This window comes from Corvus hawaiiensis, chromosome 31 (genome assembly GCF_020740725.1).
Source record: "Corvus hawaiiensis isolate bCorHaw1 chromosome 31, bCorHaw1.pri.cur, whole genome shotgun sequence".
NCBI classification, from domain to species: domain Eukaryota; kingdom Metazoa; phylum Chordata; class Aves; order Passeriformes; family Corvidae; genus Corvus; species Corvus hawaiiensis.
In genome coordinates this window covers 361,777-501,240 of record NC_063243.1, presented here as the reverse complement: position 1 = coordinate 501,240, position 139,464 = coordinate 361,777, and the positions used below count along the sequence as shown (strand labels likewise).

The window sequence follows — 139,464 nt, the reverse complement described above, 5'->3', positions numbered from 1 at the left end:
CGTCCCCTGGGTGCTGGGGCCCCCTTGGGCCCTGCGGTTCATCCCTGGGGGGCTGTAGAAACTCTGCCATGGCCTTTGCCTTCACCTTGGCCTTTTGCTCATCCCTTCTTGCATTCCCCTGCTGAGCCTTTCTGGCCAAGTGCTGCAGGGGCTTCTTGTGCCTCTCCTGCAGCCCCCTCAGTGCCTGTGGGTGCTCATCCTCTGACAGCTGCTGAGCTTTCTGCACAATCATTCGTTTCTCCAGTGACCCAAACAAGATTGATGAAAGAAAATCCTGATCCTTCCACATCCCGCAGCCTCCTGGGGGCCGGGGGCCAGTGCCGGCCCTGCCCGGGGGGTGTTGGGGTCAGGCAGTGCCCGGCGCTGAGCCCCGGCTGCCCCACAGCCCCGGCCCGGCCCCGCAGCTCCCCACAGGCCCCCAGCCCGTGCTGCCCTGTCCTGCTGCTCCCCCCCACAGAGAAACACCCTGAAATCCTGAACTTCTTTGTTTTCCTGTCCTGGAGACCAGGGATACAAAAGATCTGGATCAGCTGTCAAATTCTGAGGATAAGATGGTGCTGAAAAGCATCCCAGTCCTCACTTTTTTCTCTTCCTCCTCTTTTCCATCTTCCTTTTCCTTTCTTACCACATAGATTCCTCCTGCTGCTGTTTGCCTTAACCATATTCCTGCACACTCCCTTCAACCAATCCCTTCCCAGCACACCAACACCATCCGTCCCCTGTTGCTGAGACCCCTTCTCGACTTCCCTTTTTACCCCTGCTGGGTGTCCATGTCCTTAATTAGCTCTGGGAGAATGTGCAAACTGCCTCCACCTTGTCCCCTTTTGTATAGGACACGATGTCCATGGTTGTGTTGAGGCTTTGTTGTTGTTCTGGAAGTTGAGGAATTGAGCAGGAGCTTGGCTGAGCAGCAGTGTGTGTCAATCAGTGCCATTTTGTGGAGCTGATGGTTTCTGGTGTCACTTGCTGGTGTCCAAGTCGGTGTGGCTGTGTCCGAGCAGATTGAGAGCATGTGTTTGTAGGGAGGCGTTGCTGTTGTTCCTTGGCTGGGGGTGCCCGGTTTTCGGGCCATCCCCCCTGGAGCAGGGTGTCCCCCCTTGGTGCAGGCGCGGCCCTCAGGCAGCGCTCAGCCAATCAGAAGGCGCGGCGCTGGTGAGTCAGCAGTTGCCAGGCAGAGCCGCAGCGCCCGGCGCTCCCCAGCTGGAGCCCCCGTGTGGCCCGGCCTTGGCGCCCCCCGCGAGGGGAATTTGGGGAGGTGGGAGGGGGGGAGCGCCAAGGCCGGGCCGGCCCGTGCTGTGCTGGCAGAAGTGGCTGCGGCGGGGGCCGAGTGCGGGCAGGAGCGGCCGAGAGCCCAGCGCTGCCGCAGCCCGAGCTGCCGCAGCTGCATCCCTGCTGGTGCTGTGGGATGCGAGAGCTCTGGGGGGCAGAGCGAGCCAGGGGTGGGTGCTGGGCCTGGGGGGAGGAGGAGAAAGGCTGGAGGAGCAGGGCTGGAGAGCAGAATGGTGAAAGGATGGACGTGGGAGCAGCAGGTGGGATTCTGCAGGAGAAGGAGTAGTGTGAGGAAGAGGAGTGTGAGGAAGAGTAGGGATACAGGAGGAGGAGGAGGAGGAGCAGGAAGAGGAGGCACCGCAAGGTTCCAGCACTCGCTGTATCTGCAGCCTCCCCCCAGCCCCAGGAGCGTTGCCCCCCCCATCCAGCCGGTGATCAGGGAGGGGGATCCACGATTTTCCCGTGGGTGAATCTTGGTGTTTCTGAGGTTTCTTGGGCTCCATGTTGGTGGTTTGGTTTTTTTGTGGGGGCTGAATGTTTATATTTTGGAGGGGGTTTTGTCTGAAACTTGATGTTTTGGGAGTTTTGGGTCTGTGTCTTGATGTTTGTGGTACTTTTGGGCTGAATCTTGGTGTTTTGGAGTTTTTAACAGACACAAGATGCCTGGTGATGGCCTTGGGCAGGAGAAACCACAAGCCCAAGGCGCTCACCCCTTGTTTCTCCCCCCAAACCAGGATTTGTCATTCCCAAGGCGTGGCCGGATGGAGGAGGAGGAAAAGCCCCGGAGATGCCGCACGAGGAGGGGCTGCAAACGCAGCCCAGAGAGATCCAAGGAGGAAAGAGCCCCCCTGTGCCGGGAAGGCGGCCGGAGATCCAGGGGGAGCTCGGAGCTGGGGGAGAAGCCTCAGGGTGGGGAGAAGCCCCACAAGTGCTTGGAATGTGGGAAGGGCTTCAGGTGGAACTCCAGCCTGATTAAACACCAGAGGATCCACACTGGGGAGAGGCCCTATGAGTGTGGGGAATGTGGGAAGGGCTTCTCCAGCATCTCCCACCTGATCCGGCACCAGGTGGTCCACACCAGGGAACGGCCCTACGAGTGCTTGGATTGTTGGAAGAGCTTCGGCCAGAGCTCCGAACTGAAGGTACACCAGCGCACCCACACGGGGGAGAGGCCCTACAAGTGTTCTGAGTGTGGGAAGAGGTTTCAGAGGAGCTCCCACCTCCTCGTACATCAGCGCATTCACACGGATGAGAGGCCCTTCCGCTGCCCCGACTGCGGGAAGGGCTTCAAATGCAACTCCAGCCTTACCAAGCACCGGCGCATCCACACCGGGGAGAGGCCCTACGAGTGTCCCCAGTGTGGGAAGAGCTTCTCCAGCAGCTCTCACTTGACCCGACACCAACGGAGGCACCACTAAGGGAAGCCCTGCGAGTGCCCCGAGTGCGGGAAGAGCTTCGTGCGCTGCTCCAGCTCCATCCCCCGTGGGAGGATCGGCATTGGATGATCCCCAGTGACCCCCGTTGGGCAGAGCCCTGGTGACCCCCGTTCCGGGTGATCCGCGCTGGGTGGGGGGAAGGTGTTGGAGAGATTTCTTTGCCTTCTCCTTGTGCTGCTGGGATTTGGTTGGTAATAAATTCCCTCCCAGTGCCAAGGCTGGCTCTGTTGTGCCCGTGCCAGCGCTCAGGGCGGGATCTCTCCCAGTCCTTCTCTCAGCTCCTGGGCCTTTCCTGTGCAGCTGCAGAGGGCAGGGACAGAGCGGTTTTGGTGTCTCCCGGCATCCAGGCAGGGCCAGCCCAGCCCCGGGGGTTGTGAGGGGCTTGTGGGGGTCCCCTGTTTTTGGGATATCCCCGCTGGAGGAGGGTGTCCCCCCTGGCTGCAGCCCCAGCCCTCAGGCAGCGCTCAGCCAAGCAGAGAACACCCTCAGCTGGGGCCTCGTTTTTGGGCACAACTGAGGCCCTGGACATCTCCATCCCCATTTTGGGGTGCAGCTGAGCTCCTGGATACCTGGGTTCCCAGTTTTGGGGCTCTATTTGGCTTGCACAGCCTGGTTTTGGTAGCGGGGTTGGTTCAGAGGTGGCTTCTGAGAGAAGGATCTGGAAGCTTCCTCCATGTCTGGCAGAGCCAATCCCTGGCGGCTCCAGAGATGGAAGTGCTGGATGCAGAGATGCCCCCACAGCCCCTGGGAAGGAGGGAGGGGTGGGAGGAGGGTGTTTTTAAGGGTCTTCTTTTCCTTCTCATTCTCCTGCTCTTATTTTTTCGGTGTCATCAATTTAATTAATATCTCTAATTAGAGCCTGTTGTGCCCGTGCTGGTGTTTGCTGAGGGATCTCTCCCAGTCCTTATCCCCACCCGGGAAGCCTCGGTTCCATTTTCTCTCCCCTGTGCGGCTGCGGGGGGCAGGGACAGAGTGGCTTTGGTGGGTGCCTGGCACCGGGCCAGCGTCACCCCAGGCCATGGGCACCCCTGAGATCCCGCGTCCCTGGGGACACATTTCTGGGCACAGCTGAGCTCCCACCTGCCCAGCACCTCGAGGTTCCCCCTCCAAAAAACTCCACCGCGAGGCTGCAGCGTCCCTAAAGCCCCTCAGCCAATCAAAATCATGGCCAGCACTGGCCATGGGGCGAGTGGTGGCAGCTGGGGCCGTACTGGTGGCACTGGTGGTGGGAAAGGGGGGAGAAGGGGGAAAAGGGGTGATGGGACCCCTAAAATGAGTGAGAGGTGGAGGGGACCCTCAAAGGAAGAGCAGGAGGGGGCTGAAGAGTGGGGGAGAAATGGGTGGGAGGGGGTGGGGAAAAGTGGAGGATGGGACCCTAAAAGTGAGCGGGAGTGGGCTGGGGATTGGGGGATTGTGGGGGAAAAGGGTGGAAAGGGTGAAAAGGGGGCAATGGGACTCCAAAACTCCTCTGGGGAGCGGCTGGAAATGGCGGGGGAGGGGATGTGAAATAGGGAGAAGGGTGGAAAAGAGGAAGTGGGAGCACGGGCAGGAGGGTCCCATGGCGGCCGTTGGGCACAGGGGGTGCGGAGCGGGGATCCGGGGTGGCTCCCGGAGCTCTGGGCGTGCTGGGGGCTGCAGGGGGGCACCCCCTGAGCTGTGTCCCGCACACACAGGGGTGTTCCAGGGGATGATGAAGTCCGAGTGTCACTTCATGAAGGGCAGCGAGCGGGTGAGGTTGGTGCAGAGGAGCATCTGACACCGGGAGCAGCAACTGCACTCGCCAGCGATGTGGGGCTGTTGGTGGGGGACACCCCGTGTGGGGAGAAACAGGCGCAGTGCTGGAACAGCCATGCAGCAAGAGTGGGGTGCAAAGGGGCTCTGGCGGACAGGCTCTGCCGGCACAACCGCGAGATCGTTGCCCCGTTGCTGGCGGAGCGCAGAGGTGCAGAACGTCGGGCAGAGCGAGTCCCCTCGGGCCCTGCCCTGGGGATGAGCCTGGAGCCCCTCAGCCCCCCTGGAGCCCATCCCCGGGGCCTCTTGTCCTCCCAGGTTCCCCTGAGCTCTCCCAGTCTCTCCCAGTCCCTCCCAGTCCATCCCAGTGTGTCCCAGTGTCCCCGCGCGTGTCCATCCCAGCCGTGCGTGGCGCTGGCGCCCCTCAGCCAATGAGAGCGCGTCTCTCTGATGACTCATCAGTTGCCAGGAAGACCCGCAGCGCCGACTGCCCCGTGCTGGACTCGGCCTCCCAGTGCCGCGCGCTCCGTTCCCAGTCGCTCCCAGTGCCCTCCCAGTGCCTCCCCAGTGCCCTCCCAGTGCCTCCCCAGTGCCCTCAATCCACTCCCCTCTCACGAGGGCAGCTCACTTCTCTCAGAACATCCCGACCCAAAGCTGTCTATGCTTCTAGGCCGATCTCTTGTCCTGTTTCTCGGTGTTGGGCATTCCATCAAGAGCCACCCTTCTTTTTAGCCTGGGCAAAGGGGCTGGGAGAGGGTTTGGGGGATCCTCGGAAGGCAGGGAGACACTGGGATGGGGTTTGTGGAGTCCTGGAGGAGATGAGAGTGGGTTTGGCATGTGCTGGAAGGTTTAACGGTGTTCTGGACAGATCTGGGAGGAAAAAAAGAGGGGTTTGGGGGGTCCTGATGGCTCTCTGGGGGGTTTTATTAGGCGGTCCTGACCCCTGCGGACCCCCCACAGATGCCAACGGACACTGCCCACAGCCAGATTCTGACGGGGATCGGGGACTTCGTGTTGGGCTTCATCTTCCTGGTGCTGGGGCTTGGCTTTCACTTGCTCGAGGAGGTGACGGGGGGTCCTGGGGATCGCATCCCCCCTCCCCCAGAGCGTGTGTGCCCCCCCGGGCCCCCAGCCCGGTGTCACCCCCTTTGCTCTGCTCACAGAGCTCCTGAGCCGCCGGCGGCCGCAGCCCCTCCCCGTGGCCTCGGGCCCGGCCGGGACCCCCCGCTCCATCCCCGCGCTGATTTTGGGGGGGTCGTGTGTCCCCCCAGCCCCGCTGTCACTCTGCCCCCACCTGGCTGCTCCCAGTGCTCCCAGTAAGACTTCCCAGTTCGGCCCAGTGCCGTTTATTGGGGGGCAGTGGGAGGGACTCTGGGGAACCCTGCGGGGGGGCGAGATTGGGGGGCAAAACCGGCCCTGGGATGGATCAGGAATGGGGACCCCCGTGTGTCCCCCCCGTGTCACCCCGCTCTGGCTGCTGGGAGCCCCCGGCTGCGGGTGAGGAGCTCTTGGGTGAGTGGGGAGGGGCGCGGGGACGATGGGAAAGGTGTCTGAGAGGGGGATAAGGGCCGGGGGGACAGCGGGAAAGGGCTTCCCATGAGAGTCCCTTTGTTTCCCCATCACTTGATCTCTTGAGTTGTTCCCTGGGGCTCTTGGGGGAGCAGAATCTCACAGGGGGGGTCCCCAAACCCCTGTCCCTCCCTGGGGGTCTCATGGGGGACTCGCCCGGTGCTGAGGCGGCCGTGGGGCAGAGAGGGGTGGGAAAGGGGTGTCCAGGGGGGTCCCTTGAGCTCCCAACCTGCTGTGGGGTGCTGGGGGCTGCTGGAGGGGGGCACCCCCTGACCTGTCTCCCACACAGGTGTGTTCCATTCCTGGGGAAAAGCCCACTGGCACTTCCTTGATGACAACAACTGGGTGAAGTTCACGGACAGGAACATCTACAACTGGGAGCAATTTGGGCACAGAGGATACCCCAAAATTCGGAGGTGGGATGGAGTTGTTCTGAGGTGGAATTGAGCCGTTTGCAGTGGGATGGAGTCGCTGTGAGGCGCCTTTGATCCCTCTCGGCTTTTGGGGTGCAGAGCTGTGAGGGACTGAAATGTTCCTCATGGTTAATGGCTCAAACCATTGGCCACCGGCAACAGCAGCGGGGCCTTTGCTGGCCGTGGGCACAGGGAGCGCCCAGGGGCACAGGGGGGAACACCCAGCCCGGAGGGGACGAGCCGGGCCTGGAGCCAGGGAAGGGCAGAGGCCGATGGGAAGCAGATCCGGCCAGGTGGGACAGGGCTTTGGAGCAGGGCAGCGCCCTCCCTTACACAGCTGGCCCAGCTCTGGGAACCCGCCCGGGGCAGGCCCGGGACATGCACACAGAGGGCTGGAGGTTTCCATCCCTTCGCATGGGCCATGCCTGGCTCAGCTGCGCTGCCGGGAGGGGCAGGGCCATGTCTTAGAAGGGGCCATAAACCATCAGAGCCCCCAGAGTGCCCCGGGATCCACAGTGTGACATCGGACACTGCAAAACTCCCCCGGGGGAGGTGCCTGGGTGTTCACCCAAACCTGAACCTGTATTAACCCACGGAACTTGGAGTTTCCTGCGCTTCCCCAGCCCCCACGGGATCCAGCCTGGGACCATCACTTAAACCAAGGACAGGGACATTGGAACAACCCAAACCAAAAGTTTTGTTGCTGATCCAGGGCTGCTGACTCTGTATCCTTCTACTCTCATACTTCCTTTGCCCTTATACATTTCCTGAGTGTTACTTTTATGCTTTTAATATTACTGGAGATGGTAACCAAAAGGGCTCCAAACCCCCTTCACACAGCAACCAAACTGTTCTGAAATAAACCCTACAGAGATATATTTACAAACACAGATTTTTCACTGTTGTTTCACTCTAATCTGCCCCAGGGAGCCATGAACCAGACCCTGGGTTACCCTCGCCTTCAGGGGCGGGGCGGAACAGGAGCCGGACATGGGGGAAGCTTCTGGAAGCTGCTCAAGGAAGCCACCCCTGGAGGCCCCCTATTTCCAAAGCCTGGCCATGCAAACCCAGGACACTGGATCCAAACATGGATCACTCAGACGGGGGGCACCAGGGCTCTGCCTGTCGTGGTTTGACGCAGCTGAGCGTCAAGCACACGAAATCTGTTATTTTTCATAAGGGGAAAATAAGAAAATATTGAGGAAAACTAGAGAGCTGCGAGGCAAAACAGGTTCAAACTTAAACAGTTGCTGTACAAAGAAAAAGTTTATTACCAACAGAATTAAAAGTAAAAGCAAATAACAAGAAATTCAAGCAAACCTCCCCTCTCTTCCAGCACTTCCCTCCTTTTACCCAACTCGCACAAAGGAAGCAGAACATGGGATTTTGGTCAGTGCTGCAGTTCTTGAAAAGTCTCTTTGTTATGCTTAAGGAAAAAAGGGTTTTCTTCTGCATCACGTGGTTCCCAAAGTGCCACCAACAGCAGACCCGCCCAGAAAGAAACAATCTGCTGTGGTGTAAAACATCTCTTGGGCGTGCCCAGCCCCTGCCCTGGAGGGATCTCTGCTGAGAGAAGAGATTTTGTAATCGCCCAGCAGGACTTGCTGGAAAGGCAACCACTTCTTTGGTCACAGCGAGAAAAGACAGACCCACAGTCCTTTAGGAGACCCTATGCAGATCCTTTGTAACCCATTGGCCTTTACCGATCCCCTGTATCCCTATAAAGCCAGCCCTCTGCCCCTGCGAGGAGAGAGAGCTGCTGCCGTCCCTGGCTTTCCCCTTCGCTGGAGTACGGACCAGCAATAAAGCTACTCTGTGCGGAACCAGCCACACGAGTGTCTTGTCTCTCTCTCTGGTCTGGCTTGGCCTGGAGGCTGCCCTGCAGAGCTGAGCTGGAATCACGAGCTGATAATCACTAAAGAGCTGACAGTCTCTGCACAGGCCCTTCTGCCAGCAGCTGAGGTAAGACATCGGGCCTCGGGAAGGCGATTCCTTTCGGGACCATCTCCCCGGACCGGGCACCTCTTCCTGGGTCAGAGCCACTGACCCCATCACCAGCTGTAATAATCTCTGCCCTGAAAAATCTCACAGTTCCTTCACACTGCCAGACAGGGGCCATCACATGGGGTTATTAGTCTTTTTAAGGATTAATTACTTTGGTCTGAACACAAAGGGTTTTGTAATAAATTCCGAGACTCAATCTGCTAATTACAATTTTATTTATTAGCAGCAAGCAAGCAAGGCAAAAGCAATTACAGCGCTGGGCGGCAGGGGAGTCTCCGCTCCACCAACTGCCGCACCTTTCGCCAGTTCCAGTTCCTTCTTATACAGTCTCTTTTCCGGTTAACGTGTCTTTTTCATGGCATTCTGCGCATGTGTGACTTGCTGCTAGGGGGTCTTTTTTTCCTCCTGGTGGTCGCAGAATGAAGGTTAGTAGTCATCCTCCGGTGTCTTTTGGTTGACCTCTCCTTGTATGGTCATTGTGCTCAAGGTCCTGGAACTAAAAGCTGATTAAGCAAGTACAGATAGGGATTAGGCAAGCACGTATTTGTCTCTGGCTCTTATCTAGGTATAGGCAGCTGGTTTCCTGCTACTTGATATTTAGTGAACAAAGCATCCTGTATCCTTCACAATCCCCCATTTCTCTTCTTTATTCATTTTTGTTCACTGAATCTTTGCAATTCTTGTTTAGCCAGTTCTAATGTTCTTAAGTTTTCTTCTTCAAGTATTCGTTTATACTTAGCTCTAACAAGCATAAGGTGTGCTGCTTCTAAGCGGCTTCTTATTATAGAAATTAGTTTATTAAATATACATGGTCCAAAGGTGAGTCCAAGCACTAACAAAATTAATGGTCCTGCAATGGTTGAAAGCAATGTAGTCAGCCAGGGGGAATGATTAAACCAGTTTTCATACCAGCTTTGGTATGCTTCCCTGTCTCGTTTCCTTTGTTCTAGCTGTTTTCTTAATTCATTCATGGTGTTTATTACCACTCCGGTGTGATCGGCATAGGAGCAGCATTCTTCTTTGAGTGCTACGCAAAGACCCCCTTGTTGTAAAAACAGTAAGTCTAGTCCCCTGCGATTCTGTAGGACCACTTCTGACAGTGACCTGACTGACTTGACTAATCTGTCAATTGCTTGCTCTATTTTACTTAAATCTTCGTCTACAGAGATCCTTAGTGCTTTAAACTCTTTTTGCTGGCTAATTAGTGAGGTTATTCCTGTTCCAGCTCCCACTCCTCCTACTGTTAAGAGGGTTTCTATGGTTAGGGTGGTGAAAGGTTCCCTCCTCATCAAGTGGTGTTCAGGGGTGATATGTTGCTTGAAAACATAGTCTTTAGGGTGGTAAGTAGTTCTAGGTATGATGGTTACCTGAATACAATAGTCATGAGTATGATTAAAAACTTCAAGGGACAAACAAGGAGTTATTCCTATGCTTTGGCAGACCCATCTGGTATTGGCGGCCGGGATTAACCATGCTGCTGGCTGTCTCTGCTTCGGATTTTTCACTGTGATGTTGCATAAATGTTTTTTTTCTTCGGGAACAGTACCTACACATCGTCCTTGTCCTGATACTTGGGAAAGTGTTATCCCCTGCTCACTCACTTTGTTCTTTTTCCAAGAGCACTGTTTTGGGTTGCTCTCGTTGAGTCTTTGTGGTTTACTCGTTATTCCGACAGCCTCATAAAAGGGAGGCCTGATATTATAGCATAGCCAACATCCTTCTGTCAGTTCTGGGCTGGTCTTATTTAAAATGCCAAAGCTGGCTTGCATTACTTTCCATAAGGTGCTGTATTCCCTCAATTCCTTTTGGTCTGATTCAGTTTGATTATAAATAGTCGGTGTTTGAGCAGTGTGGTCTTCCTCTGCCGCTCGATTACCCTGGGACTGAATTTCTATAGGGGGGTTAATAACTACGTTGGGGCCTATGGCTTCAGCACTCGGTGGTATCTCTTCCCTTTTTATCAGAAAGTGCCCACCCCGATTTGTACCGGATTCCCATAATCTAGCTCCCCAGGTTTTTCCTATTGCCCATCCGGAATCCATTTTATTGGTCACATTTATCTGAATTCCGTGACAATTTCCGCCCTGCTTTATTCCTGTGTCTGGCCCTACCTCTGGGGGCTGACACCCGCTGGGCCTCCACCCGACCTTGATATATTTGTCTTTTCCTCCTCCAGGGGAAAACCCAAAGGCGACTGTTTCACAGCCCCAGTATGCACAGTAGTAGTGTCCAGGCCAGTTACAATAGGTTTTCCCTGGGTTAGATGCTGGGCAGAAATAGAATCCTTTTTTGTTCAGGCATGGTTTTACTTGTATAAGATCACAGAGTTGACAACTAAAGCTTGGGTTACTTGGCGTAGTCACTGTTTGTATAACCTTTTGATCTTCCCACCGTATTAATGACCATTTAAATGGTTGGTGTGATAGGGATTCTGTTGCGCTAGCTTCATTTAAATACAATGTAAGCACAAGGAGGGTAATATGCCGGGTCAAGCAACGAGCATCACTAAAGGCGTGGAGAGTACAAAAGTATGTTCGAGGATTCCTCCAATTTACACACTGCGACCTGCCCTCCCTCCAGGGATCCTTGCTCTTAATCTTACTTCTGAGGCATTTCCATGAGCGTAGTTTTATTATCCCATTCTGGGGGTTCTTTCCTCCACAGCTTTCTACTCCTCTGCCTCGCTCGTCGACTCGGTTGCTTCGAGCCACGAGGGGTACCATCTTCTCGGCAGCAAGAGTATTCTTCAGGAGACCCCTGGGGGCAATTCTGTCGCTCTTTTTGCCTCTTAACATAGGAGTCCCAGTTACAGTTCTTAACCTGAGGTGTATCACACCGGATTCCCTTCAGGTGGGTACGACAGGTGCAATTAATAATTTCAACTATAAAGGGGATTGGCTCATTAGGATGATAGCAATAATATTTTGGCTCAATCCCGTATGCAAAGATCTTCCACCATTTTTTAGATTCTTTTTTTATTAATCCTTCATGCACCACCTTATACTTTAAGATCCAATCAGTTAAGTTCCGCTGGAGCGTCCAGCAAGGAATACAAACCCCTCTAGGGGGAACCCTTCGCCTACAGTGACTCCACCACTTGTCCCCGCATACTTTACAGATGTAGCATACAAACGGATAACAGTGACACTTGGGGTCCCCACACTTTATTTTAACATCTGCGCTAGAATTAGTCCTTCCTCAGTATAATATGGTTCCGGTGCATATTCTACTCGATGTTTGCTCATGAATGATTTTTCTTCTGAATCTTTAATGTCAGGTCTCCGGGGCGGCTGGTCACCTGCCACTCGGGGGTTGGGCCCGTCACTGGTCCTTTGATTCTGCTAGCATGCGTCCATCCTTTTTCTGCTGTTCTAACTGCAGTCTCTGTGGTAAATAATACAAGATAAGGACCTTCCCACAGTGGGAGTAGGGTTGCTTCCTTCCAGGATTTTATCATCACCCAATCTCCTGGCTGTACCCGGTGTAGTTTCAGGTCTAATGGAGGTCTCTGGGCTAGCATTCCCTTTTTCCACAGATTCTCTCTATACTTCATTAAACTTGTGATATACATATTTATATTCTGATCTCTTAGGCTTGGGTGGTCTTGAGGCTCTTCCATATTATAGGGCATTCCATACAACATTTCGAAAGGAGATATTCCCATGTCTGACCTAGGTTGGGTTCGAATGTTCAATAATGCTAGAGGTAGACACTTTACCCATGACAATTTGGTTTCTATCATAAGTTTTGTCAGTTGCTTCTTGATTTCCCCATTCATTCTTTCCACTCTCCCCGAGCTTTGGGGGTGCCAGGGAGTGTGGTAGTCCCATTTTATCCCCATTACTGTCATGATTTCTTTGATCACTCTTGACACAAAATGTGGTCCTCTGTCTGAATCAATGGTTTCTATTATCCCGTATCTTGGGATAATATGTTCTAACAAGGTTTTAATTACCACTTGCGCCGTTGCTCTTGCAGTCGGGAATGCTTCTACATAATGGGTTAAATGGTCCACTATTACCAGTAGGTACTTATATCTTCCAGTTTTTGGCAACTCAGTGAAGTTTAACTGAATGTTGGTGAATGGCCTATATGCTGTAGGCCGTCCCCCCATTAGGGATTTCCTTAGGTTCGTCTTATTTACCTTTAGGCAAATAACACATCCCCTCACTATTTGTTTTGCCAGATCATTTGCTCCGATACACATATACTTAATGGCAAACTGGTCTACCAATGCCTGTGCTCCCCAATGTGTTTTGCTATGCATTCTCTTCATAATTTCCATGGCTAATGATTTTGGTAGTACGATCCTGTCATCTTCTGGGAGTCTCCATTCCCCCTTCGAATTTTCTCTCAATCCCATTTTCTGCATCTTTTCTTTCTCTTGGGCTGTAAAACTATAAATTTGCCAAATTTTACCGTGGAAAAGACAATGCTTAGCCCTTGGTGTCTCACAGGCGCATTCTATAGCATCCATACCCCAATTGTCCCAACAAGCATAGCAAGGAGGGTCCTGTAGATTTCCCCCGCAAGTATGGCACTTCCTTCTCTCAGCTGCTGGATCCTCTTTGGGAGTAGGTCGTAACGCTAATAGTGCGGCCCTTTTTGCTTCCTGATCTGCTGCATTATTTCCCCTGCTTTTGAAGTCCAGCCCTCTCTGGTGTCCTTTTAGATTTACAACAGCGATTCTTCTTGGCCCCCTCAAAGCCCGTAACACTTGTTTTATTAGATCTTGATGGACTAAGTCCTTTCCCTGGGAATTTATTAGTCCCCGTTCTTCCCATATTTTTCCAAAAGTGTGCACAACCCCATAGGCATACTTAGAATCAGTGTATATTGTTCCTAACTTATTTTTTAATAATTGCAGTGCTCGTAACACGGCATAAAGCTCACAGGCTTGTGCGGACCAGGATCTATTCAATGGTCCTGATTCTATCACCTTAAACTCTTCCCCTCCTATTATTGCATAACCGGATACCCTTTTTCCATTGATTACTCGAGATGATCCATCTACAAACAATTTATCCCCTTCTTCTAATTCTTCCTCTTCAAGATCTGGTCTTATTTTAGTTTGCTCTTCTATGGTTAACAGGCAATCATGGGCCAATTTAGCTTCATCGGGCTCTCCATACAAAAACTGAGCAGGATTTTGTAGCGTTGTCACCTCCAGGGTTAATTTCGGGGAGTCTAATAGGATCCCCTCATACTTTAAGAGTCTGGCGTCAGTTATCCATTTGTCTGCTTTTTGTTGTAGAATTCCTCTAATATTATGAGGGGATAATACCCTTAGTTCTCCATTGAGGGTAATCTTGTTAGCCTCTTCTACCAGGAGAGCACAAGCTACTATTGCCTGCAGGCATGTGGGCCACCCTTTACTGACAGGATCTAACAATTTTGATAAGTACCCCACAGGTTTCTTTTTTCCAGCCCATTCTTGGGTTAGTACTCCATGGGCCGTTCCATTGTCAGCATTTATAAATAGATAGAAAGGTCTTTTTAAATCTGGTAGGCTCCGGACAGGGGCATTGACTAGATCATGCTGCAATACTCTTAGATGTTGGTCATCCTCCTCGCTCCACTTTATTAAACCCTCTTGGCTTAACTTATCATATGAGAACTTAACCTTGTTACTATAGTTCTCAATCCACTGTCTACAATACCCCACTAGACCCACTAACTGCCTCACTTGTCTTTTGTTCTTAGGGGGTGGTATGGACAGAATCCCTTTTACTCTTTCAGGGTCTATTTTCTTTTCTCCTTTACTCAGATAATGGCCTAAATATCTCACTTCCTCTTCCACAAATTGTAATTTTGCCTTAGATACTTTTAGTCCTTTAACACTGAGAAAATTCAATAGTCTGATGCTTTCTGCTCGTACTTTGTCCTCTGCTCCTCCTGCAATTAAAAGGTCATCTACATACTGAATGAGGACCACTCCTTCTCTAGTCTGATATTCTTGCAGGATTTGCTCTAAGGCTTGTCCAAATAAGTTCGGAGACTCTGTAAATCCCTGGGGGAGCACTGTCCATCTTAATTGCTGTCTCCTATGTGTTACTGGGTCTTCCCACTCAAAGGCAAAATAGTCTCTACTTTTCTCTCGTCTAGGGGGCATGCCCAAAATGCATCTTTAAGATCAATTACACTATAATACTGATTTTCGGGACCTAATCTGCTCAATAAGGTATAAGGGTTGGCCACTACCGGGAAGCGCGCTACTTTCTTTTATTTATTTCCCTTAGATCGTGAACTAGTCTGTATGACCCATCTGCCTTTCTTACTGGCAAGATAGGGGTGTTAAAAGGGGACATACAAGGTTCTAAAAGACCTTTACTCAGTAGCCTGTCAACTTTGGGTTTTAATCCCCTTTTTCCCTCTGGAGAAATGGGGTATTGTTTGACCCTTATTGGCACCTCAGGATCTTTAATGGTTACCGAGAAGGGAGGTATGTCGAGTCTTCCCACACTCTCTGGGGTGTACCATACTTCTGGATTAATCTTCTCTTCATCCTCCACTCTCAAGGGACAAAGTCTAACTTTTAATTCTTTATTCACTACTTCTACATTAATGCCTATCTCTATAATTAAGTCCCTTCCTAACAAATTATAATCAGCTTCTGGAACTAATAAAAGGCTCCCTATTCCCATTTTAGATCCTGGTTCTACTAATACATTCTTTATAATGGGGACCTCAAAGGGTTCCCCTTTTGCCCCAACCACTTGGGCAGTATCCCAGGAAATTTTGCACCCGGCGGGCAATACTTGTATCGTGGACCGTTCCGCTCCAGTGTCTACCAAAAACTCAAATTCTTGCTGCTGAGGACCTATCTTAATTTTTATCAAGGGCTCCTGATGTTTCCGTGCCCCCAGCAAATAGAGCCCCTGACCCCTCTAATCTTCTTTAAACATCCTCTCATCCTTCAGCCTTTTTCTGCAGTTTCTCTTAAAGTGCCCTCTATTTCCACAATAAAAACACACATTTACATCCTTTTTCTCTACTCGCGTGTCCCCTCCCCCATTTCTCTGGGGCATTTGACGCGGTCTGCGAGGAGGGGGAGGATCGTTTCCTCTTGTCTCCCTAACTGCCGCCACCATCATTTTTATTTGTTTCCTGTGATTCTCTTCATCCCTTCTAACATAACACTTTTTGTGCTTCTCTCAACAATTCATCTAAACCTCTATCTTGCCAATTTTCTAGTTTTTCCAGCTTTCTCCTGATATCTTCCCATGATTTAGCCACAAACTGTGTCTTTAACAATGCCTGTCCTAGTTGTGTTTCGGGGTCTAAACCCGAGTACATCTGCAGATTCTTTCTCAGGCGCTCTAACTACTCTGTGGGTGTCTCTTCCTTCTTTTGTCTTTCATTGAATGCTTTGTTAATATTCTGCCCTCTAGGCACTGCTTCTCTAATTCCTTGTATTATAATTATTCTCAGATCCTGCATGTGACCTCGGTCTGCCTGCTGCTGGTGATTCCAATTGGGATCCTGCAGAGGCCACTTAGTATCTGCTAAAGGTCCTTGCGCATGTTGTGCGTCCCATATTCGCATTCCTGCCCTCCTAATCATATTCTTTTCCTCGGCCGTAAAAAGAATATTTAATATGGCCTGTAACTCACCCCAAGTGTATATACTGGGCCCCAAAAACTGGTCTAACCTTTCTGCCACCCCCAGTGGATCTTCCAGGAGGTTCCCCATCTCCTTCTTGAATTCCCGTACATCATTAGAACTAAGGGGTATTGAGATGAATCCTATTGCGGGTTGAGGACCCGGGCCTCCCATGGGCATTTCCCTTAATGGGTATAAGTTATGTTGTCTGGCCCGGCCCCTAGTCATAGGTCCTTGTTCTTCCTCTTGGGGCTCGGGGTTACCTCCCACCCCCTGGGGCTCCCTTAGAGGCGCATTTGGGGGTTGGGGATCCTGAGGGAGTACATAGGGGGAGGGATCAAAGGGATGTCTTCTTCCTTATTCTTATCTTTCTTTCGCTTTCCTTCCTTAAGGGGAAACAGGAGCACTTCATCCTCAGGTGTTGCTGCCCAAACGCTAGCATAATTACTCTCTTCCTGACTAAAAGGAGTTTTTGTATTCACCCAGGTGTTAAGTTTCTGCTTTACCCATCCTTCAGATGATCCAAACATAGGCCAGAAAACACCCTGGGAAATTTCCTTCCCGCCCCATATTTCTATACAATAATGAATCATTTTAGCTTTATCCTTACCCCCTGTGCTAGGGTAATGTCTCCAATTATCTAACATAAACCCCAGTGGGCTATCTCTATGCACCGGGGGAAGTTTTATGGGTACGGAGGGCTTGCTTTTCCCCTGTCCCATCTTCTGGAGTGCCCTCAAGCGCGTCTGTGGTGCAGATTCACTCGCTTCCCCTGGTTCGTGGCTCACGCCCTCGCGGGCAATGAGAACCGCACTACTGAGGGTCCACACTCGCTTGGAGAATCCGAGCTGCCGGTTCCCCTCTCATGCACACACTCGCAGCACTCCAGGATACCTGACCTAGACCGAACGGATCCTTCCGCACAGATACTCAAGCGTCCTGCGTCTTCGTCCGGACCTTTGTGCACAAAATTTACAGGGTCTGCCAGCTTCCTTTGCCTAATGCCTTGAATTTAGGTTCGTCGGTGCAACCGAGGTAGGGATCGGGACCACCAGGGCCGCCGACAGATCGGCGGGGCGCCTCCCCGGTAGAGCCGTTACCCCGCCGTACAAGTTGCATCCGAGTCACAGCACCAATTTGTAATAAATTCTGAGACTCAATCTGCTAATTACAATTTTATTTATTAGCAGCAAGCAAGCAAGGCAAAAGCAATTACAGCGCTGGGCAGCAGGGGAGTCTCCGCTCCACCAACTGCCGCACCTTTCGCCAGTTCCAGTTCCTTCTTATACAGTCTCTTTTCCGGTTAACGTGTCTTTTTCATGGCATTCTGCGCATGTGTGACTTGCTGCTAGGGGGTCTTTTTTTCCTCCTGGTGGTCGCAGAATGAAGGTTAGTAGTCATCCTCCGGTGTCTTTTGGTTGACCTCTCCTTGTATGGTCATTATGCTCAAGGTCCTGGAACTAAAAGCTGATTAAGCAAGTACAGATAGGGATTGGGCAAGCACATATTTGTCTCTGGCTCTTATCTAGGTATAGGCAGCTGGTTTCCTGCTACTTGATATTTAGTGAACAAAGCATCCTGTATCCTTCACAGGTTTTGGGGTTTTTTTGTGAAAGGAAGTCTCTAAAAGCCTCTCAATACTTCTATATAGCCTGGCATAGGCACTTTTCACAATTTTCACGGGCCACGGGTGAACTTTTCATCCCACCATGTACTCCAAATGGATCAAAGAGACAAACAGTTTGTGATATTACAGTTTCTTACCACGGCCTGCAGGAAGGTTTTTCAGCTACGCGCGAGAATCGCGGCACCGCCCTCTTTTCTCCCATCTCCATTTCCAGCTCCGTCCCACAGGACTCGCTTTCTCTTCTCTCTGACTCCGAAGCCGCCACCTTGAAGAGTGTTCTTGTTCGGGCTTTACGGTGGAGAAAGCCTCGCTCCCTTTGTGCTGCTGGCTGCGTGGTGTCCTCTTCAGTTCAGCGCGGAGTGTGCTGGCTGCAGACAGGAGGCTCCGCCGGCTCCCGCTGGCTCCGCCGGCTCCGCGTGGAGAGGAGAGGGACCCGCCGGTCCCAGGGAGCCGCGCCGGATGGGTTTAGCTGTGAGCAGTCCATGGCTGGCTTTAGCTGCCTGCGGCTCTGGGACAGTTCCCCCCCAGCAGTGACACAGGCTCTGTGCCGCGGCGTTGGGAAAGGAGGGGGTGCAGGGGCCCTGGCCCGGCGGGGCCCGGAGGCTCCAAGGCCGCCTCACCTTCCAGCAGGAGAGCTGGAATAAAAGGAATTCCCGCCTTTCCGTGTGGTCTAAATATGGAAATTGTGAGAAGCATCATTAGTCTAAAAGACTGTCCATCAACTCAGGGTCAACCCACCACATCACCTCTAAACCAACTCCGCTACCAAAACCAGGCTGTGCAAGCCCAGTAGAGCCCCAAAACTGGGAACCCAGGTATCCAGGAGCTCAGCTGCACCCCCAAAAGGGGGATGGAGATGTCCAGGGGCTCAGCTGTGCCCAAAAACGAGGCCCCAGCTGAGGGTGTTCTCTGCTTGGCTGAGCGCTGCCTGAGGGCTGGGGCTGCAGCAAGGGGGGTCACCCTCCTCCAGAGGGGATGTCCCACAAACGGGGGACCCCCACAAGCCCCTCACAACCCCCGGGGCTGAGCTGGCCCTGCCTGAATGCCGGGAGACACCAAAACCGCTCTGTCCCTGCCCTCTGCTACTGCACAGGGACAGTGATTTACCAAAATATGAATATCGATCTAATATCGATATTTACCTGAGACGGACAAAAACTCTCTAACAGTTTAAAGTTAGAAAGTGCATGTTTTATTTGGCACCAGGCACTGCGTGGGATGGCTCCCTAAGACACAGGCCCCAGTACAAGCAAACATGATACCTTTTATTTCCAAATATTATGAATATCCAAAATACAAATGTATATTCATAACACTAACACCTCCCATTCTCCGCTTCGTATGGAAATGAGCTTAAATCTCATTAAGCATGTGTAGTGTGTGATCTGAATTGAGTCAGTGGTCTTGAATTGGGTCAGTGGTCCCAAAGAAAATGAAGTAACATCTTCCTCATTTTGACCTTTTTGCTTCTCTCAGTTTTAACAATTCTAATTACTTTAGTGACCTGTAAGTTTCCTCTTGCATGACTTTTGGATGGGCTCCTACAAAGGGAGGAAATTGGTAATTGTCTTTATTCTATACACCAACTTATCAATGTTTCTGCTCCTTATTCTAAGCACAGCTAAACAAACATGCAAATGACAGATCATCAGTTATTTGGTAATCAGTTACTAACACCTAAAACTCTATTTCAAGTCCAGCTCGCCTAACTATTTTGATTAACCCTCACTGGGCCCAAGCCTACAACTGAAATCCCAAGCCTATGACTAAAATCTTTGTTTCCTCTAAATCTATGTTTCAACAGGAAATGCAAGGAAAGGCCCAGTAGCTGAGAGAAGGAGCAGGAGAGATCCCGCCCCGGGCACCGGCACGGGCACAACAGACCCAGCCTGGGCACAGGGAGGGAATTTATTACCAACCAAATCCCAGCAGCACAAGGGGAAGGCAAAGAAATCTCTCCAACACCTTCCCCCCACCCAGCGGGGATCACCCGGAACGGGGGTCACCAGGGCTCTGCCCAACGGGGGTCACTGGGGATCATCCAACGCCGATCCTCCCACGGGGGATGGAGCTGGAGCAGCACACGAAGCTCTTCCCGCACTCAGGGCACTCGCAGGGCTTCCCTTAGCGGTGCCTCCGTTGGTGTTGGGTCAAGGTAAAACTCCTGGAGAAGCTCTTCCCACACTCGGGACACTTGTAGGGCCTCTCCCCGGTGTGGATGCGCCGGTGGGTGATGAGGGTGTAGTTGCGTTTGAAGCCCTTCCTGCACTTGGGGCAGCGGAAGGGCCTCTCATCCGTGTGAATGCGCTGATGTACAAGGAGAATGGAGCTCCTGTGAAACCTCTTCCCACACTCAGAACACTTGTAGGGCCTCTCCCCAGTGTGGGTGCGCTGGTGTATCCGCAGGTCAGAGCTCCGGCTGAAGCTCTTCCAACAATCCAAGCACTCATAGGGCCGTTCCCCGGTGTGGACCACCTGGTGCTGGATCAGGTGGGAGCTGCTGGCAAAGCCCTTCCCACATTCCCCACACTCATAGGGCCTCTCCCCAGTGTGGATCCTCTGGTGCTGGATCAGGCTGGAGCTCCGGCTGAAGCCCTTCCCACATTCCCCACATTCATAGGGCCTCTCCCCAGTGTGGATGCGCTGATGGTTTCTCAGGCTGGAGCTCTGGCTCAAGCTCATCCCACATTCCAAGCACTTGTGGGGCTTCTCCCCACCCTGAGGCTTCTCCCCCAGCTCCGAGCTCCCCCTGGATCTCCGGCCGCCTTCCTGGCACAGGGGGGCTCTTTCCTCCTTGGATCTCTCTGGGCTGCGTTTGCAGCCCCTCCTTGTGCGGCATCTCCGGGGCTTTTCCTCCTCCTCCATCCGGCCACGCCTTGGGAATGACAAATCCTGGATTGGGGAAAAAACAAGGGGTGAGCGCCTTGGGCTGGGGATTCCTCCTGCCCAGGTCCATCACGGGGCATCTTGTGTCCATAAAATCCTCCAAAACACCAAGATTGAGCACAAAAGTCACACAAATACCAAGACACAGACCAAAAACTCCCAAAACATCAAGATTCAGATAAAGCACCCTCCAAAATATAAACTCATTCAGCCCCCACAAAAAAACCAAACCACCAACATGGAGCCCAAGAAACCTCAGAAACACCAAGATTCACCCCCGGGAAAATCGTGGATCCCCCTCCCTGATCACCTGCTGGATGGGGGGGGCAACGCTCCTGGGGCTGTGGGGAGGCTGCAGATACAGCGAGTGCTGGAACCTTGCGGTGCCTCCTCTTCCTGCTCCTCCTCCTCCTCCTCTATCCCTACTCTTCCTCACACTCCTCTTCCTCACACTACTCCTTCTCCTGCAGAATCCCACCTGCTGCTCCCACGTCCATCCTTTCACCATTCTGCTCTCCAGCCCTGCTCCTCCAGCCTTTCTCCTCCTCCCCCCAGGCCCAGCACCCACCCCTGGCTCGCTCTGCCCCCCAGAGCTCTCGCATCCCACAGCACCAGCAGGGATGCAGCTGCGGCAGCTCGGGCTGCGGCAGCGCTGGGCTCTCGGCCGCTCCTGCCCGCACTCGGCCCCCGCCGCAGCCACTTCTGCCAGCACAGCACGGGCCGGCCCGGCCTTGGCGCTCCCCCCCTCCCACCTCCCCAAATTCCCCTCGCGGGGGGCGCCAAGGCCGGGCCACACGGGGGCTCCAGCTGGGGAGCGCCGGGCGCTGCGGCTCTGCCTGGCAACTGCTGACTCACCAGCGCCGCGCCTTCTGATTGGCTGAGCGCTGCCTGAGGGCCGCGCCTGCACCAAGGGGGGACACCCTGCTCCAGGGGGGATGGCCCGAAAACCGGGCACCCCCAGCCAAGGAACAACAGCAACGCCTCCCTACAAACACATGCTCTCAATCTGCTCGGACACAGCCACACCGACTTGGACACAAGCAAGTGACACCACAAACCATCAGCTCCACAAAATGGCACTGATTGACACACACTGCTGCTCAGCCAAGCTCCTGCTCAATTCCTCAACTTCCAGAACAACAACAAAGCCTCAACACAACCATGGACATCGTGTCCTATACAAAAGGGGACAAGGTGGAGGCAGTTTGCACATTCTCCCAGAGCTAATTAAGGACATGGACACCCAGCAGGGGTAAAAAGGGAAGTCGAGAAGGGGTCTCAGCAACAGGGGACGGATGGTGTTGGTGTGCTGGGAAGGGATTGGTTGAAGGGAGTGTGCAGGAATATGGTTAAGGCAAACAGCAGCAGGAGGAATCCATGTGGGAAGAAAGGAAAAGGAAGATGGAAAAGAGGAGGAAGAGAAAAAAGTGAGGACTGGGATGCTTTTCAGCACCATCTTATCCTCAGAATTTGCCAGCTGATCCAGATCTTTTGTATCCCTGGTCTCCAGGACAGGAAAACAAAGAAGTTCAGGATTTCAGGGGGTTTCTCTGTGGGGGGGAGCAGCAGGACAGGGCAGCACGGGCTGGGGGCCTGTGGGGAGCTGCGGGGCCGGGCCGGGGCTGTGGGGCAGCCGGGGCTCAGCGCCGGGCACTGCCTGACCCCAACACCCCCCGGGCAGGGCCGGCAGTGGCCCCCGGCCCCCAGGAGGCTGAGGGATGTGGAAGGATCAGGATTTTCTTTCATCGATCTTGTTTGGGTCACTGGAGAAACGAATGATTGTGCAGAAAGCTCAGCAGCTGTCAGAGGATGAGCACCCACAGGCACTGAGGGGGCTGCAGGAGAGGCACAAGAAGCCCCTGCAGCACTTGGCCAGAAAGGCTCAGCAGGGGAATGCAAGAAGGGATGAGCAAAAGGCCAAGGTGAAGGCAAAGGCCATGGCAGAGTTTCTACAGCCCCCCAGGGATGAACCGCAGGGCCCAAGGGGGCCCCAGCACCCAGGGGACGGCGGCGGCCACAAGCACCTGGCACAGGCATTGCCCTCCTCGGCACGGCAGAGCCCACCCAAACAGCCCCTGCCAAGGAATCAGGGCTCCAGCTGCAGGCCACAAGGACACTGCAAGCACAGACAGCAGCACCCTCAGCACCAGCAAGTCCACCCCTGATGGACATGGATTGTCAGGGCTCTCAGAGCTCCCAGCACACCAGGGACCCACCGCACCAGAGCCCTTGAGAACATTCAGGGCGCCTCTGGATCGAGACGAGGCCGCTCCTGATGGACACAGGGGCCTCTCGATCCACTCCGAATCTGAGACCTAAGGGGGGAAATTGTCAAGAAGATCCTTGATTATTCAGGCAATAAGTGGGAAAGAGGAGCAGGGGTGTTTTATTCAACCACTACTAGTAGATGTGGGAGATGGGTTTGAAACCCATCAATTTCTGTTTGTTCCTATTTGTGATTGTAATTTACTGGGAAGGGATTTGGGGGCTGAAGTGGGAATGCAAATTCGTATTGTCAAAGGAGATACAGAGGCTAATGCTGCTGTACCTTGGTGTCAAATGTCTGCCAAGGCCTCTGCTGAAGGGAACCCAGAAGTGTGGGCAGCCCTAGGGAAATAGGCAAAATTAGATATGGAGCCTCTCCAAATTCCTTTGAAGCATCCAGGACAAGTGGTGTCTAAAAGCAATACCCTGTTCCAAGGGAGGCAAGGAAGGGGTTACAGCCTCTTACTGAGGCCCTGCTAAAGGCAGCGCTTCTGGAGCCAGGCATCTCTCCCTACAACACTCCTCTCCTGCCAGCCAAGAAACCCCATCATGGACACCAGAAGGAAAGCACAAGTTTCAAGGCTTCAAAAGCAGATTAACTGAGCCTCCTGCCCTGGCCCTCCCAGACAGGGAAAAACATTTTGAATTGCATGGGGATGTTCATCAGGGCCATGCCAAAGGAATTCCTGGGCTCAAATGTTTAACCCAGTGGCCAGAGAGTGGCCTCATTGTCTGCAGAATTGTGCAGCCCCGGCGTTAATGGGAACTGAGGCCTGAAAACTGACAGCAGCACAATCTCTGATTGTTCAAGCCTGGCATCAAGGTAAAGCTTTGTTAACCAAAGGAGCCTCTAAATGGATGAGCAGCGCTCGGTTCTTACAGAATGAAACTTGTTGGATGGAACAGGAGGATTCAGAGTTGAGCACAGGGCAAGGGTTGAACCCAGCCTCCTGTTTGAACGGCCCTGGACACGGGGCTGGCAAGAAACCCATGGCTGCAGCCAAGTGACAGAGCTCCAGACCCGGGCTAGGAGAGATTTACCAGACATTCCCTGGCCTGAGGGAGAAAAGGTGTTTAGGGATGGCTCTGCAAGGGCAGCAGAAGGGAAAAGAGTGACAAGACACGCTGCTCTGAAGGAAAGGGAATGAGACAAAGCGCAGCTCAGCGCCCGCATGCTCAGCTCAAAGGGCCAAGCTGGGGGTGCTTGGAAGAGCCTGGCACTGAAATGCCCTGAGCAGGAAGGCTTCAATATCTTCTGCTAACAGCATGGCAGCTCACAGTGGGGCAGAAGCATTTCCAAATGCTTCAGCAATCCCTGCATCAGTTCTTAAGGCATGTTTGGAACAAACAATTCCAAGATATGGATTGTGGAAGCAACAGACACAGACAGGGGAACTCATTTTACAGGAAAGATCCTTCAGGCCATTCTGGCTGCTTTAGGAACACAGTGGCACCTCCAAATGCCCTGGCACCCCCAGAGTTCGGGTCGGGTAGAAAGAATGAATGGGGAATTAAAGAAACACCTTCTGAAGCTGCTGAGAGAAACCAAGATGCCACGGCTACGGCTGCTGCCATTGGCTTTGGCAAGAAGAAGAGCCAGACCCAGGGCAGATACTCAATTACCTCCCCTGGAATTGAGGTTTTCAATTCCTCAAACTGGGAGTTCCCGACCTAGTGGGGGGTGGAGACCAGGGATGTGTGTTTCAAGCAGTCTGTGGCCGCAATCCTGTCTCGTGTGAAATCTCTTCCACAGGAAGCTCGGCTGGCACAGACCCTGCCTTGGCACTTTGCTGCCCACAACATCCAACCAGGACATCGGGTCCTGCCTGAGGAGCGCAAAGAAGCACCACTGGTGGCCAAGGGCGTGGCCCATTCCAAGTGTCCCCGAGCACAGAAACAGCCGCCAGCACAGCTGAACACGGGGGGACCCCTCACCCTCGCCTCAAGCTCTCTGAAGCCCCGCGGATTTGCACTCCCCGGCTGCAGGAGGACCATGCGAGGCCGCCACTGACCCTGCACAGAAGGGGCCGCAGCAGCAGCCAGGGCTCCACAGCGGGGGAAGCCCCGGGGGCTGCCCACAGATCCTCTGCTGAAATAGTCTGGCTGGGCACCTCCTCTGGCATCTCCAGGCACTGGGGGCCAATCCTCGCTGGCACCGGGCGACCTTCAGAGCTTTCTGTGCCTGCACTCGCCACAGCTGCTGCGCGAGACAGCGGGAGAATTCCACTCTGGCTCTCAGTTACACTCACACTCTGGGCTGGGCGGGATTCGATTGATGGAAAATATACCAAGTTCAGAATTGCTTTAAAATTTTATTTCGCTACTCAGGCTTGCTTTGCCTCTGCCTTGGCGAAAGGAATTTGAAAGTGTTTGTTAAGGGATGTTACACCACTCAACAGAGATGAGCTTAACATCTCAACAGACTGGGAATAGCCCAAAAGATACCCAAAAGATAACGCCCATCAACAAAACATCAACGCCCATCAGCAAACACCAAGGAACAGCTACCCCAGACACTGCCCCCGGCACAGCTGGAGACCCCTGCTCTGGAAAAGGCTGAGAAGGAAATCAAGGAGTGTGCACCTAATTAACATCAGAGGCCAAGCAATCCGGGGCCAATAGGAAACCAAATACTAAGAACTACCCAACTTGGAACCAATGAACATTAAACCGACGGATTTCTATGGGTTTAGACTGTATAAAGTTGAGGAAAAATCGAGTAAAACTCGTGTGCCATGGAATGATTTTCTCTGCACACCCGGGTTACGTGTCCATGAAATGATTTCTGTTGCACATCCTGGCCAGAATAAAGTAATGCCTTGATCCTCTAATACTAAAAAGGTTGTTGTAGAGTTTTTGTTCTTCCCACAGTTTCAGTGACATGATTGCACCATTAGAATGTTTTTTCTTAATAATACTACTTTGATATTGTCAGCTGGGTTTGGGCCAAACGTGTGAGAGTCAATTTTTAGTCCAAGGAGAAGAACCAAAAATCTTTATTGCTTTGGGGCTTATTTGTATACGTGTGTGTGTGGCTGTTAGTGATGGCAGAATTTCGGAATGGGTTTTTTAATGTTCACCTGTAGGTTGCATTTTGCAAAACTGGAAGAGCTTTAAAACTGACCCTTTAACTCATAAACAGTTAAAAAAATATTTTTTAAAAAAAGGGGGGGAAAAAAGCCGCTTTTGCGGGGGGCACTTGTGAATAATTTGATGGCTGCCCTGGAGGAGAAGCTTCCTTCCAGGCAGCCAGCAGAGGAGCTTTAGAAATGCAAATTAACTCTGCTGCGGGAAGTGTGCACAATGTCCCAGGCTCTCCTTGCCTGCCACAGGAACTGGGCTGATTCCCTCTGCCCCTCACCCCAAGCTCTGCCTCCCTGCACTGACGGAATTTGCATCGCTAAAGGCAGAGCCCACACTGAGCATCTCTGACTCTGCAACAGAAATCCCTGAAGCTGAAAAGGAAAACAGCAAACGGAGAATGTTGGGAGAACTTCACTCACAAAAGCGGGGGGGAATCATCCCTCTCCCCACTCCAACATCTGCTGGCACTGTCTGTGTTATACAGGGTGGGTTTGACCACTGGGCTGCTTTTGCTGACACAAGGTCAGCGAAATCACTTGGGAATCCAAGGATGTGATGATTTAATCACAGAAAAGCAGTCAATTGATGCATCCCTGGCTGGAGAGAACGCCCAAAAATGGGGAAAAGATGAACGGCCACCAGAACAAATCCTACAACACCATGGAGCAGCCCCTGGGAACCCAAACAAATTCATACCAGGTGCCAGAGAACCCACTGATCATTTCAATGCATCGTTAGATTACAAGCTGTCCTCCAAATCATAACCAAGCACACAGCTCCAGCTCCTGACCTTCTCACCCACCAATCCACTCCCATGAGCAGCGCCACATTTCACCCTGGGATGGCATCAGATTCTCTTCCAGCAGAAGGACCAGCAGGTTGTGGAAAATTAAATGACTCAAAGTGCTCTTGGCAAAGAGATGGCCAAGAAAAAGTGGTGAAACAGAGAACAAAGGAAATAAAACTTCACAGAGCCATGAATATCAGATGTTATACAAAGTGGGGGTGCACATTAAGGGGCACATGCAGCAGGCGGATCGGGAAGTCTGTACCTTCCAAGGACCTCAGCCACTGCGGAAAGGGACACGGAGATGCGGCCGGGCAAATCGGCATAAAAAGGAGGCTGCGTCCTCCAACACTTGCACAGACCCCACGGGAAATGCCCCGTGGCCTCTCCCTTTGTCCGGGAATAAAGTTACTTTTACACGACTCCTCCGGCTCCTCTGGGGACACAAACCTCTGGCCACGGGAACTTTCCCGCACACTGCCGGCCACGGGGCAGCCACCTCTGTCCTACCCACAGCAGCCGGGACGAGCCAGCGCTGCTCCGGCACCGGCTCCTGCCGAGGCAGCAGCGGGAAGGAGACCGCGGGCAGCCGCTCCCGCAGCGCCCTCACGCCAGGGCGAACACGGCGCCCACACGGCACAACGAACCCGCCACAGCCCCCTGCCGCCCCCTCCGCCCGCAGCCAGCCCCGAGCCCCGCCAGAACCGAGCGCGGCTCCCACCTGCGCTGGGGCCGCCTCCGAGCTCCGCCGCCGCCTCACCGGGCTCCGGCCGCCGCCGCCGCTCCCGGGCCCGCACAGACGCTCCGCCAATGGCGCCTCTGCTGCGCCACGGCCGCCCTGCCGGCGGCTCCGGGCCCGGGCTGCTCCCCGCTCCGACCAATCAGCGCGCCAGAACCACGACTGACGGCAGCACCGCCCAATCGGAGCGAGGGGCGGGCTCTGCACACGGCCCAGCCCCGCCCCGCGCTCCCAGCGCCCCCCGGGCTGCGTGAGGGGAAAGCCGCAGCTGAGGAGCAGCCCTGGAACGGGCCCGGCCCGAGCCGCCATTCAGCTGAGAAGAGAAACAAAGCTCTCCGCTGCTCCCGGCCCGACCTGCCCAGCCCTGCGTGTCGGGTGCCTCCGGCTCCTTGGGAAGCCCTGCAGCCTCGCTACTGCCGCCCCTAATTCGGAGCATCAGTGCATGGCTTTGATTTCCCCGAGAAAGGGAAAACCGCCCCAAACCCCTTTGGCTGAGTGCACGAGGGGAGAGATTTGTGGCAGAAAAATCCAAAAACTCAGAGCAGGGTAATGCGAAGTAAAAGAAGACCCTTCCTAACTTCTTCCTCCCACCCCTCCCTCCTTCCATCTCCACCTCCCAGCCTGGCAGTGCAGGACACAGAGAATTGGGGCCATGCTCAGTTCATCCCCGGTGCCTTCTCCCGCTGCTCAGGGACAGGAGTCGTTCCCCTGCTGCACTCTGGGCTCCCTCCCACCAGACAGTTCTCCAGGAACTTCTCCAGCCTGAGTCCGTCCCACGGGCAGCAGTCCCCTCACACTGCTGCAGCCCCGGGGGTCACTCTGCCCCGGGGTCAGTCCTGCAAGGACAGGCTGCTCCGGCAGGGCCCCTCTGTCCACGGGTCTCGCACGGGGTCACAGCCTCTCCTCAGGCATCCCCTGCTCCGGTGGGGGCTCCTCCAGGGGCTGCGGGGTATCTCTGCATCCCCGTGGATTTCCAAATCTCTTCCACATTCCAAGCCCTTGTGGGGCTTCTCTCTACCCTGAGGCTTCTCCATCAGCTCTGAGCTGTGGCTGGATCTCCGGCTGCCTTTCTGTCTCACGGGGGGTCTTTCCTCCTCGCAGCTCCCTGGGCTGGGTTTGCAGCCACTCCTCGTGGATCTCTTCAGTTTTTCCTCCCCGCTGGATTCCTGCACCGAGGAGCTGCTGAAAGCGGCCTCTTCCACGCAGTTCTGCCACAGGGATTTGTTCCCCCTGGTCTCCATCTGCAGCTCAGTGCCTGGGGCAGGAAGGAGAAGGAGAGGAAGGGACAGGGAGAAGGGAAAAGGAAAAGGTAGAAGGAGAGGAAGGAACAAGAAGAAGAAACCAGGGAAGAAGGAGAGGAGGAAGGAAAGTGGAAGGAATAAGGACAGAACGAGGAGAGGAAGGAGAGTGGAGAAGGAGAGGATGGGATTTGCCTCCGTGCCACAGGGAAGGGGAAGGAGATCCCCCCAGTCCATCCCCGGCAGGACGGCGTCGGCAGCGGGGTTGTCCTGCAGCCGGGGGTGATGCTGGGCTGGGAGATGGAGCAGGAGAGAAGGGAAAGGGGCAGTGACTTCCTCCTCACCTGCCTGGGGCTCCCGGGGCATCTTCCTCTTCCTCACAGCCTCCTTCTCCTTCTGGCCATAGCTTTGGAATGACAAATCCTGTTTTCAGGGCAAAAACAAGGGGTGAGTGTGTTAGGTTGGGGGTTCCTCCAGCCCAAGTCCATCTCTAGAAGTCACCAGGCATTTGTGTTCATAAACCCCTTCAAAATATTAAGATCCAACCACAAAAGCCCTAAACACAGAGACACAGCCCCAAAACTCCCAAAATCTTGATATACAGGAAAAACTCCTCCACAATAGGAAAATTCTGCCCTTCAAAAAACCAAACCACCAACATTTAGACCACTAAAGCTCAGAAACAACAAGATTCCCGCCCCCACCCCAAAAATTTAGAAAATATCAAGATTCAGCCCAAGAGATCCAAATTCAAACAGAAAACTCCAAGATTCAGCAAAAATAACCTCTCAGGAGTTCCCTCTCTCTGGGTTTCTGGGGGTCCTGTGTATTTTGAGGTTCCCCCATATCCGGGATTCCCACCTTCTCTGGGCTATCAGGGGTCCGGGGAATCCCAGGGGTCCCCCCTTTCCAGGCTCCCCACTTCGGTGTCCAAGGGGTCCCTGGTTCCCCTGCTCTCCATCTTCCCCCTCCCTTCAGGCTGCCAGGGGTCCCCCAGCTCCGGGATCGCCCCTCTCCGCTCTTCCCACTCCGTGGCTCTCGGGCTTCCCCCAAACCTGGATCTCCCAGGCAGTCCCTGAAACCGGTGTCCCTGAAACCGGCGTCCCGCTCACACTGCACCGGCACCGGGCGATTGCCATGTGGTACCAGAGCCTGACCCAGGGAGACCAACCCACACATGGGGGGAGACCCCACATCCCCCCACCCACAGCCGGGGCTCTGCCGTGAGCTGTCAGCGGAAACCGCCCAATAAACCCTCCCAGGGTCCACACAAGGTATTTGGGGTGAGCTTCCCCTCCCCGGTCCCCTGCAGAATGCGGGGGGGCGATGCTCCCGGGGCGGGGGGCTGCAGATACGGGGAGCGCTGGACGCACGTGCTGCCTCCTCTTCCTCTCCTCCTGTTCCTGCTCCCGCTCCTCCTCTACCCCTCCTCTTCCTCCCACTCCTCCTGCACTTCCTCCTTCTCCTCCTTCCATCCCTTCTCCTCCTCCTCCTTCATCCCATCCCCCGCTTGTCCTCCCCCCAGGCCCAGTGCCCACCCTTGGCCCCCTCCCCCCAAACCCATCGCATCCCATGGGAGGAGCAGGGATGGAGCTGGGGCCGGTCGGGCTGGGGCAGCGCTCGGCTCTTGGCTGCTCCCAGCTGCTGTGTGGGAAGCTAGGAAGGGGAAAAGAGGGAAGATTGTTGTGTGGAGAAAAAAGTTTGGTGCTTGTGGTCACACTGGATGGGGACTTGGACCCCTTTGTTCTCACCGCAGGAGTCTGGAGATTTTGGAGGGGGAATACAGAGATGGGTGGGGGATCCCAAGGGATTTTGGGGACAGGGTGAGGGGTTGTGGGAGCCACTTGCTGGGGGCAGTCAGGCCAGAGACCCCTGGGCTGGACTCCTGGTCTGGGCATTCCAGCTCCCATTTTCTGCTCTCTTCCTCCCTTTTTCCCACCTCTCTCAATATTTTCCCGTCATCCCCACCACACCCTTGAGATGCCCACATTCACCTGAGTCCCACTGCCCCCAGACACGGGAGCTCCCAGCACCACCAGTACCACCAGTACGGCCCAGCTGCCAGCACACGCCCCATGGCCAGTGCCAGGCAAGTGTCACCAGCCCCAAAGCAGCTGCGCTGTGCCGTGGAGGGGTCCCCATGGCCCTGCCCCACGCGGCACTGGGAGCACCAGTCCGGACCAGTGCAGAGCACGGGTGGGCGGTGTCAGAACCCACGAAAGTGGTTCCACCACAAGCCATTTAGAACCCCCCAAACTGGTGGAAAGCATCAGGATCCTCCCAGAAAAGGCCTCACCTCCGCCTCTGAAAATGACCAGGAAATCACCCAAATCTGATTATAACCCCCCCAAAACTGGTGGAAAACAGCAGGATCTACCCTAAAACGGGCTCCCTATGTCCTTCCCTGTGGGCCGCACTCCAAGTGCAAGAGCCAGGTGTGTCCCCCCTCCCAGTAACACATCCCTCAGGATTGGAGGGTGCCCCAAAACCTCCTCAGGAACCAGATCATCCAAACCTCTTCATCCCAGCATGTGTCTGTTTCCTTCCAGACCCCATCCCAGCCATCCTCCCTCTCCCAAATACAGCCCCATTCTTAGGGTGCCAGAGCTGCTTCTGGGGGCATCAGTGAGTGCAGGGGATCCTTTATCCCCCTCGTGCAGCTTCAAGCTACCGAGGGCAAAGCCTTGGTTTCTAGGGCTGTGCCCGCTCCTCAAATCTGTCGGATTTAATACCCAAGTGTGGCCGGGACACGGCCCCGGGAGCTGCGCTAATGCCCGGCGGTGCCCGGGAGGGTCTGAGGGGAGGGGAGTTCATAAGGCCGAGGCGGCGGCAGCGGGAGCCGCGGGGCCCGGCCCGTGGGGGCGGCCGGGGGTGAAAAGTGCGCGGCGACCCCAGCGCGGTGCCCGAGGGCTGAGCGGAGCTGGTCGGGAACAACCCCCGGAACCCCCCGGTGCCCGAGGGCTGAGCGGAGCTGCTCGGGAACACCCCGCTCGTCTCCGCCGCTCCAAGCCGCTTTCCCGGCTCCGGCTGCCGCCGCCGCCCGGCCCCGGCGCGGTCCCGCGGGGTCGCCGCTCGAGGCGCAGCTGGAGGGGCTCGATCCGGGCCGCGCCCCGCCCGTCCCTCGCTGCGGCTCCTTCAGTGACGCGGGGCTGCGGAGATTCCCGGGTGAGGCTCTTTCATTGCATTTTATTCCATTCTCTCTATTTTTTTGTTTTTCTATTCACACCTCTCTCCCTCCTCGGCGCTGCCCTTCTGGCCACACCCGACAGCGCCCGTCCCGCCGTGCGGCTCTTCAGTGACACCGGGCGCCGCGGACATCCCGGTGCAGTTTTTTATTCTATTTTACTCCATTCTCTGGATTTTATTCTACTCACCCTCCGCCCGTCCCTCGGTGCAGCTCCTTCAGACGCGGGCGGGGCAGACGCCTCTCGCTGCGGCTCTTTGATTGTATTTTATTCTCTTCTCTGTATTTCCTTTCGTTCCCAGCTCTCCCGTCCCGCGGAGCGGCTCCTTCAGGGACCCGGGGCGGCACAAACCCCTCAGGGCGGCTCCAGCAGAGCCCCGCCCGCCGCCGCTCCCCGAGGCCTCCCCGCTGCTCCCCGGCCATCGGACACCGCAGGCCGACCCGGCCCCTTCTTCCCCTTCTTCCTCTTCTTCCTCTTCCTCCTCCTCCTGCCGGGATTCAGCCCCCGCCGCCGCCCGGCTCCTTCTGCCGCTCCTGCCCGGCACGAAGCGGCGGTGCCGCTGACGGGGCCGGAGCGCGGCTGCCCCGCGACTGCCCCGCGCCTCAGGGCCGGGCCGGGGAGTGACCGCACGGCTGGGGAGGGACCCCCGCTGGACACGGCAAGGATTCCTGTCCCTCAGGGGGAAGCACGAACTCACCGAAACTCCCATCCCTTCTCCGTGCGCCGCTGGCCACAGGAGGGAGGGAAACGGGGATTGCGCTGGAGTTTTACATTCAATCCTTACAAAGCAGAGTCCCAGACGGAGCTCCGCTTTCAGCTTCCAACGAGGGAATCCAACGGGAGCGCTGGCGCTTCTGTAACCTCAAGCTCTTCCTTGATACTCGACACTTTAGTCCTGGCCATAGGAAGCCCTTCAGCAGCAATGTCTCTCCCAGCCACTGGCTTCTGGCTCACACCCAGCTCGGAGTTTGGACAAGAAACCCAAAGTCCCAGGAGAAGCAGCTCTGCTGTTACTTTCTTTTTTCAGAGTTCTTTTTATTATATTTTACATATCATCTATATTTTACTGGGTTTTTTTCTTTTTCTAAAATCTCGTGTTTATTCTCTCTTTGCCCCCTCCAGCCCTTGTTCCCCTCCGGGAGGTTTGTGGGGCGCTGCTGTCCCTCAGCCCTTCCTGCCTCGGCACCCGCGGCCGCTCCGGTGCCCTCAGGCCCCGGCTCGAAGCGAAACCACAAAACCCTCTGGAAAGAAAGCCGGTCTGGGCGAAAACCCTGCAGGGGGGATTGAATCCCAGGGACAGCGATTGCTGAGAGTTGGAGATTCCAAACGCTCCAAGGGGCCCGAGGGAACCGCGCTTCGGCCTCGGGGCCTCCCTGGGGCACCGCGGGGACCCCCGAGCAGAGCGACTCTTCCTGCCACCCAAAATCCGCAGCTTTGGGTCAGCTGAGGAAAAGAGCTGGAAAAAGGGGCTGGAAAGGGGCTGGAGCCCGAGGGAACCCCTCAGCCATGGCCCGGAGCAGCCGCAGGAAAATGCCCCGGAAACCAAGGAAATCGATGGAAGTAATGAGGAATTTTTGAACCCTTCCTGCTGCTGTTTCCAGAAGGTCCCGGCCGGGTCCTGCCGGGAGGAGCCGGGGGCGGGGAGGGGCCTCAGGGCTTAATTGGGGAGAAAAGTTGAATTGGGGCAAGGAAACTTTAATGGTGGGGAGAAGATGTGAACGGAGGGGATTTGAATGGGAGGGGATGATTTGAACGGGGCAGAGAAAATGAAGTGGGGGAGGAGCCCCCCAGCCCTCGGCTGTGCCCCGAAGGTGCTGCCAGCGGTTCCCCTGCTCCCACCCCCCGGGCTGGGGGCGCGGAGCTGCCGCTGCTCCCCGGGAATGCCACGGGATAAAAATTCCACTCAAGTTTTTATGTTCCCAGTCATTCCCAATAAGATCCCACTTGCCCCCAACATGGTTCCAGTTGTTCCCAGTCATGCCCTGTATGGTTCCTTTCACTCTCAGTCCCTCCCAGTAGAGTAAGGTAGGGCCCCAGTCACTTCCAGTATGAACCCAGCCACTCCCAGTCAGTCCCTCTATGATGCCTTTTGTCCCATCATGGTCCCAGTTGCTCTAAGCATGATCCCAGTATGAGTCCAGTCACCCCCAGTATGATTCCAGGTAACTTCCCAGTATGAGTCTGGTTTGATTCCTGTCAGTCCCAGTATGATCCCAGTCACTCCCAGATACTCCCAGAACTATGCCAGTCACTCCAATATGACCCTGTCACTCCCAGCATGCGCCAGCTACTCCCAGGACGATCCCAGTTGCCCCCTGCATTTTTCCAATTGAACCCTTTCACCACCGCTGTGGTTCCAGTCTCCCAGAATGATTCCCGTCTGTCTCAGTATGATGCAAATTACTCCCAGTATAACCCAGCAGCACCCATTGGGCCTCAGCATGTTCCCAGTAGCTCTCAGTGTGGTCCCAATATATCTCAGTATAATCCCTGGTGCTCCAAATCTGGTCCTGCCCAGTCCCGGTCCTGGTCCCAGTGTATCCTGCTGTCCCATTCTGTCCCAGTTCATCCCAGCCTGTCCCAGTCCATTCTGGTTCCTTCCCGGCAGCCGCCGCCGTTTTTTGAATTCGTCTTCCCCACTCCCCCCGCCCCCATCAAAGCTGCCCCCCCGCCCCCCAAGATGCTGATGGGGGATCGGGGGCTTCGTGTTGGGCTTCATCTTCCTGGCGCTGGGGCTCGGCTTCTACCTGCGCAAGCAGGTGATGGGAGGGGCCCGGGGGTCGTGTCCCCCCTCCCCCGGAGCTCTGTGCTCCCCCGGGGCCCCCCAGCCCGGTGTCACCCCCTTTGCTCTGCCCACAGAGCTCCTGAGCCGCCGGCGGCCGCAGCCCCTCCCCGTGGCCTCGGGCCCGGCCGGGACCCCCCGCTCCATCCCCGCGCTGATTTTGGGGGGGTCGTGTGTCCCTCCCAGCCCCGCTGTCACTCTGCCCCCACCCGGCTGCTCCCAGTGTTCCCAATAAAGCTTCCCAGTTTGGGCTGGTCCCGTTTATTGGGGGGCACTGGGGAGGGACTTGGGGGAAACTGACGGGGAGCCGAGATTGGAGGGGGCAGAACCGACCCTGGGATGGTTCGGGAATGGGGACCCCCCTGTGTCCCCACCGTGTCACCCTGCCCTTGGGAAGCACCTGAGCGCCAACACCCAGCGAACCGCAAAACGTGCCGGGTCGCCCCTAAATCCCACAGCCCCCAACGACCCCCAAATCCCACAGAAAAAGTCCCCTCAAAAGAGCCCCGAAGAAAGGCGCCAATCAGAGACAGCGCTGGACAACCTTCAGCCAATCAGAGCGTGCGGCGCTGGTGACTCACCAGTTGCCAGGCAGACCCGCAGTGCCCAGCGCTCCCCACCCGGACCCCACCTGCGCCCCCCCCTCGCCCCCAGCGCCCCCCGCCAGGGGAATTTGGGGAGGGGGCGCGTGGGGGGCTCCCAGGCCGGGCCCACAGCCCAGCCCTGCCCCAGACCGACCTGTCCCGGCTCCATCCCGGCTCCTCCCGCGGGATGCGACCGCGTTGGGAAAACGGGGGGCCAAGGGTGGGCGCTGGGCCCGGGGAAGCAGGAGAAGGGATGTGGGAGGAGGAGGAGGAGGGATGAGGAAGGAGCGGGAGAAGGGCCTGGAGAGAAGAGGAGAAGGAGGCGGGATTAGGAAGGAGGAGGAGCGGGAGGAAGAGGAAGGAGAGAGGAAAAGGAGGAGCAGGAAGACGAAAAGCAGCAGGGGAAGCGCGGGGTCGGTGCCCGCTCTGTCCGCCGCGGCCCCGGGAGCATCCCGCAGGTGAGCGGGGAAGGGGAGCTCGCCCCAAATGTCTTGGGGGTCCCCGAGAGGCGTTTTCTCTTGGGGGGTGTTTGGAGCTCGCAGCTTCCAGAATGGAGCCCCAAATCTCCTTGTGGGTCCCTGGGAGGGTTTCACTTGGGGGGGGGTGCGATGTTTGGATCCTGCGGGACCCCAAAGCTGAGCCGCAAATGCCCCTTCGGGGGATATTTTGGGGGCTCCGTGCCGGTGCGGGGGTGGGAGGGGGACATCGTTCTTGGGGCCCCCCTGGGAGAGCGGTGGAGGGGAACGCCGGGAGCCCCAGGGTGGGGTGAGGGGAGAGGGGCGATCCCGGAGCTGGGGGACCCCCGGCAGCCTGGAGATGGGGGTGAGCCTGGCTAAGGGTGGACCCCTGGGATCGCTGGAAACCTGCAGCAGAGAATCAGGGGAGAAGGGACCCCTGGGAACCGCAAAACCCCCCGGATCATCGCTGAGTGGGACCCCAGAGAGGGGGAACCCCAGGAGCCACAGGACCACGATGAGCCCAGGGAATGGAGACCCTCAGAACCCCAAGCGGAGAGATCAGGGAGGGGGAAGTGCTGGTGTAAGAGCTTTGGGGTTCAGTCTGGACTGGGCGTAGACGAGACAGTGACCAGAGATCTCTATAGGCAGATCTTGGAACATGCGGTTTATTGCAAAGGGCGTGGGTATAGGGGCACTGCTTAGAGCTGCAGCTGGCAGCTCTGAGCAGGCCCAAGAGAGCAAGAGAGTAAGCAAGTAAGTAAGGAGAGAGAGAGCGAGAGGAGTGAGAGTGAAGAAGAAGTAGTAAGAGTGTGTAAGAGTGGAATGGAATGGTGAAGTCCTGGCTACAATACAATAAATCATCTTCTGTACTGAATATTCTAATTGTCACTAACCAATCTAATACAAGATACAAATCCTATAGCATTTACATACAGCCTGTAAGAGTTCTTATATTACCATAGAGTGTTACATCTTAACTTCTAAAAACTACTCTTTGGACCCCTTCTGCTGAGCTAGTAGGGTCTGCTTTGACCCTTGGACCTGCCTGCAAGCAGAGGGTATTGTTCAATCGAGAGGGGATTACCTTCAGTCGGCCATACCATTGTTTTCCAGTTGTTCAGTAGCTAAGACTTGGTATTTCAAAAGTGGCTTTCATTTCGATGTTGCCTGTAGTTTTCATATTCCCAAAATCTTTTGTCAGGCAATCATATTTATAAGGCTTTCCTGTTTCATCTTCCCCAACATGCTGGGAGGGTTATTTGGGCTGAATCGTGGTGGTTTGGGGTTTTTATAGACACAAAAGCCCCGGAGAATTCCATAGATGGACCTGGGCAAGAGGAACCCCCAGCCCAAGGCGCTCACCCCTTGTGTTTCCCCCCCCAATCCAGGATTTGTCATTCCCAAGGCGTGGCTGGATGGAGGAGGAGGAAAAGCCCCAGAGATGCCGCACGAGGAGGGGCTGCAAACACAGCCCAGAGAGATCCAAGGAGGAAAGAGCCCCCCTGTGCCGGGAAGGCGGCCGGAGATCCAGGGGGAGCTCGGAGCTGGGGGAGAAGCCTCAGGGTGGGGAGAAGCCCCACAAGTGCTTGGAATGTGGGAAGGTCTTCAGCTACAACTCCCATCTGAGAGTACACCAGAGGATCCACACCGGGGAGAGGCCCTATGAGTGTGGGGAATGTGGGAAGGGCTTCAGCCGGAGCTCCCAACTGATGGAACACCAGAGGATGCACACTGGGGAAAAGCCCTATGAGTGTGGGAAATGTGGGAAGAGCTTCGGCCGGAGCTCCAGCCTGTGGGGACACCAGCGCACCCACACCGGGGAGAGGCCCTGTGAGTGTTCTGAGTGTGGGAAAAGGTTTCCAAGCAGCTCCGATCTCCTCAAGCATCAGAGGAATCACACGGATGAGAGGCCCTTCCGCTGCTCTGACTGCGGGAAGGGCTTCAAACAAAACTCCAACCTCGTCACCCACCGGTGCATCCACACCAGGGAGAGGCCCTACGAGTGTCCTGAGTGTGGGAAGGGCTTCAGCTACAACTCCTGCCTGATCCGGCACCAGAGGATCCATACTGGGGAACGGCCCTACGAGTGTGAGGAGTGTGGGAAGAGGTTTCAGACCAGCTCCGATCTCCTCGTACATCAGCGGATTCACGCAGAAGAGAGGCCCTTCCACTGCTGCAACTGTGGGAAGGGCTTCAATCAAAACTTCCAACTCCTCAGGCACTGGTGCATCCACAGCAGGGAGAGGCCCTACGAGTGTCCCGAGTGTGGGAAGGGCTTCAGCTGCAACACCGACCTGATCCGGCACCAGAGGATCCACACTGGGGAACGGTGCTACAAGTGTGAGGAGTGTGGGAAGAGGTTTCAGACCAGCTCTGATCTCCTCAGACATCAGCGGATTCACACAGAGGAGAGGCCCTTCCGCTGCCCCGACTGTGGGAAGGACTTCAAATGCAACGCCCACCTCGTCAGGCACCGGCACATCCACACCGGGGAGAGGCCCTACGAGTGTCCCCAGTGTGGGAAGAGCTTCTCCAGCAGCTCTCACTTGACCCAACACCAACGGAGGCACCGCTAAGGGGAGCCCTGCGAGTGCCCCGAGTGCGGGAAGAGCTTCGTGCGCTGCTCCAGCTCCATCCCCCGTGGGAGGATCGGCGTTGGATGATCCCCAGTGACCCCCGTTGGGCAGAGCCCTGGTGACCCCCGTTCCGGGTGATCCGCGCTGGGTGGGGGGAAGGTGTTGGAGAGATTTCTTTGCCTTCTCCTTGTGCTGCTGGGATTTGGTTGGGAATAAATTCCCTCCCTGTGCCCAGGCTGGCTCTGTTGTGCTGGTGCTCGGGGTGGGATCTCTCCCGGTCCTTCTCTCAGCTCCTGGGCCTTTCCTTGTATTTCCTGTCCCTGTGCAGTTGCAGAGGGCACAGTTGCTGCCAAGCAAAGAATGCCCTCATCTAGGGCCTCATTTTTGGGCACACCTGGACATCTCCATCCCCATTTTGGGGTGCATCTGAGCTCCTGGATATCTGGGACCCCATTTTTTGGGCTATATTGGGTTTGCTCGATCTGGTTTTGGTAGCAGGGGGACTACAGGGTGGATTCTGGGAGAAGGTTCTGGAAGCTTCCTCTATGTCCAGCAGTGCCAATCCATGGTGGCTCCAAAGATGGAGGTGCCAGATACAGAGAACCCCAGGGATGCAGAGATACCCCGCAGCCCCTGGAGGAGCCCCCACCGGAGCAGGGGATGCCTGAGGAGAGGCTGTGACCCCGTGCGAGACCCGTGGACAGAGGGGCCCTGCTGGAGCAGCCTGTCCTTGCAGGACTGACCCCGGGGCAGAGTGACCCCCGGGGCTGCAGCAGTGTGAGGGGACTGCTGCCCGTGGGACGGACTCAGGCTGGAGAAGTTCCTGGAGAACTGTCTGGTGGGAGGGAGCCCAGAGTGCAGCAGGGGAACGACTCCTGTCCCTGAGCAGTGGGAGAAGGCACCGGGGATGAACTGAGCATGGCCCCAATTCCCTGTGTCCTGCACTGCCGGGGTGGGAGGTGGAGCTGGAAGGAGGGAGGGGTGGGAGGAAGAAGTTTTGAAGGGTCTTCTTTTAATTCTCCTTATCCTGCTCTGAGTTTGATAGCAATAAATTCAATTCGTATCTCCAGTTTCAAGCCTGTTCTGCCTGTGACAGTGTTTGATAAGTGAAATCTGTTGGTCCTCAGCTCATAAGCCCTTGGTTAAATTTTCTGTCCCCTGTCCGGCTGTGGAGGGCAGGGAGAGAGCGGCTGTGGTGGGTACCTGACATCGGGCCAGCATCACCCCACTCCAATGGGACATGTTCCTGTGTGGCCCTGGGCTATGGTGCCACTGTTGCTGTTGCTTTTGTCTTCCTTATGATTTTATCTTTTGCATGAAATGCTTGTGAAGTGCCCCCGCTGTCCCTTGTGTCCCCTGGGCACCGACAGCCCCGGCCCTTGCCCTGCTCCCCCTCCCACGTTCCATCCCGGCTGGCGGAGCCTTGGAGGGGTCGTGGGGCCGTGGGGCTGCCCCGGGGGCTGCGGCCCGAGCCGGGGCCCCTTCCCAGTGCTCCCAGTCTGCCCATCCAGCCTGGAGCAGCCAGCGAGGGCTTCAGCTGGGGCGGCAGAGAGGCGCTGCTGGGGGGTCCCAGCTCCGCTTGGCTTGGGCTGTTCTTCCCAAGCTGGGCATAAACGACTTTGGGAGTTTTCTGCCACAAATCTCTCCCCTCGTGCACTCAGCCAAAGGGGTTTGGGGCGGTTTTCCCTTTCTCGGGGAAATCAAAGCCATGCACTGATGCTCCGAATTAGGGGCGGCAGTAGCGAGGCTGCAGGGCTTCCCAAGGAGCCGGAGGCACCCGACACGCAGGGCTGGGCAGGTCGGGCCGGGAGCAGCGGAGAGCTTTGTTTCTCTTCTCAGCTGAATGGCGGCTCGGGCCGGGCCCGTTCCAGGGCTGCTCCTCAGCTGCGGCTTTCCCCTCACGCAGCCCGGGGGGCGCTGGGAGCGCGGGGCGGGGCTGGGCCGTGTGCAGAGCCCGCCCCTCGCTCCGATTGGGCGGTGCTGCCGTCAGTCGTGGTTCTGGCGCGCTGATTGGTCGGAGCGGGGAGCAGCCCGGGCCCGGAGCCGCCGGCAGGGCGGCCGTGGCGCAGCAGAGGCGCCATTGGCGGAGCGTCTGTGCGGGCCCGGGAGCGGCGGCGGCGGCCGGAGCCCGGTGAGGCGGCGGCGGAGCTCGGAGGCGGCCCCAGCGCAGGTGGGAGCCGCGCTCGGTTCTGGCGGGGCTCGGGGCTGGCTGCGGGCGGAGGGGGCGGCAGGGGGCTGTGGCGGGTTCGTTGTGCCGTGTGGGCGCCGTGTTCGCCGTGGCGTGAGGGCGCTGCGGGAGCGGCTGCCCGCGGTCTCCTTCCCGCTGCTGCCTCGGCAGGAGCCGGTGCCGGAGCAGCGCTGGCTCGTCCCGGCTGCTGTGGGTAGGACAGAGGTGGCTGCCCCGTGGCCGGCAGTGTGCGGGAAAGTTCCCGTGGCCAGAGGTTTGTGTCCCCAGAGGAGCCGGAGGAGTCGTGTAAAAGTAACTTTATTCCCGGACAAAGGGAGAGGCCACGGGGCATTTCCTGTGGGGTCTGTCCAAGTGTTGGAGGACGCAGCCTCCTTTTTATGCCGATTTGCCCGGCCGCATCTCCGTGTCCCTTTCCGCAGTGGCTGAGGTCCTTGGAAGGTACAGACTTCCCGATCCGCCTGCTGCATGTGCCCCTTAATGTGCACCCCCACTTTGTATAACATCTGATATTCATGGCTCTGTGAAGTTTTATTTCCTTTGTTCTCTGTTTCACCACTTTTCCTTGGCCATCTCTTTGCCAAGAGCACTTTGAGTCATTTAATTTTCCACAACCTGCTGGTCCTTCTGCTGGAAGAGAATCTGATGCCATCCCAGGGTGAAATGTGGCGCTGCTCATGGGAGTGGATTGGTGGGTGAGAAGGTCAGGAGCTGGAGCTGTGTGCTTGGTTATGATTTGGAGGACAGCTTGTAATCTAACGATGCATTGAAATGATCAGTGGGTTTTCTGGCACCTGGTATGAATTTGTTTGGGTTCCCAGGGGCTGCTCCATGGTGTTGTAGGATTTGTTCTGGTGGCCGTTCATCTTGTCCCCATTTTTGGGCGCTCCCAAAAATGCCAGGGATGCGTCAATTGACCGATTTTCTGTGATTAAATCATCACATCCTTGGATTCCCAAGTGATTTCGCTGACCTTGGTGCAGCAAAAGCAGCCCAGTGGTCAAACCCACCCTGTATAACACAGACAGTGCCAGCAGATGTTGGAGTGGAGAGAGGGATGATTCCCCCCCGCTTTTGTGAGTGAAGTTCTCCCAACATTCTCCGTTTGCTGTTTTCCTTTGCAGCTTCAGGGATTTCTGTTGCAGAGTCAGAGATGCTCAGTGTGGGCTCTGCCTTTAGCGATGCAAATTCCGTCAGTGCAGGGAGGCAGAGCTTGGGGTGAGGGGCAGAGGGAATCAGCCCAATTCCTGTGGCAGGCAAAGAGAGCCTGGGACATTGTGCACACTTCCCGCAGCAGAGTTAATTTGCATTTCTAAAGCTTCTCTGCTGGCTGCCTGGAAGGAAGCTTCTCTTGCAGGGCAGCCATCAGGTGACTCACAAGAGGCCCCCCAAAAGCGGCTTTTTCCACCCCCTTTTTTTTTTAAAATATTTTTTAACTGTTTATGAGTTAAAGGGTCAGTTTTAAAGCTCTTCCAGTTTTGCAAAATGTAGCCTACAGGTGAACATTGACAAACCCATTCCAAAATTCTGCCATCACTAACAGCCATGCACAAACATACACAAAATGCCCCAAAGCAATAAAGATTTTTGGTTCTTCTCCTCGGACTAAAAATTGACTCTCACACCTTTGGCCCAGACCCAACTGACAATATCAATGTAGAATTATTAAGAAAAACCATTCTAATGGTGTAATCTTGTCACTGAAAGTGTGGGAAGAACAAAAACTCTCCAACGACCTTTTTAGTGTTAGAGGATCAAGGCATTACTTTATTCTGGCCAGGATGTGCAAGAGAAATCATTTCATGCACACATAGCCCGGGTGTGCAGAGAAAATCATTCCATGGCACACGAGTTGTACCAGATTTTTCCTCAACTTTATACAGTCTAAACCCATAGAAATCCGTCGGTTTAATGTTCATTGGTTCCAAGTTGGGTAGTTCTTAGTATTTGGTTTCCTATTGGCCCCGGATTGCTTGGCCTCTGATGTTAATTAGGTGCACACTCCTTGATTTCCTTCTCAGCCTTTTCCAGAGCAGGGGTCTCCAGCTGTGCCGGGGGCAGTGTCTGGGGTAGCTGTTCCTTGATGTTTGCTGATGGGCATTGATGTTTTGTTGATGGGCGTTATCTTTTGGGTATCTTTTGGGCTGTTCCCAGTCTGTTGAGATGTTAAGCTCATCTCTGTTGAGTGGTGTAACATCCCTTAACAAACACTTTAAATTCCTTTCCCCAAGACAGAGGCAAACCAAGCCTGAGTAGAGAAATAAAATTTTAAACCAATTCTGAACTTGGTATATTTTCCATCAATCGAATCCCGCCCAGCCCAGAGTGTGAGTGTAACTGAGAGCCAGAGTGGAATTCTCCCGCTGTCTCGCGCAGCAGCTGGGGCGAGTGCAGGCACAGAAAGCTCTGAAGGTCGCCCGGTGCCAGCGAGGATTGGCCCCCAGTGCCTGGAGATGCCAGAGGAGGTGCCCAGCCAGACTATTTCAGCAGAGGATCTGTGGGCAGCCCCCGGGGCTTCCCCCGCTGTGGAGCCCTGGCTGCTGCTGCGGCCCCTTCTGTGCAGGGTCAGTGGCGGCCTCGCATGGTCCTCCTGCAGCCGGGGAGTGCAAATCCGCGGGGCTTCAGAGAGCTTGAGGCGAGGGTGAGGGGTCCCCCCGTGTTCAGCTGTGCTGGCGGCTGTTTCTGTGCTCGGGGACACTTGGAATGGGCCACGCCCTTGGCCAGCAGTGGTGCTTCTTTGCGCTCCTCAGGCAGGACCCGATGTCCTGGTTGGATGTTGTGGGCAGCAAAGTGCCAAGGCAGGGTCTGTGCCAGCCGAGCTTCCTGTGGAAGAGATTTCACAAGAGACAGGATTGTGGCCACAGACTGCTTGAAACAGACATCCCTGATCTCCATCCCCCACTAGGTCGAGAATTTCCAGGGGGAGGAATTGGAAACATCAATTCCAGGGGAGATAATTGAATATCTGCCCTGGGTCTGGCTCTTCTTCGTGCCAAAGCCAATGGCAGCAGCCGTAGCCGTGGCATCTTGGTTTCTCTCAGCAGCTTCAGAAGGTGTTTCTTTATTTCCCCATTCATTCTTTCCACCCGACCTGAGCTCTGGGGTTACCAGGGGGTTTGGAGGTGCCACTGTGTTCCTAAAGCAGCCAGAACGGCCTGAAGGATCTTTCCTGTAGAATGAGTTCCCGTGTCTGAGTGTATTTTCTGGGAGGGCCAGGGCAGGAGGCTCAGTTAATCTGCTTTTGAAGCCTTGAAACTTGTGCTTTCCTTCTGGTGTCCATGATGGGGTTTCTTGGCTGGCAGGAGAGGAGTGTTGTAGGGAGAGATGCCTGGCTCCAGAAGCGCTGCCTTTAGCAGGGCCTCAGTAAGAGGCTGTAACCCCTCCCTTGCCTCCCTTGGAACAGGGTATTGCTTTTAGACACCACTTGTCCTGGTTGCTTCAGAGGAATTTGGAGAGGCTCCATATCTAATTTTGCCTATTTCCCTAGGGCTGCCCACACTTCTGGGTTCCCTTCAGCAGAGGCCTTGGCAGACATTTGACACCAAGGTACAGCAGCATTAGCCTCTGTATCTCCTTTGACAATATGAATTTGCATTCCCACTTTAGCCATCAAATCCCTTCCCAGTAAATTACAATCACAATTAGGAACAAACAGAAATTGATGCATTTCAAACCCATCCCCCACATCTACTGATAGTGGTTGAATAAAACACCCCTGCTCATCTTTCCCACTTATTGCCTGAATAATGAAAGAACTTCTTGACAATTTCCCCCCTTAGGTCTCAGATTCGGAGTGGATCGAGAGGCCCCTGTGTCCATCAGGAGCGGCCTCGTCTCGATCCAGAGGCGCCCTGAATGTTCTCAAGGGCTCTGGTATGGTGGGTCCCTGGTGTGCTGGGAGCTCTGAGAGCCCTGACAATCCATGTCCATCAGGGGTGGACTTGCTGGTGCTGAGGGTGCTGCTGTCTGTGCTTGCAGTGTCCTTGTGGCCTGCAGCTGGAGCCCTGATTCCTTGGCAGGGGCTGTTTGGGTGGGCTCTGCCGTGCCGAGGAGGGCAATGCCTGTGCCAGGTGCTTGTGGCCGCCGCCGTCCCCTGGGTGCTGGGGCCCCCTTGGGCCCTGCGGTTCATCCCTGGGGGGCTGTAGAAACTCTGCCATGGCCTTTGCCTTCACCTTGGCCTTTTGCTCATCCCTTCTTGCATTCCCCTGCTGAGCCTTTCTGGCCAAGTGCTGCAGGGGCTTCTTGTGCCTCTCCTGCAGCCCCCTCAGTGCCTGTGGGTGCTCATCCTCTGACAGCTGCTGAGCTTTCTGCACAATCATTCGTTTCTCCAGTGACCCAAACAAGATCGATGAAAGAAAATCCTGATCCTTCCACATCCCTCAGCCTCCTGGGGGCCGGGGGCCACTGCCGGCCCTGCCCGGGGGGTGTTGGGGTCAGGCAGTGCCCGGCGCTGAGCCCCGGCTGCCCCACAGCCCCGGCCCGGCCCCGCAGCTCCCCACAGGCCCCCAGCCCGTGCTGCCCTGTCCTGCTGCTCCCCCCCACAGAGAAACCCCCTGAAATCCTGAACTTCTTTGTTTTCCTGTCCTGGAGACCAGGGATACAAAAGATCTGGATCAGCTGTCAAATTCTGAGGATAAGATGGTGCTGAAAAGCATCCCAGTCCTCACTTTTTTCTCTTCCTCCTCTTTTCCATCTTCCTTTTCCTTTCTTCCCACATGGATTCCTCCTGCTGCTGTTTGCCTTAACCATATTCCTGCACACTCCCTTCAACCAATCCCTTCCCAGCACACCAACACCATCCGTCCCCTGTTGCTGAGACCCCTTCTCGACTTCCCTTTTTACCCCTGCTGGGTGTCCATGTCCTTAATTAGCTCTGGGAGAATGTGCAAACTGCCTCCACCTTGTCCCCTTTTGTATAGGACACGATGTCCATGGTTGTGTTGAGGCTTTGTTGTTGTTCTGGAAGTTGAGGAATTGAGCAGGAGCTTGGCTGAGCAGCAGTGTGTGTCAATCAGTGCCATTTTGTGGAGCTGATGGTTTCTGGTGTCACTTGCTGGTGTCCAAGTCGGTGTGGCTGTGTCCGAGCAGATTGAGAGCATGTGTTTGTAGGGAGGCGTTGCTGTTGTTCCTTGGCTGGGGGTGCCCGGTTTTCGGGCCATCCCCCCTGGAGCAGGGTGTCCCCCCTTGGTGCAGGCGCGGCCCTCAGGCAGCGCTCAGCCAATCAGAAGGCGCGGCGCTGGTGAGTCAGCAGTTGCCAGGCAGAGCCGCAGCGCCCGGCGCTCCCCAGCTGGAGCCCCCGTGTGGCCCGGCCTTGGCGCCCCCCGCGAGGGGAATTTGGGGAGGTGGGAGGGGGGGAGCGCCAAGGCCGGGCCGGCCCGTGCTGTGCTGGCAGAAGTGGCTGCGGCGGGGGCCGAGTGCGGGCAGGAGCGGCCGAGAGCCCAGCGCTGCCGCAGCCCGAGCTGCCGCAGCTGCATCCCTGCTGGTGCTGTGGGATGCGAGAGCTCTGGGGGGCAGAGCGAGCCAGGGGTGGGTGCTGGGCCTGGGGGGAGGAGGAGAAAGGCTGGAGGAGCAGGGCTGGAGAGCAGAATGGTGAAAGGATGGACGTGGGAGCAGCAGGTGGGATTCTGCAGGAGAAGGAGTAGTGTGAGGAAGAGGAGTGTGAGGAAGAGTAGGGATAGAGGAGGAGGAGGAGGAGCAGGAAGAGGAGGCACCACAAGGTTCCAGCACTCGCTGTATCTGCAGCCTCCCCCCAGCCCCAGGAGCGTTGCCCCCCCCATCCAGCAGGTGATCAGGGAGGGGGATCCACGATTTTCCCGTGGGTGAATCTTGGTGTTTCTGAGGTTTCTTGGGCTCCATGTTGGTGCTTTGGTTTTTTTGTGGGGGCTGAATGAGTTTATATTTTGGAGGGTGCTTTATCTGAATCTTGATGTTTTGGGAGTTTTTGGTCTGTGTCTTGGTATTTGTGTGACTTTTGTGCTCAATCTTGGTGTTTTGGAGGATTTTATGGACACAAGATGCCCCGTGATGGACCTGGGCAGGAGGAATCCCCAGCCCAAGGCGCTCACCCCTTGTTTTTTCCCCAATCCAGGATTTGTCATTCCCAAGGCGTGGCCGGATGGAGGAGGAGGAAAAGCCCCGGAGATGCCGCACGAGGAGGGGCTGCAAACGCAGCCCAGAGAGATCCAAGGAGGAAAGAGCCCCCCTGTGCCAGGAAGGCGGCCGGAGATCCAGGGGGAGCTCGGAGCTGGGGGAGAAGCCTCAGGGTGGGGAGAAGCCCCACAAGTGCTTGGAATGTGGGATGAGCTTGAGCCAGAGCTCCAGCCTGAGAAACCATCAGCGCATCCACACTGGGGAGAGGCCCTATGAATGTGGGGAATGTGGGAAGGGCTTCAGCCGGAGCTCCAGCCTGATCCAGCACCAGAGGATCCACACTGGGGAGAGGCCCTATGAGTGTGGGGAATGTGGGAAGGGCTTTGCCAGCAGCTCCCACCTGATCCAGCACCAGGTGGTCCACACCGGGGAACGGCCCTATGAGTGCTTGGATTGTTGGAAGAGCTTCAGCCGGAGCTCTGACCTGCGGATACACCAGCGCACCCACACTGGGGAGAGGCCCTACAAGTGTTCTGAGTGTGGGAAGAGGTTTCACAGGAGCTCCATTCTCCTTGTACATCAGCGCATTCACACGGATGAGAGGCCCTTCCGCTGCCCCAAGTGCAGGAAGGGCTTCAAACGCAACTACACCCTCATCACCCACCGGCGCATCCACACCGGGGAGAGGCCCTACAAGTGTCCCGAGTGTGGGAAGAGCTTCTCCAGGAGCTTTACCTTGACCCAACACCAACGGAGGCACCGCTAAGGGAAGCCCTGCGAGTGCCCTGAGTGCGGGAAGAGCTTCGTGTGCTGCTCCAGCTCCATCCCCCGTGGGAGGATCGGCGTTGGATGATCCCCAGTGACCCCCGTTGGGCAGAGCCCTGGTGACCCCCGTTCCGGGTGATCCCCGCTGGGTGGGGGGAAGGTGTTGGAGAGATTTCTTTGCCTTCCCCTTGTGCTGCTGGGATTTGGTTGGGAATAAATTCCCTCCCTGTGCCCAGGCTGGCTCTGTTGTGCCCGTGCCGGTGCCCGGGGCGGGATCTCTCCTGCTCCTTCTCTCAGCTACTGGGCCTTTCCTTGCATTTCCTGTTGAAACATAGATTTAGAGGAAACAAAGATTTTAGTCATAGGCTTGGGATTTCAGTTGTAGGCTTGGGCCCAGTGAGGGTTAATCAAAATAGTTAGGCGAGCTGGACTTGAAATAGAGTTTTAGGTGTTAGTAACTGATTACCAAATAACTGATGATCTGTCATTTGCATGTTTGTTTAGCTGTGCTTAGAATAAGGAGCAGAAACATTGATAAGTTGGTGTATAGAATAAAGACAATTACCAATTTCCTCCCTTTGTAGGAGCCCATCCAAAAGTCATGCAAGAGGAAACTTACAGGTCACTAAAGTAATTAGAATTGTTAAAACTGAGAGAAGCAAAAAGGTCAAAATGAGGAAGATGTTACTTCATTTTCTTTGGGACCACTGACCCAATTCAAGACCACTGACTCAATTCAGATCACACACTACACATGCTTAATGAGATTTAAGCTCATTTCCATACGAAGCGGAGAATGGGAGGTGTTAGTGTTATGAATATACATTTGTATTTTGGATATTCATAATATTTGGAAATAAAAGGTATCATGTTTGCTTGTACTGGGGCCTGTGTCTTAGGGAGCCATCCCACGCAGTGCCTGGTGCCAAATAAAACATGCACTTTCTAACTTTAAACTGTTAGAGAGTTTTTGTCCGTCTCAGGTAAATATCGATATTAGATCGATATTCATATTTTGGTAAATCACTGTCCCTGTGCAGTAGCAGAGGGCAGGGACAGAGCGGTTTTGGTGTCTCCCGGCATTCAGGCAGGGCCAGCTCAGCCCCGGGGGTTGTGAGGGGCTTGTGGGGGTCCCCCGTTTGTGGGACATCCCCTCTGGAGGAGGGTGACCCCCCTTGCTGCAGCCCCAGCCCTCAGGCAGCGCTCAGCCAAGCAGAGAACACCCTCAGCTGGGGCCTCGTTTTTGGGCACAGCTGAGCCCCTGGACATCTCCATCCCCCTTTTGGGGGTGCAGCTGAGCTCCTGGATACCTGGGTTCCCAGTTTTGGGGCTCTACTGGGCTTGCACAGCCTGGTTTTGGTAGCGGAGTTGGTTTAGAGGTGATGTGGTGGGTTGACCCTGAGTTGATGGACAGTCTTTTAGACTAATGATGCTTCTCACAATTTCCATATTTAGACCACACGGAAAGGCGGGAATTCCTTTTATTCCAGCTCTCCTGCTGGAAGGTGAGGCGGCCTTGGAGCCTCCGGGCCCCGCCGGGCCAGGGCCCCTGCACCCCCTCCTTTCCCAACGCCGCGGCACAGAGCCTGTGTCACTGCTGGGGGGGAACTGTCCCAGAGCCGCAGGCAGCTAAAGCCAGCCATGGACTGCTCACAGCTAAACCCATCCGGCGCGGCTCCCTGGGACCGGCGGGTCCCTCTCCTCTCCACGCGGAGCCGGCGGAGCCAGCGGGAGCCGGCGGAGCCTCCTGTCTGCAGCCAGCACACTCCGCGCTGAACTGAAGAGGACACCACGCAGCCAGCAGCACAAAGGGAGCGAGGCTTTCTCCACCGTAAAGCCCGAACAAGAACACTCTTCAAGGTGGCGGCTTCGGAGTCAGAGAGAAGAGAAAGCGAGTCCTGTGGGACGGAGCTGGAAATGGAGATGGGAGAAAAGAGGGCGGTGCCGCGATTCTCGCGCGTAGCTGAAAAACCTTCCTGCAGGCCGTGGTAAGAAACTGTAATATCACAAACTGTTTGTCTCTTTGATCCATTTGGAGTACATGGTGGGATGAAAAGTTCACCCGTGGCCCGTGAAAATTGTGAAAAGTGCCTATGCCAGGCTATATAGAAGTATTGAGAGGCTTTTAGAGACTTCCTTTCACAAAAAAACCCCAAAACCTGTGAAGGATACAGGATGCTTTGTTCACTAAATATCAAGTAGCAGGAAACCAGCTGCCTATACCTAGATAAGAGCCAGAGACAAATATGTGCTTGCCCAATCCCTATCTGTACTTGCTTAATCAGCTTTTAGTTCCAGGACCTTGAGCATAATGACCATACAAGGAGAGGTCAACCAAAAGACACCGGAGGATGACTACTAACCTTCATTCTGCGACCACCAGGAGGAAAAAAAGACCCCCTAGCAGCAAGTCACACATGCGCAGAATGCCATGAAAAAGACACGTTAACCGGAAAAGAGACTGTATAAGAAGGAACTGGAACTGGCGAAAGGTGCGGCAGTTGGTGGAGCGGAGACTCCCCTGCTGCCCAGCGCTGTAATTGCTTTTGCCTTGCTTGCTTGCTGCTAATAAATAAAATTGTAATTAGCAGATTGAGTCTCAGAATTTATTACAAATTGGTGCTGTGACTCGGATGCAACTTGTACGGCGGGGTAACGGCTCTACCGGGGAGGCGCCCCGCCGATCTGTCGGCGGCCCTGGTGGTCCCGATCCCTACCTCGGTTGCACCGACGAACCTAAATTCAAGGCATTAGGCAAAGGAAGCTGGCAGACCCTGTAAATTTTGTGCACAAAGGTCCGGACGAAGACGCAGGACGCTTGAGTATCTGTGCGGAAGGATCCGTTCGGTCTAGGTCAGGTATCCTGGAGTGCTGCGAGTGTGTGCATGAGAGGGGAACCGGCAGCTCGGATTCTCCAAGCGAGTGTGGACCCTCAGTAGTGCGGTTCTCATTGCCCGCGAGGGCGTGAGCCACGAACCAGGGGAAGCGAGTGAATCTGCACCACAGACGCGCTTGAGGGCACTCCAGAAGATGGGACAGGGGAAAAGCAAGCCCTCCGTACCCATAAAACTTCCCCCGGTGCATAGAGATAGCCCACTGGGGTTTATGTTAGATAATTGGAGACATTACCCTAGCACAGGGGGTAAGGATAAAGCTAAAATGATTCATTATTGTATAGAAATATGGGGCGGGAAGGAAATTTCCCAGGGTGTTTTCTGGCCTATGTTTGGATCATCTGAAGGATGGGTAAAGCAGAAACTTAACACCTGGGTGAATACAAAAACTCCTTTTAGTCAGGAAGAGAGTAATTATGCTAGCGTTTGGGCAGCAACACCTGAGGATGAAGTGCTCCTGTTTCCCCTTAAGGAAGGAAAGCGAAAGAAAGATAAGAATAAGGAAGAAGACATCCCTTTGATCCCTCCCCCTATGTACTCCCTCAGGATCCCCAACCCCCAAATGCGCCTCTAAGGGAGCCCCAGGGGGTGGGAGGTAACCCCGAGCCCCAAGAGGAAGAACAAGGACCTATGACTAGGGGCCGGGCCAGACAACATAACTTATACCCATTAAGGGAAATGCCCATGGGAGGCCCGGGTCCTCAACCCGCAATAGGATTCATCTCAATACCCCTTAGTTCTAATGATGTACGGGAATTCAAGAAGGAGATGGGGAACCTCCTGGAAGATCCACTGGGGGTGGCAGAAAGGTTAGACCAGTTTTTGGGGCCCAGTATATACACTTGGGGTGAGTTACAGGCCATATTAAATATTCTTTTTACGGCCGAGGAAAAGAATATGATTAGGAGGGCAGGAATGCGAATATGGGACGCACAACATGCGCAAGGACCTTTAGCAGATACTAAGTGGCCTCTGCAGGATCCCAATTGGAATCACCAGCAGCAGGCAGACCGAGGTCACATGCAGGATCTGAGAATAATTATAATACAAGGAATTAGAGAAGCAGTGCCTAGAGGGCAGAATATTAACAAAGCATTCAATGAAAGACAAAAGAAGGAAGAGACACCCACAGAGTAGTTAGAGCGCCTGAGAAAGAATCTGCAGATGTACTCGGGTTTAGACCCCGAAACACAACTAGGACAGGCATTGTTAAAGACACAGTTTGTGGCTAAATCATGGGAAGATATCAGGAGAAAGCTGGAAAAACTAGAAAATTGGCAAGATAGAGGTTTAGATGAATTGTTGAGAGAAGCACAAAAAGTGTTATGTTAGAAGGGATGAAGAGAATCACAGGAAACAAATAAAAATGATGGTGGCGGCAGTTAGGGAGACAAGAGGAAACGATCCTCCCCCTCCTCGCAGACCGCGTCAAATGCCCCAGAGAAATGGGGGAGGGGACACGCGAGTAGAGAAAAAGGATGTAAATGTGTGTTTTTATTGTGGAAATAGAGGGCACTTTAAGAGAAACTGCAGAAAAAGGCTGAAGGATGAGAGGATGTTTAAAGAAGATTAGAGGGGTCAGGGGCTCTATTTGCTGGGGGCACGGAAACATCAGGAGCCCTTGATAAAAATTAAGATAGGTCCTCAGCAGCAAGAATTTGAGTTTTTGGTAGACACTGGAGCGGAACGGTCCACGATACAAGTATTGCCCGCCGGGTGCAAAATTTCCTGGGATACTGCCCAAGTGGTTGGGGCAAAAGGGGAACCCTTTGAGGTCCCCATTATAAAGAATGTATTAGTAGAACCAGGATCTAAAATGGGAATAGGGAGCCTTTTATTAGTTCCAGAAGCTGATTATAATTTGTTAGGAAGGGACTTAATTATAGAGATAGGCATTAATGTAGAAGTAGTGAATAAAGAATTAAAAGTTAGACTTTGTCCCTTGAGAGTGGAGGATGAAGAGAAGATTAATCCAGAAGTATGGTACACCCCAGAGAGTGTGGGAAGACTCGACATACCTCCCTTCTCGGTAACCATTAAAGATCCTGAGGTGCCAATAAGGGTCAAACAATACCCCATTTCTCCAGAGGGAAAAAGGGGATTAAAACCCAAAGTTGACAGGCTACTGAGTAAAGGTCTTTTAGAACCTTGTATGTCCCCTTTTAACACCCCTATCTTGCCAGTAAGAAAGGCAGATGGGTCATACAGACTAGTTCACGATCTAAGGGAAATAAATAAAAGAAAGTAGCGCGCTTCCCGGTAGTGGCCAACCCTTATACCTTATTGAGCAGATTAGGTCCCGAAAATCAGTATTATAGTGTAATTGATCTTAAAGATGCATTTTGGGCATGCCCCCTAGACGAGAGAAAAGTAGAGACTATTTTGCCTTTGAGTGGGAAGACCCAGTAACACATAGGAGACAGCAATTAAGATGGACAGTGCTCCCCCAGGGATTTACAGAGTCTCCGAACTTATTTGGACAAGCCTTAGAGCAAATCCTGCAAGAATATCAGACTAGAGAAGGAGTGGTCCTCATTCAGTATGTAGATGACCTTTTAATTGCAGGAGGAGCAGAGGACAAAGTACGAGCAGAAAGCATCAGACTATTGAATTTTCTCAGTGTTAAAGGACTAAAAGTATCTAAGGCAAAATTACAATTTGTGGAAGAGGAAGTGAGATATTTAGGCCATTATCTGAGTAAAGGAGAAAAGAAAATAGACCCTGAAAGAGTAAAAGGGATTCTGTCCATACCACCCCCTAAGAACAAAAGACAAGTGAGGCAGTTAGTGGGTCTAGTGGGGTATTGTAGACAGTGGATTGAGAACTATAGTAACAAGGTTAAGTTCTCATATGATAAGTTAAGCCAAGAGGGTTTAATAAAGTGGAGCGAGGAGGATGACCAACATCTAAGAGTATTGCAGCATGATCTAGTCAATGCCCCTGTCCGGAGCCTACCAGATTTAAAAAGACCTTTCTATCTATTTATAAATGCTGACAATGGAACGGCCCATGGAGTACTAACCCAAGAATGGGCTGGAAAAAAGAAACCTGTGGGGTACTTATCAAAATTGTTAGATCCTGTCAGTAAAGGGTGGCCCACATGCCTGCAGGCAATAGTAGCTTGTGCTCTCCTGGTAGAAGAGGCTAACAAGATTACCCTCAATGGAGAACTAAGGGTATTATCCCCTCATAATATTAGAGGAATTCTACAACAAAAAGCAGACAAATGGATAACTGACGCCAGACTCTTAAAGTATGAGGGGATCCTATTAGACTCCCCGAAATTAACCCTGGAGGTGACAACGCTACAAAATCCTGCTCAGTTTTTGTATGGAGAGCCCGATGAAGCTAAATTGGCCCATGATTGCCTGTTAACCATAGAAGAGCAAACTAAAATAAGACCAGATCTTGAAGAGGAAGAATTAGAAGAAGGGGATAAATTGTTTGTAGATGGATCATCTCGAGTAATCAATGGAAAAAGGGTATCCGGTTATGCAATAATAGGAGGGGAAGAGTTTAAGGTGATAGAATCAGGACCATTGAATAGATCCTGGTCCGCACAAGCCTGTGAGCTTTATGCCGTGTTACGAGCACTGCAATTATTAAAAAATAAGTTAGGAACAATATACACTGATTCTAAGTATGCCTATGGGGTTGTGCACACTTTTGGAAAAATATGGGAAGAACGGGGACTAATAAATTCCCAGGGAAAGGACTTAGTCCATCAAGATCTAATAAAACAAGTGTTACGGGCTTTGAGGGGGCCAAGAAGAATCGCTGTTGTAAATCTAAAAGGACACCAGAGAGGGCTGGACTTCAAAAGCAGGGGAAATAATGCAGCAGATCAGGAAGCAAAAAGGGCCGCACTATTAGCGTTACGACCTACTCCCAAAGAGGATCCAGCAGCTGAGAGAAGGAAGTGCCATACTTGCGGGGGAAATCTACAGGACCCTCCTTGCTATGCTTGTTGGGACAATTGGGGTATGGATGCTATAGAATGCGCCTGTGAGACACCAAGGGCTAAGCATTGTCTTTTCCACGGTAAAATTTGGCAAATTTATAGTTTTACAGCCCAAGAGAAAGAAAAGATGCAGAAAATGGGATTGAGAGAAAATTCGAAGGGGGAATGGAGACTCCCAGAAGATGACAGGATCGTACTACCAAAATCATTAGCCATGGAAATTATGAAGAGAATGCATAGCAAAACACATTGGGGAGCACAGGCATTGGTAGACCAGTTTGCCATTAAGTATATGTGTATCGGAGCAAATGATCTGGCAAAACAAATAGTGAGGGGATGTGTTATTTGCCTAAAGGTAAATAAGACAAACCTAAGGAAATCCCTAATGGGGGGACGGCCTACAGCATATAGGCCATTCACCAACATTCAGTTAAACTTCACTGAGTTGCCAAAAACTGGAAGATATAAGTACCTACTGGTAATAGTGGACCATTTAACCCATTATGTAGAAGCATTCCCGACTGCAAGAGCAACGGCGCAAGTGGTAATTAAAACCTTGTTAGAACATATTATCCCAAGATACGGGATAATAGAAACCATTGATTCAGACAGAGGACCACATTTTGTGTCAAGAGTGATCAAAGAAATCATGACAGTAATGGGGATAAAATGGGACTACCACACTCCCTGGCACCCCCAAAGCTCGGGGAGAGTGGAAAGAATGAATGGGGAAATCAAGAAGCAACTGACAAAACTTATGATAGAAACCAAATTGTCATGGGTAAAGTGTCTACCTCTAGCATTATTGAACATTCGAACCCAACCTAGGTCAGACATGGGAATATCTCCTTTCGAAATGTTGTATGGAATGCCCTATAATATGGAAGAGCCTCAAGACCACCCAAGCCTAAGAGATCAGAATATAAATATGTATATCACAAGTTTAATGAAGTATAGAGAGAATCTGTGGAAAAAGGGAATGCTAGCCCAGAGACCTCCATTAGACCTGAAACTACACCGGGTACAGCCAGGAGATTGGGTGATGATAAAATCCTGGAAGGAAGCAACCCTACTCCCACTGTGGGAAGGTCCTTATCTTGTATTATTTACCACAGAGACTGCAGTTAGAACAGCAGAAAAAGGATGGACGCATGCTAGCAGAATCAAAGGACCAGTGACGGGCCCAACCCCCGAGTGGCAGGTGACCAGCCGCCCCGGAGACCTGACATTAAAGATTCAGAAGAAAAATCATTCATGAGCAAACATCGAGTAGAATATGCACCGGAACCATATTATACTGAGGAAGGACTAATTCTAGCGCAGATGTTAAAATAAAGTGTGGGGACCCCAAGTGTCACTGTTATCCGTTTGTATGCTACATCTGTAAAGTATGCGGGGACAAGTGGTGGAGTCACTGTAGGCGAAGGGTTCCCCCTAGAGGGGTTTGTATTCCTTGCTGGACGCTCCAGCGGAACTTAACTGATTGGATCTTAAAGTATAAGGTGGTGCATGAAGGATTAATAAAAAAAGAATCTAAAAAATGGTGGAAGATCTTTGCATACGGGATTGAGCCAAAATATTATTGCTATCATCCTAATGAGCCAATCCCCTTTATAGTTGAAATTATTAATTGCACCTGTCGTACCCACCTGAAGGGAATCCGGTGTGATACACCTCAGGTTAAGAACTGTAACTGGGACTCCTATGTTAAGAGGCAAAAAGAGCGACAGAATTGCCCCCAGGGGTCTCCTGAAGAATACTCTTGCTGCCGAGAAGATGGTACCCCTCGTGGCTCGAAGCAACCGAGTCGACGAGCGAGGCAGAGGAGTAGAAAGCTGTGGAGGAAAGAACCCCCAGAATGGGATAATAAAACTACGCTCATGGAAATGCCTCAGAAGTAAGATTAAGAGCAAGGATCCCTGGAGGGAGGGCAGGTCGCAGTGTGTAAATTGGAGGAATCCTCGAACATACTTTTGTACTCTCCACGCCTTTAGTGATGCTCGTTGCTTGACCCGGCATATTACCCTCCTTGTGCTTACATTGTATTTAAATGAAGCTAGCGCAACAGAATCCCTATCACACCAACCATTTAAATGGTCATTAATACGGTGGGAAGATCAAAAGGTTATACAAACAGTGACTACGCCAAGTAACCCAAGCTTTAGTTGTCAACTCTGTGATCTTATACAAGTAAAACCATGCCTGAACAAAAAAGGATTCTATTTCTGCCCAGCATCTAACCCAGGGAAAACCTATTGTAACTGGCCTGGACACTACTACTGTGCATACTGGGGCTGTGAAACAGTCGCCTTTGGGTTTTCCCCTGGAGGAGGAAAAGACAAATATATCAAGGTCGGGTGGAGGCCCAGCGGGTGTCAGCCCCCAGAGGTAGGGCCAGACACAGGAATAAAGCAGGGCGGAAATTGTCACGGAATTCAGATAAATGTGACCAATAAAATGGATTCCGGATGGGCAATAGGAAAAACCTGGGGAGCTAGATTATGGGAATCCGGTACAAATCGGGGTGGGCACTTTCTGATAAAAAGGGAAGAGATACCACCGAGTGCTGAAGCCATAGGCCCCAACGTAGTTATTAACCCCCCTATAGAAATTCAGTCCCAGGGTAATCGAGCGGCAGAGGAAGACCACACTGCTCAAACACCGACTATTTATAATCAAACTGAATCAGACCAAAAGGAATTGAGGGAATACAGCACCTTATGGAAAGTAATGCAAGCCAGCTTTGGCATTTTAAATAAGACCAGCCCAGAACTGACAGAAGGATGTTGGCTATGCTATAATATCAGGCCTCCCTTTTATGAGGCTGTCGGAATAACGAGTAAACCACAAAGACTCAACGAGAGCAACCCAAAACAGTGCTCTTGGAAAAAGAACAAAGTGAGTGAGCAGGGGATAACACTTTCCCAAGTATCAGGACAAGGACGATGTGTAGGTACTGTTCCCGAAGAAAAAAAACATTTATGCAACATCACAGTGAAAAATCCGAAGCAGAGACAGCCAGCAGCATGGTTAATCCCGGCCGCCAATACCAGATGGGTCTGCCAAAGCATAGGAATAACTCCTTGTTTGTCCCTTGAAGTTTTTAATCATACTCATGACTATTGTATTCAGGTAACCATCATACCTAGAACTACTTACCACCCTAAAGACTATGTTTTCAAGCAACATATCACCCCTGAACACCACTTGATGAGGAGGGAACCTTTCACCACCCTAACCATAGAAACCCTCTTAACAGTAGGAGGAGTGGGAGCTGGAACAGGAATAACCTCACTAATTAGCCAGCAAAAAGAGTTTAAAGCACTAAGGATCTCTGTAGACGAAGATTTAAGTAAAATAGAGCAAGCAATTGACAGATTAGTCAAGTCAGTCAGGTCACTGTCAGAAGTGGTCCTACAGAATCGCAGGGGACTAGACTTACTGTTTTTACAACAAGGGGGTCTTTGCGTAGCACTCAAAGAAGAATGCTGCTCCTATGCCGATCACACCGGAGTGGTAATAAACACCATGAATGAATTAAGAAAACAGCTAGAACAAAGGAAACGAGACAGGGAAGCATACCAAAGCTGGTATGAAAACTGGTTTAATCATTCCCCCTGGCTGACTACATTGCTTTCAACCATTGCAGGACCATTAATTTTGTTAGTGCTTGGACTCACCTTTGGACCATGTATATTTAATAAACTAATTTCTATAATAAGAAGCCGCTTAGAAGCAGCACACCTTATGCTTGTTAGAGCTAAGTATAAACGAATACTTGAAGAAGAAAACTTAAGAACATTAGAACTGGCTAAACAAGAATTGCAAAGATTCAGTGAACAAAAATGAATAAAGAAGAGAAATGGGGGATTGTGAAGGATACAGGATGCTTTGTTCACTAAATATCAAGTAGCAGGAAACCAGCTGCCTATACCTAGATAAGAGCCAGAGACAAATACGTGCTTGCCTAATCCCTATCTGTACTTGCTTAATCAGCTTTTAGTTCCAGGACCTTGAGCACAATGACCATACAAGGAGAGGTCAACCAAAAGACACCGGAGGATGACTACTAACCTTCATTCTGCGACCACCAGGAGGAAAAAAAGACCCCCTAGCAGCAAGTCACACATGCGCAGAATGCCATGAAAAAGACACGTTAACCGGAAAAGAGACTGTATAAGAAGGAACTGGAACTGGCGAAAGGTGCGGCAGTTGGTGGAGCGGAGACTCCCCTGCCGCCCAGCGCTGTAATTGCTTTTGCCTTGCTTGCTTGCTGCTAATAAATAAAATTGTAATTAGCAGATTGAGTCTCGGAATTTATTACAAAACCCTTTGTGTTCAGACCAAAGTAATTAATCCTTAAAAAGACTAATAACCCCATGTGATGGCCCCTGTCTGGCAGTGTGAAGGAACTGTGAGATTTTTCAGGGCAGAGATTATTACAGCTGGTGATGGGGTCAGTGGCTCTGACCCAGGAAGAGGTGCCCGGTCCGGGGAGATGGTCCCGAAAGGAATCGCCTTCCCGAGGCCCGATGTCTTACCTCAGCTGCTGGCAGAAGGGCCTGTGCAGAGACTGTCAGCTCTTTAGTGATTATCAGCTCGTGATTCCAGCTCAGCTCTGCAGGGCAGCCTCCAGGCCAAGCCAGACCAGAGAGAGAGACAAGACACTCGTGTGGCTGGTTCCGCACAGAGTAGCTTTATTGCTGGTCCGTACTCCAGCGAAGGGGAAAGCCAGGGACGGCAGCAGCTCTCTCTCCTCGCAGGGGCAGAGGGCTGGCTTTATAGGGATACAGGGGATCGGTAAAGGCCAATGGGTTACAAAGGATCTGCATAGGGTCTCCTAAAGGACTGTGGGTCTGTCTTTTCTCGCTGTGACCAAAGAAGTGGTTGCCTTTCCAGCAAGTCCTGCTGGGCGATTACAAAATCTCTTCTCTCAGCAGAGATCCCTCCAGGGCAGGGGCTGGGCACGCCCAAGAGATGTTTTACACCACCGCAGATTGTTTCTTTCTGGGTGGGTCTGCTGTTGGTGGCACTTTGGGAACCACGTGATGCAGAAGAAAACCCTTTTTTCCTTAAGCATAACAAAGAGACTTTTCAAGAACTGCAGCACTGACCAAAATCCCATGTTCTGCTTCCTTTGTGCGAGTTGGGTAAAAGGAGGGAAGTGCTGGAAGAGAGGGGAGGTTTGCTTGAATTTCTTGTTATTTGCTTTTACTTTTAATTCTGTTGGTAATAAACTTTTTCTTTGTACAGCAACTGTTTAAGTTTGAACCTGTTTTGCCTCGCAGCTCTCTAGTTTTCCTCAATATTTTCTTATTTTCCCCTTATGAAAAATAACAGATTTCGTGTGCTTGACGCTCAGCTGCGTCAAACCACGACAGGCAGAGCCCTGGTGCCCCCCGTCTGAGTGATCCATGTTTGGATCCAGTGTCCTGGGTTTGCATGGCCAGGCTTTGGAAATAGGGGGCCTCCAGGGGTGGCTTCCTTGAGCAGCTTCCAGAAGCTTCCCCCATGTCCGGCTCCTGTTCCGCCCCGCCCCTGAAGGCGAGGGTAACCCAGGGTCTGGTTCATGGCTCCCTGGGGCAGATTAGAGTGAAACAACAGTGAAAAATCTGTGTTTGTAAATATATCTCTGTAGGGTTTATTTCAGAACAGTTTGGTTGCTGTGTGAAGGGGGTTTGGAGCCCTTTTGGTTACCATCTCCAGTAATATTAAAAGCATAAAAGTAACACTCAGGAAATGTATAAGGGCAAAGGAAGTATGAGAGTAGAAGGATACAGAGTCAGCAGCCCTGGATCAGCAACAAAACTTTTGGTTTGGGTTGTTCCAATGTCCCTGTCCTTGGTTTAAGTGATGGTCCCAGGCTGGATCCCGTGGGGGCTGGGGAAGCGCAGGAAACTCCAAGTTCCGTGGGTTAATACAGGTTCAGGTTTGGGTGAACACCCAGGCACCTCCCCCGGGGGAGTTTTGCACTGTCCGATGTCACACTGTGGATCCCGGGGCACTCTGGGGGCTCTGATGGTTTATGGCCCCTTCTAAGACATGGCCCTGCCCCTCCCGGCAGCGCAGCTGAGCCAGGCATGGCCCATGCGAAGGGATGGAAACCTCCAGCCCTCTGTGTGCATGTCCCGGGCCTGCCCCGGGCGGGTTCCCAGAGCTGGGCCAGCTGTGTAAGGGAGGGCGCTGCCCTGCTCCAAAGCCCTGTCCCACCTGGCCGGATCTGCTTCCCATCGGCCTCTGCCCTTCCCTGGCTCCAGGCCCGGCTCGTCCCCTCCGGGCTGGGTGTTCCCCCCTGTGCCCCCGGGCGCTCCCTGTGCCCACGGCCAGCAAAGGCCCCGCTGCTGTTGCCGGTGGCCAATGGTTTGAGCCATTAACCCGGAACATTTCAGTCCCTCACAGCTCTGCACCCCAAAAGCCGAGAGGGATCAAAGGCGCCTCAAAGCAACTCCATCCCACTGCAAACAGCTCAATTCCACCTCAAAACAACTCCATCCCACCTCCAAATTTTGGGGTATCCTCTGTGCCCAAATTGCTCCCAGTTGTAGATGTTCCTGTCCGTGAACTTCACCCAGTTGTTGTCATCAAGGAAGTGCCAGTGGGCTTTTCCCCAGGAATGGAACACACCTGTGTGGGAGACAGGTCAGGGGGTGCCCCCCTCCAGCAGCCCCCAGCACCCCACAGCAGGTTGGGAGCTCAAGGGACCCCCCTGGACACCCCTTTCCCACCCCTCTCTGCCCCACGGCCGCCTCAGCACCGGGCGAGCCCCCCATGAGACCCCCAGGGAGGGACAGGGGTTTGGGGAGCCCCCCGTGAGGTTCTGCCCCCCCGAGAGTCCCAGGGAACAGCTCAAGAGATCAAATGATGGGTGTAGGTGCTTTGGTGGGTCGGACGGTCGGGACGGACGGAGACGAGAGATCTCTGAAGTCAGATCTTGGAACATGCGGTTTATTGCAAAGGGCGTGGGTACAGGGGCACTGCTTAGAGCTGCCAGCTGCAGCTCTGAGCAGGCCCAAGAGAGCAAGAGAGTGAGCGGGTAAGTAAAGAGAGAGAGAGAGCGAGAGGAATGAGAGTGAAGAAGAAGTGAGTAGAGCAAGAGAGTGTGAGTAAGAGTGTCTGAAGTCCTGGTTACAATACAATAAATCATCTTCTGTACTGAATATTCTAATTGTCACTAACCAATCTAATACAAGATACAAATCCTATAGCATTTACATACAGCCTATAAGAGTTCTTATATTACCATAGAGTGTTACATCTTAACTTCTAAAAACTACTCTTTGGACCCCTTCTGCTGAGCTAGTAGGGTCTGCTCTGACCCTTGGACCTGCCTGCAAGCAGAGGGTATTGTTCAATCAAGAGAGGATTACTTCAGTCGGCCATACCATTGTTTTCTAGTTGTTCAGTAACTAAGACTTGGTATCTCAAAAAGTGGCTTTCATTTCGATGTCACTTATAGTTTTCATATTCCCAAAATCTTTTGTCAGGCAATCATATTTATAAGGCTTTCCTGTTTCATCTTCCCTAACAATGGGGAAACAAAGGGACTCTCATGGGAAGCCCTTTCCCGCTGTCCCCCCGGCCCTTATCCCCCTCTCAGACACCTTTCCCATCATCCCCACGCCCCTCCCCACTCACTCAAGAGCTCCTCACCCGCAGCCGGGGGCTCCCAGCAGCCAGAGCGGGGTGACACGGGGGACACACGGGGGTCCCCATTCCAAATCCATCCCAGGGCCGGTTTTGCCCCTCCAGTCTTGGCTCCCACGTGGGGTTCCCCAGAGTCCCTCCCACTGCCCCCCAATAAACGGCACTGGGGTGAACTGGGAAGCCTTACTGGGAGCACTGGGAGCAGCCGGCTGGGGGCAGAGTGACAGCGGGGCTGGGGGGGACACATGACCCCCCCAAAATCAGCGCGGAGATGGAGCGGGGGGTCCCGGCCGGGCCCGAGGCCACGGGGAGGGGCTGCGGCCGCCGGCGGCTCAGGAGCTCTGTGGGCAGAGCAAAGGGGGTGACACCGGGCTGGGGGGCCCGGGGGGGCACACACGCTCTGGGGGAGGGGGGATGCGATCCCCGGGACCCCCCGTCACCTCCTCGAGCAAGTGAAAGCCGAGCCCCAGCGCCAGGAAGATGAAGCCCAACACGAAGTCCCCGATCCCCATCAGAATCTTGCTGCGGGCAGTGTCCGCTGGCATCTGTCGGGGGTCCACAGAGGTGAGGACCTCTCAAAAAACCCCCCAGAGAGCCATCAGGACCCCCTAAACCCCTCTTTTTTTCGTCCCCAACTGTCCAGAACGCCGTTAAACCTTCCAGCACATGCCAAACCCACTCATCTCCTCCAGGACTCCACAACCCCCATCCCAGTTGCTCCCTGCCTTCCGAGGATCCCTCGAACCCTCTCCCAGCCCCTTTGCCCAGGCTAAAAAGAAGGGTGGCTCTTGATGGCATGCCCAACACCGAGAAACAGGACAAGAGATCGGCCTAGAAGCATAGACAGCTTTGGGTTGGAGTGTTCTGAGAGAAGTGAGCTGCCCTCGTGAGAGGGGAGTGGATTGAGGGCACTGGGGAGGCACTGGGAGGGCACTGGGAGCGACTGGGAACGGAGCGCGCGGCACTGGGAGGCCGAGTCCAGCACGGGGCAGTCGGCGCTGCGGGTCTGCCTGGCAACTGATGAGTCATCAGAGAGACGCGCTCTCATTGGCTGAGGGGCGCCAGCGCCACGCAGGGCTGCGATGGACACGCGGAGGGAAACTGGGAGACACTGGGAAGGACTGGGAGGGACTGGGAGAGACTGGGAGAGCTCAGGGGAACCTGGGAGGACAAGAGGCCCCGGGGATGGGCTCCAGGGGGGCTGAGGGGCTCCAGGCTCATCCCCAGGGCAGGGCCCGAGGGGACTCGCTCTGCCCGACGTTCTGCACCTCTGCGCTCCGCCAGCAACGGGGCAACGATCTCGCGGTTGTGCCGGCAGAGCCTGTCCGCCAGAGCCCCTTTGTACCCCACTCTTGCTGCATGGCTGTTCCAGCACTGCGCCTGTTTCTCCCCACACGGGGTGTCCCCCACCAACAGCCCCACATCGCTGGCGAGTGCAGTTGCTGCTCCCGGTGTCAGATGCTCCTCTGCACCAACCTCACCCGCTCGCTGCCCTTCATGAAGTGACACTCGGACTTCATCATCCCCTGGAACACCCCTGTGTGTGCGGGACACAGCTCAGGGGGTGCCCCCCTGCAGCCCCCAGCACGCCCAGAGCTCCGGGAGCCACCCCGGATCCCCGCTCCGCACCCCCTGTGCCCCACGGCCGCCATGGGACCCTCCTGCCCGTGCTCCCACTTCCTCTTTTCCACCCTTCTCCCTATTTCACATCCCCTCCCCCGCCATTTCCAGCCGCTCCCCAGAGGAGTTTTGGAGTCCACTTCCCCCCTTTTCAACCTTTCCACCCTTTTCCCCCACAATCCCCCAATCCCCAGCCCACTCCCGCTCACTTTTAGGGTCCCATCCTCCACTTTTCCCCACCTTCCCACCCCCTCCCACCCGTTTCTCCTCCACTCTTCAGCCCCCTCCTGCTCTTCCTCTGAGGGTCCCCTCCAGCTCTCACTCATTTTAGGGGTCCCATCACCCCTTTTCCCCCTTCTCCCCCCCTTTCCCATCGCGTCCCGCCCCCCCACGCTCACCCGAGAGCTTCGTGCCCGCAGCCGGGGGGCTCCCAGCACCACCAGTGCCACCAGTACGGCCCCAGCTGCCACCACTCGCCCCATGGCCAGCGCTGGCCATGATTTTGATTGGCTGAGGGGCTTTAGGGACACTGCAGCCTCGCGGTGGGGTTTTTTTGGAGGGGGAACCTTGAGGTGCAGGGCAGGTGGGAGCTCAGTTGTGCCCAGAAATGTGTCCCCAGGGACGCGGGATCTCAGGGGTGCCCATGGCCTGGGGTGACGCTGGCCCGGTGCCAGGCACCCACCAAAGCCACTCTGTCCCTGCCCCCCGCAGCCGCACAGGGGAGAGAAAATGGAACCGAGGCTTCCCGGGTGGGGATAAGGACTGGGAGAGATCCCTCAGCAAACACCAGCACGGGCACAACAGGCTCTAATTAGAGATATTAATTAAATTGATGACACCAAAAAAATAAGAGCAGGAGAATGAGAAGGAAAAAAAGACCCTTAAAAACACCCTCCCCCCACCCCTCCCTCCTTCCCAGGGGCTGTGGGGGAATCTCTGCATCCGGCACCTCCATCTTTGGAGCCGCCAGACATGGAGGAAGCTTCCAGATCCTTCTCGCAGAAGCCACTTCTGAACCAACCTTGCTACCAAAACCAGGCTGTGCAAGCCAAATAGAGCCCCAAAACTGGGGACTCAGGTATCCAGGAGCTCAGCTGCACTCCAAAATGGGGATGGAGAGGTCCAGGGACTCAGCTGTGCCCAAAAATGAGGCCCCAGCTGAGGGTGTTCCCTGCTTGGCTGAGCGCTGCCTGAGGGCTGGGGCTGCAGCAAGGGGGGACACCCTCCTCCAGCGGGAGTGTCCCGAAAATGGGGGACCCCCACAACCCCCTCATAACCCTCGGGGGCTGGGCTGGCCCTGCCTGGATGCCGGGAGACACCAAAACCGCTCTGTCCCTGCCCTCTGCTACTGCACAGGGACAGGAAATACAAGGAAAGGCCCAGGAGCTGAGAGAAGGACCGGGAGAGATCCCACCCCGAGCACTGGCACGGGCACAACAGAGCCAGCCTGGGCACAGGGAGGGAATTTATTACCAACCAAATCCCAGCAGCACAAGGAGAAGGCAAAGAAATCTCTCCAACACCTTCCCCCCACCCAGCGGGGATCACCCGGAACGGGGGTCACCAGGGCTCTGCCCCACGGGGGTCACTGGGGATCATCCAACGCTGATCCTCCCACGGGGGATGGAGCTGGAGCAGCGCACGAAGCTCTTCCCGCACTCGGGGCACTCGCAGGGCTTCCCTTAGCGGTGCCTCCGTTGGTGTCGGGTCAAGTGAGAGCTGCTGGAGAAGCTCTTCCCACACTCAGGACACTCGTAGGGCCTCTCCCCGGTGTGGATGCGCCGGTGCCTGATGAGGTGGGAGTTGTGTTTGAAGCCCTTCCCGCAGTCGGGGCAGCGGAAGGGCCTCTCATCCGTGTGAATGCGCTGATGTACGAGAAGATGGGAGCTCCTCTGAAACCTCTTCCCACACTCAGAACACTGGTAGAGCCTCTCCCCAGTGTGGGTGTGCTGGTGTGCCCTCAGGGTGGAGCTCCACCCGAAGCTCTTCCCACACTGCAAGCACTCATAGGGCCGTTCCCCTGTGTGGACCACCTGGTGCCGGATCAGCTCAGAGCTCCGGCTGAAGCCCTTCCCACATTCCCCACACCCATAGGGCCTCTCCCCAGTGTGGATCCTCTGGTGTACCCTCAGATGGGAGCTGTAGCTGAAGCCCTTCCCACATTCCAAGCACTTGTGGGGCTTCTCCCCACCCTGAGGCTTCTCCCCCAGCTCCGAGCTCCCCCTGGATCTCCGGCCGCCTTCCCGGCACAGGGGGGCTCTTTCCTCCTTGGATCTCTCTGGGCTGCGTTTGCAGCCCCTCCTCGTGCGGCATCTCCGGGGCTTTTCCTCCTCCTCCATCCAGCCACGCCTTGGGAATGACAAATCCTGGTTTGGGGGGAGAAACAAGGGGTGAGCGCCTTCGGCTTGTGGTTTCTCCTGCCCAAGGCCATCACCAGGCATCTTGTGTCTGTTAAAACCTCCAAAACACCAAGATTCAGACCAAAAGTCCCACAAACATCAAGACACAGACCCAAAACTCCCAAAACATCAAGATTCAGACAAAACACCCTCCAAAATATAAACATTCAGCCCCCACAAAAAAACCAAAGCACCAACATGGAGACCAAGAAACCTCAGAAATACCAAGATTCACCCACGGGAAAATCGTGGATCCCCCTCCCTGATCACCGGCTGGATGGGGGGGGGCAACGCTCCTGGGGCTGGGGGGAGGCTGCAGATACAGCGAGTGCTGGAACCTTGCGGTGCCTCCTCTTCCTGCTCCTCCTCCTCCGCCTCCTGTATCCCTACTCTTCCTCACACTCCTCTTCCTCACACTACTCCTTCTCCTGCAGAATCCCACCTGCTGCTCCCACGTGCATCTTTTCACCATTCTGGTCTCCAGCCCTGCTCCTCCAGCCTTTCTCCTCCTCCCCCCAGGCCCAGCACCCACCCCTGGCTCGCTCTGTCCCCCAGAGCTCTCGGATCCCACAGCACCAGCAGGGATGCAGCTGCGGCAGCTCGGGCTGCGGCAGCGCTGGGCTCTCGGCCGCTCCTGCCCGCACTCGGCCCCCGCCGCAGCCACTTCTGCCAGCACAGCACGGGCCGGCCCGGCCTTGGCGCTCCCCCCCTCCCACCTCCCCAAATTCCCCTCGCGGGGGGCGCCAAGGCCGGGCCACACGGGGGCTCCAGCTGGGGAGCGCCGGGCGCTGCGGCTCTGCCTGGCAACTGCTGACTCACCAGCGCCGCGCCTTCTGATTGGCTGAGCGCTGCCTGAGGGCCGCGCCTGCACCAAGGGGGGACACCCTGCTCCAGGGGGGATGGCCCGAAAACCGGGCACCCCCAGCCAAGGAACAACAGCAACGCCTCCCTACAAACACATGCTCTCAATCTGCTCGGACACAGCCACACCGACTTGGACACAAGCAAGTGACACCACAAACCATCAGCTCCACAAAATGGCACTGATTGACACACACTGCTGCTCAGCCAAGCTCCTGCTCAATTCCTCAACTTCCAGAACAACAACAAAGCCGGAACACAACCATGGACATCGTTTCCCATGCAAAAGGGGACAATGTGGAGGCAGTTTGCACATTCTCCCAGAGCTAATTAAGGACATGGACACCCAGCAGGGGTAAAAAGGGAAGTTGAGAAGGGGTCTCAGCAACAGGGGACGGATGGTGTTGGTGTGCTGGGAAGGGATTGGTTGAAGGGAGTGTGCAGGAATATGGTTAAGGCAAACAGCAGCAGGAGGAATCCATGTGGGAAGAAAGGAAAAGGAAGATGGAAAAGAGGAGGAAGAGAAAAAAGTGAGGACTGGGATGCTTTTCAGCACCATCTTATCCTCAGAATTTGCCAGCTGATCCAGATCTTTTGTAACCCTGGTCTCCAGGACAGGAAAACAAAGAAGTTCAGGATTTCAGGGGGTTTCTCTGTGGGGGGGAGCAGCAGGACAGGGCAGCACGGGCTGGGGGCCTGTGGGGAGCTGCGGGGCCGGGACGGGGCTGTGGGGCAGCCGGGGCTCAGCGCCGGGCACTGCCTGACCCCAACACCCCCCGGGCAGGGCCGGCACTGGCCCCCGGCCCCCAGGAGGCTGCGGGATGTGGAAGGATCAGGATTTTCTTTCATCGATCTTGTTTGGGTCACTGGAGAAACGAATGATTGTGCAGAAAGCTCAGCAGCTGTCAGAGGATGAGCACCCACAGGCACTGAGGGGGCTGCAGGAGAGGCACAAGAAGCCCCTGCAGCACTTGGCCAGAAAGGCTCAGCAGGGGAATGCAAGAAGGGATGAGCAAAAGGCCAAGGTGAAGGCAAAGGCCATGGCAGAGTTTCTACAGCCCCCCAGGGATGAACCGCAGGGCCCAAGGGGGCCCCAGCACCCAGGGGACGGCGGCGGCCACAAGCACCTGGCACAGGCATTGCCCTCCTCGGCACGGCAGAGCCCACCCAAACAGCCCCTGCCAAGGAATCAGGGCTCCAGCTGCAGGCCACAAGGACACTGCAAGCACAGACAGCAGCACCCTCAGCACCAGCAAGTCCACCCCTGATGGACATGGATTGTCAGGGCTCTCAGAGCTCCCAGCACACCAGGGACCCACCGCACCAGAGCCCTTGAGAACATTCAGGGCGCCTCTGGATCGAGACGAGGCCGCTCCTGATGGACACAGAGGCTTCTCGATCCACTCCGAATCTGAGACCTAAGGGGGGAAATTGTCAAGAAGTTCTTTCATTATTCAGGCAATAAGTGGGAAAGAGGAGCAGGGGTGTTTTATTCAACCACTATCAGTAGATGTGGGGGATGGGTTTGAAATGCATCAATTTCTGTTTGTTCCTAATTGTGATTGTAATTTACTGGGAAGGGATTTGATGGCTAAAGTGGGAATGCAAATTCATATTGTCAAAGGAGATACAGAGGCTAATGCTGCTGGACCTTGGTGTCAAATGTCTGCCAAGGCCTCTGCTGAAGGGAACCCAGAAGTGTGGGCAGCCCTAGGGAAATAGGCAAAATTAGATATGGAGCCTCTCCAAATTCCTCTGAAGCAACCAGGACAAGTGGTGTCTAAAAGCAATACCCTGTTCCAAGGGAGGCAAGGGAGGGGTTACAGCCTCTTACTGAGGCCCTGCTAAAGGCAGCGCTTCTGGAGCCAGGCATCTCTCCCTACAACACTCCTCTCCTGCCAGCCAAGAAACCCCATCATGGACACCAGAAGGAAAGCACAAGTTTCAAGGCTTCAAAAGCAGATTAACTGAGCCTCCTGCCCTGGCCCTCCCAGAAAATACACTCAGACACGGGAACTCATTCTACAGGAAAGATCCTTCAGGCCGTTCTGGCTGCTTTAGGAACACAGTGGCACCTCCAAACCCCCTGGTAACCCCAGAGCTCAGGTCGGGTGGAAAGAATGAATGGGGAAATAAAGAAACACCTTCTGAAGCTGCTGAGAGAAACCAAGATGCCACGGCTACGGCTGCTGCCATTGGCTTTGGCACGAAGAAGAGCCAGACCCAGGGCAGATATTCAATTATCTCCCCTGGAATTGATGTTTCCAATTCCTCCCCCTGGAAATTCTCGACCTAGTGGGGGATGGAGATCAGGGATGTCTGTTTCAAGCAGTCTGTGGCCACAATCCTGTCTCTTGTGAAATCTCTTCCACAGGAAGCTCGGCTGGCACAGACCCTGCCTTGGCACTTTGCTGCCCACAACATCCAACCAGGACATCGGGTCCTGCCTGAGGAGCGCAAAGAAGCACCACTGCTGGCCAAGGGCGTGGCCCATTCCAAGTGTCCCCGAGCACAGAAACAGCCGCCAGCACAGCTGAACACGGGGGGACCCCTCACCCTCGCCTCAAGCTCTCTGAAGCCCCGCGGATTTGCACTCCCCGGCTGCAGGAGGACCATGCGAGGCCGCCACTGACCCTGCACAGAAGGGGCCGCAGCAGCAGCCAGGGCTCCACAGCGGGGGAAGCCCCGGGGGCTGCCCACAGATCCTCTGCTGAAATAGTCTGGCTGGGCACCTCCTCTGGCATCTCCAGGCACTGGGGGCCAATCCTCGCTGGCACCGGGCGACCTTCAGAGCTTTCTGTGCCTGCACTCGCCACAGCTGCTGCACGAGACAGCGGGAGAATTCCACTCTGGCTCTCAGTTACACTCACACTCTGGGCTGGGCGGGATTCGATTGATGGAAAATACACCAAGTTCAGAATTGCTTTAAAATTTTATTTCTCTACTCAGGCTTGGTTTGCCTCTGTCTTGGGGAAAGGAATTTAAAGTGTTTGTTAAGGGATGTTACACCACTCAACAGAGATGAGCTTAACATCTCAACAGACTGGGAACAGCCCAAAAGATACCCAAAAGATAACGCCCATCAACAAAACATCAATGCCCATCAGCAAACATCAAGGAACAGCTACCCCAGACACTGCCCCCGGCACAGCTGGAGACCCCTGCTCTGGAAAAGGCTGAGAAGGAAATCAAGGAGTGTGCACCTAATTAACATCAGAGGCCAAGCAATCCGGGGCCAATAGGAAACCAAATACTAAGAACTACCCAACTTGGAACCAATGAACATTAAACCGACGGATTTCTATGGGTTTAGACTGTATAAAGTTGAGGAAAAATCTGGTACAACTCGTGTGCCATGGAATGATTTTCTCTGCACACCCGGGCTATGTGTGCATGAAATGATTTCTCTTGCACATCCTGGCCAGAATAAAGTAATGCCTTGATCCTCTAACACTAAAAAGGTCGTTGGAGAGTTTTTGTTCTTCCCACACTTTCAGTGACAAGATTACACCATTAGAATGGTTTTTCTTAATAATTCTACATTGATATTGTCAGTTGGGTCTGGGCCAAAGGTGTGAGAGTCAATTTTTAGTCCGAGGAGAAGAACCAAAAATCTTTATTGCTTTGGGGCATTTTGTGTATGTTTGTGCATGGCTGTTAGTGATGGCAGAATTTTGGAATGGGTTTGTCAATGTTCACCTGTAGGCTACATTTTGCAAAACTGGAAGAGCTTTAAAACTGACCCTTTAACTCATAAACAGTTAAAAAATATTTTAAAAAAAAAAGGGGGTGGAAAAAGCCGCTTTTGGGGGGCCTCTTGTGAGTCACCTGATGGCTGCCCTGCAAGAGAAGCTTCCTTCCAGGCAGCCAGCAGAGAAGCTTTAGAAATGCAAATTAACTCTGCTGCGGGAAGTGTGCACAATGTCCCAGGCTCTCCTTGCCTGCCACAGGAATTGGGCTGATTCCCTCTGCCCCTCACCCCAAGCTCTGCCTCCCTGCACTGACGGAATTTGCATCGCTAAAGGCAGAGCCCACACTGAGCATCTCTGACTCTGCAACAGAAATCCCCGAAGCTGAAAAGGAAAACAGCAAACGGAGAATGTTGGGAGAACTTCACTCACAAAAGCGGGGGGGAATCATCCCTCTCCCCACTCCAACATCTGCTGGCACTCTCTGTGTTATACAGGGTGGGTTTGACCACTGGGCTGCTTTTGCTGACACAAGGTCAGCGAAATCACTTGGGAATCCAAGGATGTGATGATTTAATCACAGAAAATCGGTCAATTGACGCATCCCTGGCATTTTTGGGAGCGCCCAAAAATGGGGACAAGATGAACGGCCACCAGAACAAATCCTACAACACCATGGAGCAGCCCCTGGGAACCCAAACAAATTCATACCAGGTGCCAGAAAACCCACTGATCATTTCAATGCATCATTAGATTACAAGCTGTCCTCCAAATCATAACCAAGCACACAGCTCCAGCTCCTGACCTTCTCACCCACCAATCCACTCCCATGAGCAGCGCCACATTTCACCCTGGGATGGCATCAGATTCTCTTCCAGCAGAAGGACCAGCAGGTTGTGGAAAATTAAATGACTCAAAGTGCTCTTGGCAAAGAGATGGCCAAGGAAAAGTGGTGAAACAGAGAACAAAGGAAATAAAACTTCACAGAGCCATGAATATCAGATGTTATACAAAGTGGGGGTGCACATTAAGGGGCACATGCAGCAGGCGGATCGGGAAGTCTGTACCTTCCAAGGACCTCAGCCACTGCGGAAAGGGACACGGAGATGCGGCCGGGCAAATCGGCATAAAAAGGAGGCTGCGTCCTCCAACACTTGGACAGACCCCACGGGAAATGCCCCGTGGCCTCTCCCTTTGTCCGGGAATAAAGTTACTTTTACACGACTCCTCCGGCTCCTCTGGGGACACAAACCTCTGGCCACGGGAACTTTCCCGCACACTGCCGGCCACGGGGCAGCCACCTCTGTCCTACCCACAGCAGCCGGGACGAGCCAGCGCTGCTCTGGCACCGGCTCCTGCCGAGGCAGCAGCGGGAAGGAGACCGCGGGCAGCCGCTCCCGCAGCGCCCTCACGCCAGGGCGAACACGGCGCCCACACGGCACAACGAACCCGCCACAGCCCCCTGCCGCCCCCTCCGCCCGCAGCCAGCCCCGAGCCCCGCCAGAACCGAGCGCGGCTCCCACCTGCGCTGGGGCCGCCTCCGAGCTCCGCCGCCGCCTCACCGGGCTCCGGCCGCCGCCGCCGCTCCCGGGCCCGCACAGACGCTCCGCCAATGGCGCCTCTGCTGCGCCACGGCCGCCCTGCCGGCGGCTCCGGGCCCGGGCTGCTCCCCGCTCCGACCAATCAGCGCGCCAGAACCACGACTGACGGCAGCACCGCCCAATCGGAGCGAGGGGCGGGCTCTGCACACGGCCCAGCCCCGCCCCGCGCTCCCAGCGCCCCCCGGGCTGCGTGAGGGGAAAGCCGCAGCTGAGGAGCAGCCCTGGAACGGGCCCGGCCCGAGCCGCCATTCAGCTGAGAAGAGAAACAAAGCTCTCCGCTGCTCCCGGCCCGACCTGCCCAGCCCTGCGTGTCGGGTGCCTCCGGCTCCTTGGGAAGCCCTGCAGCCTCGCTACTGCCGCCCCTAATTCGGAGCATCAGTGCATGGCTTTGATTTCCCCGAGAAAGGGAAAACCGCCCCAAACCCCTTTGGCTGAGTGCACGAGGGGAGAGATTTGTGGCAGAAAACTCCCAAAGTCGTTTTTCCCCAGCTTGGGAAGAACAACCCAAGCCAAGCGGAGCTGAGACCCCCCAGCAGCGCCTCTCTGCCGCCCCAGCTGAAGCCCTCGCTGGCTGCTCCAGGCTGGATGGGCAGACTGGGAGCACTGGGAAGGGGCCCCGGCTCGGGGCGCAGCCCCCGGGGCAGCCCCACGGCCCCACGACCCCTCCAAGGCTCCGCCAGCCGGGATGGAACGTGGGAGGGGGAGCAGGGCAAGGGCCGGGGCTGTCGGTGCCCAGGGGACACAAGGGACAGCGGGGGCACTTCACAAGCATTTCATGCAAAAGATAAAATCATAAGGAAGACAAAAGCAACAGCAACAGTGGCACCATAGCCCAGGGCCACACAGGAACATGTCCCATTGGAGTGGGGTGATGCTGGCCCGATGTCAGGTACCCACCACAGCCGCTCTCTCCCTGCCCTCCACAGCCGGACAGGGGACAGAAAATTTAACCAAGGGCTCATGAGCTGAGGACCAACAGATTTCACTTATCAAACACTGTCACAGGCAGAACAGGCTTGAAACTGGAGATACGAATTGAATTTATTGCTATCAAACTCAGAGCAGGATAAGGAGAATTAAAAGAAGACCCTTCAAAACTTCTTCCTCCCACCCCTCCCTCCTTCCAGCTCCACCTCCCACCCCGGCAGTGCAGGACACAGGGAATTGGGGCCATGCTCAGTTCATCCCCGGTGCCTTCTCCCACTGCTCAGGGACAGGAGTCGTTCCCCTGCTGCACTCTGGGCTCCCTCCCACCAGACAGTTCTCCAGGAACTTCTCCAGCCTGAGTCCGTCCCACGGGCAGCAGTCCCCTCACACTGCTGCAGCCCCGGGGGTCACTCTGCCCCGGGGTCAGTCCTGCAAGGACAGGCTGCTCCAGCAGGGCCCCTCTGTCCACGGGTCTCGCACGGGGTCACAGCCTCTCCTCAGGCATCCCCTGCTCCGGTGGGGGCTCCTCCAGGGGCTGCGGGGTATCTCTGCATCCCTGGGGTTCTCTGTATCTGGCACCTCCATCTTTGGAGCCACCATGGATTTGCACTGCTGGACATAGAGGAAGCTTCCAGAACCTTCTCCCAGAATCCACCCTGTAGTCCCCCTGCTACCAAAACCAGATCGAGCAAACCCAATATAGCCCAAAAAATGGGGTCCCAGATATCCAGGAGCTCAGATGCACCCCAAAATGGGGATGGAGATGTCCAGGTGTGCCCAAAAATGAGGCCCTAGATGAGGGCATTCTTTGCTTGGCAGCAACTGTGCCCTCTGCAACTGCACAGGGACAGGAAATACAAGGAAAGGCCCAGGAGCTGAGAGAAGGACCGGGAGAGATCCCACCCCGAGCACCAGCACAACAGAGCCAGCCTGGGCACAGGGAGGGAATTTATTCCCAACCAAATCCCAGCAGCACAAGGAGAAGGCAAAGAAATCTCTCCAACACCTTCCCCCCACCCAGCGCGGATCACCCGGAACGGGGGTCACCAGGGCTCTGCCCAACGGGGGTCACTGGGGATCATCCAACGCCGATCCTCCCACGGGGGATGGAGCTGGAGCAGCGCACGAAGCTCTTCCCGCACTCGGGGCACTCGCAGGGCTCCCCTTAGCGGTGCCTCCGTTGGTGTTGGGTCAAGTGAGAGCTGCTGGAGAAGCTCTTCCCACACTGGGGACACTCGTAGGGCCTCTCCCCGGTGTGGATGTGCCGGTGCCTGACGAGGTGGGCGTTGCATTTGAAGTCCTTCCCACAGTCGGGGCAGCGGAAGGGCCTCTCCTCTGTGTGAATCCGCTGATGTCTGAGGAGATCAGAGCTGGTCTGAAACCTCTTCCCACACTCCTCACACTTGTAGCACCGTTCCCCAGTGTGGATCCTCTGGTGCCGGATCAGGTCGGTGTTGCAGCTGAAGCCCTTCCCACACTCGGGACACTCGTAGGGCCTCTCCCTGCTGTGGATGCACCAGTGCCTGAGGAGTTGGAAGTTTTGATTGAAGCCCTTCCCACAGTTGCAGCAGTGGAAGGGCCTCTCTTCTGCGTGAATCCGCTGATGTACGAGGAGATCGGAGCTGGTCTGAAACCTCTTCCCACACTCCTCACACTCGTAGGGCCGTTCCCCAGTATGGATCCTCTGGTGCCGGATCAGGCAGGAGTTGTAGCTGAAGCCCTTCCCACACTCAGGACACTCGTAGGGCCTCTCCCTGGTGTGGATGCACCGGTGGGTGACGAGGTTGGAGTTTTGCTTGAAGCCCTTCCCGCAGTCAGAGCAGCGGAAGGGCCTCTCATCCGTGTGATTCCTCTGATGCTTGAGGAGATCGGAGCTGCTTGGAAACCTTTTCCCACACTCAGAACACTCACAGGGCCTCTCCCCGGTGTGGGTGCGCTGGTGTCCCCACAGGCTGGAGCTCCGGCCGAAGCTCTTCCCACATTTCCCACACTCATAGGGCTTTTCCCCAGTGTGCATCCTCTGGTGTTCCATCAGTTGGGAGCTCCGGCTGAAGCCCTTCCCACATTCCCCACACTCATAGGGCCTCTCCCCGGTGTGGATCCTCTGGTGTACTCTCAGATGGGAGTTGTAGCTGAAGACCTTCCCACATTCCAAGCACTTGTGGGGCTTCTCCCCACCCTGAGGCTTCTCCCCCAGCTTCGAGCTCCCCCTGGATCTCCGGCCGCCTTCCCGGCACAGGGGGGCTCTTTCCTCCTTGGATCTCTCTGGGCTGTGTTTGCAGCCCCTCCTCGTGCGGCATCTCTGGGGCTTTTCCTCCTCCTCCATCCAGCCACGCCTTGGGAATGACAAATCCTGGATTGGGGGGGGAAACACAAGGGGTGAGCGCCTTGGGCTGGGGGTTCCTCTTGCCCAGGTCCATCTATGGAATTCTCCGGGGCTTTTGTGTCTATAAAAACCCCAAACCACCACGATTCAGCCCAAATAACCCTCCCAGCATGTTGGGGAAGATGAAACAGGAAAGCCTTATAAATATGATTGCCTGACAAAAGATTTTGGGAATATGAAAACTACAGGCAACATCGAAATGAAAGCCACTTTTGAAATACCAAGTCTTAGCTACTGAACAACTGGAAAACAATGGTATGGCCGACTGAAGGTAATCCCCTCTCGATTGAACAATACCCTCTGCTTGCAGGCAGGTCCAAGGGTCAAAGCAGACCCTACTAGCTCAGCAGAAGGGGTCCAAAGAGTAGTTTTTAGAAGTTAAGATGTAACACTCTATGGTAATATAAGAACTCTTACAGGCTGTATGTAAATGCTATAGGATTTGTATCTTGTATTAGATTGGTTAGTGACAATTAGAATATTCAGTACAGAAGATGATTTATTGTATTGTAGCCAGGACTTCACCATTCCATTCCACTCTTACACACTCTTACTACTTCTTCTTCACTCTCACTCCTCTCGCTCTCTCTCTCCTTACTTACTTGCTTACTCTCTTGCTCTCTTGGGCCTGCTCAGAGCTGCCAGCTGCAGCTCTAAGCAGTGCCCCTATACCCACGCCCTTTGCAATAAACCGCATGTTCCAAGATCTGCCTATAGAGATCTCTGGTCACTGTCTCGTCTACGCCCAGTCCAGACTGAACCCCAAAGCTCTTACACCAGCACTTCCCCCTCCCTGATCTCTCCGCTTGGGGTTCTGAGGGTCTCCATTCCCTGGGCTCATCGTGGTCCTGTGGCTCCTGGGGTTCCCCCTCTCTGGGGTCCCACTCAGCGATGATCCGGGGGGTTTTGCGGTTCCCAGGGGTCCCTTCTCCCCTGATTCTCTGCTGCAGGTTTCCAGCGATCCCAGGGGTCCACCCTTATCCAGGCTCACCCCATCTCCAGGCTGCCGGGGGTCCCCCAGCTCCGGGATCGCCCCTCTCCCCTCACCCCACCCTGAGGCTCCCGGCGTTCCCCTCCACCGCTCTCCCAGGGGGGCCCCAAGAACGATGTCCCCCTCCCACCCCCGCACCGGCACGGAGCCCCCAAAATATCCCCCGAAGGGGCATTTGCGGCTCAGCTTTGGGGTCCCGCAGGATCCAAACATCGCACCCCCCCCCAAGTGAAACCCTCCCAGGGACCCACAAGGAGATTTGGGGCTCCATTCTGGAAGCTGCGAGCTCCAAACACCCCCCAAGAGAAAACGCCTCTCGGGGACCCCCAAGACATTTGGGGCGAGCTCCCCTTCCCCGCTCACCTGCGGGATGCTCCCGGGGCCGCGGCGGACAGAGCGGGCACCGACCCCGCGCTTCCCCTGCTGCTTTTCGTCTTCCTGCTCCTCCTTTTCCTCTCTCCTTCCTCTTCCTCCCGCTCCTCCTCCTTCCTAATCCCGCCTCCTTCTCCTCTTCTCTCCAGGCCCTTCTCCCGCTCCTTCCTCATCCCTCCTCCTCCTCCTCCCACATCCCTTCTCCTGCTTCCCCGGGCCCAGCGCCCACCCTTGGCCCCCCGTTTTCCCAACGCGGTCGCATCCCGCGGGAGGAGCCGGGATGGAGCCGGGACAGGTCGGTCTGGGGCAGGGCTGGGCTGTGGGCCCGGCCTGGGAGCCCCCCACGCGCCCCCTCCCCAAATTCCCCTGGCGGGGGGCGCTGGGGGCGAGGGGGGGGCGCAGGTGGGGTCCGGGTGGGGAGCGCTGGGCACTGCGGGTCTGCCTGGCAACTGGTGAGTCACCAGCGCCGCACGCTCTGATTGGCTGAAGGTTGTCCAGCGCTGTCTCTGATTGGCGCCTTTCTTCGGGGCTCTTTTGAGGGGACTTTTTCTGTGGGATTTGGGGGTCGTTGGGGGCTGTGGGATTTAGGGGCGACCCGGCACGTTTTGCGGTTCGCTGGGTGTTGGCGCTCAGGTGCTTCCCAAGGGCAGGGTGACACGGTGGGGACACAGGGGGGTCCCCATTCCCGAACCATCCCAGGGTCGGTTCTGCCCCCTCCAATCTCGGCTCCCCGTCAGTTTCCCCCAAGTCCCTCCCCAGTGCCCCCCAATAAACGGGACCAGCCCAAACTGGGAAGCTTTATTGGGAACACTGGGAGCAGCCGGGTGGGGGCAGAGTGACAGCGGGGCTGGGGGGGACACACGACCCCCCCAAAATCAGCGCGGGGATGGAGCGGGGGGTCCCGGCCGGGCCCGAGGCCACGGGGAGGGGCTGCGGCCGCCGGCGGCTCAGGAGCTCTGTGGGCAGAGCAAAGGGGGTGACACCGGGCTGGGGGGCCCCGGGGGAGCACAGAGCTCCGGGGGAGGGGGGACACGACCCCCGGGCCCCTCCCATCACCTGCTTGCGCAGGTAGAAGCCGAGCCCCAGCGCCAGGAAGATGAAGCCCAACACGAAGCCCCCGATCCCCCATCAGCATCTTGGGGGGCGGGGGGGCAGCTTTGATGGGGGCGGGGGGAGTGGGGAAGACGAATTCAAAAAACGGCGGCGGCTGCCGGGAAGGAACCAGAATGGACTGGGACAGGCTGGGATGAACTGGGACAGAATGGGACAGCAGGATACACTGGGACCAGGACCGGGACTGGGCAGGACCAGATTTGGAGCACCAGGGATTATACTGAGATATATTGGGACCACACTGAGAGCTACTGGGAACATGCTGAGGCCCAATGGGTGCTGCTGGGTTATACTGGGAGTAATTTGCATCATACTGAGACAGACGGGAATCATTCTGGGAGACTGGAACCACAGCGGTGGTGAAAGGGTTCAATTGGAAAAATGCAGGGGGCAACTGGGATCGTCCTGGGAGTAGCTGGCGCATGCTGGGAGTGACAGGGTCATATTGGAGTGACTGGCATAGTTCTGGGAGTATCTGGGAGTGACTGGGATCATACTGGGACTGACAGGAATCAAACCAGACTCATACTGGGAAGTTACCTGGAATCATACTGGGGGTGACTGGACTCATAGTGGGATCATGCTTAGAGCAACTGGGACCATGATGGGACAAAAGGCATCATAGAGGGACTGACTGGGAGTGGCTGGGTTCATACTGGAAGTGACTGGGGCCCTACCTTACTCTACTGGGAGGGACTGAGAGTGAAAGGAACCATACAGGGCATGACTGGGAACAACTGGAACCATGTTGGGGGCAAGTGGGATCTTATTGGGAATGACTGGGAACATAAAAACTTGAGTGGAATTTTTATCCCGTGGCATTCCCGGGGAGCAGCGGCAGCTCCGCGCCCCCAGCCCGGGGGGTGGGAGCAGGGGAACCGCTGGCAGCACCTTCGGGGCACAGCCGAGGGCTGGGGGGCTCCTCCCCCACTTCATTTTCTCTGCCCCGTTCAAATCATCCCCTCCCATTCAAATCCCCTCCGTTCACATCTTCTCCCCACCATTAAAGTTTCCTTGCCCCAATTCAACTTTTCTCCCCAATTAAGCCCTGAGGCCCCTCCCCGCCCCCGGCTCCTCCCGGCAGGACCCGGCCGGGACCTTCTGGAAACAGCAGCAGGAAGGGTTCAAAAATTCCTCATTACTTCCATCGATTTCCTTGGTTTCCGGGGCATTTTCCTGCGGCTGCTCCGGGCCATGGCTGAGGGGTTCCCTCGGGCTCCAGCCCCTTTCCAGCCCCTTTTTCCAGCTCTTTTCCTCAGCTGACCCAAAGCTGCGGATTTTGGGTGGCAGGAAGAGTCGCTCTGCTCGGGGGTCCCCGCGGTGCCCCAGGGAGGCCCCGAGGCCGAAGCGCGGTTCCCTCGGGCCCCTTGGAGCGTTTGGAATCTCCAACTCTCAGCAATCGCTGTCCCTGGGATTCAATCCCCCCTGCAGGGTTTTCGCCCAGACCGGCTTTCTTTCCAGAGGGTTTTGTGGTTTCGCTTCGAGCCGGGGCCTGAGGGCACCGGAGCGGCCGCGGGTGCCGAGGCAGGAAGGGCTGAGGGACAGCAGCGCCCCACAAACCTCCCGGAGGGGAACAAGGGCTGGAGGGGGCAAAGAGAGAATAAACACGAGATTTTAGAAAAAGAAAAAAACCCAGTAAAATATAGATGATATGTAAAATATAATAAAAAGAACTCTGAAAAAAGAAAGTAACAGCAGAGCTGCTTCTCCTGGGACTTTGGGTTTCTTGTCCAAACTCCGAGCTGGGTGTGAGCCAGAAGCCAGTGGCTGGGAGAGACATTGCTGCTGAAGGGCTTCCTATGGCCAGGACTAAAGTGTCGAGTATCAAGGAAGAGCTTGAGGTTACAGAAGCGCCAGCGCTCCCGTTGGATTCCCTCGTTGGAAGCTGAAAGCGGAGCTCCGTCTGGGACTCTGCTTTGTAAGGATTGAATGTAAAACTCCAGCGCAATCCCCGTTTCCCTCCCTCCTGTGGCCAGCGGCGCACGGAGAAGGGATGGGAGTTTCGGTGAGTTCGTGCTTCCCCCTGAGGGACAGGAATCCTTGCCGTGTCCAGCGGGGGTCCCTCCCCAGCCGTGCGGTCACTCCCCGGCCCGGCCCTGAGGCGCGGGGCAGTCGCGGGGCAGCCGCGCTCCGGCCCCGTCAGCGGCACCGCCGCTTCGTGCCGGGCAGGAGCGGCAGAAGGAGCCGGGCGGCGGCGGGGGCTGAATCCCGGCAGGAGGAGGAGGAAGAGGAAGAAGAGGAAGAAGGGGAAGAAGGGGCCGGGTCGGCCTGCGGTGTCCGATGGCCGGGGAGCAGCGGGGAGGCCTCGGGGAGCGGCGGCGGGCGGGGCTCTGCTGGAGCCGCCCTGAGGGGTTTGTGCCGCCCCGGGTCCCTGAAGGAGCCGCTCCGCGGGACGGGAGAGCTGGGAACGAAAGGAAATACAGAGAAGAGAATAAAATACAATCAAAGAGCCGCAGCGAGAGGCGTCTGCCCCGCCCGCGTCTGAAGGAGCTGCACCGAGGGACGGGCGGAGGGTGAGTAGAATAAAATCCAGAGAATGGAGTAAAATAGAATAAAAAACTGCACCGGGATGTCCGCGGCGCCCGGTGTCACTGAAGAGCCGCACGGCGGGACGGGCGCTGTCGGGTGTGGCCAGAAGGGCAGCGCCGAGGAGGGAGAGAGGTGTGAATAGAAAAACAAAAAAATAGAGAGAATGGAATAAAATGCAATGAAAGAGCCTCACCCGGGAATCTCCGCAGCCCCGCGTCACTGAAGGAGCCGCAGCGAGGGACGGGCGGGGCGCGGCCCGGATCGAGCCCCTCCAGCTGCGCCTCGAGCGGCGACCCCGCGGGACCGCGCCGGGGCCGGGCGGCGGCGGCAGCCGGAGCCGGGAAAGCGGCTTGGAGCGGCGGAGACGAGCGGGGTGTTCCCGAGCAGCTCCGCTCAGCCCTCGGGCACCGGGGGGTTCCGGGGGTTGTTCCCGACCAGCTCCGCTCAGCCCTCGGGCACCGCGCTGGGGTCGCCGCGCACTTTTCACCCCCGGCCGCCCCCACGGGCCGGGCCCCGCGGCTCCCGCTGCCGCCGCCTCGGCCTTATGAACTCCCCTCCCCTCAGACCCTCCCGGGCACCGCCGGGCATTAGCGCAGCTCCCGGGGCCGTGTCCCGGCCACACTTGGGTATTAAATCCGACAGATTTGAGGAGCGGGCACAGCCCTAGAAACCAAGGCTTTGCCCTCGGTAGCTTGAAGCTGCACGAGGGGGATAAAGGATCCCCTGCACTCACTGATGCCCCCAGAAGCAGCTCTGGCACCCTAAGAATGGGGCTGTATTTGGGAGAGGGAGGATGGCTGGGATGGGGTCTGGAAGGAAACAGACACATGCTGGGATGAAGAGGTTTGGATGATCTGGTTCCTGAGGAGGTTTTGGGGCACCCTCCAATCCTGAGGGATGTGTTACTGGGAGGGGGGACACACCTGGCTCTTGCACTTGGAGTGCGGCCCACAGGGAAGGACATGGGGAGCCCGTTTTAGGGTAGATCCTGCTGTTTTCCACCAGTTTTGGGGGGGTTATAATCAGATTTGGGTGATTTCCTGGTCATTTTCAGAGGCGGAGGTGAGGCCTTTTCTGGGAGGATCCTGATGCTTTCCACCAGTTTGGGGGGTTCTAAATGGCTTGTGGTGGAACCACTTTCGTGGGTTCTGACACCGCCCACCCGTGCTCTGCACTGGTCCGGACTGGTGCTCCCAGTGCCGCGTGGGGCAGGGCCACGGGGACCCCTCCACGGCACAGCGCAGCTGCTTTGGGGCTGGTGACACTTGCCTGGCACTGGCCATGGGGCGTGTGCTGGCAGCTGGGCCGTACTGGTGGTACTGGTGGTGCTGGGAGCTCCCGTGTCTGGGGGCAGTGGGACTCAGGTGAATGTGGGCATCTCAAGGGTGTGGTGGGGATGACGGGAAAATATTGAGAGAGGTGGGAAAAAGGGAGGAAGAGAGCAGAAAATGGGAGCTGGAATGCCCAGACCAGGAGTCCAGCCCAGGGGTCTCTGGCCTGACTGCCCCCAGCAAGTGGCTCCCACAACCCCTCACCCTGTCCCCAAAATCCCTTGGCATCCCACACCCATCTCTGTATTCCCCCTCCAAAATCTCCAGACTCCTGCGGTGAGAACAAAGGGGTCCAAGTCCCCATCCAGTGTGACCACAAGCACCAAACTTTTTTCTCCACACAACAATCTTCCCTCTTTTCCCCTTCCTAGCTTCCCATACAGCAGCTGGGAGCAGCCAAGAGCCGAGCGCTGCCCCAGCCCGACCGGCCCCAGCTCCATCCCTGCTCCTCCCATGGGATGCGATGGGTTTGGGGGGAGGGGGCCAAGGGTGGGCACTGGGCCTGGGGGGAGGACAAGCGGGGGATGGGATGAAGGAGGAGGAGGAGAAGGGATGGAAGGAGGAGAAGGAGGAAGTGCAGGAGGAGTGGGAGGAAGAGGAGGGGTAGAGGAGGAGCGGGAGCAGGAACAGGAGGAGAGGAAGAGGAGGCAGCACGTGCGTCCAGCGCTCCCCGTATCTGCAGCCCCCCGCCCCGGGAGCATCGCCCCCCCGCATTCTGCAGGGGACCGGGGAGGGGAAGCTCACCCCAAATACCTTGTGTGGACCCTGGGAGGGTTTATTGGGCGGTTTCCGCTGACAGCTCACGGCAGAGCCCCGGCTGTGGGTGGGGGGATGTGGGGTCTCCCCCCATGTGTGGGTTGGTCTCCCTGGGTCAGGCTCTGGTACCACATGGCAATCGCCCGGTGCCGGTGCAGTGTGAGCGGGACGCCAGTTTCAGGGACACCGGTTTCAGGGACTGCCTGGGAGATCCAGGTTTGGGGGAAGCCCGAGAGCCACGGAGTGGGAAGAGCGGAGAGGGGCGATCCCGGAGCTGGGGGACCCCTGGCAGCCTGAAGGGAGGGGGAAGATGGAGAGCAGGGGAACCAGGGACCCCTTGGACACCGAAGTGGGGAGCCTGGAAAGGGGGGACCCCTGGGATTCCCCGGACCCCTGATAGCCCAGAGAAGGTGGGAATCCCGGATATGGGGGAACCTCAAAATACACAGGACCCCCAGAAACCCAGAGAGAGGGAACTCCTGAGAGGTTATTTTTGCTGAATCTTGGAGTTTTCTGTTTGAATTTGGATCTCTTGGGCTGAATCTTGATATTTTCTAAATTTTTGGGGTGGGGGCGGGAATCCTGTTGTTTCTGAGCTTTAGTGGTCTAAATGTTGGTGGTTTGGTTTTTTGAAGGGCAGAATTTTCCTATTGTGGAGGAGTTTTTCCTGTATATCAAGATTTTGGGAGTTTTGGGGCTGTGTCTCTGTGTTTAGGGCTTTTGTGGTTGGATCTTAATATTTTGAAGGGGTTTATGAACACAAATGCCTGGTGACTTCTAGAGATGGACTTGGGCTGGAGGAACCCCCAACCTAACACACTCACCCCTTGTTTTTGCCCTGAAAACAGGATTTGTCATTCCAAAGCTATGGCCAGAAGGAGAAGGAGGCTGTGAGGAAGAGGAAGATGCCCCGGGAGCCCCAGGCAGGTGAGGAGGAAGTCACTGCCCCTTTCCCTTCTCTCCTGCTCCATCTCCCAGCCCAGCATCACCCCCGGCTGCAGGACAACCCCGCTGCCGACGCCGTCCTGCCGGGGATGGACTGGGGGGATCTCCTTCCCCTTCCCTGTGGCACGGAGGCAAATCCCATCCTCTCCTTCTCCACTCTCCTTCCTCTCCTCGTTCTGTCCTTATTCCTTCCACTTTCCTTCCTCCTCTCCTTCTTCCCTGGTTTCTTCTTCTTGTTCCTTCCTCTCCTTCTACCTTTTCCTTTTCCCTTCTCCCTGTCCCTTCCTCTCCTTCTCCTTCCTGCCCCAGGCACTGAGCTGCAGATGGAGACCAGGGGGAACAAATCCCTGTGGCAGAACCGCGTGGAAGAGGCCGCTTTCAGCAGCTCCTCGGTGCAGGAATCCAGCGGGGAGGAAAAACTGAAGAGATCCACGAGGAGTGGCTGCAAACCCAGCCCAGGGAGCTGCGAGGAGGAAAGACCCCCCGTGAGACAGAAAGGCAGCCGGAGATCCCGCCACAGCTCAGAGCTGATGGAGAAGCCTCAGGGTAGAGAGAAGCCCCACAAGGGCTTGGAATGTGGAAGAGATTTGGAAATCCACGGGGATGCAGAGATACCCCGCAGCCCCTGGAGGAGCCCCCACCGGAGCAGGGGATGCCTGAGGAGAGGCTGTGACCCCGTGCGAGACCCGTGGACAGAGGGGCCCTGCCGGAGCAGCCTGTCCTTGCAGGACTGACCCCGGGGCAGAGTGACCCCCGGGGCTGCAGCAGTGTGAGGGGACTGCTGCCCGTGGGACGGACTCAGGCTGGAGAAGTTCCTGGAGAACTGTCTGGTGGGAGGGAGCCCGGAGTGCAGCAGGGGAACGACTCCTGTCCCTGAGCAGCGGGAGAAGGCACCGGGGATGAACTGAGCATGGCCCCAATTCCCTGTGTCCTGCACTGCCAGGCTGGGAGGTGGAGATGGAAGGAGGGAGGGGTGGGAGGAAGAAGTTAGGAAGGGTCTTCTTTTACTTCGCATTACCCTGCTCTGAGTTTTTGGATTTTTCTGCCACAAATCTCTCCCCTCGTGCACTCAGCCAAAGGGGTTTGGGGCGGTTTTCCCTTTCTCGGGGAAATCAAAGCCATGCACTGATGCTCCGAATTAGGGGCGGCAGTAGCGAGGCTGCAGGGCTTCCCAAGGAGCCGGAGGCACCCGACACGCAGGGCTGGGCAGGTCGGGCCGGGAGCAGCGGAGAGCTTTGTTTCTCTTCTCAGCTGAATGGCGGCTCGGGCCGGGCCCGTTCCAGGGCTGCTCCTCAGCTGCGGCTTTCCCCTCACGCAGCCCGGGGGGCGCTGGGAGCGCGGGGCGGGGCTGGGCCGTGTGCAGAGCCCGCCCCTCGCTCCGATTGGGCGGTGCTGCCGTCAGTCGTGGTTCTGGCGCGCTGATTGGTCGGAGCGGGGAGCAGCCCGGGCCCGGAGCCGCCGGCAGGGCGGCCGTGGCGCAGCAGAGGCGCCATTGGCGGAGCGTCTGTGCGGGCCCGGGAGCGGCGGCGGCGGCCGGAGCCCGGTGAGGCGGCGGCGGAGCTCGGAGGCGGCCCCAGCGCAGGTGGGAGCCGCGCTCGGTTCTGGCGGGGCTCGGGGCTGGCTGCGGGCGGAGGGGGCGGCAGGGGGCTGTGGCGGGTTCGTTGTGCCGTGTGGGCGCCGTGTTCGCCCTGGCGTGAGGGCGCTGCGGGAGCGGCTGCCCGCGGTCTCCTTCCCGCTGCTGCCTCGGCAGGAGCCGGTGCCGGAGCAGCGCTGGCTCGTCCCGGCTGCTGTGGGTAGGACAGAGGTGGCTGCCCCGTGGCCGGCAGTGTGCGGGAAAGTTCCCGTGGCCAGAGGTTTGTGTCCCCAGAGGAGCCGGAGGAGTCGTGTAAAAGTAACTTTATTCCCGGACAAAGGGAGAGGCCACGGGGCATTTCCCGTGGGGTCTGTCCAAGTGTTGGAGGACGCAGCCTCCTTTTTATGCCGATTTGCCCGGCCGCATCTCCGTGTCCCTTTCCGCAGTGGCTGAGGTCCTTGGAAGGTACAGACTTCCCGATCCGCCTGCTGCATGTGCCCCTTAATGTGCACCCCCACTTTGTATAACATCTGATATTCATGGCTCTGTGAAGTTTTATTTCCTTTGTTCTCTGTTTCACCACTTTTTCTTGGCCATCTCTTTGCCAAGAGCACTTTGAGTCATTTAATTTTCCACAACCTGCTGGTCCTTCTGCTGGAAGAGAATCTGATGCCATCCCAGGGTGAAATGTGGCGCTGCTCATGGGAGTGGATTGGTGGGTGAGAAGGTCAGGAGCTGGAGCTGTGTGCTTGGTTATGATTTGGAGGACAGCTTGTAATCTAACGATGCATTGAAATGATCAGTGGGTTCTCTGGCACCTGGTATGAATTTGTTTGGGTTCCCAGGGGCTGCTCCATGGTGTTGTAGGATTTGTTCTGGTGGCCGTTCATCTTTTCCCCATTTTTGGGCGTTCTCTCCAGCCAGGGATGCATCAATTGACTGCTTTTCTGTGATTAAATCATCACATCCTTGGATTCCCAAGTGATTTCGCTGACCTTGTGTCAGCAAAAGCAGCCCAGTGGTCAAACCCACCCTGTATAACACAGAGAGTGCCAGCAGATGTTGGAGTGGGGAGAGGGATGATTCCCCCCCGCTTTTGTGAGTGAAGTTCTCCCAACATTCTCCGTTTGCTGTTTTCCTTTTCAGCTTCAGGGATTTCTGTTGCAGAGTCAGAGATGCTCAGTGTGGGCTCTGCCTTTAGCGATGCAAATTCCGTCAGTGCAGGGAGGCAGAGCTTGGGGTGAGGGGCAGAGGGAATCAGCCCAGTTCCTGTGGCAGGCAAGGAGAGCCTGGGACATTGTGCACACTTCCCGCAGCAGAGTTAATTTGCATTTCTAAAGCTCCTCTGCTGGCTGCCTGGAAGGAAGCTTCTCCTCCAGGGCAGCCATCAAATTATTCACAAGTGCCCCCCGCAAAAGCGGCTTTTTTCCCCCCCTTTTTTTAAAAAATATTTTTTTAACTGTTTATGAGTTAAAGGGTCAGTTTTAAAGCTCTTCCAGTTTTGCAAAATGCAACCTACAGGTGAACATTAAAAAACCCATTCCGAAATTCTGCCATCACTAACAGCCACACACACACGTATACAAATAAGCCCCAAAGCAATAAAGATTTTTGGTTCTTCTCCTTGGACTAAAAATTGACTCTCACACGTTTGGCCCAAACCCAGCTGACAATATCAAAGTAGTATTATTAAGAAAAAACATTCTAATGGTGCAATCATGTCACTGAAACTGTGGGAAGAACAAAAACTCTACAACAACCTTTTTAGTATTAGAGGATCAAGGCATTACTTTATTCTGGCCAGGATGTGCAACAGAAATCATTTCATGGACACGTAACCCGGGTGTGCAGAGAAAATCATTCCATGGCACACGAGTTTTACTCGATTTTTCCTCAACTTTATACAGTCTAAACCCATAGAAATCCGTCGGTTTAATGTTCATTGGTTCCAAGTTGGGTAGTTCTTAGTATTTGGTTTCCTATTGGCCCCGGATTGCTTGGCCTCTGATGTTAATTAGGTGCACACTCCTTGATTTCCTTCTCAGCCTTTTCCAGAGCAGGGGTCTCCAGCTGTGCCGGGGGCAGTGTCTGGGGTAGCTGTTCCTTGGTGTTTGCTGATGGGCGTTGATGTTTTGTTGATGGGCGTTATCTTTTGGGTATCTTTTGGGCTATTCCCAGTCTGTTGAGATGTTAAGCTCATCTCTGTTGAGTGGTGTAACATCCCTTAACAAACACTTTCAAATTCCTTTCGCCAAGGCAGAGGCAAAGCAAGCCTGAGTAGCGAAATAAAATTTTAAACCAATTCTGAACTTGGTATATTTTCCATCAATCGAATCCCGCCCAGCCCAGAGTGTGAGTGTAACTGAGAGCCAGAGTGGAATTCTCCCGCTGTCTCGCGCAGCAGCTGTGGCGAGTGCAGGCACAGAAAGCTCTGAAGGTCGCCCGGTGCCAGCGAGGATTGGCCCCCAGTGCCTGGAGATGCCAGAGGAGGTGCCCAGCCAGACTATTCCAGCAGAGGATCCGTGGGCAGCCCCCGGGGCTTCCCCCGCTGTGGAGCCCTGGCTGCTGCTGCGGCCCCTTCTGTGCAGGGTCAGTGGCGGCCTCGCATGGTCCTCCTGCAGCCGGGGAGTGCAAATCCGCGGGGCTTCAGAGAGCTTGAGGCGAGGGTGAGGGGTCCCCCCGTGTTCAGATGTGCTGGCGGCTGTTTCTGTGCTCGGGGACACTTGGAATGGGCCACGCCCTTGGCCACCAGTGGTGCTTCTTTGCGCTCCTCAGGCAGGACCCGATGTCCTGGTTGGATGTTGTGGGCAGCAAAGTGCCAAGGCAGGGTCTGTGCCAGCCGAGCTTCCTGTGGAAGAGATTTCACACGAGACAGGATTGCGGCCACAGACTGCTTGAAACACACATCCCTGATCTCCACCCCCCACTAGGTCGGGAACTCCCAGTTTGAGGAATTGAAAACCTCAATTCCAGGGGAGGTAATTGAGTATCTGCCCTGGGTCTGGCTCTTCTTCTTGCCAAAGCCAATGGCAGCAGCCGTAGCCGTGGCATCTTGGTTTCTCTCAGCAGCTTCAGAAGGTGTTTCTTTAATTCCCCATTCATTCTTTCTACCCGACCCGAACTCTGGGGGTGCCAGGGCATTTGGAGGTGCCACTGTGTTCCTAAAGCAGCCAGAATGGCCTGAAGGATCTTTCCTGTAAAATGAGTTCCCCTGTCTGTGTCTGTTGCTTCCACAATCCATATCTTGGAATTGTTTGTTCCAAACATGCCTTAAGAACTGATGCAGGGATTGCTGAAGCATTTGGAAATGCTTCTGCCCCACTGTGAGCTGCCATGCTGTTAGCAGAAGATATTGAAGCCTTCCTGCTCAGGGCATTTCAGTGCCAGGCTCTTCCAAGCACCCCCAGCTTGGCCCTTTGAGCTGAGCATGCGGGCGCGGAGCTGCGCTTTGTCTCATTCCCTTTCCTTCAGAGCAGCGTGTCTTGTCACTCTTTTCCCTTCTGCTGCCCTTGCAGAGCCATCCCTAAACACCTTTTCTCCCTCAGGCCAGGGAATGTCTGGTAAATCTCTGCTAGCCCGGGTCTGGAGCTCTGTCACTTGGCTGCAGCCATGGGTTTCTTGCCAGCCCCGTGTCCAGGGCCGTTCAAACAGGAGGCTGGGTTCAACCCTTGCCCTGTGCTCAACTCTGAATCCTCCTGTTCCATCCAACAAGTTTCATTCTGTAAGAACCGAGCGCTGCTCATCCATTTAGAGGCTCCTTTGGTTAACAAAGCTTTACCTTGATGCCAGGCTTGAACAATCAGAGATTGTGCTGCTGTCAGTTTTCAGGCCTCAGTTCCCATTAACGCCGGGGCTGCACAATTCTGCAGACAATGAGGCCACTCTCTGGCCACTGGGTTAAACATTTGAGCCCAGGAATTCCTTTGGCATGGCCCTGATGAACATCCCCATGCAATTCAAAATGTTTTTCCCTGTCTGGGAGGGCCAGGGCAGGAGGCTCAGTTAATCTGCTTTTGAAGCCTTGAAACTTGTGCTTTCCTTCTGGTGTCCATGATGGGGTTTCTTGGCTGGCAGGAGAGGAGTGTTGTAGGGAGAGATGCCTGGCTCCAGAAGCGCTGCCTTTAGCAGGGCCTCAGTAAGAGGCTGTAACCCCTTCCTTGCCTCCCTTGGAACAGGGTATTGCTTTTAGACACCACTTGTCCTGGATGCTTCAAAGGAATTTGGAGAGGCTCCATATCTAATTTTGCCTATTTCCCTAGGGCTGCCCACACTTCTGGGTTCCCTTCAGCAGAGGCCTTGGCAGACATTTGACACCAAGGTACAGCAGCATTAGCCTCTGTATCTCCTTTGACAATACGAATTTGCATTCCCACTTCAGCCCCCAAATCCCTTCCCAGTAAATTACAATCACAAATAGGAACAAACAGAAATTGATGGGTTTCAAACCCATCTCCCACATCTACTAGTAGTGGTTGAATAAAACACCCCTGCTCCTCTTTCCCACTTATTGCCTGAATAATCAAGGATCTTCTTGACAATTTCCCCCCTTAGGTCTCAGATTCGGAGTGGATCGAGAGGCCCCTGTGTCCATCAGGAGCGGCCTCGTCTCGATCCAGAGGCGCCCTGAATGTTCTCAAGGGCTCTGGTGTGGTGGGTCCCTGGTGTGCTGGGAGCTCTGAGAGCCCTGACAATCCATGTCCATCAGGGGTGGACTTGCTGGTGCTGAGGGTGCTGCTGTCTGTGCTTGCAGTGTCCTTGTGGCCTGCAGCTGGAGCCCTGATTCCTTGGCAGGGGCTGTTTGGGTGGGCTCTGCCGTGCCGAGGAGGGCAATGCCTGTGCCAGGTGCTTGTGGCCGCCGCCGTCCCCTGGGTGCTGGGGCCCCCTTGGGCCCTGCGGTTCATCCCTGGGGGGCTGTAGAAACTCTGCCATGGCCTTTGCCTTCACCTTGGCCTTTTGCTCATCCCTTCTTGCATTCCCCTGCTGAGCCTTTCTGGCCAAGTGCTGCAGGGGCTTCTTGTGCCTCTCCTGCAGCCCCCTCAGTGCCTGTGGGTGCTCATCCTCTGACAGCTGCTGAGCTTTCTGCACAATCATTCGTTTCTCCAGTGACCCAAACAAGATCGATGAAAGAAAATCCTGATCCTTCCACATCCCGCAGCCTCCTGGGGGCCGGGGGCCAGTGCCGGCCCTGCCCGGGGGGTGTTGGGGTCAGGCAGTGCCCGGCGCTGAGCCCCGGCTGCCCCACAGCCCCGGCCCGGCCCCGCAGCTCCCCACAGGCCCCCAGCCCGTGCTGCCCTGTCCTGCTGCTCCCCACCACAGAGAAACCCCCTGAAATCCTGACCTCCTTGTTTTCCTGTCCTGGAAAGCAGGGATACAAAGGAGGTGGAGCTGGCCCTGAGGATAAGAGGGTTTTGGCCCCTTTTGAGGATAAGATTGTGGAAGGTGCTGGGAAACATAGCAATTCTCACTATTTTTCTCTTCCTCCTCTTTTCCATCTTCCTTTTCCTTTCTTACCACATAGATTCCTCCTGCTGCTGTTTGCCTTAACCATATTCCTGCACACTCCCTTCAACCAATCCTTTCCCAGCACACCAACACCATCCGTCCCCTGTTGCTGAGACCCCTTCTCGACTTCCCTTTTTACCCCTGCTGGGTGTCCATGTCCTTAATTAGCTCTGGGAGAATGTGCAAACTGCCTCAACCTTGTCCCCTTTTGTATAGGACACGATGTCCATGGTTGTGTTGAGGCTTTGTTGTTGTTCTGGAAGTTGAGGAATTGAGCAGGAGCTTGGCTGAGCAGCAGTGTGTGTCAATCAGTGCCATTTTGTGGAGCTGATGGTTTGTGGTGTCACTTGCTGGTGTCCAAGTCGGTGTGGCTGTGTCCGAGCAGATTGAGAGCATGTGTTTGTAGGGAGGCGTTGCTGTTGTTCCTTGGCTGGGGGTGCCCGGTTTTCGGGCCATCCCCCCTGGAGCAGGGTGTCCCCCCTTGGTGCAGGCGCGGCCCTCAGGCAGCGCTCAGCCAATCAGAAGGCGCGGCGCTGGTGAGTCAGCAGTTGCCAGGCAGAGCCGCAGCGCCCGGCGCTCCCCAGCTGGAGCCCCCGTGTGGCCCGGCCTTGGCGCCCCCCGCGAGGGGAATTTGGGGAGGTGGGAGGGGGGGAGCGCCAAGGCCGGGCCGGCCCGTGCTGTGCTGGCAGAAGTGGCTGCGGCGGGGGCCGAGTGCGGGCAGGAGCGGCCGAGAGCCCAGCGCTGCCGCAGCCCGAGCTGCCGCAGCTGCATCCCTGCTGGTGCTGTGGGATGCGAGAGCTCTGGGGGGCAGAGCGAGCCAGGGGTGGGTGCTGGGCCTGGGGGGAGGAGGAGAAAGGCTGGAGGAGCAAGGCTGGAGAGCAGAATGGTGAAAGGATGGACGTGGGAGCAGCAGGTGGGATTCTGCAGGAGAAGGAGTAGTGTGAGGAAGAGGATTGTGAGGAAGAGTAGGGACACAGGAGGAGGAGGAGGAGGAGCAGGAAGAGGAGGCACCGCAAGGTTCCAGCACTCGCTGTATCTGCAGCCTCCCAGCCCCAGGAGCGTTGCCCCCCTCATCCAGCCGGTGATCAGGGAGGGGGATCCACGATTTTCCTGGGAGTGAATCTTGGTGTTTCTGAGGTTTCTTGGTCTCCATGTTGGTGCTTTGGTTTTTTTGTAGGAGCTGAATGTTTATATTTTGGAGGGGGGTTTTGTCTGAATCTTGATGTTTGGGGAGTTTTGTGTCTGTGTCTTGGTATTTGTGTGACTTTTGTGCTCAATCTTGGTGTTTTGGAGGTTTTTACGGACACAAGATGCCCCGTGATGGACTTGGGGAGGAGGAACCCCCAGCCCAAGGCGCTCACCTCTTGTTTCTCCCCCCAAACCAGGATTTGTCATTCCCAAGGCGTGGCCGGATGGAGGAGGAGGAAAAGCCCCGGAGATGCCGCACGAGGAGGGGGTGCAAACGCAGCCCAGAGAGATCCAAGGAGGAAAGAGCCCCCCTGTGCCGGGAAGGCGGCCGGAGATCCAGGGGGAGCTCGGAGCTGGGGGAGAAGCCTCAGGGTGGGGAGAAGCCTCACAAGTGCTTGGAATGTGGGAAGGGCTTCAGCCGGAGCTCCAGCCTGAGGGAACACCAGAGGATCCACACTGGGGAGAGGCCCTATGAGTGCAGGGAGTGTGGGAAGAGCTTCACCAACAGCTCTGGTCTGATCCAGCACCAGGTGGTCCACACTGGGGAAAGGCCCTATGAGTGTGGGGATTGTTGGAAGAGCTTTGGACAGAGCTCCACCCTGAGGGCACACCAGCGCACCCACACTGGGGAGAGGCCCTATGAGTGTTCTGAGTGTGGGAAGAGGTTTCAGAGGAGCTCCCACCTCCTCGTACATGAGCGCATTCACACGGATGAGAGGCCCTTCCGCTGCCCCGACTGCAGGAAGGGTTTCAAACACAACTCCACCCTCATCACCCACCGGCGCATCCACACCGGGGAGAGGCCCTACGAGTGTCCCGAGTGTGGGAAGAGCTTCTCCAGGAGCTTTACCTTGACCAAACACCAACGGAGGCACCGCTAAGGGAAGCCCTGTGAGTGCCCCGAGTGCGGGAAGAGCTTCGTGCACTGCTCCAGCTCCATCCCCCGTGGGAGGATCGGCGTTGGATGATCCCCAGTGACCCCCGTTGGGCAGAGCCCTGGTGACCCCCGTTCCGGGTGATCCGCGCTGGGTGGGGGGAAGGTGTTGGAGAGATTTCTTTGCCTTCTCCTTGTGCTGCTGGGATTTGGTTGGGAATAAATTCCCTCCCTGTGCCCAGGCTGGCTCTGTTGTGCCCGTGCCGGTGCTCGGGGCGGGATCTCTCCCGGTTCTTCTCTCAGCTCCTGGGCCTTTCCTTGTATTTCCTGTCCCTGTGCAGTAGCAGAGGGCAGGGACAGAGCGGTTTTGGTGTCTCCCGGCATCCAGGCAGGGCCAGCCCAGCCCCGGGGGTTGTGAGGGGCTTGTGGTGGTCCCCCGTTTGCGGGACATCCCTGCTGGAGGAGGGTGTCCCCCCTTGCTGCAGCCCCAGCCCTCAGGCAGCGCTCAGCCAAGCAGAGAACACCCTCAGCTGGGGCCTCGTTTTTGGGCACACCTGAGCCCCTGGACATCTCCATCCCCATTTTGGGGTGCAGCTGAGCTCCTGGATACCTGGGTCCCCAGTTTTGGGACTCTATTGGGCTTGCACAGCCTGGTTTTGGTAGCGGGGTTGGTTCAGAGGTGGCTTCTGAGAGAAGGATCTGGAAGCTTCCTGTCTGGCAGAGCTAATCCCTGGCGGCTCCAAAGATGGAGGTGCCGGATGCAGAGATGCCCCCACAGCCCCTGGGAAGGAGGGAGGGGTGGGGGGAGGGTGTTTTTAAGGGTCTTCTTTTCCTTCTCATTCTCTTGCTCTTATTTTTTCGGTGTCATCAATTTAATTAATATCTCTAATTAGAGCCTGATGTGCCCGTGCTGGTGTTTGCTGAGGGATCTCTCCCGGTCCTTATCCCCACCCGGGAAGCCTCGGTTCCATTTTCTCTCCCCTGTGCGGCTGCGGGGGGCAGGGACAGAGTGGCTTTGGTGGGTGCCTGGCACCGGGCCAGCGTCACCCCAGGCCATGGGCACCCCTGAGATCCCGCGTCCCTGGGGACACATTTCTGGGCACAGCTGAGCTCCCACCTGCCCAGCACCTCGAGGTTCCCCCTCCAAAAATCCCCACTGCCGGGCCCTCAGCCAATCAAAATCATGGCCAGCGCTGGCCATGGGGCGAGTGGTGGCAGCTGGGGCCGTACTGGTGGCACTGGTGGTGCTGGGAGCCCCCCCGGCTGCGGGCACGAAGCTCTCAGGTGAGCGGGGGGGGCGTGACATGATGGGAAAGGGGGGGAGAAGGGGAAGAAGGGGTGATGGGACCCCTAAAATGAGTGAGAGCTGGAGGGGACCCTCAGAGGAAGAGCAGGAGGGGGCTGAAGAGTGGGGGAGAAACGGCTGGGAGGGGGTGGGAAAGTGGGGAAAAGTGGAGGATGGGACCCTAAAAGTGAGCGGGAGTGGGCTGGGGATTGGGGGATTGTGGGGAAAAGGGTGGAAAGGGTGAAAAGGGGGCAATGGGACTCCAAAACTCCTCTGGGGAGCGGCTGGAAATGGCGGGGGAGGGGATGTGAAATAGGGAGAAAGGTGGAAAAGAGGAAGTGGGAGCACGGGCAGGAGGGTCCCATGGCGGCCGTGGGGCACAGGGGGTGCGGAGCGGGGATCCGGGGTGGCTCCCGGAGCTCTGGGCGTGCTGGGGGCTGCAGGGGGGCACCCCCTGAGCTGTGTCCCGCACACACAGGGGTGTTCCAGGGGATGATGAAGTCCGAGTGTCACTTCATGAAGGGCAGCGAGCGGGTGAGGTTGGTGCAGAGGAGCATCTGACACCGGGAGCAGCAACTGCACTCGCCAGCGATGTGGGGCTGTTGGTGGGGGACACCCCGTGTGGGGAGAAACAGGCGCAGTGCTGGAACAGCCATGCAGCAAGAGTGGGGTACAAAGGGGCTCTGGCGGACAGGCTCTGCCGGCACAACCGCGAGATCGTTGCCCCGTTGCTGGCGGAGCGCAGAGGTGCAGAACGTCGGGCAGAGCGAGTCCCCTCGGGCCCTGCCCTGGGGATGAGCCTGGAGCCCCTCAGCCCCCCTGGAGCCCATCCCCGGGGCCTCTTGTCCTTCCAGGTTCCCCTGAGCTCTCCCAGTCTCTCCCAGTCTCTCCCAGTCCGTCCCAGTGTCTCCCAGTGCCCCCGCGCGTGTCCATCGCAGCCCTGCGTGGCGCTGACGCCCCTCAGCCAATCAGAGCGCGTCTCTCTGATGACTCATCAGTTGCCAGGCAGACCCGCAACGCCGACTGCCCCGTGCTGGACTCGGCCTCCCAGTGCCGCGCGCTCCGTTCCCAGTCGCTCCCAGTGCCCTCCCAGTGCCTCCCCAGTGCCCTCAATCCACTCTCCTCTCACGAGGGCAGCTCACTTCTCTCAGAACACCCCAACCCAAAGCTGTCTATGCTTCTAGGCCGATCTCTTGTCCTGTTTCTCGGTGTTGGGCATTCCGTCAAGAGCCATCCTTCTTTTTAGCCTTGGCAAAGCTGCTGGGAGAGGCTTTGGGGGATCCTCGGAAGGCAGGGAGCAACTGGGATGGGGCTTGTGGAGTCCTGGAGGAGATGAGAGTGGGTTTGGCATGTGCTGGAAAGTTTAACGGCGTTCTGGACAGATCTGGGAGGAAAAAAAGAGGGGTTTGGGGCGTCCTGATGACTCTCTAGGGGGTTTTATTAGGAGGTCCTGACCTCTGCAGAACCCCCAGAGATGCCAGCGGACACTGCCCGCAGCAAGATTCTGACGGGGATCGGGGACTTCGTGTTGGGCTTCATCTTCCTGGCGCTGGGGCTCGGCTTTCACTTGCTCGAGGAGGTGACGGGGGGTCCCGGGGATCGCATCCCCCCTCCCCCAGAGCGTGTGTGCCCCCCCGGGCCCCCAGCCCGGTGTCACCCCCTTTGCTCTGCCCACAGAGCTCCTGAGCCGCCGGCGGCCGCAGCCCCTCCCCGTGGCCTCAGGCCCGGCCGGGACCCCCCGCTCCGTCCCCGCGCTGATTTTGCGGGGGTCGTGTGTCCCCCCCAGCCCCGCTGTCACTCTGCCCCTGCCCAGCTGCTCCTAGTGTTCCCAGTAAAGCTTCCCAGTTCACCCCAGTGCCGTTTATTGGAGGACACTGGGGAGGGACTCTGGGGAACCCCGCGAGGGAGCTGAGATTGGGGGGCAAAACTGGCCCTGGGATGGATCAGGAATGGGGACCCCCGTGTGTCCCCCCCGTGTCACTCCGCTCTGGGTGCTGGGAGCCCCCGGCTGCGGGTGAGGAGCTCTCGGGTGAGTGGGGAGGGGCGCGGGGACGAAGGGAAAGGTGTCTGAGAGGGGGATAAGGGCCGGGGTGACAGCGGGAAAGGATTTCTCATGGGAGTCCCTTCGTGTCCCCATCACTTGATCTCTTGAGCTGTTCCCTGGGGCTCTCGGGGGGGGCAGAACCTCACGGGGGGCTCCCCAAACCCCTGTCCCTCCCTGGGGGTCTCATGGGGGATTCCTCCCCACCCAGCAGCTGGAGCTGAGGCAGCCGTGGGGCAGAGAGGGGTGGGAAAGGGGTGTCCAGGGGGGTCCCTTGAGCTCCCAACCTGCTGTGGGGTGCTGGGGGCTGCTGGAGGGGGGCACCCCCTGTCCTGTCTCCCACACAGGTGTGTTCCGTTCCTGGGGAAAAGCCCACTGGCACTTCCTTGATGACAACAACTGGGTGAAGTTCATAGACAGGAACATCTACAACTGGGAGCAATTTGGGCACAGGGGATACCCCGAAATTTGGAGGTGGGATGGAGTTGTCTTGAGGTGGAATTGAGCTGTTTGCAGTGGGATGGAGACAAGGCTTGTCTGCCTGGGACTGACTGGGTTCATACTGGAAGTGACTGGGGCCGTACCTGACTCTACTGGGAGGGACTGAGAGTGAAAGGAACCATATAGGGCATGACTGGGAACAAGTGGGACCATGTTGGGGGCAACTGGGATCTTACTGGGAATGACTGGGAGCATAAAAGCTTGAGTGGAGTTTTTATCCCGTGGCATTCCCGGGGAGCAGCGGCAGCTCCGCGCCCCCAGTCCGGGGGGTGGGAGCAGGGGAACCGCTGGCAGCACCTTCGGGGCACAGCCGAGGGCTGGGGGGCTCCTCCCCCACTTCATTTTCTCTGCCCAATTCAAATCATCCCCTCCCATTCAAATCCCCTCCGTTCACATTTTCTCCCCACCATTAAAGTTTCCTTGCCCCAATTCAACTTTTCTCCCCAATTAAGCCCTGAGGCCCCTCCCCGCCCCCGGCTCCTCCCGGCAGGACTCGGCCGGGACCTTCTGGAAACAGCAGCAGGAAGAGTTCAAAAATTCCTCATTACTTCCATCGATTTCCTTGCTTTCTGGGGTATTTTCCTGTGGCTGCTCCGGGCCATGGCTGAGGGGTCCCCTCGGGCTCCAGCCCCTTTCCAGCCCCTTTTTCCAGCTCTTTTCCTCAGCTGATCCAAAGCTGCGGATTTTGGGGGGTGGGAAGAGTCGCTCTGCTCGGGGATCCCCACGGTGCCCCAGGGAGGCCCCGAGGCCGCAGCGCGGTTCCCTCGGGCCCCTTGGAGCATTTGGAATCTCCAACTCTCAGCAATCGCTGTCCCTGGGATTCAATCCCCCCTGCAGGGTTTTCGCCCAGACCGGCTTTCTTTCCAGAGGGTTTTGTGGTTTCGCTTCGAGCCGGGGCCTGAGGGCACCGGAGCGGCCGCGGGTGCCGGGGCAGGAAGGGCTGAGGGACAGCAGCGCCCCACAAACCTCCGGGAGGGGGACAAGGGCTGGAGGGGGCAAAGAGAGAATAAACACGAGATTTTAGAAAAAGAAAAAAAACCAGTAAAATATAGATTATAGGTAAAATATAATAAAAGAGAACTCTGAAAAAAGAAAGTAACAGCAGAGCTGCTTCTCCTAGGACTTTGGGTTTCTTGTCCAAACTCCGAGCTGGGTGTGAGCCAGAAACCAGTGGCTGGGAGAGACATTGCTGCTGAAGGGCTTCCTATGGCCAGAACTAAAGTGTCGAGTATCAAGGAAGAGCTTGAGGTTACAGAAGCGCCAGCGCTCCCGTTGGATTCCCTCGTTGGAAGCTGAAAGCGGAGCTCCGTCTGGGACTCTGCTTTGTAAGGATTGAATGTAAAACTCCAGCGCAATCCCCGTTTCCCTCCCTCCTGTGGCCAGCGGCGCACGGAGAAGGGATGGGAGTTTCGGTGAGTTCGTGCTTCCCCCTGAGGGACAGGAATCCTTGCCGTGTCCAGCGGGGGTCCCTCCCCAGCCGTGCGGTCACTCCCCGGCCCGGCCCTGAGGCGCGGGGCAGTCGCGGGGCAGCCGCGCTCCGGCCCCGTCAGCGGCACCGCCGCTTCGTGCCGGGCAGGAGCGGCAGAAGGAGCCGGGCGGCGGCGGGGGCTGAATCCCGGCAGGAGGAGGAGGAGGAAGAAGAAGAGGAGGAAGGGGCCGGGTCGGCCTGCGGTGTCCGATGGCCGGGGAGCAGCGAGGAGGCCTCGGGGAGCGGCGGCGGGCGGGGCTCTGCTGGAGCCGCCCCGAGGGGTTTGTGCCGCCCCGGGTCCCTGAAGGAGCCGCTCCGCGGGACGGGAGAGCTGGGAACGAAAGGAAATACAGAGAAGAGAATAAAATACAATCAAAGAGCCGTACGGAGACGCGTCTGTCCCGCCCGCGTCTGAAGGAGTTGCACCGAGGGAAGGGCGGGGGGTGAGTAGAATAAAATCCAGAGAATGGAGTAAAATAAAATAAAAAACTGCACTGGGATGTTCGCGGCGCCCGGTGTCACTGAAGAGCCGCACGGCGGGACGGGCGCTGTCGGGTGCGGCCAGAAGGGCAGCGCCGAGGAGGGAGAGAGGTGTGAATAGAAAAACAAAAAAATAGAGAGAATGGAATAAAATGCAATAAAAGAGCCTCACCCGGGAATCTCGGCATCCCCGCGTCACCGAAGGAGCCGCAGCGAGGGACGGGCGGGGCGCGGCCCGGATCGAGCCCCTCCAGCTGCGCCTCGAGCGGCGACCCCGCGGGACCGCGCCGGGGCCGGGCGGCGGCGGCAGCCGGAGCCGGGAAAGCGGCTTGGAGCGGCGGAGACGAGCGGGGTGTTCCCGAGCAGCTCCGCTCAGCCCTCGGGCACCGGGGGGTTCCGGGGGTTGCTCCCGACCAGCTCCGCTCAGCCCTCGGGCACCGCGCTGGGGTCGCCGCGCACTTTTCACCCCCGGCCGCCCCCACGGGCCGGGCCCCGCGGCTCCCGCTGCCGCCGCCTCGGCCTTATGAACTCTCCTCTCCTCAGACCCTCCCGGGCACCGCCGGGCATTAGCACAGCTCCCGGGGCCGTGTCCCGGCCACACTTGGGCATTAAATCCGACAGATTTGGGGAGCTGGCACAGCCCTAGAAACCAGGGCTTTGCCCTCGGCAGCTTGGAGCTGCACGAGGGGGATAAAGGATCCCCTGCACTCACTGATGCCCCCAGAAGCAGCTCTGGCCCCCTAAGAATGGGGCTGTATTTGGGAGAGGGAGGATGGCTGGGATGGGGTCTGGAAGGAAACAGACACATGCTGGGATGAAGAGGTTTGGGTGATCTGGTTCCTGAGGAGGTTTTGGGGCACCCTCCAATCCTGAGGGATGTGTTACTGGGAGGGGGGACACACCTGGCTCTTGCACTTGGAGTGCGGCCCACAGGGAAGGACATGGGGAGCCCATTTTAGGGTAGATCCCGCTGCTTTCCACCAGTTTTGGGGGAGTTATAAACGGATTTGGGAGAATCCCCAGTCATTTTCTGAGGCGGAGGTGAGGCCTTTTTTGGGAGGATCCTGATGCTTTCCACCAGTTTGGGGGGTTCTAAATGGCTTGTGGTGGAACCACTTTCGTGGGTTCTGACGCCGCCCACCCGTGCTCTGCACTGGTCCAGACTGGTGCTCCCAGTGCCGCGTGGGGCAGGGCCATGGGGACCCCTCCACGGCACAGCGCGGCTGCTTTGAGGCTGGCGGCACTTGCCTGGCACTGGCCATGGGGCGTGTGCTGGCAGCTGGGCCGTACTGGTGGTACTGGTGGTGCTGGGAGCTCCCGTGTCTGGGGGCAGTGGGACTCAGGTGAATGTGAGTGTCTCAGGGGTGTGGTGGGGACGATGGGAAAATATTGAGAGAGGTGGGAAAAAGGGAGGAAGAGAGCAGAAAATGGGAGCTGGAATGCCCAGACCAGGAGTCCAGACCAGGGGTCTCTGGCCTGACTGCCCCCCCAGGAAGCGGCTCCCACAACCCCTCACCCTGTCCCCAAAATCCCTTGGCATCCCACACCCATCTCTGTATTCCCCCTCCAAAATCCCCAGGCTCTTGCAGTGAGACAAAAGGGGTCCAAATCCCCAGGTAGTGTGACCACAAGCACCAAACTTTTTTCTCCACACAACAATCTTCCCTCTTTTCCCCTTCCTGGCTTCCCCCACAGCAGCTGGGAGCAGCCAAGAGCCCAGTGCTGCCCCAGCCCGACCGGCCCCAGCTCCATCCCTGCTCCTCCCATGGGATGCGATGGGTTTGGGGGGAGGGGGCCAAGGGTGGGCGCTGGGCCTGGGGGGAGGAGGAGCAGGGGTGGAGGAGGAGGGATGAAGGAGAAGGGGGAGAACGGACAGGAGGAGGAGCAGAAGGAGGAAGTGCAGGAGGAGTGGGAGGAAGAGGAGGGATAGAGGAGGAGGAGGAGCAGGAACAGGAGGAAGAGGAAGAGGAGGCAGCACGTGTGTCCATTGTTCCCCGTATCTGCAGCTCCCCGCCCCGGGAGCATCGCCCCCCCGCATTCCGCAGGGGACCGGGGAGGGGAAGCTCACCCCAAATACCTTGTGTGGACCCTGGGAGGGTTTTTTGGGCGGTTTCCGCTGACAGCTCACGGCAGAGCCCCGGCTGTGGGTGGGGGGATGCGGGGTCTCCCCCCATATGTGGGTTGGTCTCCCTGGGTCAGGCTCTGGTACCACGTGGCGATCGCCCGGTGCCGGTGCGGCGTGAGGGGGACACCAGTTTCAGGGACACTGGTTTTGGGGACACCGGTTTCGGGGACTGCCTGGGAGAGCCAGGTTTGGGGGAAACTCGAGAGCCACGGAGTGGGAAGAGCGGAGAGGGGCAATCCCGGAGCTGGGGGACCCCTGGCAGCCTGAAGGGAGGGGGAGGATGGAGAGCAGGGGAACCGGGGACCCCCTGGACACCGAAGTGGGGAGCCTGGAAAGGGGGGACCCCTGGGATTCCCCAGACCCCTGATAGCCCAGAGAAGGTGGGAACCCCGCATAGGGGGGAACCTCAAAATACACAGGACCCCAGAAGCCAAGAGAGGGAAAATGACCCAGAGCCCAAAGTGGTGAATCAGAGGGGGAACTCTGGGGAGGGTATTTTTTGCTGAATCTCGGAGTTTTTGGTTTGAATCAGCATTATTTGGGCTGAACCTTGAGTTTTGGAGGGGAGGAGTGAACCTTGGTGTTTCTGAGGTTAGTTGAGCTAAATGTTGGCGGTTTGGTTATTGTGGGGGGTAGAATCTTCATATTTTGGAAGGGCTTTTTCCTGGATATTGAGATTTTTGGAGTTTTGTGGCCTTGTCTTCGTGTTTGGGGGTTTTTTTTGCTGGATTTTAGTATCTTGAAGATTTTCATTGACACAAGATGCCCAGAGACTTCTGGAGATGGATTTGGGCAGAAGGAACCCCCAAGCCACTGCACTCACCTCTTGTTTCTCCCCCCAAACCAGGATTTGTCATTCCCAAGGCGTGGCCGGATGGAGGAGGAGGAAAAGCTCCGGAGATGCTGCACAATGAGGGGCTGCAAACGCAGCCCAGAGAGATCCAAGGAGGAAAGAGCCCCCCTGTGCCGGGAAAGCGACTGGAGATCCAGGCAGAGCTCGGAGCTGGGAGAGAAGCCTCAGGGCAGGGAGAAGCCCCACAAGTGCTTGGAATGTGGGAAGGGTTTCAGGTGGAGCTCCAGCCTGAGGGAACACTAGAAGATCCACCCTGGGGAAAAGCCCTATGAGTGTGGGGAATGTGGGAAGAGCTTTGGACAGAGCTCCCACCTGATCCGGCACCAGATGATCCACACCAGGGAAGGGCCCTATGAGTGCTTGGAATGTGGGAAGAGCTTCAGCTGGAGCTCTGCCCTGAGAAAGCACCAGCGAACCCACACTGGGGAGAGGCCCTATGAGTGTGGGGAGTGTGGGAAGAGGCTTCAGACCACCTTCAATCTCCTCGTACATCAGTGGATTCACACAAAAGAGAGGCCCTTCCGCTGCCCCGACTGCGGGAAGGGCTTCAAATACAACTCCACCCTCATCAAGCACCAGCGCATCCACACCGGGGAGAGGCCCTACGAGTGTCCCGAGTGTGGGAAGAGCTTCTCCAGGAGCTTTACCTTGACCAAACACCAACGGAGGCACCGCTAAGGGAAGCCCTGCGAGTGCCCCGAGTGCGGGAAGAGCTTCGTGCACTGCTCCAGCTCCATCCCCCGTGGGAGGATCGGCGTTGGATGATCCCCAGTGACCCCCGTTGGGCAGAGCCCTGGTGACCCCCGTTCCGGGTGATCCCCGCTGGGTGGGGGGAAGGTGTTGGAGAGATTTCTTTGCCTTCTCCTTGTGCTGCTGGGATTTGGTTGGTAATAAATTCCTTCCCCGTGCCCAGGCTGAGTCTGTTGTGCCCGTGCTGGTGTTTGCTGAGGGATCTCTCCCAGTCTTATCCCAGGGGCTCGAGCTCCCCCTCAGCATGTTTGCAGGGGATGGGCAGCTGAGCGTGGCAGGGGCACCATGGCAGGATTTGGCTGTGCACAGGGACCTGGGCAAGCTTGAGAAGTGGCACAACGAGAACCTTACGAGGCCTCACAAGGCCAAGTGCCAGCTGCTGCACCTGGCCCGGGGTGATCCCCAAGTCCCGGATTCATCCAGGCCGGAAGAGACCTTCCTATCCCTCAGTTTGGGGCTGCCTCCCTGGCCGCTCCCAGCACCTCCAGAAGCAGCACTGGCTGGGCCTTGGGGTTTCTGGTGCCCTTGCCCACTTCCAGCAGAGCTGGTGGAGTGGGTTGACCCTGAGTTGAGGGACAGTCTTTTAGACTAATGATGCTTCTCACAATTTACACATTTAAACCACATGGAAAGGCAGGAATTCCGTTCGTTCCAGCTCTCCTGCCGAAGGTGGGGCGGCCTTGGAGCCTCCGGGCCCCGCCGGGCCAGGGCCCCTGCACCCCCTCCTTTCCCAACGCCGCGGCACAGAGCCTGTGTCACTGCTGGGGGGGAACTGTCCCAGAGCCGCAGGCAGCTAAAGCCAGCCATGGACTGCTCACAGCTAAACCCATCCGGCGCGGCTCCCTGGGACCGGCGGGTCCCTCTCCCCTCCACGCGGAGCCGGCGGAGCCAGCGGGAGCCGGCGGAGCCTCCTGTCTGCAGCCAGCACACTCCGCGCTGAACTGAAGAGGACACCACGCAGCCAGCAGCACAAAGGGAGCGAGGCTTTCTCCACCGTAAAGCCCGAACAAGAACACTCTTCAAGGTGGCAATTTCGGAGTCAGAGAGAAGAGAAAGCAAGTCCTGTGGGACGGAGCTGAACATGGAGATGGGAGAAAAGAGGGCGGTGCCACGATTCTCGTGCGTATCTCAAAAACCTTCCTGCAGGCCGTGGTAAGAAACTGTAATATCACAAACTGTTTGTCTCTTTGATCCATTTGGAGTACATGGCGGGATGAAAAGTTCACCCGTGGCCCGTGAAAATTATGAAAAGTGCCTATGCCAGGCTATATAGAAGTATTGAGAGACTTTTAGAGACTTCCTTTCACAAAAAAACCCCAAAACCCTTTGTGTTCAGGCCAAAGTAATTAATCCTTAAAAAGATTAATAACGCCATGTGATGGCCCCTGTCTGGCGGTGTGAAGGAACTGTGAGATTTTTCAGGGCAGAGATTATTACAGCTGGTGATGGGGTCAGTGGCTCTGACCCAGGAAGAGGTGCCCAGTCCGGGGAGATGGTCCCGAAAGGAATCGCCTTCCCGAGGCTCGATGTCTTACCTCAGCTGCTGGCAGGAGGGCCTGTGCAGAGACTGTCAGCTCTTTAGTGATTATCAGCTCGTGATTCCAGCTCAGCTCTGCAGGGCAGCCTCCAGGCCAAGCCAGACCAGAGAGAGAGACAAGACACTCGTGTGGCTGGTTCCGCACAGAGTAGCTTTATTGTTGGTCCGTACTCCAGCGAAGGGGAAAGCCAGGGACGGCAGCAGCTCTCTCTCCTCGCAGGGGCAGAGGGCTGGCTTTATAGGGATACAGGGGATCGGTAAAGGCCAATGGGTTACAAAGGATCTGGGATGGGTAAAGGCCAATGGGTTACAAAGGATCTGCATAGGGTCTCCTAAAGGACTGTGGGTCTGTCTTTTCTCGCTGTGACCAAAGAAGTGGTTGCCTTTCCAGCGAGTCCTGCTGGGCGATTACAAAATCTCTTCTCTCAGCAGAGATCCCTCCAAGGCAGGGGCTGGGCACGCCCAAGAGATGTTTTACACCACAGCAGATTGTTTCTTTCTGGGCGGGTCTGCTGTTGGTGGCACTTTGGGAACCACATGATGCAGAAGAAAGCCCTTTTTTCCTTAAGCATAACAAAGAGACTTTTCAAGAACTGCAGCACTGACCAAAATCCCATGTTCTGCTTCCTTTGTGCGAGTTGGGTAAAAGGAGGGAAGTGCTGGAAGAGAGGGGAGGTTTGCTTGAATTTCTTGTTATTTGCTTTTACTTTTAATTCTGTTGGTAATAAACTTTTTCTTTGTACAGCAACTGTTTAAGTTTGAACCTGTTTTGCCTCGCAGCTCTCTAGTTTTCCTCAATATTTTCTTATTTTCCCCTTATGAAAAATAACAGATTTCGTGTGCTTGACGCTCAGCTGTGTCAAACCACGACAGGCAGAGCCCTGGTCCCCCCGTCTGAGTGATCCATGTTTGGATCCAGTGTCCTGGGTTTGCATGGCCAGGCTTTGGAAACAGGGGGCCTCCAGGGGTGGCTTCCGTCAGCAGCTTCCAGAAGCTTCCCCCATGTTCCGCCCCGCCCCTGAAGGCGAGGGTAACCCAGGGTCTGGTTCATGGCTCCCCTGGGGCAGATTAGAGTGAAACAACAGTGAAAGATCTGTGTTTATAAATATATCTCTGTAGGGTTTATTTCAGAACAGTTTGGTTGCTGTGTTTGGGGGGGGGTTTGGAGCCCTTTTGGTTACCATCTCCAGTAATATTAAAAGCATAAAAGTAACACTTAGGAAATGTATAAGGGCAAAGAAAGTATGAGAGTAGAAGGATACAGAGTCAGCAGCCCTGGATCAGCAACAAAACTTTTGGTTTGGGTTGTTCCAATGTCCCTGTCCTTGGTGTAAGTGATGGTCCCAGGCTGGATCCCGTGGGGGCTGGGGAAGCCCCGGAAACTCCAAGTTCCGTGGGTTAATACAGGTTCAGGTTTGGGTGAACACCCGGGCACCTCCCCCGGGGGAGTTTTGCAGTGTCCGATGTCACACTGTGGATCCCGGGGCACTTTGGGGGCTCTGATGGTTTATGGCCCCTTCTAAGACATGGCCCTGCCCCTCCCGGCAGCGCAGCTGAGCCAGGCATGGCCCATGCGAAGGGATGGAAACCTCCAGCCCTCTGTGTGCATGTCCCGGGCCTGCCCCGGGCGGGTTCCCAGAGCTGGGCCAGCTGTGTAAGGGAGGGCGCTGCCCTGCTCCAAAGCCCTGTCCCACCTGGCCGGATCTGCTTCCCATTGGCCTCTGCCCTTCCCTGGCTCCAGGCCCGGCTCGTCCCCTCCGGGCTGGGTGTTCCCCCCTGTGCCCCCGGGCGCTCCCTGTGCCCACGGCCAGCAAAGGCCCCGCTGCTGTTGCCGGTGGCCAATGGTTTGAGCCATTAACCCGGAACATTTCAGTCCCTCACAGCTCTGCACCCCAAAAGCCGAGAGGGATCAAAGGCGCCTCAAAGCGACTCCATCCCACTGCAAACGGCTCAATTCCACCTCAAAACAACTCCATCCCACCTCCGAATTTTGGGGTATCCCCTGTGCCCAAATTGCTCCCAGTTGTAGATGTTCCTGTCCATGAACTTCACCCAGTTGTTGTCATCAAGGAAGTGCCAGTGGGCTTTTCCCCAGGAATGGAACACACCTGTGTGGGAGACAGGTCAGGGGGTGCCCCCCTTCAGCAGCCCCCAGCACCCCACAGCAGGTTGGGAGCTCAAGGGACCCCCCGGACACCCCTTTCCCACCCCTCTCTGCCCCACGGCCGCCTCAGCACCAGCTGCTGGGTGGGGAAGAACCCACCATGAGACCCCCAGGGAAGGACAGGGGTTTGGGGACCCCCCCGTGAGGTTCTGCCCCCCCGAGAGTCCCAGGGAAATGCTCAAGAGATCAAATGATGGGTGTAGGTGCTTTGGTGGGTCGGACGGTCGGAACGGACGGAGACGAGAGATCTCTGAAGTCAGATCTTGGAACATGCGGTTTATTGCAAAGGGCGTGGGTACAGGGGCACTGCTTAGAGCTGCCAGACAGCTCTGAGCAGGCCCAAGAGAGCAAGAGATTGAGCGGGTAAGTAAAGAGAGAGAGAGAGCGAGAGGAATGAGAGTGAAGAAGAAGAAGAAGTGAGTAGAGTAAGAGGGTGTAGTAAGAGTGTCTGAAGTCCTGGTTACAATACAATAAATCATCTTCTGTACTGAATATTCTAATTGTCACTAACCAATCTAATACAAGATACAAATCCTATAGCATTTACATACAGCCTATAAGAGTTCTTATATTACCATAGAGTGTTACATCTTAACTTCTAAAAACTACTCTTTGGACCCCTTCTGCTGAGCTAGTAGGGTCTGCTCTGACCCTTGGACCTGCCTGCAAGTAGAGGGTATTGTTCAATCAAGAGGGGATTACCTTCAGTCGGCCATACCATTGTTTTCCAGTTGTTCAGTAACTAAGACTTGGTATCTCAAAAAGTGGCTTTCATTTCGATGTCGCTTATAGTTTTCATATTCCCAAAATCTTTTGTCAGGCAATCATATTTATAAGGCTTTCCTGCTTCATCTTCCCTAACAATGGGGAAACAAAGGGACTCTCATGGGAAGCCCTTTCCCGCTGTCCCCCCGGCCCTTATCCCCCTCTCAGACACCTTTCCCATCGTCCCCACGCCCCTCCCCACTCACTCAAGAGCTCCTCACCCGCAGCCGGGGGCTCCCAGCACCCAGAGCGGGGTGACACGGGGGGGACACACGGGGGTCCCCATTCCTGATCCATCCCAGGGCTGGTTTTGCCCCTCCAGTCTCGGCTCCCCCGCGGGGTTCCCCAGAGTCCCTCCCACTGCCCCCCAATAAACGGCACTGGGGTGAACTGGGAAGCCTTACTGGGAGCACTGGGAGCAGCCGGCTGGGGGCAGAGTGACAGCGGGGCTGGGGGGGACACACGACCCCCCCAAAATCAGCGCGGGGATGGAGCGGGGGGTCCCGGCCAGGCCCGAGGCCACGGGGAGGGGCTGCGGCTGCCGGCAGCTCAGGAGCTCTGTGGGCAGAGCAAAGGGGGTGACACCGGGCTGGGGGGCCCGGGGGGGCACACACGCTCTGGGGGAGGGGGGATGCGATCCCCGGGACCCCCCCGTCACCTCCTCGAGCAAGTGAAAGCCGAGCCCCAGCGCCAGGAAGATGAAGCCCAACACGAAGTCCCCGATCCCCGTCAGAATCTTGCTGCGGGCAGTGTCCGCTGGCATCTGTCGGGGGTCCACAGAGGTGAGGACCTCTCAAAAAACCCCCCAGAGAGCCATCAGGACCCCCTAAACCCCTCTTTTTTTCGTCCCCAATGTGTCCAGAATGCCATTAAACTTTCCAGCACATGCCAAACCCACTCATCTCCTCCAGGACTCCACAACCCCCATCCCAGTTGCTCCCTGCCTTCCGAGGATCCCCCAAACCCTCTCCCAGCCCCTTTGCCAAGGCTAAAAAGAAGGATGGCTCTTGACGGAATGCCCAACACCGAGAAACAGGACAAGAGATCGGCCTAGAAGCATAGACAGCTTTGGGTTGGAGTGTTCTGAGAGAAGTGAGCTGCCCTCGTGAGAGGGGAGTGGATTGAGGGCACTGGGGAGGCACTGGGAGGGCACTGGGAGCGACTGGGAATGGAGCGCGCGGCACTGGGAGGCCGAGTCCAGCACGGGGCAGTCGGCGTTGCGGGTCTGCCTGGCAACTGATGAGTCATCAGAGAGACGCGCTCTCATTGGCTGAGGGGCGTCAGCGCCACGCACGGCTGGGATGGACACGCGCGGGGGCACTGGGAGACACTGGGAAGGACTGGGAAGGACTGGGAGAGCTCAGGGGAACCTGGAAGGACAAGAGGCCCCGGGGATGGGCTCCAGGGGGGCTGAGGGGCTCCAGGCTCATCCCCAGGGCAGGGCCCGAGGGGACTCGCTCTGCCCGACGTTCTGCACCTCTGCGCTCCGCCAGCAACGGGGCAACGATCTCGCGGTTGTGCCGGCAGAGCCTGTCCGCCAGAGCCCCTTTGTACCCCACTCTTGCTGCATGGCTGTTCCAGCACTGCGCCTGTTTCTCCCCACACGGGGTGTCCCCCACCAACAGCCCCACATCGCTGGCGAGTGCAGTTGCTGCTCCCGGTGTCAGATGCTCCTCTGCACCAACCTCACCCGCTCGCTGCCCTTCATGAAGTGACACTCGGACTTCATCATGCCCTGGAACACCCCTGTGTGTGCGGGACACAGCTCAGGGGGTGCCCCCCTGCAGCCCCCAGCACGCCCAGAGCTCCGGGAGCCACCCCGGATCCCCGCTCCGCACCCCCTGTGCCCCACGGCCGCCATGGGACCCTCCTGCCCGCGCTCCCACTTCCTCTTTTCCACCCTTCTCCCTATTTCACATCCCCTCCCCCGCCATTTCCAGCCGCTCCCCAGAGGAGTTTTGGAGTCCCATTGCCCCCTTTTCACCCTTTCCACCCTTTTCCCCACAATCCCCCAATCCCCAGCCCACTCCCGCTCACTTTTAGGGTCCCATCCTCCACTTTTCCCCACTTTCCCACCCCCTCCCAGCCGTTTCTCCCCCACTCTTCAGCCCCCTCCTGCTCTTCCTCTGAGGGTCCCCTCCAGCTCTCACTCATTTTAGGGGTCCCATCACCCCTTCTTCCCCTTCTCCCCCCCTTTCCCATCATGTCACGCCCCCCCCGCTCACCTGAGAGCTTCGTGCCCGCAGCCGGGGGGCTCCCAGCACCACCAGTGCCACCAGTACGGCCCCAGCTGCCACCACTCGCCCCATGGCCAGCGCTGGCCATGATTTTGATTGGCTGAGGGCCCGGCAGTGGGGATTTTTGGAGGGGGAACCTCGAGGTGCTGGGCAGGTGGGAGCTCAGCTGTGCCCAGAAATGTGTCCCCAGGGACGCGGGATCTCAGGGGTGCCCATGGCCTGGGGTGACGCTGGCCCGGTGCCAGGCACCCACCAAAGCCACTCTGTCCCTGCCCCCCGCAGCCGCACAGGGGAGAGAAAATGGAACCGAGGCTTCCCGGGTGGGGATAAGGACCGGGAGAGATCCATCAGCAAACACCAGAACAGGCACATCAGGCTCTAATTAAGAGATATTAATTAAATTGATGACACCGAAAAAATAAGAGCAAGAGAATGAGAAGGAAAAGAAGACCCTTAAAAACACCCTCCCCCCACCCCTCCCTCCTTCCCAGGGGCTGTGGGGGCATCTCTGCATCCGGCACCTCCATCTTTGGAGCCGCCAGGGATTGGCTCTGCAGGACATGGAGGAAGCTTCCAGATCCTTCTCTCAGAAGCCACCTCTGAACCAACCCCGCTACCAAAACCAGGCTGTGCAAGCCCAATAGAGTCCCAAAACTGGGGACCCAGGTATCCAGGAGCTCAGCTGCACCCCAAAATGGGGATGGAGATGTCCAGGGGCTCAGGTGTGCCCAAAAACGAGGCCCCAGCTGAGGGTGTTCCCTGCTTGGCTGAGCGCTGCCTGAGGGCTGGGGCTGCAGCAAGGGGGGACACCCTCCTCCAGTGGGGATGTCCCGCAAACGGGGGACCACCACAAGCCCCTCCCAACCCCCGGGGCTGGGCTGGCCCTGCCTGGATGCCGGGAGACACCAAAACCGCTCTGTCCCTGCCCTCTGCTACTGCACAGGGACAGGAAATACAAGGAAAGGCCCAGGAGCTGAGAGAAGGAGCGGGAGAGATCCCGCCCCGAGCACCGGCACGGGCACAACAGAGCCAGCCTGGGCACAGGGAGGGAATTTATTCCCAAGCAAATCCCAGCAGCACAAGGAGAAGGCAAAGAAATCTCTCCAACACCTTCCCCCCACCCAGCGCGGATCACCCGGAACAGGGGTCACCAGGGCTCTGCCCCACGGGGGTCACTGGGGATCATCCAACGCCGATCCTCCCACGGGGAATGGAGCTGGAGCAGCGCACGAAGCTCTTCCCGCACTCGGGGCACTCACAGGGCTTCCCTTAGCGGTGCCTCCGTTGGTGTTTGGTAAAGGTAGAGCTCCTGGAGAAGCTCTTCCCACACTCAGGACACTCGTAGGGCCTCTCCCCGGTGTGGATGCGCCGGTGCCTGATGAGGGTGGAGTTGTGTTTGAAGCCCTTCCCGCAGTCGGGGCAGCGGAAGGGCCTCTCATCCGTGTGAATGCGCTGATGTACGAGGAGACTGGAGCTCCTCTGAAACCCCTTCCCACACTCAGAACACTCGTAGGGCCTCTCCCCAGTGTGGGTGCGCTGGTGTGCCCTCAGGGTGGAGCTCTGTCCAAAGCTCTTCCAACAATCCAAGCACTCATAGGGCCGTTCCCCAGTGTGGAGTACCTGGTGCTGGATCTGACCAGAGCTGTTGGTGAAGCTCTTCCCACACTCCCTGCACTCATAGGGCCTCTCCCCAGTGTGGATCCTCTGGTGTTCCCTCAGGCTGGAGCTCCGGCTGAAGCCCTTCCCACATTCCAAGCACTTGTGAGGCTTCTCCCCACCCTGAGGCTTCTCCCCCAGCTCCGAGCTCCCCCTGGATCTCCGGCCGCCTTCCCGGCACAGGGGGGCTCTTTCCTCCTTGGATCTCTCTGGGCTGCGTTTGCAGCCCCTCCTCGTGCGGCATCTCCGGGGCTTTTCCTCCTCCTCCATCCGGCCACGCCTTGGGAATGACAAATCCTGGTTTGGGGGGAGAAACAAGAGGTGAGCGCCTTGGGCTGGGGGTTCCTCCTCCCCAAGTCCATCACGGGGCATCTTGTGTCCGTAAAAACCTCCAAAACACCAAGATTGAGCACAAAAGTCACACAAATACCAAGACACAGACACAGAACTTCCAAAACATCAAGATTCAGAAAAAACCCCCTCCAAAATATAAACATTCAGCCCCCACAAAAAAACCAAAGCACCAACATGGAGACCAAGAAACCTCAGAAATACCAAGATTCACCCACGGGAAAATCGTGGATCCCCCTCCCTGATCACCTGCTGGATGAGGGGGGCAACGCTCCTGGGGCTGGGAGGCTGCAGATACAGCGAGTGCTGGAACCTTGCAGTGCCTCCTCTTCTTGCTCCTCCTCCTCCTCCTCCTGTGTCCCTATTCTTCCTCACACTCCTCTTCCTCACACTACTCCTTCTCCTGCAGAATCCCACTTGCTGCTCCCACGTCCATCCTTTCACCATTCTGCTCTCCAGCCCTGCTCCTCCAGCCTTTCTCCTCCTCCCCCCAGGCCCAGCACCCACCCCTGGCTCGCTCTGCCCCCCAGAGCTCTCGCATCCCACAGCACCAGCAGGGATGCAGCTGCGGCAGCTCGGGCTGCGGCAGCGCTGGGCTCTCGGCCGCTCCTGCCCGCACTCGGCCCCCGCCGCAGCCACTTCTGCCAGCACAGCACGGGCCGGCCCGGCCTTGGCGCTCCCCCCCTCCCACCTCCCCAAATTCCCCTCGCGGGGGGCGCCAAGGCCGGGCCACACGGGGGCTCCAGCTGGGGAGCGCCGGGCGCTGCGGCTCTGCCTGGCAACTGCTGACTCACCAGCGCCGCGCCTTCTGATTGGCTGAGCGCTGCCTGAGGGCCGCGCCTGCACCAAGGGGGGACACCCTGCTCCAGGGGGGATGGCCCGAAAACCGGGCACCCCCAGCCAAGGAACAACAGCAACGCCTCCCTACAAACACATGCTCTCAATCTGCTCGGACACAGCCACACCGACTTGGACACAAGCAAGTGACACCACAAACCATCAGCTCCACAAAATGGCACTGATTGACACACACTGCTGCTCAGCCAAGCTCCTGCTCAATTCCTCAACTTCCAGAACAACAACAAAGCCTCAACACAACCATGGACATCGTGTCCTATACAAAAGGGGACAAGGTGGAGGCAGTTTGCACATTCTCCCAGAGCTAATTAAGGACATGGACGCCCAGCAGGGGTAAAAAGGGAAGTTGAGAAGGGGTCTCAGCAACAGGGGACGGATGGTGTTGGTGTGCTGGGAAAGGATTGGTTGAAGGGAGTGTGCAGGAATATGGTTAAGGCAAACAGCAGCAGGAGGAATCTATGTGGGAAGAAAGGAAAAGGAAGATGGAAAAGAGCAGGAAGAGAAAAATAGTGAGAATTGCTATGTTTCCCAGCACCTTCCACAATCTTATCCTCAAAAGGGGCCAAAACCCTCTTATCCTCAGGGCCAGCTCCACCTCCTTTGTATCCCAGCTTTCCAGGACAGGAAAACAAGGAGGTCAGGATTTCAGGGAGTTTCTCTGTGGGGGGGAGCAGCAGGACAGGGCAGCACGGGCTGGGGGCCTGTGGGGAGCTGCGGGGCCGGGCCGGGGCTGTGGGGCAGCCGGGGCTCAGCGCCGGGCACTGCCTGACCCCAACACCCCCCGGGCAGGGCCGGCACTGGCCCCCGGCCCCCAGGAGGCTGCGGGATGTGGAAGGATCAGGATTTTCTTTTATCGATCTTGTTTGGGTCACTGGAGAAACGAATGATTGTGCAGAAAGCTCAGCAGCTGTCAGAGGATGAGCACCCACAGGCACTGAGGGGGCTGCAGGAGAGGCACAAGAAGCCCCTGCAGCACTTGGCCAGAAAGGCTCAGCAGGGGAATGCAAGAAGGGATGAGCAAAAGGCCAAGGTGAAGGCAAAGGCCATGGCAGAGTTTCTACAGCCCCCTAGGGATGAACCGCAGGGCCCAAGGGGGCCCCAGCACCCAGGGGACGGCGGCGGCCACAAGCACCTGGCACAGGCATTGCCCTCCTCGGCACGGCAGAGCCCACCCAAACAGCCCCTGCCAAGGAATCAGGGCTCCAGCTGCAGGCCACAAGGACACTGCAAGCACAGACAGCAGCACCCTCAGCACCAGCAAGTCCACCCCTGATGGACATGGATTGTCAGGGCTCTCAGAGCTCCCAGCACACCAGGGACCCACCGCACCAGAGCCCTTGAGAACATTCAGGGCGCCTCTGCATCGAGACGAGGCCGCTCCTGATGGACACAGGGGCCTCTCGATCCACTCCGAATCTGAGACCTAAGGGGGGAAATTGTCAAGAAGATCCTTGATTATTCAGGCAATAAGTGGGAAAGATAAGCAGGGGTGTTTTATTCAACCACTATTAGTAGATGTGGGAGATGGGTTTGAAACCCATCAATTTCTGTTTGTTCCTATTTGTGATTGTAACTTACTGGGAAGGGATTTGGTGGCTGAAGTGGGAATGCAAATTCATATTGTCAAAGGAGATACAGAGGCTAATGCTGCTGGACCTTGGTGTCAAATGTCTGCCAAGGCCTCTGCTGAAGGGAACCCAGAAGTGTGGGCAGCCCCAGGGAAATAGGGAAAATCAGATATGGAGCCTCTCCAAATTCCTCTGAAGCATCCAGGACAAGTGGTGTCTAAAAGCAATACCCTGTTCCAAGGGAGGCAAGGAAGGGGTTACAGCCTCTTACTGAGGCCCTGCTAAAGGCAGCGCTTCTGGAGCCAGGCATCTCTCCCTACAACACTCCTCTCCTGCCAGCCAAGAAACCCCATCATGGACACCAGAAGGAAAGCACAAGTTTCAAGGCTTCAAAAGCAGATTAACTGAGCCTCCTGCCCTGGCCCTCCCAGACAGGGAAAAACATTTTGAATTGCATGGGGATGTTCATCAGGGCCATGCCAAAGGAATTCCTGGGCTCAAATGTTTAACCCAGTGGCCAGAGAGTGGCCTCATTGTCTGCAGAATTGTGCAGCCCCGGCTTTAATGGGAACTGAGGCCTGAAAACTGACAGCAGCACAATCTCTGATTGTTCAAGCCTGGCATCAAGGTAAAGCTTTGTTAACCAAAGGAGCCTCTAAATGGATGAGCAGCGCTCGGTTCTTACAGAATGAAACTTGTTGGATGGAACAGGAGGATTCAGAGTTGAGCACAGGGCAAGGGTTGAACCCAGCCTCCTGTTTGAACGGCCCTGGACACGGGGCTGGCAAGAAACCCATGGCTGCAGCCAAGTGACAGAGCTCCAGACCCGGGCTAGCAGAGATTTACCAGACATTCCCTGGCCTGAGGGAGAAAAGGTGTTTAGGGATGGCTCTGCAAGGGCAGCAGAAGGGAAAAGAGTGACAAGACACGCTGCTCTGAAGGAAAGGGAATGAGACAAAGCGCAGCTCAGCGCCCGCATGCTCAGCTCAAAGGGCCGAGCTGGGGGTGCTTGGAAGAGCCTGGCACTGAAATGCCCTGAGCAGGAAGGCTTCAATATCTTCTGCTAACAGCATGGCAGCTCACAGTGGGGCAGAAGCATTTCCAAATGCTTCAGCAATCCCTGCATCAGTTCTTAAGGCATGTTTGGAACAAACAATTCCAAGATATGGATTGTGGAAGCAACAGACACAGACAGGGGAACTCATTTTACAGGAAAGATCCTTCAGGCCGTTCTGGCTGCTTTAGGAACACAGTGGCACCTCCAAACGCCCCAGCACCCCCAGAGTTCGGGTCGGGTAGAAAGAATGAATGGGGAAATAAAGAAACACCTTCTGAAGCTGCTGAGAGAAACCAAGATGCCACGGCTACGGCTGCTGCCATTGGCTTTGGCAAGAAGAAGAGCCAGACCCAGGGCAGATATTCAATTATCTCCCCTGGAATCCATGTCTGCAATTCCTTACCCTGGTGTGATAAATGAGTGAATGATAAATGTTGTCTTTCACATATATGATTCAAACATTTAGAAGTGATGATGGATTGTGTAGAAATAGTGTTAAGGTAAAATGTAGTTAAATAGAAACGAGATTAAGGTAAATTGTAACTTCAAAATAGTTCTAATATGTTAAGAAATGTATTAATAAACACAGGGTAATAAATGTCTTTTGAGCTGAGCAACTACAGAGCCAGGAACCAAGACATCTTAGAGAAACAAAGAAGATAAACCGCAAGCATCCCAGGAAGATTGTTACCTCATCAGAACTCACACCGCCCAAGGGAACTGGCAGCTGCCAATGAGGCTGGAGACTGCGGAGGCACCGGAGAGAGGGGGCCTGTCTGCAGTTCTGAAGCGATCCAGAGGACTGAGGCGGTGTCCTGCTGGGGGAAGGGGCAGAAACCGGAGAGGGGGAAAGGGGAGTGAAGTGTAAATTCCTTTCTGGGTTAATGAATATGTAACAGTTCAGGAGAGTACTTCAGTCCACAGTAAAATGAATGGAGGGCGCCTCTGGCAATATTGCCAAGCGCCCCAGGCTGTGATTTGCCTTTGTTCTACTAATAAATGTTCAATATTATATTGCTAAAAATTTAGCTTTTGTATTCTTTTTCTTCAGCCTTAATCCTCTAACACTAAAACGGTTGTTGGGGAGTTTTTGTTCTTCTCACACTTTTGGTAACAAGATTACATCATTAGAAGGCTTTTTCTTAATAATCCTACTTTGATATTGTCAGATGGGTCTGGGCCAGGGTGTGAGAGTCAATTTTTAGTCTTAGGACAAGAAGCAGCAAAAATCTTTATTGCTTTGGGGTGTTTTTTGTGTATGCATGTGGGTGTCTGTTAGTGATGGCAGAATTTTGGAACGGGTTATTCAATGTTCACCTTTAGGTTGCATTTTGCAAAACTGGAAGAGCTTTAAAGGAGACTCTTTAACTCATAAACAGTTAAAAAAAACATTAAAAAAAAAAAAAGAAAGCTGCTTGTTGGGGGCCACTTGTGAGTCACCTGATGGCTGCCCTGGAGGAGAAGCTTCCTTCCAGGCAGCCAGCAGAGGAGCTTTAGAAATGCAAATTAACTCTGCTGCGGGAAGTGTGCACAATGTCCCAGGCTCTCCTTGCCTGCCACAGGAATTGGGCTGATTCCCTCTGCCCCTCACCCCAAGCTCTGCCTCCCTGCACTGACGGAATTTGCATCGCTAAAGGCAGAGCCCACACTGAGCATCTCTGACTCTGCAACAGAAATCCCTGAAGCTGAAAAGGAAAACAGCAAACGGAGAATGTTGGGAGAACTTCACTCACAAAAGCGGGGGGGAATCATCCCTCTCCCCACTCCAACATCTGCTGGCACTGTCTGTGTTATACAGGGTGGGTTTGACCACTGGGCTGCTTTTGCTGACACAAGGTCAGCGAAATCACTTGGGAATCCAAGGATGTGATGATTTAATCAGAGAAGAGCGGTCAGTTGATGCATCCCTGGCTGGAGAGAACGCCCAAAAATGGGGAAAAGATGAACGGCCACCAGAACAAATCCTACAACACCATGGAGCAGCCCCTGGGAACCCAAACAAATTCATACCAGGTGCCAGAGAACCCACTGATCATTTCAATGCATCATTAGATTACAAGCTGTCCTCCAAATCATAACCAAGCACACAGCTCCAGCTCCTGACCTTCTCACCCACCAATCCACTCCCATGAGCAACGCCACATTTCACCCTGGGATGGCATCAGATTCTCTTTCAGCAGAAGGACCAGGAGGTTGTAGAAAATTAAATGACTCAAACAGCTCTTGGCAAAGAGATGGCCAAGGAAAAGTGGTGAAACAGAGAACAAAGGAAATAAGAAAGCAGCTCATGTACCAGTCCAAATGTGGAAAGGATGGGAATGGGACACGTTTTCGTGGTTCCCAGGCAGACCATGGGTTAAACCAATGCTGTTTCTCCTCTCAGGTGCTGCAGCAACTCTCATCTTTTTACCATGCACCACACCTTGCTCAGTGCAGCTCATTCAGCAGGGGATCAAGGGCATGCAGGTGGCAGCCAGGCCTCCTGACCCAGAAACGGCTACAAAAGGACACAGAATGAGGTCACTGAGAATAATCCCAAAACCAAAGAAGGCTCAGGAAGAACAGATTAAGGCATTTTTAAAGTTTGCAAAGAGAAGTACTCAGAAAAGAAGAAGAGGAGGATTAAAAGGAAAAAAATGAACGTGTCTTTACAAATAGATGCTGTGAATCCCATTGGAGATAGGGCCAGGGACTTGGAGATAAGGAAGTAATGGAAGAAACCATATATTTCAGAAAATGTTACTAATTGACACGAACTGCTGCTCAGCCAAGCTCCTGCTAAATTCCTGAACTTCCAGAAGAACAAAGACTTCACAGAACCATGAATATCGGATATTATACAAAGTGGGGGTGCACATTAAGGGGCACATGCATCCCCCCGAGCCGCGATTCAGCTGAGAAGAGAAACAAAGCTCTCCGCTGCTCCCGGCCCGAGGGAGCATCAGTGCCTCGCTTTGTTTTCCCCCAAAAAGGGAAAACCGCCCCAAACCCCTTTGGCTGAGTGCACGAGGGGAGAGATTTGTGGCAGAAAACTCCCAAAGTCGTTTTTGCCCAGCTTGGGAAGAACAGCCCAAGCCAAGCGGAGGTGGGACCCCCCAGCAGCGCCTCTCTGCCGCCCCAGCTGAAGCCCTCGCTGGCTGCTCCAGGCTGGATGGGCAGACTGGGAGCACTGGGAAGGGGCCCCGGCTCGGGCCGCAGCCCCCGGCGCAGCCCCACGGCCCCACGGCAGCTCCAAGGCTCCGCCAGCCGGGATGGAACGTGGGAGGGGGAGCAGGGCAAGGCCCGGGGCTGTCGGTGCCCAGGGGACACAAGGGACAGCGGGGGCACTTCACAAGCATTTCATGCAAAAGATAAAATCATAACGAAGACAAAAGCAAGACCATCAGTGAGTCAAGATTATGAAGTTAAACTTTAGCTGGGAGTTAGAAGCAATTTGTACTGATTGAACCAAAAGACAAGTCAACGAAGAGTTAGAAATTTAGCCAAGAAGTTCAGTGCTATTCACCATTATGCACCTGTCTGAAACTTTGCTTATAGTAAATGAACTGCCATAAGGACAAAAGAAGCAGAATTATAGCCAGCACTTAGATTGCATGATCAAATACAGGCAGGAGGTACGGACCGTCTCCAGAAGGCTTCCCGAGGCTTGCCCACAATAGAAGGTAGAAAGTTCATGGTGATGAAGAGATCCCCGACTTCATCTTTCAAGACCACTGACTCAAATCAAGACCACCGACCCAAATCAAGAAAAGAATTGCGCACGCGCAAAGGACTAATAACCGCATTTTAATAGGAAGTGGGGAATGGGAGGTGCTGGAGATATGTATAGGATTAATATCTAACACTTTGTGAAATCAATAGAGGGCAAATAACCGGGTAAGTGGCTGGCACGTCCCTAGGAGGCGACTCCCGTGCCGCCCGCCGGCGTAATCAACACACCACTTTCTAACTTTAATTAGTTAGAGAGTTTCTGTCCGTGAATACCGGCTTTTTAATCATTCACTGGAAACGTCGAGCAGACGGAGATCTAGGAAGCAAAGGCAACACTGAGTCGCTTCCAGCGTGCCCTCAGCCCCGCCAGAGCCTCAGCACCCCCACAGCCTCCCCAGTCGCTCCAAAGCCTTCTCAGCCTTTGCAGCCCTTCCATCAGCCGCTCCCTCTCGCGGCGCTCCGCGGCCTCCCCTGCGCAGGGAGCAGCGGCGCAGGAAGCGGAGCAGCCGCGCCTCTGGGGCTCGGCGCGGGGCAGCGCTCAGGCACAGAGCCCGCAGCGCAGAGACACTCCCTGCACGGCGCCCGTTCGGCTCCGCGCCCAGAGCTTCGATGCCGGGCAGGCGGCTCGCTCGGGCTCCCTGGAGCCGGCACTGGGGCACGGCCCGGCCCCCACAGCGCCGGGAGGGGCTGGGAGGACAGGGACGGCATTTGGGGGTCCTGGGGTTCACTGGGAGACCCTCACTGGGAACCCCCTTCCCGCTGTCCCACCTCCCCTCATCCGCCCTCTCCCGCCCCTTTCCCACCGTCCCCCGAACCCCAGCTCCCCCCAGCTCGGTTTGGGGGGGACCCACCCCTTTCCCACCGTGTCCCGTCCCCGCCCCGCTCACCCGAGAGCTCCTCGCCAGCAGCCGGGGGGACGGAGGAGGAGGAGGAGGAGGAGCGGGAGGAAGAGGAGGGGCAGAGGAGGAGCGGGAGCAGGAAGGGGAGCAGCGAGAGGAGGCGCCGCGTGCGTCCAGCGCTCTCTGGATCTGCAGCCCCTTCGCGCCGGGAGCATCGCTGCCCCCGCATGCCGCAGGTGACCGGGAAGGGGGACCTCGCTCCGGATATCGTGGGTGGTCCGGGGAGGGTTTCTTTTGAAGGGGGGAGGGATATTTGGAGTTCAGCCGAAGTACCTTGGGGCTCCCTGATTCTTTTCTTCGGGACGGGGCGGGTGGAGCGATGTTTGGATCTTGCAGGACTCCAAAGCTGACCCGAAATGCCCTTTGGGTGGATACTTCGGGGTCCCCGGGAGGTGTTTTTTGGGGATGTCGCGGTGGCGGCTGCCGGCAGAGCCCCGGCGGTGGGTGGCGGGTGCGGGGTCCCGGGAGCCACGTGGCGATCGCCCGGTACCGGCGGGGGAGGAGGGGAGGAGCCTTGAGAGGGGGGAGAGAGAAAAGCGGGGAGCCCCGGGAGTCCCGGACCCTGAAATGGGGGCCTGGAGAGGGGGGACCCCGGCAGCCGGGAGTGGGGTGAGCTTGGAGAAGGGGGAACCCCGAGAAGGGATGAGCCTGGAGAGGGGGAACCCCTGGGACACCAAAGAGGGGACCCCAGAGAGGGGGGACCCCCGGCACCCCGAAGCAGAGAGCCAGGGGAGGAGGGACCCCTGGGACCCCAAAACCCTCGGCATCCCTTAGTGCAGCCCCAGAGAAGGGGGACTCCCTGAACCCCAGAGTGGGGAGACCAAAGAGGGGGCACCCCTGGGATTCCCTGGAAGTCTGGAGCGGGCAGAGACCCTGCAGAGAAGGGACCTTCAATATATGCAGGGCCCGCAGCATCCAGGACAAGGGGGACCCCCAGAACCCCATAGTGGAGAGACCAGAGAGGGGGAACCTCAATGAGGGATATTTTCCTCTGAGTCTTGATGTTTTGGAGGTTTTCATGGACACAAGTGTTATAAACATATAATATTGGCTTCTCGCAAAGTATAAAAGTAGATATTATATAATGTTAGAAATGCTTTTTTGCTGTGTAGATGTAGTTTTCTCTCTTTTTAGCAAGAATGTTAGCAAGTGTGAGCAAGTAAGAGAACCTCCAAGTGAACACAGGATGAGGCCCAAGGAGCTGCTAAGCAACACTTTGTCCAGAGAACAAAAGGGCCCAAAGGCTGCTCTGCCAGGAGAGTCCGAGAGCCGCTATCACCGCTCTGGCTGGGGGGCAAAGAGGCCCAAAGCTGCAATCAGCCCTGACTGTCTGGAGAATTAAGAGATCCACCCTACCATCGACTCTTACTTAGCGGGCCCAACCCCAAGAATCAAAAGAAATAAAACCGCAAGGCAGAAGACTACGCATGCTCTAAAAAGGCGGAACCAAGGAGTGGCCATGCAGAACAGCCCCGAGAAAAGTTTTAATATTAATAGAGAACGGACAATAAAAATGATATAAAAGGGACTCACCTCGAGCATCAGGTGTGCTCTTGGCAGAGCGCCAAGGCACCCGGCCGTTACCCCTTTGCTTTATTTTATGTGTCTCTTATTGTCTTTATATTAAACTCTTTAAATTCTCACACAAGGTATCTGGTGACTTCTAGAGATGGACTTGGGTGGGAGAAACCCCCAAGCCAATGCACTCACCCCTTGGTTTTCCCCTCAAAACAGGACTTCTCATTCCCAAGCCTTGGCCGAATGGAGGAGGAGGAGGCAGTGAGGAAGATGCCCCGGGAGCCCCAGGCAGGTGAGGAGGAAGTCAGTGCCCCTTTCCCTTCTCTCCTGCTCCATCTCCCAGCCCAGCATCGCCCCTGGCTGCAGGACAACCCCGCTGCCGACGCCGTCCTGCCGGGGACGGACTGGGGGGATCTCCTTCCCCTTCCCTGTGGCACGGAGGCAAATCCCATCCTCTCCTTGTCTTTCTTCTCTTTGTTCCTTTTCCTTCCTTGCTTCCTTCCTTGCTTCCTTCCTTCCCCTCTTTCTACTTGTTCCTTCTACTTCTTGTTTCTTTTTCTTCTTTTTCCTTCCTTTTCCTTGTTCCTTCATCTTCATTCTCCCTTTTTTCTTCTTGTCCCTTCCTCTCTTTCTTCCTTCTCTACCCTTCTTCCTCTCCTTGTTCTTTCCTTCCTCCTTCCTTGTTCCTTCCTCTTCTTGTCCCTTCCTCTCCTTGTCCTTGCTCCCCCAGGCACTGAGCTGCAGATGGAGACCAGGGAGGACAAACCCCTGTGGCAGAACCTCATGGAAGAGGCTGCTTTGAGTGGCTCAATGGCACAGGAATCACACAGAGAGGAAAAGCCAGAGGGATCCCCCACAAGGAGGGGCTCCAAAGCCAGCCCAGGGTGCTCTGAGGAGAAGCGGCCCCCCCTCTGCTTCATCCAGAGGCCCAACCTGGTGGTCCATGAGCAGCTTCACACTGGGGAGAAGCCCTACAAGTGCTTGGAATGTGGGAAGAGCTTCAGCCACACTTCCCACCTCTTCATCCACCACCAGATACACACAGGGGGATGGCCCTACAAGTGCTTGGAATGTGGGAAGAGCTTCAGCCACAGCTCCAGCCTGACCTGCCACTATAGGATCCACACTGGGGAACGGCCCTACAAGTGCTCGGAATGTGGGAAGAGCTTCAGCCACAGCTCCAGCCTGACCTGCCACCAGAGGATCCACACTGGGGAACGGCCCTACAAGTGCTTGCAGTGTGGGAAGAGCTTCTGCCAGAGCTCCAGCCTGACCTGCCACCAGGAGATGCACGCCAGGGGAGGGCCCTTTGAGTGTCCTGAGTGTGGGAAGATGTTTCAGTGGATCTCCTATCTCATTGTACATCAGCAAACACACACAGGGGAGAGGCCCTTCCGCTGCACAGACTGCGGGAAGAGCTTCAAGTGGAGCTCCCAACTCACCAGCCACCAGCGCATCCACACCAGGGAGAGGCCTTAGAGTGTCCCGAGTGCGGGAAGAGCTTCTCCTGGAGCTCGTCCTTGAGGAAACACCAGCAGAGGCACCAGTAAGGGAATCCCTGCGAGTGCCCCGAGTGTGGGAAGAGCTTCGGGCACTGCTCCAACTCCATCTTAAAACTCGAGGTGCTGCTGACTGAAAAGCTCTTCCAGAACCCTGTACTTCAGACACTTATGAATTCTCTTCTCTTATTAAATGCCGTAAAATATTACCGTGTCCTGCAGCCGTAGGGAGGAGGAGAGAAGAGCCAGCAGGCATAAATATGCAGCAAGATTGATTGATTGAATTATTTTACAAACTCTGTTATAGCCTTTTTTCTTCATAGTCTAACTGGAGAAAGGATCAGCCACCCCTTGGTGTGATTGGCTAAAATCCTAAAACATCCATTGTCAAGATATTTTTCTACTATACTATAGACAAGGCTTCTCAAGGTTGCCTGTGTTTCATTGTTTATAGAACTCTGCTGCTATCTTCTGTGAGAGAGAAAAGTCTCTCACGGACTTAGAAAATAGCAAGAAAATTCTTGCTAGCAGCATTTTTGTATCCACATTCTCTTTTCCATTCTTTGTCTTTTTCCTGGCCTATTTACTGACCTTTATTCTTGTACAAATTGTCTGTCCCAATAAGTCCTTCTTTGCTGAACCAATGCTTTCTTCTTCAATGCAAATCTGCAAAGCAGAAGGAAAGCAGCCCCTTGGAATGGCCTCAAAGTGGAGCAGCACTCACTGGCACAGCCTCTTCTCCTGCCCTCAGGCAAGGGACCGACAAGGCAGGGCCAGCCTTGTCAGAGCTGGGCAAGGACAGGAGAGAGCAGATGCCAACAGGGGCTTTGAGCTGCACCAAGGGACGTTTGGGTTGGGCATTAGGAAGAACTTTTTCCCAGAAAGGGGCATTAGATATTGGAATGGGCTGGCCAGGTGGGGGTGGAGCCACCATTGGGGAGGTGCTCAAGGAAAGCCTGGGTGTGGCACTCAGGGCTCTCCTGGTTGCCGTGGTGGGGATGGGGCACAGGTTGGAGTCGATGATCTCCCAGGGCTCTTCCAAGCCAATGCATTTGGTGATTCTGTGACATCACAGGCTCTGGGGACAGCGTGGTGGCTGTCAGCTGTCCCCAGCCCGTCGCTGTGCCCAGAGCCCAGGCTGCACTCGGCGCGGAGCCACGGCCAGAGCCAGCGTGGAGGTGGCGGCTCATCCCACAGAGCACCATGGCCAGCCAGGGCTTCTCCTGGCTGCTGCAGTTCTGTGTGCTGCTGATGCTGGCCCATCCTCTCGACCCTTCCAGCCATCCTGAGTGGGACATGGGCACCTCGGCTCTGCTTCGCGAGGAGCTGGAGCGGCAGGACTCCGTGAGGCCTGGGATGACCCCCCTTGGTGGACGTGGTGCTGGTTTCTTGGACACGCTCGGCCCTGGAGCTGCTGATCATGGGCCTTGTCCTGGGATGGTTCTGGAGACGCTGGGGAGAGGTGAGGGAGGGGGGTCAGGCAGGCGGGACAGTGCCCGGGCCGGCAGCCACCAAAGCCTTGGGCCAAGCCAGTGTTGGGCGAGGCCTGAGAGCCCCCGTGGCGGAGCAAAGCCGGGTTGGATCAGAGGGTGCTGGGCCTCCCGGGCAGCCCTTTGGCCACGGCCCCTCAGCAGTGGGGGCTGAGCCCCTGGGCGGGAATCGGGCCCAGCCTGAGCCCCAGGGACACCAGGCAGAGGCGGCCGGAGCTCTTCTTGCTGCAGCCTCTGCCCGGGGCAGCCCAGCCAGGCCCGAGTCTCTCGCGGAGAGGCCAAGGGCAGCGTCAGAGGGCTCAGCCCCGCTCGGCCCCTCTGCCCCTTCCATGGGGCTCCCTGGGCCGGGCCGTGCAGGAGAAGCGCCGGAGCCCCTGGGGCTGTGCAGGACGCGCTGCGGGGACGTGGCTGCCCCAAGGAGCTGCTGCGGCTGCTGAGGCACAACCGCGCCCGGATGCGGCTGTGCCGGCGCCACCGCTCTCTGCAGAGGCCCAGAGCCAAGACACCAGCAAAAGGGGGCAGCTGCAGGAGGAGGAGACCCCGAGGCTCCCCTCAGCGCTGACTCTCCAGCTCCAGCTCGGCGCTCAGCTTGCAGGGCATCGCGGGGGATGCGTGACCAGTGCTCAGCCCGGGCACTGTGACATCCCCCAGCTTAGGGGTCAGTGAAGCCCCCCATCCTCAGCCGCAGAGCTCCCAGCCACCTTTTCCCCCAGAAGCTGAAGTTTCCATGACTGTTCCAGTTCCAAACTGTTGACCCTTTTTGGAGGCATAAGGTTCTCACCCTGTAATCTTCCAGTCACCCCCCAGCAGTCAAGTTAATCAAGTTCAGGTTTTGTGGACATTGCTGTGTCATTTCCTTGATATCCATGCGAGAGGGGACACGGTGATGGATGGGTTTGCACGGGAGCTGCAGAGCCCCGGAATGGAGAGCCTGAGTGTCCCAGCAGGATTTGCAGGAGTGTGGAGGGCAGCTGGAAAGAAGATCGTGGGCAATATTCTCCTGCCTCCATCTTCCAAGGAAGCTTTGATTTGACCCCTGTCTGCACCGTGCCACGGGGCCTCCAGAGGCCCAGGGAGGTGTCTGGGTGGCCCCAGAAGGACCCTGGCGCACCAGGGAAGGGGCAGGAGCATCCCTGTGGGGCTGGGAGAGACACCCAGAGGGGGCCAGCCCTGGGGCCCGGGCAAGAGCTGCATTCAGGCAGCCAAATTCATGCAGGGTCTGCCTGGGCTCTGCCAAGGATCAGTCCAGAGAGCTCCACTCCTGTCTCACCTCTCTGTATTTTCCTTGTATTTCTTTGTATTTATTTCTGCGTATTGATCCTGATTTCCCTCAAAATGCCATTAGAAATCATTTTCCCTCAAGATAAATACTGACTTATTTTGGTTTTAGGAATTAACCACGGGTAGTCCCTGCTTAAATGACTTCTCTGTGACTTATTCTGCAGTTTGCTCCTTTACAGCACCATCAACCACCTCTCTTAAAATACAGATCCCTCATTGGAAGCAGGGAATTCACCTGGATCCCCTCCTGGGACCCCCCTGGATCCTCCTGGACCACCTCCCCGAGGACCCTCCACACCCACACCCTGTGGGACCCCCGGTCCGGGCTGGGCTGAACTCCCGGGCCCTGCGGCCAAACTCTGCCTGGAACCCGCTGGGTTCGGCCCAAAGCGGGGAAAGCTCCGGGACCCGCGGATCCATTTTGTCCTGTGGCTGTGGGGCCCCACCCCCGAGGGAGCAGGACTGGGCACTGTGACCCCAATCCCTTATTCCGAATCTCCCTCTCCCTCTCCCTCTCCCTCTCGTCTCCCTTTCCTTTGGGTGATCACAAATCCCAGAGCGGCTGCAGAGCCCCGTGCCCAGTTCGGGTTTCCCAGCAAAGAGAGGCCTGGGGCTGAGGTGCCCTGGGATAGCCGGGAATGGGGGGTCCAGGGGTCCCCGGGGTCAGGGAAAAGGGGGATCCAGGGGCTGGGAAAGGTGGATACCCGGAAAGGGGGGTCAGGGGGGTGTTGGTGCGGGGTCAGGGGGTGCAGGGGGGTCCCGGAGCTGGGGAAGGAGATGCAGGGGGGTCCCAGTGCCCAGGAATGGGGCAGGGGGGAGCAGGATCTGGGAAATGGTGGCAGCTGCTGGGCAGGGACCACGACAGAGAGGGACAGGCTGGGATGGGCTGGGACAGACTGGGACACTGGGATACACTAGGACTGGGACCAGAATCCACTGGGAGCAGAACTGGGGCACCAGGGATCATACTGGGACCACACTGAGGGCTACTGGGAGCAACTGGGAGCATGCTGAAGACAACTGGGGGCATGATTGGGACAACTGAGATGTACTGGGAGAGACTGGGAGTGGTTTTGATCATCCTGGGACTGACTGGAACAATACTGGGAGTGACCAGATCCGTAGTAGGGGTGAATAGGAGAAAGTGGAACAATGCAGGGAGTAACTGGGATCATAACGGGCCTGACAAGGCCAAACTTAGAGGGACTGTAATAATACTGGGAATGACTGCGATCATACTGGGGGTGACTGTGATCAAACTGGACCCATATTGGGAGAGTCTGGAAGTTACTGGGCTCATACTGGGTGTTGGGGTTTTAGGAGTTCTTCTGTTTTCTTTTTCTCTTAAAGAATTTTCCCCATACATGTGTCCAGGGGAAAAAATTACTGGGTGCTTAAGAAAAACAAAAGACCCGGCCACAGGAGGAGGGGTCCATCTGGCTACTCTCTTTCACCTGGGCTTGTGGGCTGTTAGTTCTCTGTGTTCTGACAGAGAGAGAGGCTGGAAGGAATTCATCAGCACTGGAGACTTCTGCTTTTTCAGCTGCCTCCCTTCTACCTGAGAAGCCCTGGGATTCCCAAGCCCACCTTCCCTGCCCCGCTGGGAGCTGGGCCATGGCCATCCTGCCCCCGCCGTTGCTTCGAGCCTTCGCTGCTCTGTAGCCCTGCACGCCCTGCCTGTAGAGACCTCCGGGGGTTCACACCGCAGCTCCGGAGTTCGATACATCTCGTCTGCCGCCTGGGATTTGTGCTCGTCCCTGCTGTTCCAGCGTGCTGTTCCCGAGGGTCCGGCCGGACACCGGGATCGGCTGCCCAGGGGGTTTTTGAAACCTTTGTCCCATCCCTGCCCGGGATCCCAGGCCGCCAGTGCCGCGTGCTCCCCGAGCTCGCTCCGGAGCGCCCCCTGCAGCCGCGGGGGAACCATCGCACCTGCCCTGCTCACCGGGAGCCGCCAGCGCCCCTGCCGGCTGCGAGCGGAACTGCACCCAAGGGGAAAGGGCCTGACAGCCGAGAAGGCTGGCACTGGGTTTGTGATTGTTTGCTGTTACTGCCAGAGTTATTGCTGTGTGTTTGCCTTGTTATACACATATAGATATATAATAGTAAAGAACTGTTATTCCTGTTCCTCATATCTTTGCCTGAAAGCCCCTTGATTTCAAAATTGTAATAATTCGGAGGGAAAGGGAGAGTTGCAATTTTTTTCTCCCATTTCAGGAGAGGCTCCTGCCTTCCTTGGCAGACACCTGTCTTTCAAACCAAGACAGATTCTAAATTTACCCTGTGGGGAAGGGATGTCATGTCTCAATGGGGAGCGAAAGTCGACATCCCCCAAATTCCCCGGGATTTTTGATAGCGGCCACTGTAGAGCACCCAACCCAAGCACTGAATTGGAAAACACATTCACCAGTGTGAGTAGATCAGTGGCCACTAAATGAAGAAAAATTAGAGGCACTCAACGCACTCATTGATGAGCAGTTGGCAAAAGGCAACATTGTACCAACCAACAGCCCCTGAAATTCCCCTGTGTTTGTCATCCCAAAGCCAGGGAAGAACAGGTGGCGGCTCCTCGATGATTTGCGAAAAATAAACAAAGTTACAGAAGATATGGGACCCATTCAACCAGGGATGCCCTCCCCTTCTATGCTGCCATGAAATTGGAAATTGGCTGTAGTTGACATAAAAGACGGCTTTTCTCAAATTCCCCTACACCCTGACGACGTCCCGCGGTTTGCCTTGTTGGTTCCCACCATCAAGTGAGAAGCTCCCATGCGGCACTGCCATTGGTGTGTGTTGCCTCAGGGCATGGAGAACAGCCCTACCATATGCCAATGATATGTCGCCCATATTCTGGCCCCAATCCATGCCAAAGCAAGAGAAGCCATCATCTTCCACTACATGAATGATGTGCTGGTGTGTACTCCCAACGACAGCCTGTTAGAAAAAGTACTGGATGTGATATTAAAGCATTAGCCAGTGAAAGCTTTGAGCTACAGGAAGAAAAAGTGTCTTGGTTTGAAAGACAGGTATCTGCTAAGGAAGGCAGGAGCCCTCCGTAGAATGCCAGATGCAACCCTCGTGCCTCCGAGTTATAATTTTGAAATCACGGGGCTTTCAGGCAAAGAAGTGGGAAAATAGGAATAACAGTTCTTTACTATTATATATGTGTATAACAAGGCAAACAAACAGCAATAACTCTGGCAGTAACAGCAAACAATCACAAACCCAGTGCCAGCCTTCTCGGCTGTCAGGCCCTTTCCCCTCGGGTGCAGTTCCGCTCGCAGCCGGCAGGGGCGCTGGCGGCTCCCGGTGAGCAGGGCAGGTGCGATGGTTCCCCCGCGGCTGCAGGGGGCGCTCCGGAGCGAGCTCGGGGAGCACGCGGCACTGGCGGCCTGGGATCCCGGGAAGGGATGGGACAAAGGTTTCAAAAACCCCCTGGGCAGCCGATCCCGGTGTCCGGCCGGACCCTCGGGAACAGCACGCTGGAACAGCAGGGACGAGCACAAATCCCAGGCGGCAGACGAGATGTATCGAACTCCGGAGCTGCGGTGTGAACCCCCGGAGGTCTCTACAGGCAGGGCGTGCAGGGCTACAGAGCAGCGAAGGCTCGAAGCAACGGCGGGGGCAGGATGGCCATGGCCCAGCTCCCAGCGGGGCAGGGAAGGTGGGCTTGGGAATCCCAGGGCTTCTCAGGTAGAAGGGAGGCAGCTGAAAAAGCAGAAGTCTCCAGTGCTGATGAATTCCTTCCAGCCTCTCTCTCTGTCAGAACACAGAGAACTAACAGCCCACAAGCCCAGGTGAAAGAGAGTAGCCAGATGGACCCCTCCTCCTGTGGCCGGGTCTTTTGTTTTTCTTAAGCACCCAGTAATTTTTTCCCCTGGACACATGTATGGGGAAAATTCTTTAAGAGAAAAAGAAAACAGAAGAACTCCTAAAACCCCAACACCCAGTATGAGCCCAGTAACTTCCAGACTCTCCCAATATGGGTCCAGTTTGATCACAGTCACCCCCAGTATGATCGCAGTCATTCCCAGTATTATTACAGTCCCTCTAAGTTTGGCCTTGTCAGGCCCGTTATGATCCCAGTTACTCCCTGCATTGTTCCACTTTCTCCTATTCACCCCTACTACGGATCTGGTCACTCCCAGTATTGTTCCAGTCAGTCCCAGGATGATCAAAACCACTCCCAGTCTCTCCCAGTACATCTCAGTTGTCCCAATCATGCCCCCAGTTGTCTTCAGCATGCTCCCAGTTGCTCCCAGTAGCCCTCAGTGTGGTCCTAGTATGTCCCAGTATGATCCCTGGTGCCCCAGTTCTGCTCCCAGTGGATTCTGGTCCCAGTCCTAGTGTATCCCAGTGTCCCAGTCTGTCCCAGCCCATCCCAGCCTGTCCCTCTCTGTCGTGGTCCCTGCCCAGCAGCTGCCACCATTTCCCAGATCCTGCTCCCCCCTGCCCCATTCCTGGGCACTGGGACCCCCCTGCATCTCCTTCCCCAGCTCCGGGACCCCCCTGCACCCCCTGACCCCGCACCAACACCCCCCTGACCCCCCTTTCCGGGTATCCACCTTTCCCAGCCCCTGGATCCCCCTTTTCCCTGACCCCGGGGACCCCTGGACCCCCCATTCCCGGCTATCCCAGGGCACCTCAGCCCCAGGCCTCTCTTTGCTGGGAAACCCGAACTGGGCACGGGGCTCTGCAGCTGCTCTGGGATTTGTGATCACCCAAAGGAAAGGGAGACGAGAGGGAGAGGGAGAGGGAGAGGGAGATTCGGAATAAGGGATTGGAGTCACAGTGCCCAGTCCTGCTCCCTCGGGGGTGGGGCCCCACAGCCACAGGACAAAATGGATCCGCGGGTCCCGGAGCTTTCCCCGCTTTGGGCCGAACCCAGCGGGTTCCAGGCAGAGTTTGGCCGCAGGGCCCGGGAGTTCAGCCCAGCCCGGACCGGGGGTCCCACAGGGCGTGGGTGTGGAGGGTCCTCGGGGGGGGTGGTCCACGAGGATCCAGGGGGGTCCCAGGAGGGGATCCAGGTGAATTCCCTGCTTCCAATGAGGGATCTGTATTTTAAGAGAGGTGGTTGATGGTGCTGTAAAGGAACAAACTGCAGAATAAGTCACAGAGAAGTCATTTAAGCAGGGACTACCCGTGGTTAATTCCTAAAACCAAAATAAGTCAGTATTTATCTTGAGGGAAAATGATTTCTAATGGCATTTTGAGGGAAATCAGGATCAATACGCAGAAATAAATACAAAGAAATACAAAGAAAATACAGAGAGGTGAGACAGGAGTGGAGCTCTCTGGACTGATCCTTGGCAGAGCCCAGGCAGACCCTGCATGAATTTGGCTGCCTGAATGCAGCTCTTGCCCGGGCCCCAGGGCTGGCCCCCTCTGGGTGTCTCTCCCAGCCCCACAGGGATGCTCCTGCCCCTTCCCTGGTGCGCCAGGGTCCTTCTGGGGCCACCCAGACACCTCCCTGGGCCTCTGGAGGCCCCGTGGCACGGTGCAGACAGGGGTCAAATCAAAGCTTCCTTGGAAGATGGAGGCAGGAGAATATTGCCCACGATCTTCTTTCCAGCTGCCCTCCACACTCCTGCAAATCCTGCTGGGACACTCAGGCTCTCCATTCCGGGGCTCTGCAGCTCCCGTGCAAACCCATCCATCACCGTGTCCCCTCTCGCATGGATATCAAGGAAATGACACAGCAATGTCCACAAAACCTGAACTTGATTAACTTGACTGCTGGGGGGTGACTGGAAGATTACAGGGTGAGAACCTTATGCCTCCAAAAAGGGTCAACAGTTTGGAACTGGAACAGTCATGGAAACTTCAGCTTCTGGGGGAAAAGGTGGCTGGGAGCTCTGTGGCTGAGGATGGGGGGCTTCACTGACCCCTAAGCTGGGGGATGTCACAGTGCCCGGGCTGAGCACTGGTCACGAATCCCCCGTGATGCCCTGCAAGCTGAGCGCCGAGCTGGAGCTGGAGAGTCAGCGCTGAGGGGAGCCTCGGGGTCTCCTCCTCCTGCAGCTGCCCCCTTTTGCTGGTGTCTTGGCTCTGGGCCTCTGCAGAGAGCGGTGGCGCCGGCACAGCCGCATCCGGGCGCGGTTGTGCCTCAGCAGCCGCAGCAGCTCCTTGGGGCAGCCACGTCCCCGCAGCGCGTCCTGCACAGCCCCAGGGGCTCCGGCGCTTCTCCTGCACGGCCCGGCCCAGGGAGCCCGATGGAAGGGGCAGAGGGGGCCGAGCGGGGCTGAGCCCTCTGGCGCTGCCCTTGGCCTCTCCGTGAGAGACTCGGGCCTGGCTGGGCTGCCCCGGGCAGAGGCTGCAGCAAGAAGAGCTCCGGCCGCCTCTGCCTGGTGTCCCTGGGGCTCAGGCTGGGCCCGATTCCCGCCCAGGGGCTCAGCCCCCACTGCTGAGGGGCCGTGGCCAAAGGGCTGCCCGGGAGGCCCAGCACCCTCTGATCCAACCCGGCTTTGCTCCGCCACGGGGGCTCTCAGGCCTCGCCCAACACTGGCTTGGCCCAAGGCTTTGGTGGCTGCCGGCCCGGGCACTGTCCCGCCTGCCTGACCCCCCTCCCTCACCTCTCCCCAGCGTCTCCAGAACCATCCCAGGACAAGGCCCATGATCAGCAGCTCCAGGGCCGAGCGTGTCCAAGAAACCAGCACCACGTCCACCAAGGGGGGTCATCCCAGGCCCCACGGAGTCCTGCCGCTCCAGCTCCTCGCGAAGCAGAGCCGAGGTGCCCATGTCCCACTCAGGATGGCTGGAAGGGTCGAGAGGATGGGCCAGCATCAGCAGCACACAGAACTGCAGCAGCCAGGAGAAGCCCTGGCTGGCCATGGTGCTCTGTGGGATGAGCCGCCACCTCCACGCTGGCTCTGGCCGTGGCTCCGCGCCGAGTGCAGCCTGGGCTCTGGGCACAGCGACGGGCTGGGGACAGCTGACAGCCACCACGCTGTCCCCAGAGCCTGTGATGTCACAGAATCACCAAATGCATTGGCTTGGAAGAGCCCTGGGAGATCATCGGAGTCCAACCTGTGCCCCATCCCCACCACGGCAACCAGGCCCTGAGTGCCACACCCAGGCTTTCCTTGAGCACCTCCCCAATGGTGGCTCCACCCCCACCTGGCCAGCCCATTCCAATATCTAATGCCCCTTTCTGGGAAAAAGTTCTTCCTAATGCCCAACCCAAATGTCCCTTGGTGCAGCTCAAAGCCCCTGTTGGCATCTGCTCTCTCCTGTCCTTGCCCAGCTCTGACAAGGCTGGCCCTGCCTTGTCGGTCCCTTGCCTGTGGGCAGGAGAAGAGGCTGTGCCAGTGAGTGCTGCTCCACTTTGAGGCCATTCCAAGGGGCTGCTTTCCTTCTGCTTTGCAGATTTGCATTGAAGAAGAAAGCATTGGTTCAGCAAAGAAGGACTTACTGGGACAGACAATTTGTACAAGAATAAAGGTCAGTAAATAGGCCAGGAAAAAGACAAAGAATGGAAAAGAGAATGTGGATACAAAAATGCTGCTAGCAAGAATTTTCTTGCTATTTTCTAAGTCCGTGAGAGACTTTTCTCTCTCACAGAAGATAGCAGCAGAGTTCTATAAACAATGAAACACAGGCAACCTTGAGAAGCCTTGTCTATAGTACAGTAGAAAAATATCTTGACAATGGATGTTTTAGGATTTTAGCCAATCACACCAAGGGGTGGCTGATCCTTTCTCCAGTTAGACTATGAAGAAAAAAGGCTATAACAGAGTTTGTAAAATAATTCAATCAATCAATCTTGCTGCATATTTATGCCTGCTGGCTCTTCTCTCCTCCTCCCTACGGCTGCAGGACACGGTAATATTTTACGGCATTTAATAAGAGAAGAGGATTCATAAGTGTCTGAAGTACAGGGTTCTGGAAGAGCTTTTCAGTCAGCAGCACCTCGAGTTTTAAGACGGAGTTGGAGCAGTGCCCGAAGCTCTTCCCACACTCGGGGCACTTGCAGGGATTCCCTTACTGGTGCCTCTGCTGGTGTTTCCTCAAGGACGAGCTCCAGGAGAAGCTCTTCCCGCACTCGGGACACTCTAAGGCCTCTCCCTGGTGTGGATGCGCTGGTGGCTGGTGAGTTGGGAGCTCCACTTGAAGCTCTTCCCGCAGTCTGTGCAGCGGAAGGGCCTCTCCCCTGTGTGTGTTTGCTGATGTACAATGAGATAGGAGATCCACTGAAACATCTTCCCACACTCAGGACACTCAAAGGGCCCTCCCCTGGCGTGCATCTCCTGGTGGCAGGTCAGGCTGGAGCTCTGGCAGAAGCTCTTCCCACACTGCAAGCACTTGTAGGGCCGTTCCCCAGTGTGGATCCTCTGGTGGCAGGTCAGGCTGGAGCTCTGGCAGAAGCTCTTCCCACATTCCGAGCACTTGTAGGGCCGTTCTCCAGTGTGGATCCTATAGTGGCAGATCAGGCTGGAGCTGTGGCTGAAGCTCTTCCCACATTCCAAGCACTTGTAGGGCCATCCCCCTGTGTGTATCTGGTGGTGGATGAAGAGGTGGGAAGTGTGGCTGAAGCTCTTCCCACATTCCAAGCACTTGTAGGGCTTCTCCCCAGTGTGAAGCTGCTCATGGACCACCAGGTTGGGCCTCTGGATGAAGCAGAGGGGGGGCCGCTTCTCCTCAGAGCACCCTGGGCTGGCTTTGGAGCCCCTCCTTGTGGGGGATCCCTCTGGCTTTTCCTCTCCGTGTGATTCCTGTGCCATTGAGCCACTCAAAGCAGCCTCTTCCATGAGGTTCTGCCACAGGGGTTTGTCCTCCCTGGTCTCCATCTGCAGCTCAGTGCCTGGGGGAGCAAGGACAAGGAGAGGAAGGGACAAGAAGAGGAAGGAACAAGGAAGGAGGAAGGAAAGAACAAGGAGAGGAAGAAGGGTAGAGAAGGAAGAAGGAGAGGAAGAGACAAGAAGAAAAAAGGGAGAATGAAGATGAAGGAACAAGGAAAAGGAAGGAAAAAGAAGAAAAAGAAACAAGAAGTAGAAGGAACAAGTAGAAAGAGGGGAATTCGGAAGGAAGGAAGGAAGGAATTCGGAAGGAATTCGGAAGGAATTCGGAAGGAAGGAAGGAAAGAAGGAAGGAAGGAAGGAAGGAAGGAAGGAAGGAAGGAAGGAAGGAATTCGGAAGGAAGGAAGGAAGGAAGGAAGGAAGGAAGGCAGGACGGAAGGAAGGAAAGAAAGGAAGGAAGGAAAGAAAGGAAGGAAGGAAAGAAAGGAAGGAAAGAAGGAAGGAAGGAATTCGGAAGGAAGGAATTCGGAAGGAAGGAAGGAAGGAAGGAAGGAAGGAAGGAAGGAAGGCAGGAAGGAAGGAAGGAAAGAAAGGAAGGAAGGAAAGAAAGGAAGGAAGGAAAGAAAGGAAGGAAGGAAAGAAAGGAAGGAAAGAAGGAAGGAAGGAAGGAAGGAAGGAAGGAAGGAAGGAAGGAAGGAAGGAAGGAAGGAAGGAAGGAAGGAAGGAAGGAAGGAAGGAAGGAAGGAAGGAAGGAAGGAAGGAAGGAAGGAAGGAAGGAAGGAAGGAAGGAAGGAAGGAAGGAAGGAAGGAAGGAAGGAAGGAAGGAAAGAAAGGAAGGAAAGAAAGGAAGGAAAGAAAGGAAGAAAAGAAAGGAAGAAAAGAAAGACAAGGAGAGGATGGGATTTGCCTCCGTGCCACAGGGAAGGGGAAGGAGATCCCCCCAGTCCGTCCCCGGCAGGACGGCGTCGGCAGCGGGGTTGTCCTGCAGCCGGGGGCGATGCTGGGCTGGGAGATGGAGCAGGAGAGAAGGGAAAGGGGCACTGACTTCCTCCTCACCTGCCTGGGGCTCCCGGGGCATCTTCCTCACTGCCTCCTCCTCCTCCATTCGGCCAAGGCTTGGGAATGAGAAGTCCTGTTTTGAGGGGAAAACCAAGGGGTGAGTGCATTGGCTTGGGGGTTTCTCCCACCCAAGTCCATCTCTAGAAGTCACCAGATACCTTGTGTGAGAATTTAAAGAGTTTAATATAAAGACAATAAGAGACACATAAAATAAAGCAAAGGGGTAACGGCCGGGTGCCTTGGCGCTCTGCCAAGAGCACACCTGATGCTCGAGGTGAGTCCCTTTTATATCATTTTTATTGTCCGTTCTCTATTAATATTAAAACTTTTCTCGGGGCTGTTCTGCATGGCCACTCCTTGGTTCCGCCTTTTTAGAGCATGCGTAGTCTTCTGCCTTGCGGTTTTATTTCTTTTGATTCTTGGGGTTGGGCCCGCTAAGTAAGAGTCGATGGTAGGGTGGATCTCTTAATTCTCCAGACAGTCAGGGCTGATTGCAGCTTTGGGCCTCTTTGCCCCCCAGCCAGAGCGGTGATAGCGGCTCTCGGACTCTCCTGGCAGAGCAGCCTTTGGGCCCTTTTGTTCTCTGGACAAAGTGTTGCTTAGCAGCTCCTTGGGCCTCATCCTGTGTTCACTTGGAGGTTCTCTTACTTGCTCACACTTGCTAACATTCTTGCTAAAAAGAGAGAAAATTACATCTACACAGCAAAAAAGCATTTCTAACATTATATAATATCTACTTTTATACTTTGCAAGAAGCCAATATTATATTATATGTTTATAACACTTGTGTCCATGAAAACCTCCAAAACATCAAGACTCAGAGGAAAATATCCCTCATTGAGGTTCCCCCTCTCTGGTCTCTCCACTATGGGGTTCTGGGGGTCCCCCTTGTCCTGGATGCTGCGGGCCCTGCATATATTGAAGGTCCCTCCTCTGCAGGGTCTCTGCCCACTCCAGACTTCCAGGGAATCCCAGGGATGCCCCCTCTTTGGTCTCCCCACTCTGGGGTTCAGGGAGTCCCCCTTCTCTGGGGCTGCACTAAGGGATGCCGAGGGTTTTGGGGTCCCAGGGGTCCCTCCTCCCCTGGCTCTCTGCTTCGGGGTGCCGGGGGTCCCCCATCTCTGGGGTCCCCTCTTTGGTGTCCCAGGGGTTCCCCCTCTCCAGGCTCATCCCTTCTCGGGGTTCCCCCTTCTCCAAGCTCACCCCACTCCCGGCTGCCGGGGTCCCCCCTCTCCAGGCCCCCATTTCAGGGTCCGGGACTCCCGGGGCTCCCCGCTTTTCTCTCTCCCCCCTCTCAAGGCTCCTCCCCTCCTCCCCCGCCGGTACCGGGCGATCGCCACGTGGCTCCCGGGACCCCGCACCCGCCACCCACCGCCGGGGCTCTGCCGGCAGCCGCCACCGCGACATCCCCAAAAAACACCTCCCGGGGACCCCGCAGTATCCACCCAAAGGGCATTTCGGGTCAGCTTTGGAGTCCTGCAAGATCCAAACATCGCTCCACCCGCCCCGTTCCGAAGAAAAGAATCAGGGAGCCCCAAGGTACTTCGGCTGAACTCCAAATATCCCTCCCCCCTTCAAAAGAAACCCTCCCAGGACCGCCCACGATATCCGGAGCGAGGTCCCCCTTCCCGGTCACCTGCGGCATGCGGGGGCAGCGATGCTCCCGGCGCGAAGGGGCTGCAGATCCAGAGAGCGCTGGACGCACGCGGCGCCTCCTCTCGCTGCTCCCCTTCCTGCTCCCGCTCCTCCTCTGCCCCTCCTCTTCCTCCCGCTCCTCCTCCTCCTCCTCCTCCGTCCCCCCGGCTGCTGGCGAGGAGCTCTCGGGTGAGCGGGGCGGGGACGGGACACGGTGGGAAAGGGGTGGGTCCCCCCCAAACCGAGCTGGGGGGAGCTGGGGTTCGGGGGACGGTGGGAAAGGGGCGGGAGAGGGCGGATGAGGGGAGGTGGGACAGCGGGAAGGGGGTTCCCAGTGAGGGTCTCCCAGTGAACCCCAGGACCCCCAAATGCCGTCCCTGTCCTCCCAGCCCCTCCCGGCGCTGTGGGGGCCGGGCCGTGCCCCAGTGCCGGCTCCAGGGAGCCCGAGCGAGCCGCCTGCCCGGCATCGAAGCTCTGGGCGCGGAGCCGAACGGGCGCCGTGCAGGGAGTGTCTCTGCGCTGCGGGCTCTGTGCCTGAGCGCTGCCCCGCGCCGAGCCCCAGAGGCGCGGCTGCTCCGCTTCCTGCGCCGCTGCTCCCTGCGCAGGGGAGGCCGCGGAGCGCCGCGAGAGGGAGCGGCTGATGGAAGGGCTGCAAAGGCTGAGAAGGCTTTGGAGCGACTGGGGAGGCTGTGGGGGTGCTGAGGCTCCGGCGGGGCTGAGGGCACGCTGGAAGCGACTCAGTGTTGCCTTTGCTTCCTAGATCTCCGTCTGCTCGACGTTTCCAGTGAATGATTAAAAAGCCGGTATTCACGGACAGAAACTCTCTAACTAATTAAAGTTAGAAAGTGGTGTGTTGATTACGCCGGCGGGCGGCACGGGAGTCGCCTCCTAGGGACGTGCCAGCCACTTACCCGCTTATTTGCCCTCTATTGATTTCACAAAGTGTTAGATATTAATCCTATACATATCTCCAGCACCTCCCATTCCCCGCTTCCTATTAAAATGCGGTTATTAGTCCTTTGCGCGTGCGCAATTCTTTTCTTGATTTGGGTCGGTGGTCTTGATTTGAGTCAGTGGTCTTGAAAGATGAAGTCGGGGATCTCTTCATCACCATGAACTTTCTACCTTCTATTGTGGGCAAGCCTCGGGAAGCCTTCTGGAGACGGTCCGTACCTCCTGCCTGTATTTGATCATGCAATCTAGGTGCTGGCTATAATTCTATCTGCTTCTTTTGTCCTTATGACAGTTCATTTACTATAAGCAAAGTTGCTGACAGGTGCATAATGGTGAATAGCACTGAACTTCTTGGCTAAATTTCTAACTCTTCGTTGACTTGTCTTTTGGTTCAATCAGTACAAATTGCTTCTAACTCCCAGCTAAAGTTTAACTTCATAATCGTGACTCACTGTTGCTGTTGCTTTTGTCTTCCTTATGATTTTATCTTTTGCATGAAATGCTTGTGAAGTGCCCCCGCTGTCCCTTGTGTCCCCTGGGCACCGACAGCCCCGGGCCTTGCCCTGCTCCCCCTCCCACGTTCCATCCCGGCTGGCGGAGCCTTGGAGCTGCCGTGGGGCCGTGGGGCTGCGCCAGGGGCTGCGGCCCGAGCCGGGGCCCCTTCCCAGTGCTCCCAATCTGCCCATCCAGCCTGGAGCAGCCAGCGAGGGCTTCAGCTGGGGCGGCAGAGAGGCGCTGCTGGGGGGGTCCCACCTCCGCTTGGCTTGGGCTGTTCTTCCCAAGCTGGGCATAAACGACTTTGGGAGTTTTCTGCCACAAATCTCTCCCCCCGTGCACTCAGCCAAAGGGGTTTGGGGCGGTTTTCCCTTTTTGGGGGAAAACAAAGCGAGGCACTGATGCTCCCTCGGGCCGGGAGCAGCGGAGAGCTTTGTTTCTCTTCTCAGCTGAATCGCGGCTCGGGGGGATGCATGTGCCCCTTAATGTGCACCCCCACTTTGTATAATATCCGATATTCATGGTTCTGTGAAGTCTTTGTTCTTCTGGAAGTTCAGGAATTTAGCAGGAGCTTGGCTGAGCAGCAGTTCGTGTCAATTAGTAACATTTTCTGAAATATATGGTTTCTCCCATTACTTCCTTATCTCCAAGTCCCTGGCCCTATCTCCAATGGGATTCACAGCATCTGTTTGTAAAGACACGTTCATTTTTTTCCTTTTAATCCTCCTCTTCTTCTTTTCTGAGTACTTCTCTTTGCAAACTTTAAAAATGCCTTAATCTGTTCTTCCTGAGCCTTCTTTGGTTTTGAGATTATTCTCAGTGACCTCATTCTGTGTCCTTTTGTAGCCGTTTCTGGGTCAGGAGGCCTGGCTGCCACCTGCATGCCCTTGATCCCCTGCTGAATGAGCTGCACTGAGCAAGGTGTGGTGCATGGTAAAAAGATGAGAGTTGCTGCAGCACCTGAGAGGAGAAACAGCATTGGTTTAACCCATGGTCTGCCTGGGAACCACGAAAACGTGTCCCATTCCCATCCTTTCCACATTTGGACTGGTACATGAGCTGCTTTCTTATTTCCTTTGTTCTCTGTTTCACCACTTTGCCATCTCTTTGCCAAGAGCACTTTGAGTCATTTAATTTTCCACAACCTCCTGGTCCTTCTGCTGAAAGAGAATCTGATGCCATCCCAGGGTGAAATGTGGCGCTGCTCATGGGAGTGGATTGGTGGGTGAGAAGGTCAGGAGCTGGAGCTGTGTGCTTGGTTATGATTTGGAGGACAGCTTGTAATCTAATGATGCATTGAAATGATCAGTGGGTTCTCTGGCACCTGGTATGAATTTGTTTGGGTTCCCAGGGGCTGCTCCATGGTGTTGTAGGATTTGTTCTGGTGGCCGTTCATCTTTTCCCCATTTTTGGGCGCTCCCAGAAAGGCCAGGGAAGCATCAATTGACCGCTTTTCTCTGATTAAATCATCACATCCTTGGATTCCCAAGTGATTTCACTGACCTTGGTGCAGCAAAAGCAGCCCAGTGGTCAAACCCACCCTGTATAACACAGAGAGTGCCAGCAGATGTTGGAGTGGGGAGAGGGATGATTCCCCCCCGCTTTTGTGAGTGAAGTTCTCCCAACATTCTCCGTTTGCTGTTTTCCTTTGCAGCTTCAGGGATTTCTGTTGCAGAGTCAGAGATGCTCAGTGTGGGCTCTGCCTTTAGCGATGCAAATTCCGTCAGTGCAGGGAGGCAGAGCTTGGGGTGAGGGGCAGAGGGAATCAGCCCAATTCCTGTGGCAGGCAAGGAGAGCCTGGGACATTGTGCACACTTCCCCCGGCAGAGTTAATTTGCATTTCTAAAGCTCCTCTGCTGGCTGCCTGGAAGGAAGCTTCTCCTCCAGGGCAGCCATCAGGTGACTCACAAGTGGCCCCCAACAAGCAGCTTTCTTTTTTTTTTTTAAATGTTTTTTTAACTGCTTATGAGTTAAAGGGTCTCCTTTAAAGCTCTTCCAGTTTTGCAAAATGCAACCTACAGGTGAACATTGAAAAACCCATTCCAAAATTCTGCCATCACTAA

At 56.0% G+C, this 139,464-nt stretch overlaps 3 protein-coding genes, 2 long non-coding RNA genes and 2 pseudogenes across 5 annotated transcripts; 3 read left to right on the top strand and 4 right to left on the bottom strand.

Annotated features, from left to right (window-relative positions):
• Positions 1-2,153: 2,153 nt before the first annotated feature.
• LOC125318824 (zinc finger protein 586-like) lies at positions 2,154-2,764 on the top strand (the record flags this gene model as incomplete). Its single annotated transcript, XM_048289758.1, has 1 exon — positions 2,154-2,764. A coding segment is annotated over one exon (534 nt), but the record flags the coding sequence as incomplete, so codon positions are not given.
• A 6,874-nt stretch (positions 2,765-9,638) lies between these two features.
• Positions 9,639-11,592, bottom strand: LOC125318789. Its single transcript, XM_048289720.1, has 2 exons — positions 10,244-11,592; positions 9,639-9,915 (listed from the first exon to the last, which is right to left on the bottom strand). Exons 1-2 carry the CDS (start codon positions 11,215-11,217, stop codon positions 9,888-9,890), a joined length of 1,002 nt encoding a protein of 333 aa, XP_048145677.1. The 5' UTR covers positions 11,218-11,592; the 3' UTR covers positions 9,639-9,887.
• Positions 11,593-37,100: 25,508 nt separating this feature from the next.
• LOC125318702 lies at positions 37,101-122,031 on the top strand (annotated as a pseudogene).
• On the top strand, positions 55,246-57,902 carry LOC125318787. The gene is made up of 2 exons (XM_048289718.1): positions 55,246-56,808; positions 57,137-57,902. The coding sequence occupies exons 1-2, from the start codon at positions 55,835-55,837 to the stop codon at positions 57,162-57,164; spliced, it is 1,002 nt and encodes a 333-aa protein (XP_048145675.1). The 5' UTR covers positions 55,246-55,834; the 3' UTR covers positions 57,165-57,902.
• On the bottom strand, positions 74,071-75,070 carry LOC125318840. The gene is made up of 3 exons (XR_007200510.1): positions 75,012-75,070; positions 74,506-74,591; positions 74,071-74,085 (listed from the first exon to the last, which is right to left on the bottom strand). It is a non-coding gene; the product is annotated as an uncharacterized LOC125318840 (long non-coding RNA).
• A 10,471-nt stretch (positions 122,032-132,502) lies between the features above and the next one.
• Positions 132,503-133,242, bottom strand: LOC125318701 (annotated as a pseudogene).
• A 48-nt stretch (positions 133,243-133,290) lies between these two features.
• On the bottom strand, positions 133,291-136,040 carry LOC125318834. The gene is made up of 3 exons (XR_007200504.1): positions 135,954-136,040; positions 134,315-134,390; positions 133,291-133,322 (listed from the first exon to the last, which is right to left on the bottom strand). It is a non-coding gene; the product is annotated as an uncharacterized LOC125318834 (long non-coding RNA).
• Positions 136,041-139,464: the final 3,424 nt, after the last annotated feature.

Excerpts from the sequence above, each read along its gene's own strand:
- LOC125318789 (XM_048289720.1), bottom strand. The coding sequence starts at position 11,217 with ATGTTAAGAGGCAAAAAGAGCGACAGAATTGCCCCCAGGGGTCTCCTG. Across the intron at positions 9,916-10,243 it reads ACACCGACTATTTATAATCA|AAGCAGAGACAGCCAGCAGC; the intron begins AACTGAATCAGA and ends GTGAAAAATCCG.
- LOC125318787 (XM_048289718.1), top strand. The coding sequence starts at position 55,835 with ATGTTAAGAGGCAAAAAGAGCGACAGAATTGCCCCCAGGGGTCTCCTG. Across the intron at positions 56,809-57,136 it reads ACACCGACTATTTATAATCA|AAGCAGAGACAGCCAGCAGC; the intron begins AACTGAATCAGA and ends GTGAAAAATCCG.